Genomic DNA, 144,179 nt, shown 5'->3' with positions numbered 1-144,179 from the left:
TGAGAATATTATTTCAACTAAATCCACTAAAGAAAGAATTTTTAATAGAGATTGTCTACCATAAAAGTTAGATAAACTTTTTGGGGACTTACTAAGGGCTCCTGCTTAATATGTTACTCTTCCTTGACAGTATATTGCAAAAATAAAGTAACTGGCAGAAGTATGAACTAATAATACATATACATTTACTCTGGGTTATATATCATGACAGAATACACTTGACAGTCATTTATTCTTGATTTTATATTTTAGAATATGAAAATTCAAACATCAGCTAACTTATGTTTGCTCACTTATCTTCATATTCTCATCACCAAATTGTAAAACACGGGTGCTTCAGAGATTTCCGTTTTGATTTTCAAGCTTAAACCACTGAAAGGTTGTGTTATGGTGTGTTCTTCTCTGAAGCCTTCACTGCCAGTCGGTCTGCAATTTCTCTTTTAAATCTCTGGTTGTTTAGTTTCTAATTGAATGACAGTTAAACATTTTGAATCCAACTGAAATTTGCATTTTAGGGGATTACTTTGCATGATCATCTGAATATTCAATATCCTTATATTAATAATAAATGAAACAAATGACAGGTGGATTTTACTTTTCCCTTCAAAAAATTCTTTATAGCTCTTGTTTGATCACCAGTGGATATTGTATTCACACAAGTTGTTACTCAAGAATCCTGTGATTATATGTATTAATCCTGTATTTTGGCATTTATAGATCTAAATCCTTCATGTATCACTATCATTTGATTAACATACTTTTGATGAGGTTATAATTAAAGAAATGGATTTCCCTTAGCTCTCATTTAGTCTCTGAATTTAAGTGCATAGCTCTTTTTAAGATCAAGAGGTTTTTTACATCTTCTCCATTTTCCTGTGGCAGCCACATATACTTTAAATCAAATTTGGAGATCTTTACAACTAAACCTAATTTTTCTCATTAAGTTAGGTAGATATGAGTATACATTGATTTTTATTGAATTTAGTTTTCATATGATTTTTAAAGTAAGGTCATTAAACCTCCTAAATGAGATCAAATTGCTGAAATTATATGATGGCCTGACATATGTCTAATGGATAATTTAAATATTTTTGAGTTTTAACATCTGAATTTTTGGTTTCTCATTGCTTCTCATTTTCCCTTTGAGAAAAAAAGTACTGAGATGTGCTAAAGTGTTGCTTTGTCTTCTGAAGAATTCTCTTATAGTCACCCAATCAGTCTGGTTTTCCCAATTATCTCTGTAGTGGAGCATAATGAACAGGAGTTGGGCCTCTAATATTTGTTCATTCTGCATGACATTACAGTGCTCTGTAGTGGCAACTTCCAGGGAGCAACTCTGGGCAATAAAGTTCTGATAATGACAATGACTATAGCTGTTATTTATTGAATACCTCCCATGTATCAGACACTGTGCTAAGTGATTTGCAAATATCATATTTAATCATACTTAGTCTTCCCAACAATATTTACTTAAAGGTAGATGGTATTCCTAATATAAAGTTGGGAAGGCTGAGTATCCAAGAAGTTAAATGATTTGCCCAGGGTCACACAGCTAGTAAGTGGTAGGAGTAAGATGCGAATCCGGTGTCTATCTGGTTCTAAAAGTATTAGTTTGGTGCAAAAGTAATTGAGATTTTTGCCATTACTTTTAATTGCAAAGCTGCAATTACTTTTAATTGCAAAGCTGCAATTACTTTTGTACCAACCTAATAGATTGTCTTTTCTTTATCTTAATGGTTTGTCAACTTGAATCATTGTGACAGGCTCCTGACTGCCAGAGATAATTTTCTAAAAATATAGATGATCATGGGATTCTTATTCTTATTGGCTAAAGAGGATTCAAATCCCAGATCAACCACTCACTAGCAATGTAAATCTGGGGGCAAATTACATTATCTCGCTAAAACTATCATTTGATCTGTAAAATGACTATAATGGAAATAATGGCTAATATTGAATAATTATCATTTAGTGGATATGTATATTAATTATTTAATCACAACAACAACTCAATGAGATTATGTCATTGTCCTCATTCTACAGTTGGAGAAACCAAGGTAAACAAAAGTTAATTGACCTTGGGTGGGGTGAGTGTCACTTAACTAAAGACTAATGGAACCGGTATTTTAACCTATGCCTGTCAAACTCTCAATCTCTGAGAGCCTATGCTCTTAACCACTTGGATATTCTATTTTCAGTATAATACACACTTTGCAGAGTTGAAGTGAAGATCAATTTAAAAAATAAAAGTATGAATGCATTTATCTTTTCATGTGAGCAAGTTGCATACAGAAATGAACATATCTAAGCTCTGTCACTTAATCATATTTTTCATAATTCAAAAAGGTAAGCAGGCTTGGTAAAAAAGTACACAAATGTTCATGTGTCCTTACTACTGTTACAAGATTATTCTACTGTTATGGTAAGCAATCAATGAAGATTTGGTTACCATTCTTTTTCTTTCTTATCCTACTCCTTTTCCAAGATACATGATGACATTTTATCATAGTCCTTAAGAAATATCTCAAATACACCAGCATTAACTTGTGGTTTTAAAGAAATCACCTAGCAACGCTAAAATTCGTTATAGAATCATCCATGCAGAGCAAAGTGTGACAGACAATGCTGCAGTAGCAGTGGTGATTATATATGATTCGTCAACAAAATGTGACTCTGCAACCTTGAAATGGTACCACCGGGGTATATTATGCATATGGCACTGATGCCCATGCAAAGATTTGTAATTACCAAGCACATGTTACAGGATATAATTTCTTGCTATGGGAGAAATCAAAACTCTTGTGTCTCTTAGCTCAAGCATGGCTCACATCACTTTAATGTGTGACAGAGGTACCATATACCCAATTTTACATGTTACCTCTGAATGTCAAACAATGCCCTGGAAATGTCCAGTAGAATCTGTGTGCAAACCCCAAACAGGAGATATATCACTCAGGACAAATGTTTCTAGGTTTCCTTCCCAGGAAAAAGGCTGTTACATTTCCTTGGGGAATGAGCTAAACTTTTTAGTTGCAAGAAGCAAAGCTAAAAATAAAAATGCTCCTGGAGAATAAATCAGGAATAGGCAGCACTTAAGGACTTTGGATAAGCTTAAAGACAAGGCACTGCTTCAAAAGATAATGAGATTTCCTTATCATTGATAGTCTGAGAGCTAATGGAAAAGATAACCACAGTCTTCAAAAATCTGGGGCTCTAGAACCCCTATCGGCAGGGACTGACATCATTGTGTTCAGACATCAACTGAATATGTGACTCTTATTCCTTAGTGCCTGCCACATAAAGGTGCCCTGTAAGGATAAAGAGTTAAGCCTCTCAAGTGCTGGATTTAGTAAAATGGGTTCAGTTTCTGTCCCAGCAATGCTCAGGCTTATTTTAGAGTAAGCATATGTTCCTAAACTATTACAGTCTACACAATCAGAGTAGCTCAACTTTACATAAATTTATATACACTTGTCAACATGAATATTGTCATTATATATCACAGGTTCACAGGTGATCTTCACAATCGTCCCATATGGATAAACTAGTTTTCTGCTCTTTTTTTTTATTTTGAGATGGAGTCTCGCTCTGTCACCCAGGCTGGTGCGATCTCAGCTCACTGCAACCTCTGCCTCCCGGGTTCTAGGGTTCTAGCAATTTTCCTGCCTCAGCCTCCCAAGTAGCTGGACAGGTGCATGCCGCCACGCCTGGCTAATTTTTTGTATTTTTAGTAGAGACAGGGTTGCCCAAGTTGGTCTCCTCTTTTCTGAGCTTTAACGCCAATCCAAGAGCATGACCCAATTATACATGCTAGAAGAATCCTTGTTTCCAAACATGAATGATGTTAGCATTTCTACAAGTGCATATTAATTACCTCCTTTTTCTCCTCTATTGACCAAGACTTTAGTTTTCTCTTTCTCCTCTTTGTGGAGCTCTATGGTCTCTTTGTGAAGTCAATTTCAAGGCCACTGTTTTCTGCTTTATATGTGAGGGTGGAAATATATCAGCCTGGAGGGAAAAGATAAAGCACGAAAAAAGAGACCCTGAGGCTATAAACCAGAACTACAGAACTGTTACTACAGACTCTTCACCAGAAAGCCAACTGAAGAGTCTTTTATGGTGAAGAAAGTCATTTTGGTTTGTGGTACATTGTTAGATATTTGGATAATGAACTCTTATTCTGCTTTTGTACTTGACTCTCAAATGTTTATGCTTTAAAATTACTTTAACCTTTAAGACAGAAATAGCCTAATGCCCTTCAAAAGAAATTACATTACCACAAATATGCATTTACAACATCTGTTTTCTTCTTTCATTCTCTATCAGATTAAGTAAAGTCTTTAAAAGGTGACACTATCCAGAACCTTATAAAAATGTACACAGTGATGCTAAACCTTAGGCTGCCCTCTGTGATCAGAAGGACAAAGCAGCCATAGGCTGAGCAGAACAGCCTCCAAATGACGATGCCTCTAAATATGTCCCCTTTTCTAGGTGAGGACCCGAATCAGTGTAAGCCTTTTGATTTCTTATTTTGGAACATATGCAGTACTAGTCCATAAATGTACCTCATTTTCTTAACTGCATTACTTATAGAAATATCATAAATGCTTTTGGAAATAATATTTTTCCCTAAATGTTTAGATTTAATGGAAATTTTAGAATAGAAGAAAATTGAAACTTCAAGTTGTATCCTTAGTGGACCTTCCTCACTTTAATGAAAATGTACTCTATAAAGCTAATGTTTTTCTATTGCCAATTACAGTGTGTTCCCTTATTCTATGTCTAAAACTTCTAGGTTACAGGGTTGCAATATAATAGAAATGGCACCCAACTGGGAGCCCTGCTCTCATGCTGGTAACACCACTACTGATTGGTAAGACACTGACCACATCCTATGAAACTGAGAGACTCTGAGAGACGCTTTGCTCCTCACAGGCTTGTTGCAGAAGCATGAATGAATAAATATTTTGTTCTTTTAAGGTATCTCCCAGCAGGGTGTCTGATTGGATATGGTTTATACTCTCTGATATTCTGCACGTGGTTGTGCTGTTCTTTTTATGCTTGGCTGTTCATACTCATCCCACCAACCAAAACATAGCTTGTCCACAGCCGGTTCTTCAGGTTGGCTATCCTCAATGGCAACATTTTTCTTTAATTCTTCACAACGAACAACACATGGCCTATCATATGACAGTTGCTTAATAAATAAATTGAATTCAAATACAATAACGGTTTAATACTTCTGCTTTACAGCATAACATTTGCTAATTAGAAGAAAGATAATGTATTGTTATAGATATGTTAACTGACCTAGCCTAATCATCTCTCTCCATCCATCTATCCAGTGCTGAACAATAGAACTTTATGCCGTAAGGAAATGTTCTATATCCGCACTGTTCAATACTGTAATCACTAACCTTGTGTGGTCATTGAGCACTTAAAATGTGGCTGGTGCAACTGAGGAACTAAATGTTTGATTTTCCTTAATTTTAATTAATTAAAATTTAAGTAGTAGTGGCTAGTGGTTCTTGGTACTAGACAGCACAGACCAATGCTGACCAAAATATTTCCTAGGGACAAGAGAAAGTTTTCATGGCCACTAGGATGCTTAAAACAGTTTTGACAGACAATCTGTCAGCCTATGTAAGTTGTAAAATTAACTTCAGGTTAAACTCTATCCACAGTCATTAATTTTTTTTAATAGTCTACGTGGAGCTGACTAACACACCTGGTAATAGGTTTCAATCACTTTCCCATGAAGGTTAGCAAAGGCGAGGTATCGGGCGTGGATTGGTCCTCCCATGACTCTAGCTTCCATTTTCAGGGGAGACATTTTGAGCATCTTAATGATCACTGATTCTCAGATATGGTTTCAAAGAATACTTGGAGATGATTCTTAAACACAGCCATAAGGGAAGAGAAGTTAAATGATTTTAATTCCACAGAGGTCAATGCTCTTATAAAAAATGAGGAAGAAATATTTCAGCCTAGAAGTTAGACTGTATTTTCAAGAGAATTCTATTTTTATCTTCATTGGGATAAAGTCATACATGGAGAACATTCAGATACAAATCTTTGTGAGGTAATTATCCCAAAAACAGAGTCAAAATTCAAAAGCTGTGGTCTTTTAGCAAAGGCTGCTTCAGAATATAAAACAAAAATCATGATTAAAAACAACAAAGATGAATCAAATACCCTGAGGCTCAGCGAGAAACTCTAAAACTGACAAAAAAAGAAGAGTCTGGTCTGACAAAAGCAAACACAATAAATTTAGGATCAATTATGCAAATCATGGCCATATAATAGATTCTCTAAATCAGGACATTTCATCATGAAAAGGGGCACTCTTTATAATTATGCTGGGAGTATAGGTGGAAATTTGCACCTCTTCTGAGTTAATACAGATGTATAATCACATTAACTTTTTGGAAAGATGTGTTGTGAGTTAGCATTAACTGTTTGACAGCAATGGTTAGGACATTTCTGCTCTGCACAACATACCCTGGCTCTTTTCAAAGGCTCACATTTTCAGAATTTCCAGGAACTGGGTTTTTAAAGGTTGGTAGCAGTTTCAAAAGTCTCCCCATGCAGCTGCCTTTCGAGGAGTGCCCTTCATTATGCCAAAGCTCTGTATCCAAATTAGTGGTGAAGTCTTCTGTTATTATAAATCATTCCTTAAATGCATCCTTTAGGGCAGGCCAGAGCTATGTGGAATATTTAGATAGGGAGTTGGCAAACATTTTTTTTTTTTTGTAGAGGGCTAGATAATAAATATTTTAAGTTTGGTGGCTGTACGATCTCTTTCACAGCTACTCAACTCTTGGAGCTCTGGTTATAGCGTGAAAGCAGCCATATACAGTACATAACTGAATAGATGTGGCTGTGTTTGAATAAAGCCTTATTTACAAAAACAGGTGGTGGGCCAATTGATTTAGATAGACCCAAGCATGAAAGACACAGAAGTCAGACAAACATTAAAGAAGTCAGACAAACATTAAAGTTACCTATATTCCCACAGGGCTCTTTGTCACACAGATACAGCCTCCTTCCTTCCTTTCTTCCCTCTATCCCTCTTTCTTTCCTTCCTTCCTTCCTTCCTTTATTCCTTTTTCATTTACTAAGCAAATGTATACTGGAAACCAACTCTGCACCATCAATTGGGGTTACAAAGATTAATAAGATAGATATCTTCATAATTTTTTCTCTGAATAATCTTCTATCATGCTGCCCAAAGGTGTGTGATATGGCTTAGTGTTAGAGAAACTGAGGCCCGAGGCCATAGGATGGCTGAAGCAGAGCCACACTCGACCTCACTGGCCTGACTCGGTGCACTGCTGCTTTCTTCACCCCTGCAGCTTGCAAAGTGGAAGAACAAGAGAAGCAGTAAACCAACATCAATCCATTTTTGAAGATCCTTTTATAACTTGCATTCTATACATAGCTGCATTTCTCCAAGTTCCCAAGGAAAAATTTTATTTTTAATAACCCACTCATAAAATGAATAATAAATATGCTTTTCTTTATGGTATTATATTTTCATCAGAAACCACTGCAAATATGTAAAGCAATATAATGGCAAAGCAATTAGCGCTTCTAACATTTCTATTAGACTCAATTAAATATTCTGCTATATAATAAGCATATACTAATTAGCAGAAACAGTAATGTAAAAGTGCTTTGTCTTTCTGTCATTCTATAACTTTTTTTTCTTAAAAGATATTTATCTTAGAGTTGCATGTTTTCCTTAGATCTAATTACCAAAAATAAAACAAACTCTATTTAGATGTAATGTTTAGATTGGTCTTAATAGAAATGACCCAATTTCTTACATTTGCAGTTGCATTAACCACATTCAGATCACCAAGAGCACCCTTGTGATTTAACCTCACGGAGCAAGTGAAATGCACTATGGCAGCTTCAACATGTTAAGTCAGAGATAGGGCACCTCTAGCCCAATGTGTCTCATTAACTTGTACATAATTTCTTAAAGAAATACAGTGTAACATCTAGGTCAGGGCACTATCTTTTTAAGTCTTCAAGATAGCCTCCAAGAATATTACATCATTGTCTTGACTTTCCTGGAATACCTGTTATACAAGACAGACAATATCTGTTCTACTTACCCTTAGTACAAGATTAATTAGAATATCATATAGAATAAAATGCACCAGACTTTGCGTTAATATCTTCCATAATTCTCATTTAATGCTCACTACAACCATGTTAAGTGTGGGAAAAGAAAACTTCCCTGGGTCTCCTGGTGCTTTTGTAAAAAGCCTTAGCTTCCTGAGACGTCTTTCCCTTTATAAGCAGAGAAAAATCATTTGTCCCCATCCCTTACCTATGGAGCATCCAGCTACTCATGAAGGGCAATTGACCTGGCTCTCATTGCCTGGTTCCAGGGGTAAAGACTGGGGAAAAAGGCAGGCAATGCAGTTAGTATTTACTGTGAGGTAATAAGAAACCTGTCTCCGACCCAGAATAAATACCTCCTGTGTGCATTCGGAATAAAAGTAATAAAGAAGACGATGAAAAACCTGACAGTGAGATAAATAGATTTTATAGACGAAAAGATAGATGTTTACTAGCATATAAGGGCGTCTAAGTTAACAGATCAAATAGGGATACTGAAATTTCTCCTGTCACTAAGATTACAGTTTTAAAATTGTCCCTTTTCTTTTTCCTGGTTGTGGAAGTGGTGGGAGAGTTTCTGGACCAGCTTCCTCTTGGCTCCAGTTGCCTGCCCTTGACGCAGGGCTTAAATTTCCCCACCCCCAACCGCCCCCACCCTCTCCTCCAGCACTCTGGGGCCCTAGGCCACTCTTCAGTCTCCAGGGCCTCTGCATCCGTGTCCTTCCTGCCTGACATAATACCTGCCTGTGTGTGGATGAAACAGCCCCACTATGTGTGATGCCCTCCTCCTTGCCTTACTGCACTTTCCTCTTTCACGTGGATGATGATCATTCAATCGTTCATTCTTCATGCAACCGGCGCCTTTGCTAGCTTTGTTTCTGTTTGCTTCTCTTATTTTTTTGTAAGAACCTTTTCCTGCCTCTCTGTATATTACCCTCTTTATGCTGCTGGTTCTCAATGTCTTATCCACAGTTCTGAAATCCAAAATGTCCTGAAAATTGAGAGGTTTCTTATTTGTTTGCTTGGTTGGTTGGTTGATTGATTTTTTACCTGCCTATTTGGCAGTAAAGCTCTCCCGGCCTGACCTGAACACATTTGAGGGCAAAACCTGGCTTGAATTGATAGAAGACTATTTAGAGACTTTATTTCTTCAACTTAGTGTGAATCTTATATGTTTCGTGATAGCACCTTAGTGCACTTCTAGAATACTGCTTTTGATCCCCTGGAGGTGAGAGGGTGATTCTGTAATATGTACTATAAGCTTCATACTACTCTATTTTGAGATTTTAGATTCTAAAAAATATTTTTTACTTCCCAAACATACCCAGCCTGAGGGGTTCAGAGAAGGAATTAGGCTTTTCATTTTCTGAGCTGACACAACAAGGAGATGAGTTGTGTTCCAAGACTGTTTACTCCCTGTGCCATGCCTACTCAACTGAGCAGGCAACGCTATGAGGTCTTCTTACCCCTTATATTAAAATTAATAAAATCAATTTTCTGCTCATCTAAGGAGAGTTCTGGAGCTAAGACAATGATGGAAATACTTAACAGAGGAGTCTCTCCATTCAGAGGCAGGGAAACACAGTACTTTCCATAGGGAGAGGGCAGAGCTTGGGATTAAGTTCTAGATAGTGATGCTGATTTTGAGTGTAGACTCCAGACTTTATGAGCATGGAGGATGGGGCACTTGTGGGCCTTTGAGTAGGCTAGACTCAAGACAGGATGAGGAAAAGATCTAGAAGGGAGAATTTTGGCAGGTCACTCAAAATTGGAAAGGACATTAAGACTTTTGTTTTTAACCATTTGTTTATCTAGCAGTGGGGCTCCTAGGAGGCAGAGACTCTGCAGACAGGAGTTGAAAAGAAAGATAGGGATTGCTTCAGGAGAGCAAGATCCTTAGAAACTGAAATTTCCTAAGACAAGAATTTGAGGCAAGTTGCCTTGGCAAACTACAGGGAGGGTGGTGATTTGGGGATTGATTGACACAAGCAGAAGCCTGGAGAAGGAGTAACTAGGGCTGTGGTCTCTGCCCTGTAATATCAAGATTCGAACCTGAGACCTCTATTCTAGGAGAAATCCAATACCCTTTTTAAAATTCCTCCTAAAATTTTAGATGCTAAGACGTGCTTAGGCTAGTGGTAAACTGGGGAAGAAATGCTGAATCTAATGGTATTCAAATCCAGTTAAAAAATATAAACACCCTTATGATGCCAAATTGGTGAATGAGCTACCACTTTGTGAACCTGCCTGAAGGAATCACTCATAACAGCTGGTAATCATTTGTTTTTTATGTCATTATGGCCAGTAGAAGATGTTGATCTTCTTGTTCCCTCATGCTATTCTTTTTTTCATTGGCACAGCTGTCTTGCTTTTCTCAGAAATGTAGTTCTTCCTCTTTTTCAACCTCCTTCCTCACTCCTTTATTCTCTTTAACCCCAGAGCATGGCACTGTCCTGTCCTGCACACCTCCCTGTCCTCCATGTGTCTCTCTCTTTGCCCCTGTGTGTTTACATATCCCTCCCTGCCCTTGTAATAATGAACATATACATGCATTTTTAAAGTTTATTAAGTAATAATAACAAACAATTCTGATGGTAATTTTTTAACATGAAACTGAAAGGAAAGATTTGTTTTCCTCAAAAAATCTTGTCCCTCTCTTGCCCCCTTATCTTCATTAAATATAACCTTTAAACTTGGGTCCAGCTCATGAGTATGTATTTTTTCTATTGGTCACTTATTCTTAATCAATTTATAGAAATAACTGTGTGCTATTATTTAAAAGTTCATATTAAAGCTTTTCTTTTAAAGAGAAGAAATTCTCCTGTTCTAAAGAGTTAATTATAATTTGTAGTGAATGATCATTACGTTTTTACCATAATGAAGAAAGTAATTGAAATGTGTCTCTTTGGGAAAGTGCATATAGTATATGACTTCTTTCTGACCATGAATTTCCCTGAAACAAAAGTCTAGCATAGTCAAATTTACTTTTCTATACCTATTTAGCAATCAAGAGAATTTTGTTCTGAGGATAAGCAAATATTAACTTCCCACTATGGGAAATAATAGAAAAGGGAGGATTGGGGATTTGGGAGAAGAAAATGGGGATTGAGCACATGGAAAACTAGGAGTAGAGGTTTATTGCAGTGGTTTTCAGAGAGGAAAAGGAAGGCAGAAGGTGAGTAATTTGGGTCTCAGAATGGCCTTCCTGTATAGTGAGAGGAGCAGAAGTCAGGAAGGAGTCCTCAAAAACAGGCTGGGGAGCTAAGTCCAAGTATCCTGCCACATTCTAGAATCTCCTGGTGAATATCCTGTGTTTAGAGATTTGAAAACACTCATTTGCTGCTAGAGCAGATATGGTGAATAAGGCAACAGTAGCATGTTATTTGAAGTGTTCGTCATCCTGCAGCCATGCAGTAGAGTTGGACTTGGGAGTCCAAGCTCATAACTCTGATTCATAAAATCCAAAAGGCATTGACCTCTTGGAGGGAAGAAAAGATGGGAGAGGGTAAGGTGAGGGAAAATGCCTCTCACAATGCAATGCTTTCCTCAAACAGAGCACAATTGATTTTAAGCATGTCTTTGACAATGAATAAAAAGGGAGATCCTGAGGAATGGATGGTCTGAAATTTTCATCTCAGAACCCATTCTTACTATTTAAGTTATATAAAAATTAAATATAACATCTTTATTTGCTTTGTATGTGGGTTTTTATTGTCTCAGTTTTTGCTGATATTTAAAGTATTTTAAGATTCCCTTTTATGCCCTTAGTTCTTCTAACATTATTTATCTCATAAAGGTTTTTAGTCCTTCTACTTAAAATTCTCTTGCTATGAGGGATTGCAGAAAGGTCGTCTTTGCAGTTATTGCAATTGAGGAGAAGAATACTGGACATTTGATTTAAGGAATTTAGAAGGTCTTTATCAATATATATCATCCCTGAGAAGTAATTATCTAAGCTTTGTTTAAATGCCCAAGTGATGGAAAATGTGTTGTCATATAGACAGCCCATTAAATTTAAGATAGGATTATTTGTTTGACAATTTTCCTTACATTGATCTAAAATTTTTCTCTCTGCAATTTCTTCTGCCCTCTGAAATAAAGAAATATGATCTATTTTTTTTTCTAAGAGGTGTTGACAATTTTTTTTTTACGTGTAGTTCAAGTTCTTTCCTTTAGTAGCAAGTTTCCTGTATATTCCTATACATTGTGGGTTTTTTTAATTATCACATATGATACTTTTATGACTGTAATTCCTTATATCTGACTTAGGTTGGTGGCTTCATTTAATCTCATTTGGTCTCTCTAATCCTTCCCCCTTTTCCTTCCCTGCCTACTGCTCTTACCATCCACTGTCCCAGACCTTTCTACTCCTACAGCTCCCACCTTTTCTTGTCCCCAGTTGCACCTTCTCTGCAAACAAACAAGAGCCTGGGCCTGACAGGTAGCTCCTCTGAGGCTGGTGGATATGTCATGGGGACAAGTGGGCATCGGGCCAAGTGTTAGCCACCTTCCATGTGAGGGAGAGACATCAAAACTGCTGTGTTTTAGGGCCGCCAGCCCCAGTGAGAGCAGAGGAGCTTCCCAGAGGCAGTGGCTCTAAAGGCTCCTTTGATGGAGCTATGCTTGGCAGGAAGGGGCTGGCGTCCCATGGGACCAGCTGCATTGGAGCCTGTAGCTTAGAAGCCCGTGGGAACTGGGTACCAAAGTCACAGGAGCCAGTGGAGGCCAGAGGGATGTCTGACAGAGTTCATACATTTCATATTTGAAATGCCTTAAGAACATGGATTCTCTGATATTTACAAAAATAAATTCTGACACTTAAAAATCATAAAATGCTAGTGGTAATACTGGTAGATCAGTCTTACAAGAAATAACGTCAAAATGCAGTGATGCTATTTCCTCCTGCATTGCAGCCAGTCCACCCCCAGCGAACCTTCACTCCTCTACCAGTTACCTCCTCTGTTCCTAAATGACAAGATTTCAGCCCCATTTCCTGAATACTTTCTTGTTTTAATGCATAGTAAGTTTATGTGACTGATTTTGGCATTCATCTAATACTAATGGCTATTAGGTATGCATTCAATGCACACTTAGTGAAGCCAACTCTTGGTCTCTGGGCTGAGCACTAGGGATTTAGCAGTGAATGAGACAGAGGGTTGAGATGGAGCTCTGGGGCCAGGCTACTTTCATTCATCCCCAGCCCTGTCTCTTACTAGTTCCTCTAGCCATTATTTAATATTTCTGCTGCAGTTTCTCCATCTATGAAACAAGAATAATAATGGTAACAATTAATTGATAGTCTAATTTTCAATTAAAAATCTAATGGAGTTGTCAGGATTAAATGACTTTATACATGCAAATCACTTAGAACAACACTTTGCAGCCACTAAATATTAAATAACTGGCATATGTTATTACATTAGATGGGTCCTACCCTCAAATGCCTTCTAGTTTAGTAGACAGAAAAATAAGTCTCTTTCAATTGACACAGGTGAACTGATCAGAAACTTTGGTTAAGGCTATTTGATTATCTAAGTCTCTACCAACAGCACAGTTTTTCAGCCCTTATTTTTAAACTTTTTTTTCCTAATCTATAAAGATATCTCAAGATAGGCCAATGACCTTCGGATGCCATTGCCTAGTGCATTATGGTTAACCAATATGGTATGTGGAACATAAAGCAGTGTGGTACTTTTGAACTGGTGTATATTTGCTGTTAAAGAGCCTGGCTACTAATTAAGTTCTGGAAAAAGTTGAGCAATGTCTTGGCTCAGGATGCTATAATAAAATAACATAGACTGGGTGGCTTAAACAACAAGTAGTTCTGGAGGCTGGGAAGTCCAAGATCAAGTTGCTAGCACAGGCCCTGGTGAGGGCCTGCTTCCTGGCTTGCAGACAGCAGTGGACTTCTTGCTGTGTGCTCTCTGTCTTCCCCTTAGAAGGGCACTAATCCCATCATAAGGGACCCACCCTCATATTAACCTCCTCTTAACCTAATTACCTCCTAAAGGCTCACCTCTAAATACCATCACATTAGGGGTTAGGGGTCCATAACCAGTAAGTTACAAAACTTACCTACAACTCAGATTCTTCACTCTGCAGTAAAAACAACAATACCAACACCAACACTCCCTCAGGGCTATGAATTTGCAATGAGAAGTTTTATATAGAGCCCATTGCTCAGCATTTCAGAAGTCCTTCTGTCCAGCAGTTAATAATAATGAATTTCTAAAAATACATAATGGAGGTAGAAACATGTATCCTATATTATAGTAATTTGCAGTTGATAGATAATTAAAATTAACCCCCTTCCTGGTACTGTCTATCCACATGATTTTTGCAAGTGTGTCAAAATATTATTCCAGTCTTCTAAATGGAGGACCACGTACATATCTTTTGAGAGCACAATTCTAATTAAAAGATGGCAGCTGAGAAGTAGTAAAGTCTTTGTTATAATTCAAACCTTGTCAGACAGAATTTGAATTGAATTTGAACATTATCTTCCACTGGAATTTTGTTTTTCTACTCCCAGGAAATGTATCCTTTGCCTTTATTTTTTCAGACAAAATATATCCTTTTGTCTAAAAAAATGTTTAGACTTTTTTTTTTTAAACTTCAGGCAGGGATCCTGTGACTGTTGGGAGCCAAGAAAATATGTATTCTCAAAAATATTGGCCTGGCTCAGTGGCTTCCGTGTGGGATCCAGGGGTTCTCAATAACAGTCATGATAATTCCTTGGAAGCTGCACACCAGTGGTAGCCTGAAGCTCGGGAAGAGAGTGTTTGTAAGTGGCAGGTAGCTGTGGGCACGTAGGTAGGATGGTAGTTATGGGGCTGACTTATGAGAAGCAGTCCTGCTTTTATTGCAAACTTCTAGAAGACAAGAATGAGCTGGATACGGACTGCCAGGAGAGACTGAGCAACATTCAGGGGCTCTGCATGCCTCTGGCAGACACTTGTTTGGTCTTTGTTAAAATATTGGCCTGTGGAAAACAGGTTTGCAGTACTATTTTGGCCATTTTATACCCATCAAGAAAACTTTTGGTTTATTTGGAAGCAAATGGTTTATGAGAGAAGGTCAGGCTCTGAGTCAGGCAGCCTTGGGTTCCCAGTGCCTCCATTTCCAAGCTGTGTTGTTTCGAGCAAGTTACTCAATCACTTTGTTGCTCAGTTTCCTTGTACATTAAATACCTGGTGTCAGAGGGCTCTTGCGAAGATGGAAAGTGGGAGGGTAGCTGTATACCTGGAGCATCGTAGGTGCTCTAGAAGTGTTCCTTTAAATCACATTCTAGAAGTACAGCCACAATATTATTTCTGTTCGGTTTGAATTTAACTTGTATTTTTTAAAAGCAAATGCCTTTGTATTAATTAGAGAGATTTAAGCTGCAAGTAAAGGAAAGCCACACTGAAAGTGTTTTAAATAAAAAGCAATTTATTATCCTACATAATAAGAAATCTAGAGATATTTCAGGGATCAGTTAATTCAGCAATGCAATGATGTCATCAAGGACTTGTTTTCTTTCCATTTTTCTACTCTGTGATCACTAGTGTGATGATTAATACTGAGTGTCAACTTGATTAGATTGAAGGATACAAAGTATTGATCCTGGGTGTGCCTGTGAGGGTGTTGCCAAAAGAGATTAACATTTGAGTCAGTGGGCTGGGAAAGGCAGATCCACCCTTAATCTGGGTGGGCACCATCTGATCAGCTGCCAGCATGGCTAGAAAAATGTGAAAAATGTGAAAAGAGAGATGGGCCTAGCCTCCCAGCCTGCATCTTTCTCCTGTGCCGGATGCTTCCTGCTCTCGAACATCGAACTCCAAGTTCTCTTCAATTTTGGAACTCACACTGGCTCTCCTTGCTCGTCAGCCTGCAGGTGGCCTATTGTGGGACCTTGTGATCATGTGAGTTAATACTTATTAAACTCCCCTTTATATATATATATATATATATATATATTCCATTATTGCTGTCCCTCTAGAGAACCCTAATACAACTAGCATGTTAAATTTGGTGCGTGTCATCTCGAGATGACACAAGTATATAATTCCACCAAGGAGCAGAAGGGCACATTCAGTATATGAATCTCTCTCTCTCATTAAACCTAGGATGGAAATCTATCCCTGAGTCCCCACAGAACTCTTCCCCTTCTGTTTCATTGGTGAAAGATGTGTCACATACCCATGCTAGACCAGTCATTGGCAGGGAGACTAGAAGAAGAGCTATGATATAACCACAATGAGCATTCATCTTCTGTGTCTGGGGACAGGCCTATAAAATGGGCCTCCAGGAATCTAAACAGTTGTGAAAATTTTGGTAGCAAAGAGGCAGTAAATTGCTTTGTAATAGACAGTAAATGGCTGTTGAATAGGCAGCCAATACAAACTCTATAGTAGACTATTACTAGTTAACAAGTCAGAGTCAGACTATTGTGAGACAAACTCTTTCAGAAAGAAACTGAAAGAGGAAAGAAAATGGAGGTGGCTAAAGCCAACCTTAGCTGTCCAAGAAACATGATGGATTTACATATTGGTAACAGCTACAGTGGCCAGAAGTTGGTGGTTGGAATAACTTTTGGAAAGCTGCTGTTTTCTCTCTTCCTTAGGACAAAGTGGACACTTCTTCTCTTCTGACTGGGAAAAATATAACTATGTGGAATGCATATTCACTTCCTTAAAAATGTTCTATATGCTTCTGTTTGAGATGTTTCAGCTCCTGCTCTGTGAAAGGAAACGCAGGGAAGTTAGGATAAGGAGACTACTGTCTTCAACCATTCTCAAATGCCCACATGAGGAGAGATACAATAACTGGATTTATCAATGAGATGAGAGGAAGCTACAGGGATGCTGATTTTAAGAAAAGCCAGGAGTAGGGGAGAAAGATCCAATGCCAAATGTCTGACAGATAAGAGCCTACAAAATATTCCAGTATTTTTAGAACTGTCCAGAAGATGAGGCAAAGTCGCCCCTTTAAAGAGGAACACATTATTTATAGGAGAAAAAGTCACTGGCCAGTAGGGAATTTGTTAACAGTTTGAGCAGCGTCTGGTTGCTTTTATTCCACGCTTAAGTCCCGAGTGGAACTTGAGTTGACATTAAGGTATGAAGGTTTGGAAAGAGTTACAGAGGAGAATTTCTTGAGCATTTGTGGTATCACAAATGAGAATGATTTGCTAGTGGAGGCTGTGCCCTATTTCTTTGCCAGTCTCTGTCAAAGAATAACTTCTTATCTGCTATGGTTTAAGCATGATTCAAGAAGGTTGGATCTGATTATATTTCAAGTTTCCTTCTAGTCCTTTAAAATGATTCTTAGCCATTTTAAGGCCACTGGGGGAAGTGTTGGTGTTCAAGTTTCTGCTGTGAAAAGCAATGGCGTATGAATGGTGGCTGTTGGCAAAACAATGGCCAGAAGTGGGTGGGTTTTTTGCACTCAGACACCCTTGTGAAGGCAGATAGTTTCCACACAGTTTTATTTATCTTATCCATTCAACTGCTGTGTCTTCAGAAGAATCAGTGTTCATATGTGTGTATGTATATATGTGTGTGTATATACATATATACATGTGTGTATATCTATAGACATACACACATATGAATTATTTTGAAAGATAGATAAATAGGTGCTGAGTGTAAAGAGATGTCAGGGAAAAAAGCAATGAGATTCCATGTGTTGGGATACATGACAGATGCTGAACACACTGCTGACCACCCTGGCAGTTTCTTTTAGTTTCTAGGTATACATATTAGTTTTATTTAATAATCATATTCTAAAAAAGGAAAATGGAAACTGACAAATAAGAATGGAGTATAATTCAGTGAATCTAGTTCATGTCAGAATTTAGATTCAAAACATTTTTAAAGAGATGGAAGAAATAAACTTTCAGAGGGATATGCTTCTATCTCTTCATGTAATATTCCATTAAAAGAACCCAGAAAATAATGTCTTTACAGAAAGCCCTTATCCTGCACTTACATAGGTTCAAACACATTTCCTTTCTTTTTTAGTTTCGTGAACGAAAGGTGGCTATTTGAATAAAACTAATTAGCTACCAGGGGAAAACCATAGCCTTTCATTACAATCAAAGTTGATAGGAGTTCATCCAGAGGTTTAGTATATTTCAGACCTTGTCAATGCTTAGGAAGGAATTGGATAATTCCCATAATTAATACAGAAACTAGATTTGATTTTCTGCTTTGAAATTATATATTAAATTTAAAAAGTGAGACTGGCATAGTAATGAAAGTTTAGATACATAAAAGAGGTAAACAAATTATGATATACAGTCAGGAGAATGATGCTTAAATATTGCAATCTAGCAAGTTATGATCTGAAGGGACCATATATATAAATGAGATTGTCATAGCTTCAAATAATTCATTGTTTAAATCTAAAATCAAATAATGCGGTACTTTTAGTGTCTCTAGCCTCTGAACTTCGTTGTTAAAGTGAAGCTCTAATCATAAATCCTACTATGCCTTTGGGTAGTTAATCCAGTAGTGACACTGTTTATTCATTATATACACTATGATGTTTTATTGCATAGTATATTCTGAAAAATTAATTTTGCTAGTAGAAGAAAACCAGGTTTCAAAATAGTAGGCCAACTTTAGGTCTTTTGAAGTGGGGTGTTGTTATTTTAGATTTTCATCAAGTTCGTCTCCTATGTAGATAAACTGAAAGCTCCAAAACGAAGTCCTCTACATTCTAAATATATGAAACATTTATGACCCATAAACATTTAAACAGTTGTTCAAGAGTCGAATATTTCCATTGTCACCCTCTCTCCTTACTTTAGTTTTGGAGATAAAATAGCTGGTTGTGTAGGAATTGGTCAAATTTATTTGTTCCAGGTATCATGTAAGTAGAGTCTTGTTGCTATACCTTCCTTTAAATGCATCCTTATCTCTTCTGAATATCAGAAAGGTGAGGAAAGATGAGAAGAAGGGAAGGAGGGAGAGAGAGAGGAATGAAATTGACTTTGTGTGAGGAAAGGAGGGAGAGAGAGAGAGGAATGAGATTGACTCTGTGTGCACCCCTGTCCCAAACCTTTCGTAGCCTATTCTTGCTGGCATCACTGACGATTTTGTCTGCAGCTGCTGCCTCAATTGAGCCCATGCTTATTGAGGCAGGACAGCGAGGTAGCAAGTGGACTTGGTAGTTTTTCTTCTTTCTATAGAACCAGTATCCAAGCAATTGTGGTAGGCCCTGGGCATGTGAATGTTCACTGAAAGGCAGCCTGCATTACTCATGACCTGTCTGTGGTCCAGTCCACATAACTGAGTCTTAACCTCAGTTTCCCTGCCTAGCCCTCTTCAACTTTGTGGGCCTGCCACACTGCATGGGCTTGTGAACCCTCTCCCCTGGACAGAATGGGGAAGAGCTCTTCTGATGAAGGACATCCAGCTGCCCTAACCCAACACCCATTGTGCTACATGCTGGAGAAATAGTGATAAAAGGTGCCATTCCTGTCTCACGAAGGTTAGAGACCAGTAAGGAAGACAGACATTAAACTAACACCAAGCCAATTAATTGCCATATGCTAATTAGTATCAGTAGAGAAGCTATGGGAGACTGGATTGGGCCTGCGTCTTAATTTATAATGGTAGCTGAGCAATGATATCGAGAAAGTTTTTAATACAGTTCTCTCAGAAATGAAAGGCACAGCACACCACACAGGGCCACAGACCTGGGTGTCACACTCAGGGGCTGGAAGCAGATAGAGAAACTGGGATAGTGCCTTTATGATCGTAGTGGTGGGAAGCAACTAGGTAGAGACATCCCTACTTTCCGCCCCACTCCTTGGTATAAATTTTCTGTATTAGTCCATTCTCGCACTGCTATAAAGTAATACCTGAGACTGGGTAATGTATAAAGAAAAGAGGCTTAATTAGCTCACCAATCCAGAGGCTGTACAGGAAGTATAATGCTGGCATCTGAGGAGGCCTCAGGAAACTTACAATTATGGTGGAAGGTGAAGCGGGAGCCAGCACTTCACATGGCTGAAGAAGGAGAAGAAGAGAGAGCTGGGGAGATGCCACACACTTTTAAACAACCGTATCTTGTGAGAACTCTATCATGAGAACAGCAAGGGGGAAATTCACCCCCATGATCTAATCACCTCCCACCAGGCCCCTCCTCCAACAGTGGAGGTTACAATTCCACATGAGATTTGGGCAGGAACATAAATCCAAACTGTATCAGGTACTAAGGGGAAACAGGTCATGGTGAATGGTTGGGGGAATTGTAACATGCTTTTTGTGAACCTATGAAAGTTAGCTTTCAGTGAAGATGTAAACAACTCAGGTTGTTAGTCTGGTCCTGTGATGCAGCATACTCATGGAAAGATTAGGAATAAGGGATGTCAAATAGTCAATACAGAATCCAAAAACATGGTTAATACAGAAGCCAGAGGAGAGGGACATGACTTGGTTGTGTAGCTGGTGTGGCAGGGTCATAAAGAAGGGGCCTGATGAAAGTGATGTGAACTTGCTGAAGTCCTCTCTCTGGCTTCCAACTGCATCTGGCATACAATCTCAACCCCTTGGGTGACTCTTGAGGCCCCCTACAATCTTTCCTCCTCTGGCGCATCCCTGCCTGGCCCGTCCTCTCCCAGTTTCTCTGATTCACTGAGCTCTTTCCTATCTCAGGGCTGTTGCACATGCTGCTCCCTCAGCAGAGAAAATTGTGGGGGCAGGGAGGCAGGGAGGTAAGACAGGGAAACGTCTGAGAAAGTGACTTCAGCTGAGAACCAAAGGATGAGGAAGGAAGGATTCCCAAAGCCAAAGTGGAAGGGACAAGAAAGATCATTCCCGTGAGAGGAGGGAAGGAACAGAGCACATTGAAGGAGCCCAGACATGGTCATGTGACTAGGGCATCTCCTGGAAGAACAACGCAAAATGAGGCTATGGAGAGAACTTTCGGGGCTGGACCACGCTGGCCCCGTAGGATGTTAGTCTTTCTTCTAAAAGCAATGGGGAGGTGCCTACTCCACCAGCTTAATGTTCAACCATTCTTGAGGTTTCAGCTGGAGTGTTATTTTCAAAAGGAGCTCTGCTCTCTCTCTCTCCAATTTATATTCACTTCCCCTACCTTTATAATCTCTGGCCTTGACCTCCCGAGGACTTAGCCCAGGTTGTAATTATGTATTACTTTGTCTAGGGCTATGCTGTCCAGTCTGGTTGCCACTAGCCACTTGAGCACTTGAAGTGTGGCTGGTCTGAATTGAAATGTGCAGTAACTGTAAAATATAAATTCAAAGACATTGTGCAAAAAATGTATAAAACATCTCATTAATGATTTTGAGTACCGAATGCATGTAGAAATAATGCCATTTTGGATCTAGAGGGTTAAACAAAATATATCATTAAATTAATTTGACCTATAGCTTTTTGTTTTTTAAATGTAGTTACTAAAAAAATATAAAATTACATATGCAACTTGAATTTATATTTCATATTACATTTCTCTTGTACCATGCTGGTCTAGACTGTAAGCCCATGTGAAGGGAAGAGCTGGTTAACTCTGCTCACAATAGAATCACCACACACATAAGGAGCACCCTTAATATTTGCTCAATAAATGACTGTGAGAACTTGAGTGGAGTTGTGAAGGTCACCTGGGAGTTAACCACGTGAGGGTTTGTGTTTGTTTTACGTGAGGAGAGAACCTGGGCCGGCAGCACCTTTCTAACAGAGAAAACAGAAAAGCAAATGTGTGGAGGCATGGACTAGTATGGAGGTTTTAGGGAACTGATATTTTAGCAGAGTAAACATGGGCAGGATCACCACGGAGATGCGTATGCCATAATGAGGTATTTGAACTTTGCTGAACGCAAGGGGAACCAGACTCAATGAAGAATTTTAAGCAGGGAAGCAACTTGATCAGATTTATGTTAAAGAACTAACAAAGAAGTCAGGCAGAAGCTGAGCTGAAGGCAGGGATGCCACTTTGGAGGCATTTTTGTAATCCAGGCAAGAAGGAATGAGGTCATCAGCAAAGGAGAATTGGGTACCGAGGAAGAACAGTGGACTAACTCCAACTTTCTGGAAGGTAGACTCCAAAACTAGGGAGTCCAAAGGTGGAGGTTGGAGGTGATTTTCATCTTCTGGGTTGGGTAGCAGGATGTATGGGGCATCTGTTAATAATTGAAAAGTACTGAGGAGGCAACCAAAGTCACTTTATTTCAAAATGCACATCTAATTGTGTTGCCATTCTCCATCCCTCTCTCACCTCCATCCCCATCTTGAAAGGCTCGAACAGCTTCCCCTTGCTCTTAGAACGAAGATTAAAATCTTACAGAACCAGTGTGGTCCAACCCTGGAAGCTCTCTCCATATTCTCATTTAACATTGTTCTTCCCAGGGGATGCCATAGTCACACTGGTGGCATCTGGACTCCCTCAAAGTGCTCTGTTCTCTCCTTCCTCTCACAAGAGTGATCTTTCTTTTCCCTCCCACTTAGCTTTGGGAATTCTTCCTCATCTTTTGGTTCTCAGCTGAAATCCCTTCTCAGGGATGCTTTCCTTGTCTGGCCACTCTGCCCAGGTGCTTTTGTTCAGTGCTCCCTCACTATCCCATTTTGTTTTGTTTTGTTGTTTTTCTTCAGAGCCCTTCTGACATTTATGTGACTATTTTGATTCATCTATCTTGCTCCTGCTAGACCCTCAGCATCCTGTGGGTTTGTTTTCTTCACCCTCACGTCCTCTTGGCACATTGCTCGTCATCAGTACATACTTGTTGAAAGAAGCAAGCAGTTGAATAAATGAGCCTGGAACTTGGGAGGCAAGTTGCAGCTGTAAGTTCAAATTCACATTTGGATAGCATCTTCCTGGGCCAAACCTGTGTGTGGTACCCCATGTTCCCTTGCATCATGAGCTTGCATGATTACCTGCACTTCCAAAACATCCCTGTCACTGGGGAGGAGAATCAAGACTCACTTCCCTTCCCTGAAACCTGACCCAACTCCAGATACCTCCTCTTTCTTTCTAGCTTGATTTTCTAAGGAGCCGGCTTAGTTTTGCACATATCACATGTTTTGACCAAGAGAAACAGGTGATATGGCAGATATAGTGAAGGATGAAATAGAGTATTTTAGCATCTTAAGGATCTAAATTTTGAATTGTTTTTTACTCTTCATTTTCACATAATTTTACAAACTGATATGTCAGTGGATTCAAGAATTCTTGCAGAATCCAGCCACCCAGAAAGTTTGCATTAGAAAAATCAGCATTAGAAATGCTAAGATGTAGAAATACAGTGAAAGCAGAGTCTACTTTTTATCATGAATAATTTATGCAATTCTTCTATTAACTATTCAATGAAATAGGACGCCTCAAGCTGACTGTTTGCCTGAGTATGTTATATTCTTTTCAAGCTCTTTGATGTTTAATTTGGTTTACTTTCTCTTTAAATACTAAACAGCTGGTTTTGAAAGCTGAATTTAACACTCAACAACCAGACAGAAGAGGTGACTGCTGTTTGTTATGCATGGGATATCTACACTCAATGATAAATCTTGGTTTAAACTTTAATGTGACACTTCATAAATAAATAGGGAAAACAGCATAATTATCCCAAACACGTGTTACTTGCCTGAGCAGTAGTTTAATGCATGCAACCTGGCTACAATCTGTACAAAGAATATCTTTAAAATTTTAATGTGGCGCCCCATGGATGGAAAATAACCATTATGAAGTTGTTAAGATGGTAGTTTTCCCTTGTTGGTTGGAAAATAATTCTAATTAGGACAACAGTAATCTCGAATACACATTACATTCAAAAAGGAAAAACTGAAGATCCTATATTCCTTTAGCTTACCTAAAAGTAGTGTCCCTCACTTAAGATAGGCAAGAATGAACTTGTAAATCACTCAACTCAATCTAACATAAGCACCAACAAAGAAAAAAAAAGCCTATTACTATATCAAAAAATTTGTTCAGCATGATCATAAGCAATATGGCAAGATGGTAAGATTTTTTTTTTTTTTTTGCACTGCCTCAATCATCTTTATTCTACAGACTAGCTCTTGTTTTGTCTATCCAGACCTCTCTCTGTTCTGACAACAGAAACTGTTTTCCTAGCTACTGGTGGTGGGAAGGGTCTACATAAATTTTTAGTCCTTGTTCTTGTGACTGATCTATGTGATGGGCAGGTCGTCCAACCCAGGACAATTCAATTCCTATGTGGGGACTTTTCAAATTCAAGATGTGAAAAGAGAGCCTTTTTTCTTCTCTGGTCATATGTCCTAGGGGTATGAACCCAGATAAACCCAGAATGATGTCTTTTGCTACATGGAGAATATGATCTGAGGAAAGGAAGCTGATGAGAAAATGCAAGAGGTCGAGCGTTCAGATAAAGGGGTTTGAGTCCTTGGTTTCAGCCTCAGAGGTCAGGTCCACTTCTGCCTTTTCAGCAGATGGGTTATATGAGCCAATAAATTTCCCATTGTCTACTTTAGTTCATTCACTTGGGGATTCAGTCACTTGAAACAGGAAGAGACATGATAGATACATCCCGTTAATGAGGCAACAACTCAATAAAATAATGAAGTGGCTACCACTTTCAGGTATCCTTAAATCCAAAAAGACAACATGTCTTTCACTATCATTCTGCTTCTTTCAAATCAACTTACTTTCCTTAAAAAAAAAAAAACTTCCACAAAACTTCAATGAAGTAATCAAGTAACTGCTGCCATTCCTAATGATTAATATTTTAATTTAAAAGCCAGCATTTTATTCAACCTAATCTCTAAAAAGGACCTCCCTAGTAGGCAATCAGGGCTGTCAAATATAAATATGACACTGTTGATGTAAAGTGGAATTTACATCTGAATATTCCGCTGTTGAGTTGCCAGAAGCATTTGTCATGATATTTTTCAAATCCTATCACCCTAAAGCAGCAGTGTCATCTGTCTTTGCTTGTAGCCATTTCCATGCAGCAACATTAAGAACAAACTTAATTGACAGTCACTAGGAACCCAAGGGCAGCACACATGATCAATTATCTAAATATGCTGGCGGTTATCAAAGAGAATGGGGTTCATGAATCTCATATAACAAGGTTTTTATGTAAAAAAAAAAGTTCGTTCTTTGGTGGCATGGAGCTATCGCCTGAACCTGATTTATTTTTATTTAAAATATATATTAAATGAAAGTTCAATAAGCTTTTCCCAGTTTGAAGTCTTGAGAACTTTATGGGTGCAAACTAATCCTAAAGAGGATTACCAATATTAAGAGTGATAGGTAGTTCTTATCTGTCAGCTCTTTTATATATTACTCTTTTGATAGAAGATTCTTGAAGGCCCAGTCCTTCTCACTGGGTCTGTCAGTGCACTGTCACAATTACATTTTGGGAGAGAGAAGGGATTCTATTATGGAGATTGGCTTCTAGAATTCTTTTCCTGAATTCAAAAATTATTGGATATCAAGTCTTTGTTTTAAGAAGTCATTTGTATTAGAGATAATTAATTTGGTTTGTCATTGTAGGTCATTTTGAAAAAAAAAAAGACTGATAAGTTGTTCAGAAGAGCTTGTGTTTCACATGAAGAATTTTGAACATTCAGAAGCATTTTCTGGTGGAGAAAGTAGGGTTTGGGTTTTGGAATCAGACAGACTTGGGTTTGAATCCCAAGTCTGCCATTTACCAACTGTGTAACCCTATGCACATTTCTTATCTTTTCAATTTCCCCATTTGTAAACCAAGTGATGATATTACATCCCTCATAGGATTGTTCTGAGAATTAAATGAGACAATGTTTGAATGGGATTTGCAAAGAACTGAACACAGAGTGAATATTTAATACTTTGTGTTTCTTTAAGAATCTTTGGATTAAAAAACTATGTTTAGATGGATATACTGATGAGAATTGGTTCTTATGGTTTGAAGTTAGAAGTCCTTTTGGATCTACCAATTCTATTGAGTGTGACAACAGTTAAGCAAGGTTTAATTTGTATATATCAGCAAAGTCTCTTTCATCATTATTTTTCTTTAGTGAGGTCCCAGAGGTGATGACAAATTATTTTGAATTTCTGACAGTCTGACAAAACATTGCATGGTACAAAGTGTACATCTTTATTCTATTATTGGAAAGTATTATTTTATTTTAAATATTTCTGTGTTTTTGTACTTACGTTTTCATGAATTGATTTTTATTACCTACTATATGCTAGACCATGTGGTATGTAATATCGCAGGGACCTTGTCCCCAAAGAATTTGCATACAATCTGGGAACATTGTTGAGTGAGGCACACATGTAACTACAACAGAAGTCAGTAAGAGACAGTGATGCAAATGCTGCAGAGGCGTAAGAGCAGAAGAGATTTACCTTCAGCTGTGTGTGTGAGAGCATGAGTCATTGTTCTGGAGCAGTAGTCCTCAATCCTGGCTGAACATTAGAATCACCTTGAAAGGTTTAAATCAAAAACCAAAATTTAAAAACTCAAAACACAACAAAACAAACAAAAAATAGTGTCTTTGCCCTTCCCCAGATCAATTAAATCAGAAACTCTATGGATCCCAGGCATAGGTAATTTTTAAAAATCTCCCAGGTGATCATAATATCTAGCTAATTTTGAGAGCTACTGCCATAGATGTATAAGCAATAGCTTAGCTGATGGAAACAAGGGTTGGTGGAAATCCCCAAAGGAAATATTAATGTCCACAAAACCAAGAACATGAGACGGAGTGCAGCATTATTAGAGGAATGGTGAATGGCTTGGACTGTCTGGAGTATAAGGAATATTCATGCTTTAAGGTTGTGTTAGGACCAGAGTATAAAGGAAATGTATATTCAGTATAAAATCATTTTAACTGTTGTTTATAAGACAACAAAGAATCATAGTGACATTATCAGATTTGCACTTTAGGGAGATAATGTAAGGTCAATCTGACTATAATATCTGTCATCCTGTTGATCATTCTGGTTGAGTTGGGATCCATTCACATCTTCTTCCTCATAGAAGCATGACTGTATTTAGGCATCCAAGTGTCTCTTACACAGCCTGGGGAGAATATGACTCTACCTGTCTTCTCCTGGGATGGATTCTCATTAGTTTAAGTAAACCACTGCATAGGCTTTACCTGAAAACTCTTTAGAATTCATAGGCAGTCTTGCAAGCAAAATTGGCCCAGTCAGATGGAAGGGAAGTATTTATAATCCAATGGGAACATGATTTCTCCCTCCGGCTGGAACTAGGAGTGTTGTCCTGATTGTCACTTTAAGCATCATGTGACCATAAAGAGACCTAGACTTAGGCTGAAACAGCAGAGCACAGGGGTTGAAATAACCCAAGCCATAGTTGACAGCAGTGGTCTGTTGATTAGAAACTCCTCCTTCCTTCTTCTCTCTTAGCTTCCATACTGCCTCTGGACTTGCAGTTAGGCAAGATAACAATTTCCTATGGTTTGAGTCCATTTTGGATACAGTTTCTGTTCCTAACAGCCAGAATCACCCTTATGGATCCAAGGGAGTTTGGGTAGAAAGGGAGTTGTAATAGGTTAAAATTTTAAAATTGACTAGGAGAGTAAAAGTATTATTAATAGAAATAAAAATGTTAGGAAGAGAAGCAAATATTGATTCTTGTCATGTGTTTGAGGGGCCACTGGGAAGTAGACACAAATGTTCAGCTTTTTAACATGCTGCTCTGAGGATTAGAAGACAGACTAAGACTAAAGATATGAATTCAAAAGTCACCTGTATACATATGGTCTGGAATTTTACAAAGTAAATGAGAGTCCCAAGATAGAGATTGGTAGCTTGACCTCACCTACCTGAGCCTACAAAATCAATTCACATTTACATTTATGTCTTTGTTACAGAGACTTATCTCTTCCTCTTAAATGGGGATCACTATGGGAGTGTTTTCTGGGAGTCTCTGAAGGAGGAATCGCACAGAATGCCAAATGTTCTGATCCTAGAGGCTCAGAGACTGGAGTGGCCCTAGTTCCACAGGTGAGAGCCAGTTTTATGTCAAACTTCTGCTATTCTTTGCCCTCCAGACCCTAATGCATTTCTTCTTTTGTACGGAATTTCACAAAGGGGCTAGACATTCTTTCAGCTTCTAGGCTGAACTACACAAAGATTTTCTCAAAACTGGGTTCTTCCATTGTGTGAAATTGTGTCCTATGTGTGAAATTCCATCCTAGTGACCCACATTCAGTCCAGGACTCTAGATCGACCAAAGAACCAAATTTTTTCTTCCAGTTTCCTCATCTCTCTCCTCCCTCTGCCTCATCAAAAAGAAAAAATCCCCTTTTCTTTCCAGTGATGAAACCAATATCTATTCTCATCAGTTACTGCACATGGATTCAGGGTGCTATGTATAAGTGAGTAGGAAGAAAGAGTCCAATATTAATAGCTTATTGTTCCAAGGTAGCCAGCCTCACAGGTGATCCCCAGTGATCCTGGCTTCCTGTAGCTCCCCCAGCCCCAGTTGTATCAAGGTTGATCTGTGTGACCAATGGCATATGGTGAAAGTGGCGGGATGCCAGTTCTAAGATTACATTATAAAAAAATGTGGCTTCCATCTTAGGTGCTAAAGGTTGAGATGAGTGGGGAGTAAAGATATGGAAGTAATACACGCAATCTGTCTTTTGAATAGTTTGTTAGTTGTAGTTTGGAGGAGAGAATTAAGTTTGGGGAAAATATATAATAGGGTGGAATAAAAGATATATATAATTAATATTTTTATTATATTATTGAATATTATATTATTGAAATGTTATATTATTTATGTTGTGTTGAGATCAAACTACACATGATATTTTATTTGGCTTTTGAAAGCAGAAACAAAGTAGTCCTACCCCAAAACACACATAAGTATAAATTATGTATGTTACATGGGTGTGAATGTTTGTATGTATTAGTGAGGTCCAAATCAACAAGACTTTAAGATATTAAGTATAGTATTTTCAATACATCTTTCAATTTTCACTATAACTAAGCCTTCATTACATTCTCACTGTTTTTAAGGAATAAAATAGGAAATATTGTTGCAAAAATATTTAGATCATTAATTTGGGAGAAGTGCTGCTCAAGTATTTTGCAGAATATCCTCCAAACTGGGCATGTATGATGTTTTTCCCATGATTAGACTGGGGTTGCAGGTTTGGGGGAGAAAGACCACATGAGTAAATTACCATTCTCATCACCCCCTACCAAGGGTATATGCTATTAACAAGACATAACTGATGATATTAACTTTAAGCATTCATTTTTAAGGGATTTCTATTTGTTCAGACCTCGGGGCTATGTACTCAGATACTCATTTACTCATGGGGATACCAGAGCCTAGAAACTGGGACAATTTAGCTGGAGCTTCACCCACAGTAAGGGCTGTCTGGAAGGTGCTTAGCCATGCAGGGAGGGAGAAGCCATCTGACTAATTGCGTGACCACAGAGAAGATGCTGCTGCTGTGGTGAGCTTGCCGCCCTGCCTTGAGGCAGAGCAAGGGAGAAAGCAATGCCCTGGCTTCTCCCTTCTCCCACACTCCAGTCATTCTCCAGTGTCTCCCACTGGCTGAGCCTACCTGGAAGCCAGTGAACAAGGGAGTGGGGGCAATGCAGTGTCCCTGCTTGGCAGGGCAGAGCTGGGGAATGACAGAGTATAAGTATGAGCCTCAAGCAGGCAAGTGATGGATACTGCATGTAAAGGGATGTGGGTGTGCCAGAAAATGAGAATGAGCAATTGATGAGGGAGCCAGAGGGAAAGACCCATTTTTGCTGGAGTGAGAGTGCAGCTCATAAAGACCCACAGAGGACAACCTCTTTACTGATGAATGAGGGCTGATTCGGGAACAAAGAGAGCAAAATTGATTGTAGCTATAGCTGTTACTAAATTTTAAGTAGTTTGTTTGTCTTGCAGAATCTAAAACTCAAATATTTAGACTTTGAAGGAGACTGTAAAGTCTATAATTGTAATTTATGTATGAAGAAGTGTATGGAAGTTATAATATGGAAAGTATTAATGAACTGAATCAAGATTTGCAAATATTCAAAAGAAAATGGCTTTAGGAAGTGACCTCTGATTTCCGGTTCTGTGACCTGGCTTTGAGTGTGAGCTCACTTTCAAGAGAAGTTCCACAACCAAACCTGAAACTTTTGTTTCTGTACTTGGAAAATAGAGATTATATAACCTTCATATAGCTCACTGGCATTGAGAAATTACAGGCGCACTTCAAACAACAAGTAACATAAGACCAAACTCACTGCTAATGCCAGACCTCAGACTATGGACCATAATACTAGCTCTAAAACTATTATATAACCTTAAATAGGAAATCAAATTCATCTCTATAAATAAATACCAACTTCATTCACCTTGAATTCATCTAACCTATCTTCGGCTGCTAGTACCTAGGGGAAAATGTGCCTTTTTCTTTAGGTATTATATTTTAATTTGATTTTAAGTCATGAGACATATGACTTCAATTATCTAAATATAGAAGATATGCACATCAATGACCCTTTTTCTGACCATATATTTTTACGTGATAATTGAGTGAATCTGGCTGATACATGATTCTAATAAAATGCTGCTTGCAATTCATTGTGTTTTTTACATGTATAAAGAGGTAAATTGCTCATATAATTATAATCTCAGATCCCATGAAAGAGTGGTACCTTGCCCAAAAAATGCCAAGCACTCTGCAGCCAATTCTACACAATTATCCTTTAAAAATATAGATGGGACCTGTCACACCTTAAATAATTGTTACCCTTCCTTACCTGAGACATGAAAGACTCAGTTAAACATTTCTGAGAAAAATAATGAGAGCTAAGAAATGCACATAGATTAGAAGGGAATGGAAATATACCTGGAAAAAGGAAAGAGGCTATGCTTTGTAAGTAAAAGGGCAAAGAACTTCAAATCCTTCTATTTGGCTCAAGGCTGTTTTGAATATGTTTCTAGGGAACATTATTATATAATTTCTAACTCCGAATTGCCTTAACATCCTACAGTAACAATTGAAATTTAAAAATAGTTATTTTCTTAATAGCTGGTACCAGAATTCTCTTAGGAGGAAATTGTCTTTACTAGAGAAATTCCTCAATCTATGCCTGTGGTAGGAGAAAGGTCCACAGACCTTGGCATGTGTGAGTCTCGAGGCTTCTGAGACTCTACCTAGAAAAGAAGTTTTTGGAGCTGCCAGAACCGTACAGCAAGGAGAAAGTATGAGGTACAGATAGACGACAAAGGCTTTATGGTCTGTAAAGTAATTGCTGTGATTGACCTTCAATTCTCCAATAAGAGCTACAAAACTCATGACCTATAGATCTATGTCTTTAGTGGAAACCAGTGATGGGACTTTAATGTCTCAAGAGATGTTGTTATAGACAGAAACACTACATCCACTTGCCAGGGTCCAGAAGCCGGGGGAGCCCATGAGCATGGATTTTGTGAGAGAATTTACAAAAGTCTTGATGAGTGCTCTGAATTTGTATCAGCCAGAGAACTGTTGAAAGAGCAGGTGTCTTCAGCTAAACTGACTTGGCTCAGGGTAGTAGGGAGGACCATGGAGGCCACTTGGGTTTCACTGCTTATTTGTCATAACTGTCTTGGCCACTCCTTCTATACACTCCTCCTGGGAGAAAGACAAGAGAAATGAAATAAATAAAAGTGCAGTTTATGTTTGAATCGAAATGAGCAAAGGTGGCAAGGACTAATGTTGGCAGTTGAGGACAGAAAATCACTAATATGAGTCAAAGGTTGGTGGGGTAACTGGCTCTCTTCAGAATTCAAGTGTGCCAAACTGAATTCTCTGCTTCTCAGGCCTTTTACATTTGTCCACATGCCTCTTTTCCACCAGAAATCACTGATTTGCTCGTTGATCATCTAGGGTTTTTGAAATTAATAATAATCATGTCAACAGAAATAGTATATTTTGTATGGATGGCTCTTTGCAATTTGCAAATCATTTTAAAATCATCTCAGTTGATCCCTCTAGTAACCTTAAGGGTACATGGGACTCAATTATTATTGTCATTCACAAATAAAGAAAGTAAATTCCAGAGAGCCCAAGTACTCTCAGTTACAATTAGTAAAAGGTGAACTTACCTTTATTTAAATAGCTTTATTGAGGTATAATTGACATATAATAAACTGTACATATGTAGAGTCTACAATTTGATGAATTTTGACACATGTGTAAATCAGTGAAACAATTACCTTGATAAGGGTAGTGAACACATCCATTACTCCCCAAAGTTTCCTTGTTCCCCTTCATAATACCCCCCACCGGACCCTCCTATACAACCCCAACACCCATCTCCATGTAACCACTGATTACCTCCTGTACCACCCCTTCACCCATGTCCAGGTAACTACTGATCTGATTTCTGTCATTGTATATTAGTTCACATTTCCCAAAATTTTCCATAAAAAGAAGAAGAAAAATAGAACAGACCAGTTACTGGTAATGAGATTCAATCAGTAATGAAAAGCCTCCTTGCAGTTGATGGCTTCATTGCTGAATTCTACTAAACATTTAAGAAACTAGTATCAGTACTTTGCAAACTTTACCAGAAAATTAAAAAGGAGAGAATTCTTCCAAACTCATATGAGGCTAGCAATACCCTGCTATCAAAACTAGAGAAGAGAACACACACACAAAAGAAAACAACAGGTTAATATCCCTGATGAACACAAAAATTCTCAACAGAATACTAGCAAATCAAATCCACTAGTACATTAAAAATGTCCTTCATGGCCAGGCCCAGTGGCTCATGCCTGTAATCTCAGCACTTTAGGAGGCCAAGGCAGGCAGATCACGTGAGGTCATGAGCTCGAGACCAGCCTGGCCAACATGGTGAAACCGCATCTCTATGAAAAATAAAGGAATGAGCCAGGTGTGGTGGCACATACCTGCATTCCCAGCTACTGGGGAGGCTGAGGCAGGAGAATCACTTGAACCCTGGAAGCAGAGGTTGCAGTGAGCTGAGATAGCACCACTGAACTCCACTCTGGGCAACAGAGCGAAACTCTGTCTCAAATAAATAAATAAATAAATAAAATAAGATAAGTCGTTCACCGTGCTTAAGTAGGATTTGGCCCAGGGATTCAAGGATAGTTCAACATAAGCAAATCAAAAAATGGGATAAATCATATCAACAGAATGAAGGACAAAATCTATGTGATCATCCCAATAGATGCAGGAAAAACATTTGATAAAATTTAACTTCCCTTCATGATAAAAGCTCTCAACAAAGTAAGTACAGAAAGAACATACCTCAACACAGTAAAGTAAGTATCATACTGAATGGCAAAAAGGTGAGTTTTACCTTTAAGAACTGAAACAAGACAAGGCAATCATTCTCACTGCTCTTACTCAACATAGTACTGGAAGTCCTAGCCAGAGCAATTAGGCAAAAGAAAGAAAGAAAGGACATCTAATTTGGAAAGGAGGAAGTCAAATTGTCCCACTTTTTAGATAACATAATCAGATATAGAGAAAACCCTAAAAGCTCTATCAAAAAAGTCTTAGAATTGATAAATTCAGTAAAGTTGTGGGATGCAAAATCAACATACAAAAATCAGTAGCATTTCTAGGCACCGATAATGAACTCACTGAAAAAGAAATCAAGAAAGCAATCCCATTTACAATTGCTACAAAAAAATCCTAGGAATAAATTTACCAAGGAGGTAAAAGATTTCTATGAGAAAAATGACAAAACAGTGATGAAAGAAATTGAAGAGGTCACAAACAAATGGAAATACAACTAATGTTCATGAATTGGAGAATTTAATATTGTGAAAATGCCTGTACTACCAAAAGTGATCTATAGATTCAGTGCAATTCCTATCAAAATACAAAATACAATTCTTCACAAAAAAGGATTAAAAATCCTAAAATTCATATGCAATAACAAAAGACCCTGAATATCCAAGGTAATCCAGAGCAAAAAGGACAAAGCTATAGACATCACACTATCTGACTTCAAAATATATTACAAAGCCATAGAACCAAAACAACATGGTACTGGCATAAAAACAGACACATAGACCAATGGTACAGAGTACAGAACCCAGAAATAAATTTACCTATTTATAGGGAACTGATATTTAACAAAGACACCCAAGAGTACTCACTGGGGAAAAGGCAGTCTCTTCAATAAATGGTGCTGGGAAAACTGGATATACATACACAAAAGAATGAAACTAGACCCCTTTCTCTCACCATATACAAAAATCAACTCAGAGTGAATTAGACTAAAATGGAAGACTTGAAACTATAAAACTGCCAGAAGAACACATGGGAGAAAGTCTTCAGGATATTGTTCTGGGTAAAAGCTTTTATGGATAAAATATCAAAAGCACAGGCACCAAAAGCAAAACTAAACAAACAGGATTACATCAAACTAAAAACTTCTGCACAGGAAAGGGAACAATCAACAGAATGAAAAGACGGCCAGTAGAATAAGAGAAAATATTTGCAAACTATTCATCCAACAAGTGATTAATATCCCGAGTATACAGGGAACTCAAACAACAACAAAACAACAACAACAACATCAAATCAAATAATCCAGTTTTTAAAAAATGGGCAAATGAGATGAATATACATTTTGCAAAAGAAGACATAGGCATGGCCAACAGGTTCATGAAAAAGTGCTTGCCATCACTAATCATCAGGAAAATAAATGCAAATCGAAACCACAATGAGATATCATAGCATCCAGGTAGACTGCCTATTATCAAAAAGACAAAAAATAACAAATCCTGCTCAGCATGCAGAAAAAGGGGAACTCTTTTACACTGTTAGTGGAAATTTAAATTAGTATAGCCATTATGGAAAACAGTATGGAGTTTCCTCAAAACACAAAAAATAGAATTATCACATGACCTCTCAAGCCCCCTACTAGGTTTATATCCAAAGGAGATAAAATAGGTATGTCAAAGAGGTATCTGCACTCCCATGTTTATTGCGGCACTATTCACAATAGCTAGGATATGGAATTCAACTGAGTGTTCATCAATGGATAAAGAAAATATGGTATATATACACAATATAATACTGTTCTGCTATAAAAAGATGAGATTCTGTCATTTGCAGGAACATGAATGAGCTTAGAGGTTTTTTTTTCTTTCTTTCTTTCTTTTTTTTTTTTTTGAGAGTTTCGCTCTGTCGCCCAGGCTGGAGTGCAGTGGTGCAATCTTGGCTCACTGCAACCTCTGCCTCTCGGGTTCAAGCGATTCTCCTGCCTCAGCCTCCCCAGTTGCTGGGATTACAGGCACCAGCCACCACACCCAGCTAATTTTTGTATTGTTTTGTTTTTTTTTTTTAGTAGAGATGGGGTTTCACTGTGTTGGTCAGGCTGGGCTCGAACTCCTGACCTCATGATCTGCCTGCCTCAGCCTCCAAAAATGCTGAGATTACAAGCCTGAGCCACTGTGCCTGGCCGAGCATTTTATGTTGAGTGAAATAAGCCAGGCACATAAAGTATTGAGTGTTCTCACTCATAAGCGCAAGCTACCAATGTTGTTCTCAGAGAAGTAGAGAGTAGAAGAGTGTTCACTAAAGGCTGGGAATCATAGAGTGGAGGAGGGGATAGTGAGAGGTTGATTAATGGATACAAAATTACAGCTAGATAGACTAGTATTTTATAGAACTGTAGGGTGACTATAATTAACAACAATTTATTACGTATTTTCAAATAGCTAGAAGATTTTGAATGTTCCCAACACAAAATATGGTAAACGTTTGCAGTGATGAATATGCTAATTACCCTGATTTGATTATTACACATTGCATACATGTATCAAAAATCACACTGTACCCCATAAATATGTACAATTATCATGTCAATTAAAAATCATAATAAAAACCAACTGTTGAGTTGTATTCCATTGTGTGTGTATATATATATATACCATAGTTTGTTTATTCATGTACTTGTTGATAGACATTTGTGTTGTTAACAGGTTTTGGCTCTTACAAGTAAATCTGCCATGAACATTCATGTATAAGTCTTTGTAAAGACTTATGCTTTCTTTTCTCTTAGGTAAATACCTAGGAGGGGAATAGCTATGGTAGGTGTATGGTTAAATTTTAGGAAACTATAGACTGTTTTCTAACATGGCTATTCCATGACACACTCCCACCAGCAGTGTATGAGACAGCCAATTTCTCTGCATTCTTACTAAAGCTTCTTATGGTCAATCTTTTTACTTTTAGCCACTCTAGTGTATGTACAATTGTATCTTATTGTGGTTCTAACTTACATTTCTCTAATGAACAACGATGTTGAGCATTTTTTTCATGTGTTTCTCCACCATCCATGTACCTTCTTTGTTGAAATACCTGTTGAAATCCTTTGCCTATATGTAAACTAGGATTTTCCCCATGTTATTATTGAGTTGCCAGAGTTCATCATATATTCTATATATGAGTTCTTTGATGGAGATGTTTTGAAAATATTTTTTCCAGTTGGTGGCTTGCATTTTATTTTCTCAACAATGATTTTTAAGACACAGAAGTTTTTATTTTTAAGCCCAATTTATCGATTTATTTCTTTATGGATTATGCTTTTCATATTGTATCTAAGAAAGCTCTGCCTAAAGTAGCAATATTTTTTCTTTGTTTTCTTCTGGAAGTTTATAGTTTTAGGTATTGCATTTTGGTCTATTGTCTATTTTTTAGTTAATTTTTATATGGCGTGAGGTATGGACTGATGTACATTTTTTTTTGTATATGAATTTCCATTCGTTCCAGCACCGTTTCTTGAAAAAACGATCCTTTCTCCACTAAATTGCCTTTGCAATACCGAGCTGGTTTAACAGCTTTCAGGCCCAGAGTGGGAAATAAAAGCTTAAAAATCTGTGATTTGAGATTCTTTGGTAGAAGGATTTAGGGCTTTTACATGACTTCCCCATTTCTAATAAGAAGTGCCATGACTCAAAGAGTCTCCTTACTCTAAGACTAAGAATCTCCCATCAACGTTTAGTACAGTCATCAACTTTAGGGCACAGTTTCCAAAGCACTTGTGAGTAACTGTGCTAATTAACATGTCCATTTCCTCTTAAGAACATGCCAAACTTTCATCTGTCAGTCAGGCAGATCCAGGAGGCATTATGCCCTCAGCTGAGGAAGCCCTATTATTATATATGAAAAGGATTCATTGAGAGCATCACTGTCAGAGAAGTCAAAGGAGAGTATATAAATGGGAGAATGTAATGCGTGATCTGATCCAAAGCAATTAATATAATTTTCTGTTTAAGTTAAAATTGCTGATATGACAGTGGGGCAGGGTGTGATTCATGAGGAGTTGATTTAGACCCTAAGAGAAAAAAGGAAATTAATCTAGAAAAGAATAAGATTTAAAAACATTTTATGGTACATGTCGTTATCATTGTTAATTATTATTAATATAACGTTAATTATAATGTTGGTAATATAGTCATTATTAATATGCTGAGGAGACTAAGATCCATTATATATCAACTTTTGATTTGAAAGGAGGTTATTGGCTGAGACCTTGGTTATCAGTCATTTATTATTTCCCATTTGGAATAGAAGAATAGGTCATTTTTGTTTAACCTATATAGTCAGAAAAACTTTGTTTCAGCGCTTCTACGGTGAACAAGAAGTAATGTGTTCTCAGTGTTTTATGACAATGTTGTTTCTCTGTCTCTAGGAGGAGAAAGACTCTCTTCTTAAAACCGGAAATATATCCTGCCTGAAATAATGTGGAAAACTCCTCGTTGTGAAGTCTACAGGGACATCAAAAAAACACAGCTATCTGTTCCCCAGCTATATCTTCTTCTTTATCCCTTGGAACATTTGTAGCTGCACTTCCTACAAGAAGGAACCATTTGTAATCATGAGCAAAGGTTGGTTCAAGATTTTATTGAAGGTATTTAAATATTCTTCATTTGAAGAGTAGTTATGTGCTTCTATGGGCAGAGGCCAATCTAATTTTTCTTAATGTCCCCAGAGCCTACCATGTTGCCTGACAAGGTAGAGATGCTTGCTCAACATTTACTGAAAATGGAGGCTAATATCACAGAAATAACTAATCCCTCTCAAATCTGGGGATTTAGTTTTCTTTCACTCTGTCCCACCCCCCACTAAATATCCACAGTTTCCATTCCTCCATCCTTTTGAGTTAGGTATATTTTAATTTTGATTATATCAATTTAATATTTCTATTATGATGATTATATAAACACCTTTTATAACCACACCCACTTCCTCCTGCCCCTCCTACCTGTTCTTCCTCACCCTCAGCAACCACCAGCCTGTTCTCCATTTCTAAAATTTTGTCATTCCAAAACCATTATATAAATATGGAGTCATATAATATGTAACCTTTGGGGTAAGTTTGTTTCACTCAGCATAATTACTTAGAGATCCATCCAAGTTGTTGCTGCGTGTATCAATAGTTGCTTCCTTTTGATTGCTTAGTAAGATATCATGGTATGTATGCACCACAGTTTGCTTAACCATTTCCTTACTGAGGAACATCTGGGATGCTTTCAGTTTTGGGCTTTCATGAATGAAGCTGCTTTGAAGACCCAGGTACAGGTTTTTGTATGAACATAATTGTCATTTCTCTGGGAGAAATGCCCAAGAGTGCAATTACTAAGTCACGTAGTAATTGCATATGTAGCGCCACAAGAAACTACTGTTTTCCATGGTGGTTGTAACATTTTACATCCCCACCAGCAATGTGTAAGGGTTCTAATTTCTCCACATCCTCATAGACACTTGTTTATGAAACTTGTTTAGAAAAGCACTATCGGCCGGGCGCGGTGGCTCACGCCTGTAATCCTAGCACTTTGGGAGGCTGAGACGGGCGGATCACGAGGTCAGGAGATCGAGACCATCTTGGCTAACACAGTGAAACCCCGTTTCTACTAAAAATACAAAAAATTAGCCGGGCGTGTTGGCGGGCGCCTGTAGTCCCAGCTACTTGGGAGGCTGAGGCAGGAGAAGGGCGTGAACCCGGGAGGCGGAGCTTGCAGTGAGCCGAGATTGCGCCACTGCACTCCAGCCTGGGAGACAGAGCAAGACTCCGTCTCAAAAAAAAAAAAAAAAAAAAAGAAAAGCACTATCATGCTTTCTTAAAATTTATTTAAGCATCCCAGTTGATGGGAAGTTGCATCTCCTTATGGCTTTGATTTGCCTTTCCCTAATGACTATTGATGTTGAACACCATTTTTCTCATTCCTCTTGGCCATTCCTATGTCATCTTTGAAAAAATCTCTATTCAGATCCTTTGCCCATTTTTGAACTGGGTTATTTATCTTTTTATTACTGAGTTGTAAGAGTTCTTTATGTATTCTAGATACAAGTCCCTTAACAGATATATGATTTTCAAATATTTTCAGTGGACTGAATTTTCACTTTCTTGATTGTGCCCCTTGAAATACAAAAGTTTTCATTTTGAGGCAGTTCAATTTATTTATTTTTTCCTTTGGTTGCTTATGTTTTTGGTGTCATATTTAAGAAAATGTTGTCTTATTCAAGTTAAGAAAATTTACACCTGTGTTAACTTTTCTAAAGGTTTCATAGCTTTGGCACTTACATCTAGATCTTTAATCCAGTTTGAATTAATTTTTGCATGTGGTATAAGGTAAGAGTCCAAATTCATTCTTTTGAATGTAGAGTTTCATTTAGCCCGGCACCATTTTCCCAAAGACTATTCTTTCTCCAGGAGATGATCTTGATACCCTTGTTGAAAACTGATTGACAATAGATACATTGATTCTCAATTATATATACACAAATATATATGTGTGCATGTGTGTGTGTTGATTACTGTAGCTTTGTAATAAGTTTTGAAATCAGAAAGTGTGAGTCCCACAACTTTGTTCTTAAAGATTGTTTTGGGTATTTGGGCTTCCTTGTACTTTCTTATAAGTTTTAGGCTTAATTTCTGTGTTCATTATATAAACCTTCACTTAATCTTTTCAACATAGTTCCCTTACCCTCAACTGTGCCAGAGATGTTGTTTACTCTCCAGAGGATAAGTCCCCAGTCCTCTCTTGGGTAGGAGAAGAGTAGTTGCTGGCTGCATGGATCTGAAATAGTCTCTAGATATCTAATGACTTCTAATACTTTTTTTAAAATGCATATTTTTAGCTTTTTTTAGAAGAAAAATAAAAGGAATAAAAAAATTTTAGAAAAAAATTTGCATCTTTATAAAGCTTGGTGCTTTGCCTCTGATTGCTTTCCTTTTCTACTTTGTTATTAAACATGTTTCCCTAACTGCTTCTTAACTCAACTTTCAAACTTTATGTTTAATGTCTCCTTTACAACCATTTTCTTAAGTACCTGATGCCATTAATTTCTGACGCTTTTACAAGTTCTGGAATAGAATGGAAAGCAAGTTGCTTATTGGTTCTTCCCATTGCTGACTTATAGCTCAGCTTTTCTTGGATCTTCTAAGTCAATGGCTACATGTCCATCTGCTTTCCGACATTTAAACTAATGTTGTTCCTGTTTCCTTTCATCTTGCCTTTGTCTTTGTGGGTTCATTCCTTTAAAAAACCCCTTTACTATTGTATTAAACTTTCAACAAAGAGTGGATTCAAATGTAGTGTTCAATCTGCCACTGCCATTTTTTACTGGAAGTCTCTTTATCAAAAGTGTCTTTCTGTAAAGTACTGAGAGCTAGTTTCAATAGGATTCAATTATTTCACTATGTAACTTTAAAAGCTACATTACATTCTATTGTGGGAATGTATGATCATTTATTTAATAACTTTATTTTGGCTCATTTCCAAAATGTTCGTTCTGGAAGCAATGCTGTAATGAACATCGGTGTAGAAATGTTGTACAATTCCATAAGTATTTCCCTAGAACAAATTCCTAGAATTGATCTTATTCAATCAAAAGGTACATACGTATATTAAGACTTCTGATATCCATTGATAAATAACTCAGCAGAGAGGTTTTATTACTGTCATGTCTACCAGTTGGATATGAAAGTGTTCTTTTCCGAACACACTCATTAACTTTGGGCAATTAAAAAATTCCCTTATGCTTTTATTTTTTACTTTTGAAACCAGAATTAGATTCAACACAATGGATTTTACTATAACACAGTTTTTAGGAGGAATGGCTTAAAATCCATTATTCTAAAGCTGGGTACATTACATTTGGCAGAAGTCTCTACAATTTAATTAATTTATATTAAAAATAAATAAAACCCTAAATATAGCAAATCATTTGCTTTGCTTGTTAAGAAGTATATTTTCTTGTTAATTCTTCCTAGAATTTCAACAGGAAATTTTCTCACCTAAGTAGATATTTATTGAAGAAAATGTGAGACTTATTTTCTATGGTGTTAGCAGAAAATTTATTAATCCTACTTGGATAATCTTGTGGGCTACTCACTGTAGAACGGAGTTTTGAGAATTTGATCAATTATTTCTTCATGGCTGGAACAGACCTAAGACTCTTTTTAAATTATTTATTTATTATTTCTTTTTAGAGACTGGGTCTTGCTCTGTCACCCAGGCTGGAGTGGAGTAGTGTCATCATTGATTACTGCAGCCTTGAACTCCTGGGCTCAAGTGATCCTCCAGCCTAAGCCTGCCAAGTAGCTAGGATTGCAGGCACATGCCGTTATGCCTGGCTAACTTTTTGATTTCTGTAGAGACGAGGTCTTGCTATGTTGCTCAGTCTGGTCTCCAGCTCTTGGCCTCAAGTGATCCTCCTGCCTCAGCCTCCCAAAGCCCTGGGATTATAGACATGAGCCACTGCACCTGGCCAGGACTCTTTTTGTGTACTGTATTTGTTAATTTGGGGGGAATATCTTGGTCTTGCCTGAAGGCATTCCTTTGGCCATTTCAGTGATGATATAGAAAGACCACATATTCAAGAGGGAGTCATAGTCAAATGCCCCATTTTAAATCAAGTAATGTCATTCAGCCTTATCTGTTTATTCTGTCTTTAAACAACATGCATCTGTTCTTAACATTAGTAACTGTGCCAAGTCAACTTTTCTCTGTTCACATTAGTTAAAATTTTAGAGGCCAATAGAAACTATGAAAGATTGTTTGAATAGTAAGCAATTCATCCACCCTCATGAACTGTGATTTTCAAATAACTTTGAACCCGTTCTTTACATGAAATTTTTAAGTCCCGTTTGCTTGACTTCCCCTTACTTCTGATAAGGTGAGCAATTTCCATCAGGGAAGTGCCAAGAACGCTTTGCTGTCCCTCTGAAAGACAGTCATGTAATTGATTGTCTCCCTTTTATGGCTGCCAAAGTGGAGCCAAATTTCGTAACTGTATGTCTGCATCCCAACTTTCTGTCTAGTGTAATCCATGTATTTACTTTTTCTATAGTGATGATTAATTTATAGTCATATTTTTTGTTTTTAAAAATATATTTTGTCAGTTTATAATTCATTACAGAACAGGTTGAGAAATAGGAAAAATATTTTGAAAAATGTCATGGTCAATAGGGAACCAGTGAATATTTCTTAAAAAATTATTAATTGATAATATCTTTACTTTAGAAAGATAATACTGGTATCTCTGTGCAAATAGATTATAGAGAGATCACACTGGAGACAGAATGGCAGATCAAAGACATTAGTAAATCCACTGGCTTCTAGGAGCTCACAGCCAAGAAGGGAAACACAGCTTCACATGTCAGACAGGATACAGTCAGGAAACCAGAAACCATTCTAAGTATTTCTAACAGAGGGGATTCAATGAAGAAAGTTATTTACATGGGTGTTAGAAGAGCTGGAAAGCCAAACATGAAATGGTAAGGCAACCTACAGTTTAGCAACAATAGGAAGCACTACCACTACTACGAAGGGAGAGACACAGGAAGACATGATGTGACAGAACCCACAATTGCAGCAGTTTAATGGAGCTGCACCCATGGTGAGGGCTGTCTGAAAGGTGCTTAGCCATATAGGGAGGGAGAAGCCATCCAACTAACTGTGTGAACACAGAGAAGATGCAGCTGCTGTGGAGGGCTTGCCACCCTTCCCTGAGCCAGAGGGAGCAATGCCCTGGCCTCTCCCCTCTCCCACACTCCAGTCATTCTCCAGTGTCTTCCACTGGCTGAGCCTACCTGGAAGCCAGTGGAAGAGAGAGTGGGGGGATGATGCAGTGTCCCTGCTTGGCAGGGCTGAGCTGGGGAAGGACAGAGTATCAGTCTGAGCTTCAAGCAGGCGAGTGATGGATACTGCATGTAGAGGGATGTGGGTGTGCCAGAAAATAACGGTGAGCAATTGATGATGGAGCCAGAGGGAAAGACCCATTTCTGCTGGGGTGAGAGTGCAGCTGACAAAGGCCCACAGAGGACAACCTCTTTGCTGATAAATGAGGGCTGATTTGGGAACAAAGAGAGCAAAGTTGATTATTACTATACCTGCCACCAAATTTTAAGGAAGTTGGTTATCTAACCAGGATTTTAAAGAAGATTGGGAGTTTAAATCAAATTTTAAAAGAAATTTTTAGTCTCTAATAAATTTATGCATGAAGAAAAACATATGGAAGTTGATTTCTTTAACATATAGATTTGTAAATATTCAAAAGAAAAATGATTTTTGGAAGTGACTTTTAAGGGCTCCAAAGAGAGGGACCAATAAACTATACACTGCGTGGGACTCATCGTGATCGCAAGAAAATCGAATTGGTCTTCATGTAGTTTGAAAAGCCATTGAGCAATGAGAGGTGCATTTTTAATGCCCAGCATTCCCACAAATAACATGAAACTAAATTTATTGCTAACAACAGACCTAGACTACCAACCATGATTTTAGCTCATACCTTAGTCATACTTATCCCCATATTTAAATACCAAATTTCTTCTTGAATTTGATAAGCTTGTCTTTGGCTGCTAATGTGTGCTTCTTTGGCTTCTTTGTTTAGGTGCAGTTTTTTTTTTTTTTTTTTGGACGGAGTCTTGCTATGTCACCAGGCTAGAGTGCAAGGGCACGATCTCAACTCACTGCAACCTCAGCCTCCCAGGTTCAAGCAATTCTCCTGCCTCAGCCTCCCAAGTAGCTGGGATTACAGGCACAAGCCACCATGCCCAGCTAATTTTTGTATTTTTAGTAGAGACGGGGTTTCACCATGTTGGCCAGGATGGTCTCAATCTCCTGACCTCGTGATCTGCCTGCCTCGGCCTCCTAAACTACTGGGATTACAGGCATGAGCCACCGTGCCCGGCCTGCTTGATTTTTAATACTGGAATATAGCTAACCCATTTTCTAAATACAGAGAGCATGAAAATTATTCTTTTCTTGACCATTTGTGCTGAGTGAACTCATTGTATATATGACTCCCTTGAAGACCTGACTATAATTTTTTATGTTTCTCTACCTATGAAGAGAATAATTGCACTGATTTTTTAGATCTTAACATATATTGTGTTCTTTTCTTTTTCAAGTATTTTACCCTCCATGACCCCAGTCTATACAAAAGCTCAACATTTTATTTTGCAGACCAGATCTTCTAGGATGCTTAAGGATTCCATTTATCCCTGGGCTTTTAACATGAAAAATTTAAATCCCATTTATAAGATTTTTAGGCAACTGGTCTGGGCAAAGATAATACCATCATCCCAATATACCATATAATTCTAAAAGTTTCAGATCTGATTGAACATAAGGGTGTTGCAGAAGACTCATTTGCTGAGGCTTATTCTAGCTCTACTCTGGATTAATGACCAGAGAAACCCACTGGGCCCCTCAGCTAAAAATGCCATTATGTACAGATAAGAGCCTTTTATATCTGGAAGAATTCTTCAAGTTTATATGGTCTAATTAGTGGGGTGCTACTATCTTTATATGTTTGGCAGAAAATATAACTTCTTTGATATGTTTTTTATTGATACAGTTTCAGCAGTGTTTTAGAGTGTCATCCATCTCTGTTGTTTTCTTGTCACAATTTACATAAAATGTCATGGAGTATAGCCTGGTTTGGTGCATTAACCACTCTAAGAATGACTACTTTTCTGTATATCTAAAAATCACATTTGAAGTATAATTATAACATTCTAAGCCTTATTAATCTTTTGTCTTGAAGCCAGAATAAATAACTTTTTATAGTATTTGAATTCTGAATGTCAGCTGGTATGAATTCATAATTTTTTGATTGGGAATTTGATCAGTATGAATTACAGGGGTGGTAGTGGGATAGAAAGAGTCTAAAATCTCATCAAGCTAGTTAGAGCTCTAACAGATGGATTTAATTCACTACAGAGGCTAAGCAGGGCCAGCTGCTCAACCTTCCCTGGTGATCAGCAATAGAACTGCTTGGATAGCAGTCACTGCTTTAATAGACTAGCTTTGTGTCTTTCTGTCTCTCTCAATCTTTCTCTCTCCATGTTTCTCTTCTTTCTTTTCTGATGGGGGTTGTATATAAGTTCAGGCTAATACTGACTGTTAGTATGGATTTTAAATTTCATAGGCCTTCTAAGAAGAAGGTTTTTTGTTTGTTTTGAGACAGAGTCTTGCTCTGTTGCCCACGTGGAGTGCAGTGGTGCAATTACAACTCACTGCAGCCTTGACCTCCCGGTAATCCTCCCACCTCAGCCTCCTGAGTAGCTGAGACCACAGGCACATGCCACCATGCCTGGCTATTTTTTTTTTTTTTTTTAATTTTTGTAGAGATGAGTTCTCCCTGTGTTGCCCAGGTAGGCCTTGAACTCCTGGGCTTAAATGATCCTCCCTCCTCAGCCTCCTAAAGTGCTGGGATTATAAACGTGAGCCTCTGCTTCCAGCTCTAAAAATAATTTTGACGTGATGACCATTGTGCTATTCTTTGCTAGATACAAGCAAACATTTTACAGACCTGAAAGTGTTAACACAGTTTTCAAAACAAACTAATTTTATAACCCAATCTAGGTTCAGCTCCACAGAAATTAAGCTATCTGATAATATTTTTGATAGAAGATTCAATTAGTATATCTGGATCTGATCAGCAAGGTAGTGGGGCAGTTGTATGAGGTAGATATTATTATTATCTCGTCATTTTATAGAAGAAAAAATGAGGTTTTGCGAAAAATATTTGCCCATGATAGTCACAGAGAGTATCTCCCAAGGTCACCTAAAATTTTCAGAGAGACAGTAAGTGAAGGGATGGTCTAAACTCAGTTCTACTGACTCTGAAGCCTAGGAACTTGAATGGCTATTCTATGAGCCTCCTATATGTGAGGGAGTTAGACCCTGTTTTAAGAAACTGAACTCCCTCCTAGCAAATTTCAAGTATAAAGCTGAAGAAAAAAAGGAAGAAATAGAATACTCCTCATGTAACCATCTCTCTCTTCTTTTGGGGGGTGGGGAGGGGGGGCAAGAACTGTGCCAGCTTTATGATCATGCCCATTCTCTTAGGGTCCCAGAGCTGCATGTGGCTCTCCACTTCCACCCTACTCTCTTCTTAAAGCACAGGATTTTGGGCTCTTCCCTTCCAGACTGGCTGTATTTTCATTCCCCACCCTCCTTTCCTACCTGTCCTTTATCTTCTGTGGTTACAGCTCTTCTCTCGATCATCCTATTGGACTTTTAACATCTTGATGGAAAGAAGAAAGTTTGCAACAAATGAATTTAGACGTAATGTCCATCTACTCACACTGAAATATTTTGTTTACCTTCATGTAGTGTTTTTGAGGGCTGTGATTGTATGTTCTCACATTTTATCATAACTACAAAAGAAAAGAACAACAAAACAATCATAGCAGCAGGAGTTTTGAGTTTTGTGTCCCAGAACATTAGTTTTCTGTTTCTGGCATAGTTGAACACAGGAGTGAAATATGGGAAGAATGGGAGGAAACGCAAATGAGTCTTTCATGTAGGACTTGCTTTATTTCTCAGGCATCTTGCTGTAGTGCCTGTGAAGAACATGAGCTTTTTAAAAATTTTTCTTAGCTTTTATTCCTGTTTTAGAAGTAACAATGTCTTGGTTTTGAAAATGCAATAATAAGGCCGGGCGCGGTGGCTGCCACCTGTAATCCCAGCACTTTGGGAGGCCAAGGCAGGTGGATCACCTGAGGTCAGGAGTTCGAGACCAGCCTGACCAACATGGAGAAACCCCGTCTCTACTACAAACACAAAATTAGCTGGGCGTGGTGGCACATGCCAGTAATCCCAGCTACTCAAGAGGCTGAGGCAGGAGAATCGCTTGAACCCGGGAGGCGGAGGTTGCCGTGAGCCGAGATGGCGACATTGCACTCCAGCCTGGGCAACAGGAGTGAAACTCTGTCTTTAAAAAAAAAAATCCAATAATGTTAAAGGGTTATAATAAAAGTTAACTCTCTCGCTATCCTTCAGTCCCAGTTGTTCTTTGATAGTTACCTCCACGTCTCTAAATAATATGCTTTTATCGCCATTTCTTGACTTGTAAATTTTGAAATCAATTACCTTCCTGCTATGATAGTGTCAAAAATAAAATCACACCAAATTAGAAGAATTTTTAAAGTTTATTGTTATACAAAAAGAGAAAGTACAGATCATGATGAGGGAGACTTCAATCCAAGTGGTAGGAAGATGACCTTCCAGCAGTTCCAGCTCAGTTTATGGAGCATAAAGGAGGAAGTATCTTGACCTTTTTGTGATTGGCTGTTATGCATTAATATTCTTTTTAAGGCAAGCAGAGCCTTTTAAGCTGATTTTTCTATAGTTGATTGGTTTAATTTTACTGAATCATGCTGACAAGGACATAAAGCTTATGTTTTGTGTTTCATTTACGATTAGAGCTAGCATTTGGGGGAAATTAGGATGACTTCAGTTTTGGTGGTGTGGTTATTGGGCTGTTGGCCTTGAATTATGTCTAAACTGTGGCCTTCACTTTTATTTTTCTTTAACAATAGGAAGAATGTAGATCTCTTCCATCATGCTCTGCCTTTCCAATAATAAAATCATCTTTGGTGATGTCAATTATGTTTACAACATGAAGAATATGTACATATTCATTATACGACCAAATCCTGACTGTAAGAATATTTCCTTCTTTAAAGAGCGTTCTACTCTTTTTGCTTTTTTCTACCTTAGCGTTCTCACATTTTTAGGATGTCCCAATCCTTAAGTGGTCTGTCAGCTGGGGTCTTATAAGGTAATTTGGCTAATGCTTTAGGCTACTATCATTCACCACCTCTGTGCCTCGTTTGCATCTTTCAGGAACTTGTGGATATTTCTCATCTGCCGAAGGTCCCTCTCTTACTTTGTTGGTTTATGGTGTTTTGTTTCACTACTGAATTTTAATTAGATCTGCAAGGAGAGAAAATAAACACAAGTGGTTAATCTACATTCTTAATTTGGGAGTGTCAGGTTAAAATCAGGGGAGTAAGATTTTCAGAGGTGGGCTTTAGAAAGAGCTCTGCACTGTGTAGAAAAGATCCTGGAGGGCATGAGTCTGGAAGCGGGGAGTCATCCAGGAGGGAAAGACGGGATTTTCTGCAGGATTGAGTGGTTTTAACATCAGGGGATGCAAAGTCATAGGCCTGTGTCATACTCATTTGGCCTATCACTGGCCTTGTGGCCATGGTTAAGCTACTTTATTTTTCTAAGCCCCAGTTTTCTTATCTATAGTTCTACAATTCCCATAACTCATTTTTAGTACATATAAAAATACAAAAATCTAATTTAAAACAAGTGGTAAAGAAAGAAAAAGAATCATATGAAATAAAAAGAGCCTAGTCTCTTTTATCCTGCCCACTCTCTTTGAATACATCTTTTTATATTTTCTCAGAGTAACAGCACAACTTAGTTTGGATACCTCTCAGCCAAAAGACTTCTAGAAGCAGTGTCTCCTAGAACTGGCCTTCCAGTATTGGATACACTATACTTATGGCCCTGCTTTGGCAGTTGAGTTGAGTCTAAAGCTTATTTTATGAAGAGGTTCCTTTCCTGGGAACATCTTGGGGTGGGAGGAGGAGTTCACATGAGAATAGAGAAGCTAATTTGCTTATACTGGGCTTAAACCTTTGGCATTACCATTAACCACGCCGTGAAAAGACATTATGTTATCCCAGGATGGGGAAAACAAGCAAAAGGACTTTGAGAGATGTCCAAATTAATCTTTAAAATGCATTTTATGACTAAGAAACATTTTAATCTTGGACTCAGTACAAAATTTCAAAACTTAAACTCAATGAGCCATAATAGGACTAATCATAAAATTCTTAACGGTAACAGCCTTTAATTATTGCAAGCTGTAGCAATGCCTTGTAATGCTAACACGGACGATATGCTACCACACTCTTTTCAAAGGGTAGAACTATTTCAAGTACCCTACAAAATAATTACACTTCAAAGTGCTCCCTAGGCTTGGGGCCAAAAAAGAAAAAAAGCAAAAGGGAGAAAGTAAAACCATACAAAGACAGAAAGCTTTCACCTCTGTAGGATTTTATCTCAATTTATTGACATGATATGATAATTGCAGTTGGAATTATAACTGAATTCCATTATTTCAGATCTGAGGAACTAAAATTCATAGACTTATTCATGTTAAAACTGAGAGTAATTTGTTCAAAATATCCTGGTGAGAAGAAAATTGCCTTATGTCTTTGAGGGGTCGTAATGGTTTTCATAGTGTCTCCAATAAACCCATTGCAGGACATAACAGATAATTGAAAACAAAAGCTGAATATATTAAGTCTGTTAGTATCAAGATTAAAGTAGTGGAATAAAGTATTCAGGTTAAGTGATGCTATTAACGCAGTGCCTTCACATGTGGTCCATCTAACACATTAATACTTAATATGGCACTTATGATTTTCATAGAAAGCTTCTACTCTCACTGGTAATTCGAATATTGTTTGGAAGGTAGAAAATTTTTTCCACAATGAACATTTTTTCCTAAAAACCTTTTAACTGCAGGTTAATTAAGCAATTGTGGCATGATCAAAGAATACCAAAACTAACCTGAGGGATAAATCATCATGACTGCCAGACCTATGAATTTATTGTCTTATCTTGTAAAATGAAAGCATATTTATGGTATCTATGTCAATAACACATAGGCTGATGAAAGCAACTGTGTTGAACTCATGAATGGCATTAAGTTCCATTTTTCACAAAATCTTGAGGGGAAACTTTTTTTTTTATTATTTTTTCAGTTATTTAAAAAGAATACCCTCCCCCGTCTCCATTTTTCCCTTGTTTTGCATCCTATATTTGTCCACTGCACTTTTTGCTCGTATTATTTTCTTTCCTCCTATTATTTCTCTTCCCTCTTTATTTCCTCCCTCTCTCCTGCTTCCCTTCCACATTTTACTTTTGCAGCTTTCTTATAAGCAACAGAAAGACAGAGGCAGTGAATTATATGCTTATTCAAAGTGTTGAAATAATAGAATCTTCAGTATTTACATAAAATCAAAGCCATAAGAAGAGCCTGTTTCTACTTTAAGTTTTTTCATCCCTACCTTGAGTTTATCTCCAGTGATATCCATTAATATCACTGGATAAATTAATATTATTTGAAGAAATCAATATTATGATTTAACTCTCTTACTCAGGTCTTTATTGTCTCCAATCCAAACTATATGCAGCCATGAAGGTTTTTTGGGCATGCAAATGGGACTGTCTTCTGCCTCAGAAATCTCTGTGGCTTCCCAGCAACCACAGCAATGCCATCACCCTTGGTGTATTAGTCTCATCACAGTATGATCTTTGCCAGAGGTTCCAGTCCCTTCTGCCTTCCTCCCCTAATGGCAGCATTCCCCTCCCAGACTTTAGACTTTACTTCTGCTTTTCTCTCAGCTGTCTCATTCTTTCTTCCACTTATCCGACTCCTTAGCACTCTTTAAATTTCAATCCAAATTAGACATTTCCATGGTAAATATCCCTGATGCCTCCTTTCTCAGGCAGATTGAAGCATAATTTTTCCTGGGCTCCCACTTTAATTTGTGAGTACCCACCCATTAGTGTATAAGTTAATCCCATGTATGTTTGCAGGCCTTCACACACAAGACACAGAATTCTAAATTCCATGAAGGCAGACTGTAATTCAGACTCAGGTCTTTCTGACTTCAAAGGCCACTATGTTTTGTGTCATATTGGATGTGAAAGGTTAATGTCAATGGAGAAGCTGAAGGTGCCACTGAGATCTCAAATTTAACTGATTGGAAAGATGGTGATATCGTGGATGGAGAGAGGAGGCTGAAGGAGTAGGTTATGGGTGGTAACATTAAATACCCATAGTGGATGATTTGAATAAAAAGAGAAATTGGGTGAAGAATGGTTTGGTGAGAAAGGCCAATATTAAAGGCATGATGACAGGAACTTGAAGAAGCAGTCAGAAGGGACAAAAGCAAGGATAGAAGCCAAAATAGACACATTTTTAAGGAGAAAGGAGTTAATGTGGTAAATGCTTTAATAAGTCCGTTAAGTTTCTGGACTAAAAATAGACCATTGTACATTGAGTTTGATAAATAGAAAATCATTTCAAAGAAATTTCAGAATCTGGGGTGGGATAAATCAAATTGTAATAAATTCTAGAGGGAGATGAAGTTGGAGAAGTATAGATTTATATGCCATTTATGAAGTTTGGACTTGAAAGTGGGTAAGGAAGAGAGGGTGGTATAGTCGCTGTAGGACCTATCTTAACTTGAAGGGAGAAAGAAGCATATGTGAAGGAATTTTTAACATACTTGTAGGTTTAAAGGAGGCAGCTGGTGGGGATGAAGAATTTGAAAGTACAGAAAATATGAAATATAATTGATGGGACTAATGTGTACAAGAGAAAGGGGACAGAATGCAGAGGACAGATGGACAGCTTAGCTTGGGTGAACAGACTTTTCTCTAGATGGATGAATGGATGGATGGACAGATGGCATATTGACTGAAGAGGCAGTTATATGTGGCAAAGAACAGGGAGAGATAGGATAACTTTATAACCCATGATCTTGATTTTTCTTTGATTAAATGAGACAAACTCTGTGAATTGAAAAGATATTATAAGTGTTTGCTTTCTCTCTCTCTCTCGTCTTTTGGATTTTATGATGTTGGGGTGGGCATCACCTGCTTTAGTCCAACTTATGAATCTATCAGCTGCAATTCATATTAGTCTCAGGTGAGCAATAATCTTCTGTTGCTCATTATGGAAAAGCAATTAAGCAGTACTAATGGACTGTACAGGCATTTACCTTTAATTTTGATATCTGAAGGTTTTTAAAAATGCTTATGCAGGAAAATATGTTTTTCTTTTCTTGTTAGGATGGCTGGTTTGAGTATTTAATGCGATTAAAATCAAACAAGCTTTGTAGTGTGTAGCTTTGCTTACTGGGTGGATATAATTGCACAGGATGAAATTGGAGATGTACATATAATGCTTGAAAAGAATTGGGGGGCCTTGAAAGATTAGTTTTGGTAGAAATAAAATGTTACACTCCTAGGACCAAAACACCCAAAGCAGCGTAGGGGGCCTACCTGAGGGACAGAAAGTCAGCATCTTCATCTTCTTATCTCAAATGTTCAGGTAGTATAACTTGGGGGTAGGCCATATTTTAATTCATCCATATTTTCCAGACAAACACATTTAATTCTGTATGATTGCCTGGGCATAGTTATCAATATTCCCCCCGAATCTTCACTATGTTTAATTCATGAAATCTTTGTTTTCATGAGCTCAAATGCCTTCAACTATTAAGTACAGTCTACTTTAAATATTTGATAGGTTAATGAAAAGGTTTTTAGTATTTAATTTTTAAAAATGGATTTTTTTCAATAAGAGTTGAAACTCTCAATAGAAAGGGGCCTTGGGGATTGGCTTTTTTTGGCAAAATAGTAATTGCTACTAGTTATAGAGTCCCTTCCACATGCTAAAACCATTGTACACATTATCTTATTTATTTGAACAGCCACCATCTAATCTGACTATTTGTAAGTTTGGATGTTGTGTGTTGACTCTTAAATTCCTCTGTAATAAGAGAATTAGCATGGTTTTTTAAAAAAATTCTTCTTCTCAACCTTCTTCTCAACCTATCACATGTTTAAGCCAAAAAAAGAAACTAAATAATTGCTACCTAAATAAAGCAATAATTGAAATGAAACAGTCATGTTTTTCTTCACAGGGACTGGCTTAGAAAGTGATTAATGGAAGGTAGTTTAAAAGTGCTAAATAGCCATTAATAAAATGCTTGTTGAATAAATTCATTTAACATTGTGAATACTACACATAAGATTTTTAAATGTTCCACATAGCCTGAAATTATTTGGCTCATTTTTCATGCTGCTTATGAGATTCTGATTTCCTCGAGTTGTTTGACAGCCATAGTATAAATTCATAATTTTGTGTATTTTCTTTGAACAGAGGAGAATACAATTCACACAGTATTTACTGAGTACATTTAATGTATTTGCAGAGTTCTGGGATAGACTCGGAAGGGAAGAAGCTGGGAGTATGGGTCACCAAGGGTTGGGTAGGAAGGATGCAAAATCAGTATGTTGTATTTCCTGCTGCTGGAGTTTGCACACTGTTGTAGGGGAGTAAGGGATAATACAAATTACTATGACACATTTAACAAATGCCAAGTAAAACTTATGAATGAAAGTACTGAAAAAAACTACCATTTTTATATGATTCTATATTTAAAATTTAAAATCGATTTTATATTTTATTTCTGTGGGATACAATGAAGCTTGAGGAAAAGTAGAAATGTATCTCTTCCTCCATTTCCCTTCTTCTGCTCCCCAGAAGTGCACCAGAAAGAAGTGCTATTTTCCGGGATGAAATCTCTCTGGCCTATCAGTTCTAGAACGCCTATTCAAATTTACCCTCCTATTTTCTATTACATCTGGAATTTGCTAAGTGTTTCACAAACTAAACAATGAGCCAATTAGCAATTAAGCATTAATGACTCACTGCGGTAGCTCTTAGAGCTAATACATGTACAAATTTATGGGAACTTTTCTAAATCAAAATATTGGATATGGTGGTAGTAATTACTGTCCACAGGGTGAATCTATGGGGAAATATTTTGGAGCTAGATTAGGTTTTGAGTCTTTCGTGTTAAAAACTCTTTATAGTCTTAGATTTCATCCTTCCTGCAAGACAGTTTCACACAAGCTGGCAAAATGCGTAAGACTCCTAGATCAGATATAAAAGGCAAGGTTATATGATAGATCATATAGTAATGCTCACAGGAATAGCAGTTGCCAGAGTATCATCATTTTCTTTTGCCACTTCCTACGGCCCAGTTCCCACAGGATGATGTAAGAATGACCTGGTGATGCCTGCACACTGATAGGCTGTGCGTCAGGAGAGGTATGTTGAGCTTAGGGAGCCCAAATCTTTCATGATGGTCTCAAGATAATCTGCCCAAACTTTGTCCCAGAGGGAGACATTCTGTTTATGATACTGGATGATAGGCAAACCTGCCCTTTGCTCTGCAGGAAGACACCATCTCTATCTTCCAAGCTGTTCGGTATATAAATATCCTTGCAAGGTGGTCATGACAGAAGGGCAATTAGTGCCTCTGTGTGGAAGACATACAGAAATGCACAACACCCATGGAAAATTGTCTCCTGACACTGTATTATGAGTTGTTTTTCAGCAAATATCTCCTTTCACAAGCCAAGCAATGTTTTAGGTGCTCTAGGGTACACTTATCAACATCCTCATTTACTCCTCAAATGATGCTATGAAAGAGATTGTATTATTTCTATTTTACAGATGAGGGGCCTAAGACTTAGAGAAATAAAGTTACCTGCTAAAACACAATGAGTGTCATCGTTGGAATTTAAGACCCAGATTTCCCTGACTCCCACATTACTGCCCTCTTCACTTCAAAGATCAACCTACCTTTCTGTACAGGGGGCGTTGACAACTATAAGGACCCCATTGGAACATAAATCTAACTTAAAGGACTTTCTGCAGAAAGTGATTATACTTAGCAATTCATTAAATGAATGAATAATATCCCTCTTTGTGTTTATGCTCCATTGACTAAATTCATTTAAAAGGAGAGATGGGATTAGTAAAGAAAAAGAAAAAGAAAAAGAAAACAGACTCAATTAGGCTCAATTAAAGAACCTCTGACTTAAGTCTCCAGTTTTCTTCATATTTTACCTGTTTAGCTGTCAGATAAATTCCATTATTGAATTTGATAATTTTTCTTTAAAAAATTTAAAAGGGTACTTTTCCTTTAAAACATTTTAAAAGGATACTTTTCCCCTTTTTTACTATAAAGGAAGTGGCTTTTCCTAATTCCCTACAGTTTTTCTTCTACAGGTTGTCCTGAATGTATGAGTGCCAAGTATAGCAATTTTTGCCTACGGCATCAGATGCTGTTTTTTTAGAGAGGAAAGATTCAATAATAAAATCAAGTAAGACTGCTGATTCTGGCCAGAATTCTTCAAAAGAAAGGTAGCTCTCTAGCAAATAAATATAAATTCTTTTCTTTTTTTTTTTTTTTGAGATAGGGCTTCACTCCTGTTACCCAAGCTGAAGTGCAATGGCACAATCTTGGCTCGCTGCAACCTCCGCCTCCCAGGCTCAGGTGATTCTCCTGCCTCAGCCTCCCAAGTAGCTGGGATCACAGGCACACACCACCACCTCCAGCTATTTTTTTTGTATTTATTTTGTAGAGATGGGGTTTCGCCATGTTGCCCAGGCTGGTCTTGAACTCCTCAGCTCAAGTGATCCACCTGCCTTGGCCTTCCAAAGTGTTGGGATTACAGGCATGAGCCACCATGCCTGGGCTAGTAAATATTTTCTGATCTTCACTTGGTTCAATACTTTGACTCTTTGGGACAGTTAATTGCCATCAAGAAGTTGGTAGTAAGGATAGTCTTGACTTACTAACCACTAAAATATGGTCTGTGTTCTTGACCACCAAGGTGTGTTGAAGGTCACTTATGAATAGCTCTACTGTCCCACTTTATGTCCCACTGTTTGTGTGCATGTTTCTAAGCACCATTCCCAGGACATGCTCTATGTGGTTCTCTGCCTATGGTATAACATTTAGGCTGCTCTTTTTGCCTCTAATGCTCTCCTTCCACATTATTTCATGATCTTCAAGTTTCATCCCAAGAAAGAAGAGATGCCTGATCTTTCCCACAGATTGTAATACTTTCCTAACGTGAACTGCCTTAGACTCTAGTTTTCCTTTTCATGGAACATCTTGATTTTATATATGCTTTATCCACACAGACATAATGTAAACTTCTTTTGGCAGTAATGGGTGTCTTACTTATCTTTGTATATTGCATAAATTATATTTGACATCTGATATGGTTAGGCTTTGTGTTCCCACCCAAATCTCATCTTGGATTGTAATCCTCATAATCCCCATAATTCCCACATGTCAAGAGCGACCAGGTAAAGGTAATTGAATCACAGGGGGTGGTTTCTCCCATGCTTTTCTCATGATAGTGAGTTCTCATGAGATCTGATGGTTTTATAAGGGGCTCTTTCCCCTTCACTCAGCACTTCTCCTTCCTGCCGCCTTGTAAAGCAGGTACTTTGCTTCCTCTTCACTATCTACCATTATTGTAAGTTTCCTAAGGCCTCCCTAGCAATGCTGAACTGTGAAACAATTAAACCTCTTTTCCTTATAAATTACCTAGTCACAGGCAGTTGTTTATAAGGGTTTGAAAACAGACTCATACAACCTCCTATAACTTTGAGGAGGCCCGAGGATACACCTCAGAGCAACTGGCAAAGAGGACACATGGAATGCAATGTGAGGAAGGTCACTGCAAGCAAATATTTCCCTCGTGTGATTAGGTCCCAGCTCCTTCTGCTGTATGCTAAAGGGTGTATGCTTCCACATCTTGCCTGGCTGGGTGTGCCCCTTCTGTTGGTGCCTTGCTTTCTACACTAGATATTTCCTGCTAAGCACTGAGGGGAGCTCTTTCCTGTGTCTTGACTTACCTAAAACACTCTGAATCTGCCCTAGCATTGCTTGTTCTGAGGTCTCAGTACATGATATACAAGGAAAAAAAATTCTGATCCCAGTGTTGTCACTTTTTTTGTAAAAACAAACAAAATAATATTCTCTTAATAGTTAGTAACAGTAACTAGTGTTGTGAGCAGATGGCTTTCCATCTTCTTTCTACTTAAGGCAGAGTACAGGTTACACTTCAATTCTCCAGATGCCATGGTCTCTATGTGACGTCAAATGAGTAAAAATTAACTGGAATGTGCGTTTACATTGGCATAAATATAAGATTTCCATGATGTTCCTTTTCCTGCTGCTTGTTTATATTATATGTATTCATATATTTATGTATATATAAATGTAGGTTTATATATATCTGTGACATTATTTATATACATATGTATGTAGATAGATACAGATATATACACAATACACAATTCTACAATGCATATTTTATACATTAAAATGTTTTCTGACACTAGTGTACTTCTTATATGGATTTGTATATTTAATGTAGCATTTCTTCTTCTGCAAAGCTATATTGAAAAAAGCTGATGGATCATGCATTTTACAATTGACAGCATCTTAGGAACAACTAAATACATTATTTAAATTAGGGAAAGGCTAGTTGAAAGAAAATCACCGTAGTTTATAATGGGAACAAAGTCCTTTTACCAGAGTTAAGCACACAAATATGATTGCTATGCCCTTAGATTTCTGAATAGAATGAGAGGCAGAGTCAATGTTTGGCTTCAATATAGCATTTACACAAGATGGCAAGTATTCCTGGGGATGCTGTAGTTCCAACAACACAATCTTCTCCAGTCTAACATCACAGTAATCTTTGTTGGCATTAAAACTATTTCATCTCTGGCAGAGTAACATTCAGTGTATGGATTAGGAGTCTTATCTTGCTAAAACCAGCAACATCAGGAATCGATAGATGAGTGACTTCTGCAAATGGTACCTGAGGGAGGAGCATACTTTTCTCCTTGAAATTTCCAGGGATAATCCTAACACTGTAGTTGGCACAAATGATGTGGTGGAATAAGTTGATTTTTCTGAAATTTTTTTTTTTCAAGCTCAGATTAGGTCCCAGCAGATGAACAGTCTAGGTTCAGTTGTGTTTTTTGTTTGTTATTTTGTTTTAATCAATGGAAGGAAAATAACAAAAACATTTTGTTCCTTTTCTAGGTACAGAAATTGATATAGCACGTAAACTTTACTGAAAGCATCTAAATCAATCCTGCCAAACTGCTTGTAAAGCCTAACTTTATTTTTCATAAACAGTTTTACTCACCTCTGATGTAAATATAAATATATGTGTATATTTCATTCACATGAACAGAGATAAAATGTTTTCTTCTGGGATAAAATTCTTTTCTCTTTAAAAATGGTTACTTGCCAAGGAAGAACTTTTCTTTTCTAGGCCTTGGTTTCCCCATATGAAAAATTGTGAAAATGATAGCTTCTACATCAAATGGTTATTATGGAGAATGAATCACATAATGTAATAAGGCACTTAGCCTGATGCCTGACAAAGTAGGATTTCAGTAAATAATAAATAAATAACCAGTAAATAATAATAATTGTATGTAGACACTTTTCACACTCATACATTTTAGGTGTATTCACAACTTGTATGTCTATCGTCAGTCAGCAGAATGTTTGTGCAGACATGCTCCAGTGAAAGATGGGCTTTGCTTTTGTTTTCTAGTCCCTGCATCCCCACTCTTGGCAGACATCTTTCCAGATTCTGTCTGTAAGAAGCTTATTTCTTAGTGTCCAGAGATTACAGACATGTCTATGTTTGGCTCTGTGGAAGGCTGGTTTCCATGTGTATTCTCACAGCAAGACAGGTCACCATAGTCGGAGCCTGGCTCACAACAACCACTTTCAACTTCCATTTCATTTTCCAGCCTTTCTCCATCTTGCGATGAGCAGCGGCTGCCACCACTGCCACCTCATTCAGTCATTCTCAGTCTCAAAATGCAGTGAAGCTTCTCTTCTCTGATCTCCCTACATTGAAGCATATTATTCTTGCTCTTGTTGCTTGTGGAAAGTGAATTAAATTGAAGTCTGGAGTGCAGCCGCCTGTATGTGAGACTCATTTTTTGCTAAGCAATGTCATCAGCCCACAGCTTACATTTTTCTTCTTGGTTTTGTTTATTTGTAATTTGCCTACATATGGCATTAAAAAAGCACTGGAAAAAGAGAGAAAAAGGTACAGAAGCTGACAATAAGAAACAGATCATTGACATCCCTCATGCAAATCCCTTTTCTTAATTGTCTCTCTCTCTCTGAGTGGAAAGTGAACACAACTCTGTACCAGTGAATGGTTCTCTGCTTTGGCGAAATAATAAAGAGGCAAGCCTTGCTCCTGCTTTCTGGGGTAGACACAGGGAGCTTCCTCAAGATACAGAACAATTCCAGGGACAGTTTCTTCTCTCACACATCATAGATGCCACTGGCATGAATGGAAAAGGATCACCAGAGACCTAATGTGTATTGACTGCCATTGAAGTTCCAGAGGCTGTGTTAGATATTTACATTCTTAAAAAAAATCAATAATGAATTGATTAGGAGCGATTACTTCAGACTGTTATTGGAAGGCAGGCCTTGAGTGTGAGATGTGCAGTTTCTTGGCACGTTGAACAAAGAACTGAACAAAACACACAAAGTAACAAAGGATGGAAATAAAGGAATGAAACAGCAAAGGTAAAGATGTATTGAAGAAAGAAAACACTCCACCTGGTGGGAGCACACCATCAAGTGGCTCAAGGGCCCTGGTTACAAAGTTTTCTGGCATTTAAGTACCCACTTTTGACGTCTCAATTGGCTACTCCTGAGTGAAGGATTTAGCCCATGGCCAATTACAGGCTGGAGCGGATTGGGGCCCTATGCACATCAAGGGCTGGTCCATGCTTCCTCCTCCCCTCCCACATCCGAGGCACTTTCCCTTTCCATCTGGGGCATAGTGGGCAGCAAATGTTGTAGGGGAGTAGCCTTTGATCCTTTGTTACTGGGGCGTAGGGAAATGGTTTTTTTTTTTTTCTTTTTTGATCCAGCTTTAGGAAGTTAGCACAAATCGGCCTTAGGTTCCCTGACCCCAGACCCAGGTGTTTCTTGATCCAGCTTAAGGACGTTAGCACAAATTAGCCTTAGGCTACCTGCCCCCAGACGCAGGTGTTTTTGTTTTTATGATCCAGCTTTAGGAAATTAGCGGGAATTGGCTCTCAATTCCCTGCCTCCAGACCTTATTCTCCTGCCTCAAGATCTCTGAGAGAGCTGTGGTCTAATGGAAGGGAGAATTCAACCCTGCAAGTTAGGAGCCCGTCGCTAGCACTGGTTCAGTCACTAAGGACCTGTGGTGGTATTGCAGAATGTCCCTTCACCAACGGTTCCTCTGTTTGTATGGTGAGTTGAGTTTGTAAATTCTATGCTTAAAGTCACAAGATGGGCAAATTTTGGTGCCATTTTAACTCCTGTTTAACACCAGCATATGTTTATCAGTAACTGTCTTAGTTTAATTCTCAATTATTTAGTGATTGCTTATATAGCTGATAAAGCTTGGGGCTTTCTGATTTTTTCCCTTTCCTCCTGCTGCTCACTTTTGGGCCATTTAAGCACTCATTGATATATTTATCTCAGACTGGAGAAATAACATAGATAGGAACTCAATGAAGTCCATTGAACTCCTTGGTAATAACTCTGATAAAAAGGACTCAGATGAAAGGGCTAAAACCTTGTGATTCCAGTGAAATTTGGAAATTTATTTAATATTTTGATGAAGTTTGAGAACTTATTTTTCCATTTATTTTATATGTACTATTGCAACTTAGAGGCAGGAAATGGCTATAAGGTAAACGAGTCTAGTTGGAATTAGGGATGTATAATCTTATATAAATCAAGGGACTTTGCATGGGTAACCTTGATTTCCAAATTCATTTGGTACAGGACTAAAAACTAACTACCATACATGAAGTGCCAGCATGATTTACGATAGCAGATGGAGTATTTTATATATCTACTAATACAAGCCTTTTTCTGGAAACAGACTAAGTCAAGACTTTCCCAGTAATTAAAGAAACATTGTCAGTATTGTTTGCCTAATTGGCCAAATTGTGTACTTATAAAAAACACACCTTTGGGAGGCCAAGGCAGGAGGATCACCTGAGGGCAGGAGTTTGAGATCAGCCTGCCCAACATGGTGAAACCCTGTCTCTACTAAAAATACAAAAATTAGCTGGGTGTGGTGGTGTGCACCTGTAATCCCAGCTACTTGGGAGGCTGAGGCAGGAGAATTGCTTGAACCTGGGAGACGGAGGTTGCAGTGAGCCGAGATCGCGCCATTGCACTCCACCCTTGGCGATAAGAGCCAGACTCCATCTCAAAAAATAAACAAAAAACAAAACAAAACAAAAAACCCCCACAAACAAACATCCCTTTGGGGGTCAAAAAAGACCTAACATCCTAAAATTATTACTATATGTCTGGCACTTTGCCTAGCTCATTATATACTTCATTTAATTCTCAAAAAAGAGCAGTAACATCTATGATGCCCAAAACATATTTTATTCCGTTAATGCCAAAAAGAAGGCCATTGTTCTTCACCACATTTACTTATTTTTTCCTTTCTTCTACTTGTTTTCCTCTCTCTTTTCCTCTGCTCACATCCCTTCCTTGTTCTACTTTCCTGGACTCCTTGGTCCCAGCAGCTGATAGTCATTCCTTTTCTTCCTTCCCCTTCCATGTGCTTCCTGCTGTGCAGTCTTGGGCTTGCCCCAGGCTCCCGTGGGTGTCCTTTAAGTTCCCTGGCAACTTTTGAGATTAAAACTGTTGCAGGCTGCTGGCATAAGTCAAGTCACATTTGGCAAAATGTGTGTTATGTATCTGGAAACTGGGTTATACTCATTCTAGGGCAATTAACTGGATAATTACTCTGGCATAAAGACAGCCTTGTACTATTCTTGTAATGAAATAAATAATTTTAACTACAGTTCTACCTAATACTTCCAGAGTGTAAAAATCCTGGCCCATTCTTACTGTAGATCAATTAAATGTCTCTGAAGTTTCTTTATGTTCTCTTTTATAGGAATTTTGCTGGCCATAATCATTGTGTTGTTTTTGAAGTGGGAGTCCTTGATCTCTCATGGAATAAAAACCAAATGCTCCCTGAATTAAGCAAAGTGTGCATGGGAGGAAGCAAAAAGCTCATAACCTTTTCTTCCTTTAATTTTCTTTGGCCAGGGCATTCTCCTGGCTTGTCTAGCACTTTAGATAAATGAACACAAAAAGGATGAAGAAGTCCACAGCTTTAATGGGTGATATTTGAGAGAATTTTACAAATGAGAGGAGGAAGGATATTCCTGGTCTGATACTGATATTATGTATATCATTAACTAGTCACTCTAGCTGATCTGACCTTAGGTAGTTACAAAGAACCTAAACCATGTGTTCATTTTTGTGCTGTGTGCTGTTCCGCAAACGGGGAAAATAATTGGGTACCTTGCCCCTAGGACCTTATCATGCTTTTGGGAAATTCAGAGGACTCCATACACTTAACAAGAATGAGCTATGCAGGAGAGCTGGGGTAGCTTTTTAATTCTTTTCAATGGATATTAAGGGCTGCTGGTATTCAGAAGAAACAAAAAGAGCTGTATGGTCCAAAAAGATTTCTTGGAGAATTTTGGGCTGGAAATAAGCCTTAAAGAATGTGTGGCAAGTGAGTAAGAAAGAAGAGGGTGTCTCAAGCAAGGGATATTTTTCCTTGTGTCTCTCTCCTCACTCCCCATCTTCCCTATTCTTTTATGGTGAAACTGGGCAAACAAACTGATCAGTGAGGCAGAGTAGATGAGTTTTCAAGTTTGGGAATCTGATTGTTGGTTTGGATTGCTGTTTGTCACCCGCAGGCTCTGTGTTCTTGACCCAAATTTCAGGTTTGACATCTATAAAATAAGGATGATGATGTCACTTATCTCTGAGTTTTTCAGAGGATTCGTTGTGATATTCTTAATTAATTCAACACATGTTTTTGGGCCCTTAGTTCTTGGTTCTCTGCTAGGCTTGGAGAATGTAGAAGTGACACAATGGATACATCTTTGTCCTCAAGGAGCTTAGAGTCCAGCAAGGAAGGCAGATGCAATTACATAACATGCTTCCCAGAGTTCCTGGGTCATAGCAAGTCTTCAGTTGTATATTGGTACATATCAGCTGCTATTTTCAATAATTATAGTGATTCAAGTGGGGATCTAGAAAATAGAAAAAAAATACCTTCAATCTTCTGCCAACACAATTGGATTAGCCAGTGGTATTTTGCAAATTCAATATTTTATGTTGAGTAACCAAACTTCCTTAAAAGTTTCCCAATCTAAACAGTATCATAATATATTGATCTTAATACATAGTCATATATTAGGTTGAACTATACCTCTTTGAGAATAGGAGTTCTGTCTTTATATTTGTATGACCAGTGACAAAGAAACTGTATAGCATGGTGGAGCTACTCAACTATGAAACTGATTTACTTTATTGACTTCCATTCTGAATAAAATTTATCTAGTCACATCTTTGGCCTTCAAAGCTGCAATGCTGTATAAATGACACCTTGGACATATCTCAACTCAGTAACCACTTAGACTTATAGAATGTTGTTTTGTCTTGTCTACATTTTGTCCTCTCCCCCCTCAAGTTTTTGATGCCAACCATGACAGATTCCTGAGAAGCAGACTGTGATTCAGAGATTGGGGTACAGGAAGTTTATCAGGAAATTCTCTTGGGGCCATACTTGATACAGGGAGGGATGAAAAGAAAGCAAGATTGGTCAGAGGGAGAAGTTGGGCTATCATGAGGCCTCATTGGAGGTCTCAGCCAGCCCAAAGGGAGCTCTGAAGTGGGATGGGTCTTTCAGAGTTGTCCTGAGTTAGGACAATGTGGCCCCAGGCTTTTATGTCCTCATGTTGATCAATCATTGGATGAGGGCTGTCCCAGGAATAGGGCATGGGCTTGGGTGAGGTGGCTCTCTCCAGCCAAGACAATTCCCTAAGAGGGCTGGCTGCCAAAGGAGCAATCCCAGAAGCTGAGAGAACAAGACCCTATTCCTGCAGTGGGATCTGGGTGGCACGTCACAATACGTATTACACACACAGTCTTCCCTAAAAGGTAAATTTGAGATTGGATCTAAAGTGGTATGTTTTTAGTTTTTATATTCTACCAAGGGAGAACCCATGCTGTATTAAATTATTATAGAATTGACATTCAACACTTTTAGGTCTTCTAAAAGCTTCCGTCACAAGAGAAACTTGACAAGACAGCATGACTTGGATTCTCTGAGCTATGTAGTCATTGGGTTAGAGAGGAGACTGGAGATTATCCATATAATCAGTCCATTTTTACGACTAATCTTTCCCCCTCATATTTGGTTATATGTGAAATGGCTGAAAACTTTTGCTCTTTTTTTACGAGTTGTTTATTGAATTCTGAGTCAGCATTCTCTCAGGAAAATGTTATAGTTAAATTAGATAGTTGCCTATCATTTACTGTCTTCTCTATTGCATGCGTATTCTTATTCTTGTTTACATTAGCAATAAATAGCTCCTGGAGAGTATAATGATACTTTTATTTCCATCAAGCACTGTGATCACAGCTTCAGTCATATCATAACACATTGCTGTACCGAGCTAAGTTAATGACTCCTCAAGACAGTGTAATAAACTCATAAATGAGCGTTTATTCAATTTTTAGTAATTGTGGGTTAAGTCTTCCAGGAATGCATAAAATATAGAGCCTTCTGAGTTTATGATTATTTTTCTTGCTTTTAAATTAATTTAATTTGTTACCATATATCTGATGTATTTCAATTCCAATTCAGAGATGTTGAAGTCGAGTCATGTTTAAAAATTCATTCTTTAATGTTTTTATGTTTATTTTTTGAAGTAAAAAAAAAACCTATAATGTAGAGGTGGGGACAAAAGCCAATTATATGTAAAAAAATCAATTTTCATCTCAATGATGTGTCTTATTTGAGGCTGTTCAAGCTTTTGAAGAGAAAATATATAATACTTAAGAAATTTGCTTCTCTGGGTAAAAGATGTTTGTTAAAATTATAAGCCATGAGCTTTCTAGTTAGCTATATTTCTGTATGTATGTCTTAAAGAAAGTGTTTCATTTTAAATGACCAGAAGAAAAATCCCTAAACAAAACAAAATAGGTTAATGACCAGTTACAGATGTAAGAATTTCCATTTTAAATTTTCTATAATTAAACCTAAGGCTGTTCTTTTCAAATATTTTAAAGCTTCATAATATTTTTACTCAAACACTGAAATATCAGTTGAAAAATAAAACATTCATTTTAGTTTAATATGGAGATTCATACTCCCCTCCAAAACTAGGTATTATTTTTGATTTTCTTTTCTAACTGAAAAGATACTTATGCAAAATCTCATATATATACATATATACATACATATATACATATATACATACATATATACATATATACATACTTATACATACATACATATATACATATATACATGTATATACATATATACGTATATATACGTATATATATATAAAACTGTAATGGATAAGATGATAAATCTCTATGCATCACTCAATTTCATCATTTATCGTCATGCTCAATCTTGTTTTATGTCTACCCTACTCACTCTCCTTTGTCCCCACCCAGATTATTGTAATGTTTTATGATTTTATCTACATATACTTTAATATATACCTTAATAAGATAGGGGTTATTTAAGACACAGGAGCAGAGACTTATTATTATACCTAAAAGTTAACAATAATTTTCCAAGAGCATTGTATATCCAATAAGTGTTGAAAATCTCTGACTATGTCAGTATTTTAAAAAAGATTATTAGTTTAAATCGGTATTCATGTAAGGCTTATACACTATAGTTGGTCGATAAAACTTTGAAGTCTCTTTTGCCGTATAGGTATCCTCTCCATCTTCAATTTTTTTTTAAATAATCTCTTTGCTGAACAAATCAGCTGATTTATCTTGCACAGTTTTCCATAGTCTGGATTTTGCTAATTGCATCTTATATCAATTAACACGTTCCATTGTCCTATTGCCTATAAATTGGCAGTAAGATCTAGAGATTTGATCAGATTTAATTTTTTGACAAGAATATTTCAGGTAATATGTTGTACATCTGTCAAGAAGCATGAAATACCTGGCTGACTTTTTTATTATTGACTATTATTTATTATAGATGTATTACATAATTATGATGTTGAAATATTAAAATTCTATCACTCCTACTTAATTTATTCGCTGAGATACTTCTATAAAGAAATACATCTCTTCATCAACTGTTTAGATATCCTGAGGTATATACAGTTTGTATACAGATACAGTTTGCTTTATTTTTTCTCTATATTTGCAGTTTTCAAAATAACAAATTGGTTCCCAGTATACTTCAAATATGACCAGTGAATTTTTTAGTTGTTATCTACCACATTTTAAATATATTTAATGTGTTCATCCATAGATGCAATTAAACTTATTGACATTCAAGAGTCCCATCTTTGGCCAGCAGAAGCCTCTTTAAGTTGGCTTTTATGACCCTTTAACCCATCTGAAATATTCTTCAGTAGCTTTCTAATTTTCTACATGGCAAGAAGTGTCAGGCTATTTTATGTCAAAGATCTGGAATCAGTCATTGCTGCAGAATTATTGGAAATAGTATTAAAAGTAACAACCTGGGTGGTAGGAGTTGTTATTTGCTTATTATGATATAAGCTACTTATTGCTATTAGGTTGGTCATCGTTTCAGGGTTTTTCAGTGAACCGAGGTTTTTTGGTTAGTAAATTATATCATAAGTTGATATTGACATATTCTACTCACTTTTAGTGCTACAAGGTTTTTTTTACTTAACTGCATTTATCTGATATGTGTTTCCTTTGTCTTATGCTGAAAATCTCAGTTCACAAAGAAACCAGTATAATCATTCATTTGCTTTATTTCATGATATACACACAATGGACACAGAATAAAACATAAACACTGCCATCAAAAATACGATGACTAAAGTTTTAAAAAGTTTGCAGTTATGTTTGTGCTTAGTTTACATCTCACCTAGTATATATAGTAGAGTTGTGGTGTTTCAAAGTCAATTAAAATAATTTTCACAGGCTGATATGGTCTGGGTCTGTGTCCCCACCCAAATCTCATCTTGAATTTTAATCTGAATTGTAATCCCAAAGCGTTGGGGGAGGGACTTTGTGGGAGGTGATTCGATTTATGGGGGCAGTTCCCCCACGCTGTTGTTGTGATAGTGAGTTCTCATGAGATCTCATGGTTTTATAAGGGGTTTTCGCCCCTTTTGCTCTGCACTTCTCTCTCCTGCTGCCATTTGAAGAAGGAGGTGTTTGCTTCCTCTTCCACCATGATTGTAATTTTCTTGAAGCTTCCCCAGCCATGCAGAACTGTGAATCAATTAAAACCCTTCCTTTATAAATTACCCATTCTCAGATATTTCTTCATAGCAATATGAAAACAAATAACACATAGGATAAGTTATGCTACAAACTCAATACATAGTTGGGTTAATTTGTTTTGTGTTGCTTTAAACTTTTATAACTTCCTTTTAAAAAATATTAAAGTTATTTACAATATTTTCATTGTTCCAAAGTCAAATATATAAACAAGGTATGTTCAGAAAAGTCTTGTCCTCTTGGCCTTATTCCTTATCTACTGTATGGATAATCACTTTGAAAATATTTTATTGATCTCTCCATAAGTATTTTATTTGGTATTTAGGAAAGTTGGTATTTTTGTTCTAACGTTTATTTTATACTAATATTCTTATACAATAACTGTAATCCTTTTCTTTCTGAATGTTGTCTTTTAGTGTCCTATCACAAGCAATATTAAAAGTAGCAAATAGCCTATTTCCTCCCTCCCCATTCTTTCCTAACATTTAATGTAAAGCATTAATTTTTTGGTTAATAAACATAAGACAATCATTAATTTTGAAAATTAATTTTGATTAATCATTAATTTCATATACTTCAGTCTTTACTTTTATTATTTTTTTAGAGACAGGGTCTCTCTCTATCACCCAGACTGGAGTGCAGTGGCGTGATCATAACTCACTGTAAACTCAAACTCCTGGGCTCAAGCAGTCCTCTCACCTTGGCATCCCAGGTAGTTGGAACACAGGTATGTGCTACCATGCCCACGTAAATTATTTTTATTTTTATTTTTATTTATTTATTTATTTCTGAGACGGAGTCTCGCTCTGTCCCCCAGGCTGGAGTGCAGTAGCGCGATCTCGGCTCACTGCAAGCTCTGCCTCCCAGGTTCAGGCCATTCTCCTGCCTCAGCCTCCTGAGTAGCTGGGAATACAGGTGCCCACCACCATGCCTGGCTAAGTTTTTGTATTTTCAGTAGAGACGAGGTTTCGCCATGTTAGCCAGGATGGTCTCAATCTTCTGACCTTGTGATCCACCCGCCTTGGCCTCCCAAAGTGCCGGGATTACAGGCGTGAGCCACCGCGCCGGGCCCTATTTTTATTTTTAGAAGAGACAGCGTTTTGTTTATGTTGCCCTGGTTTCAAACTCCTGGCCTCATGTAGTCCTCCCACCTTGGCCTTCCAAAATGTTGGGATTACAGGCGTAAGCCAAAGTGCCTGGCCTACCTTTGATGATAACGGTAAGAATATATAGCCATGACATACTATAATTTCTCTATTATAATTGCCATTTTGCTTTAGTTTTTCAGGTAAATATTTATCCAGTGTTCATCACTGGTCCTAACATCGTTGTCATTCTAGTCATTTTGTTTGTCAGAATCCCATTCTTGTTAAATGCCTGAAGAAGGGTTTATGGGCACAATATTCTCTGAATTCTTAAATTTTCATGATGTTTTGTTATGGCTTTTATACTTGATGTCATTTGTGCTACATATAAAATCATTAGCTCACATTTTCTTCCTGAGTTTCTCAAATACTTTGCTATATTGTCTTCCATCATGAAATGTTGCTGGGAAAAAATAGCTGACAATCTGCTGTCGCCCTTATTAGTGGCTTGGTCTTTTTGCCTGGCACCCAGTGGATTTCGTTTTATTTTTCTTTACGTTTCATCATATTATTAGTATATGTCTCTGTGTTGTTCATTCTGGTTGCAGTTTCAAGCAATAATTTTCTTTTCAAGTTAGATTTTTGTTTATTTCCAAGTTTGTAGAATTAAAATTTTTCGTATTTGTTCTACTGCATTTTGCTGTTTTCCTTCATATATATATATATGTATATATATATGATTTTCTTTACTTTTACTTATTCTGCGTCTGTCACTGTCTCTTGTATCTTGTATATATCTTCATTTATTTTAACTTTCATAATTTTTCCGTTTATCTTATTTCTCTTAGTATATTATCTCAAGTTCATTCTTGTGTTTCTTCTAGTTCATTCTTTAGATCTGGAAATCTTTTCCTTTTATTTCTAAATCTTTCCTATGTTTTCCCAGCTATCTTTTCAAGTCTTTCTTTTCTCTAATAACATAAATTCTAAGTTTTTCTGCATCATATTTTTGTCAATATTTCATTGTTTTCTTAATTTATTATAGTTTATTTTTAAGTATTAGATTATAATTTTCATATTTTCAGGCAAATTGTCTGAGGTTTATTTATTTGTTTATAGGATCTTTTTGTGTATCTTATTCTATTTTTCTGAAACATAGATTTTGAATACTGTTTTATTATAATCCTTTTCTGTTATCCATGTTTCAGGGTGATTATTTTTTCTCTATTCTTATAAGGAGACGTGGATCAGAACCATTTTCCTCACCTGACAGCTTCAGAATTCCTTCTCCTGTTATTTTCACAGTGTTAAAAATATGGCCCTGGGCTGGGCATGGTGGCTCATGCCTGTAATCCCAGCACTTTGGGAGGCCGAGGCAGGCAGATCACGAGGTCAGGAGTTCGAGGTCAGCCTGACCAACATGGTGAGACCCCGTCTCTACTAAAAATACAAAAATTAGCTGGGTGTGGTGGCACGCGCCTGTAATCCCAGCTACTCAGGAGGCTGAGGTGGGAGAATTACTTGACCCTGGGAGGCAGAGGTTGCAGTGAGCAGAGATCATGCCACTGCACTCCAGCCTGGGTGACAGAGTGAGACTCAGTCTCAAAAAAAACAAAAAACAAAAAACAAAAACATATATATATATATATATATATATATATATATATATATATATATGAATGACCCTGTACTTTCCAAAATGTGGAGGCCCACTTTCACCTGGATCTGGTCTCTGTTTCCTCTCTTACTTAATTTGGATTCTACTTCCAGCAGTTTCTCCTCAGTGTTAACCTTTGCCCTGAAAGGAAGTTTTAGCTGATTAGTTTCCAGAGTTTAAAAGGCCCACACTGCTCCATCACCATTTGACCTTATTGTGGTTCTATTCCATTACCCAGCAAATTGGAGCCCATAAACTTCCCACCCATTTTTGGCTGCTGTACTCAGCGTGGCCTATTGAGCATTCTAGTTAGCAGTGTTGGTTTTCTGGGTCTCATGGCCATCTGAAATCCTCTTCTTTTCTGTTTCTTCTTTTACAGTTGCTGAGGCCACATGGATCTTGTTGTACTGGTAGCTTGTAGCTCCCAGTTTGTGTTTTTAGGTTTGGAGGATGCCTTGCAGCTACATTTTTCTGGAAGTAGTGTTTGGGCTTTTGGTCTTATTATTCTAGCTGTTCTGTCAGTTATTATGCAGAGTGGTGGGACTCAGACATATTCAGAAACCTTGCCACTGTTATCACTTTACCAAGCTAGTGTTTTAAACATACATTTTACTCAAAATTTCTGATATGGAAAAACTATATGGAAACTTTCCATCATGAACTAAATCAGAGTTTTACTATGTAAAGAAATATTATATTTCTATTTAAATTAGCTATACAAAAGCTTCTGCAAAAATAGTGTTCTAGGAAAAAATAAGAATAAATCAATCCTGCACTTTAGTGTGGGGTAGTGGAGAACACACGGGCAATATCGTTAGGCTTGAATTTGGCACTCACCAGTATCACTGAATAGTTTACCAGTAATTGCCTTTCTGAGCCTCAGTGTCAGTGCTAGTGCCTAGCACATAGTAGGTAACTGATACATTTCATGAATAGATAATTAATTGAATTCATTTGATTCCTGGTACCTTCCTTGTCAGATTATTATGAAGTTAACAAACGATAGGTGTAAAAATGATGGGATCATTACTTTCCACACCACACATATCCATTTCTTGTCATTTCTTTGTTTTTCCTCTTAGTTATATTTTAGACCTTGTATTTGCCTTTGATGGGATTTATGTTGTTTTTTCAGTTGTGGTATAATTGTACTAAACCATTTTATTCCTGTGTGTTCATGCATGAGGCTATCGATATGCTCATTTGTGAGACCATGTACACGTTCACGTGTAAGGACTGGCTTGTATTCATACATGACAAGATGTGTGTGTTCACACAGAGAGTGTGTGTATGTGTTCATGAGGCCATGTGCCTGTGCACAGTATCCTTCTACGCTAATTATCTACATTTATTGTAGCCTTATATGGTAATATTTAAGTGAATTCCAGGTATAAAAAGGGTTAGAAATAAGCTCTGGTGACTCATTTATTTATGAAACTGCTGACAATCCTAGCTTTCTGTTGTGGGGGATTCTGGTTAGTAGATTATCATTTGACCTTAGAAAAATCTCAGACAACATCAGCAAGGCTTGGAAACAGCAAGAACACTTAACTGAGGCTTTTGATGCAGGCTTAGCTAGAGCAATGATAAGACTGGTGATTAGGAACAAGCAGAGGAATAAAATGCCAATTTTTAGAAAAGATCAACACTCACAACCATCGAAAAAATGAAAGCTGACAGGCAATTGATTGCTTCACTCCATTTCCACTAACCATAAGGGCAATAAAACTGGATAGAGAAAAACAACTGATGGCTGCCTGGGCTTTGCCTAATAAAGAGAACAACCCATTTACCTAATAGAAGCCAGAAATATCCTTTCTCTTTCTCAATATTAGTTTCTAGATTCTTAGACCAGGCTCGGATCAAGCAAAAAGGTGAGCAAACAGCTGCCAATGGAGAAGATGCTGCTTTTTAAGGTAACCAGGGCATTGTTCTCTGTTTCATGACTCCAAATTTCTAACATCCATTTGGAAATTAATTTCAGCAAATAAACAGGGTGGGAAGTAGGGAAGACTGGTAACTCTTTAAGCATCTTGGCAGCTGTAACCACATCAGATATGGTGCTCTAGGTAGGGGCTGAAATAATAAAAATCTTGGTAGCACTGTATGCTGAGGATTTGAGTTTTCATGTACTTCATAATTTCAAGGTTTTAGAGATCGAAAAAATTGGCATGGAGAAAATTATGCTTAGCATGGTAGAATGTATAGATGAATGCCTGCTAAACACTGAAAATCAAAAAACAACCTGGGCTCGTAAATTTGTCTTCTGACTTTAAATCAGAGAAAGGATGTTCCACAAGCACCTAAATGGATATTGAACACAGGCATTGTCTATCCTGTCTGCTGGCAAATGTTAAGTTTGGGTAGAGTTTTTAAAAAGCATACAGGTAATTACATAGGGATAAAATTCCAAACAAATAAACAAGTTGAGTCTATAAAAAGAGCAACAACAAGTGACAGCAACCACAACAACAGATCTGCAAAATAAGAGAATGGGAATAGCATTTTAATTATTTCGAAGAGTAACACTGAAAAGGACTGATTTTTAGAATTCACACAGGAGCTAGAAAAACAACAATAGTAATGTCCTGCTTCAATAGTGTATTTGAAGGAAAGGAGAGATTTTTGTAAAAAGTGGAACAAAATGAGGTAAAAAATGAGATGGTTAGCAAAGGAAGAAGTGTTACAAAGAAATAATGTAATAGCAGAATTAAAACTTACTTATGCATAGTAGAATGGCATTGTTGGAAATACAATCAGTATAAAACAAAAGTGAAGTTATCCAAGAATATAAGGGAAAAGTATAAAGAGATTATCATGATAGAGATCATAATAGCAGAATAACAGAGAACAAAGACATATTCTAAAAAGTAAAGGTATTTCTGAATTAAAATAAAAACAATATTTAAGAACATAATAAAAAAATCTTTACTGAACCAAATAAAATATCTGAGGATGCAAACTTAAAAGACTTCCCATAATTGAAGTAAAAATCTAAGGAAAGAGATACATCTCTAAACCTATGCCACTAAAAGTTTTTAGGAAAGATTAAGAAAAAAATTAAGCCTTTATTGAGTTAGATTATTATTGTCTACAAAGTAACAAAAAAAAATCCAGTGGACCTTAGACAGCTCTTCTGCAATGTGACATGCATAATAATAAATAAAACAGAGTATTTGGAAAAAGTTAAATTTGGGGGAGAGAATGGGGATGATTTAACATATAGTGATTGTCTTTTATTTGTAAAGGCAAAAGGAAGTGTCAATAGGTATGCAAAGATTGAGGAGGGAAGATATATTATCCACTATTATCCATATAATCTTCTTAAAGACCACTGAACATAATGCTTACTCAAAAATTAAATAAATATAAGAATATCAAGCTCACTTGAGTTCTTATTTGATACTAAATTAAGATATATGATCAAATTAGGAGTTGTCAGATCACTCTGTAATCTGGATTCAAATCTGAGGTCTGTATTTTACGAAATCATTCCCCTTTGGATTCTGAACATGTTTTTATACCTTAAATGCTAAATCATGTGATTGATTTCATAGTTAAGGTATAATCTCTTGCTTTCTTTGAAGATCGCCTAAAATAATTTGGTTGTAACTATCAGCAGTATATATACATAAATACATAAATAGATAAGTGTATATAAATACAAATATATAAAGAAATGTCTGCATATTTTTATAGGTGTCATGAACACAAGGGTTGCTGCCTAGAATTGAGTGGTTATGCCTCCACACACGTGACTAAAATGTTAAGAGGGAACTGAAATTTGGTCCTTGGTTCTCTCACAAGGCACACCCTAGCAGGGAGCTGTTCCTCCCTGGAGAAAGACAATGAGGTAACTTTTCTTCATGAGAATTCCCTGTCTTGTGGCCCCAGGGCTGTGTCCCACTGTAATTCATTTACCTAGGAAGGATGCCATTTGCTACTTCTCCTGGAGGCACCAAAAGGGCTACCAGTATGATACACCGTAGACAGAATTACTAAACAAACTACTGTGTCTCTTCTTCCCACAAAAGTTGTTCAGAACAACATAAAGGCCATTTTGATTGTGAAAGACCTTGAATAATGACTTTCTCCATCTTCAAATACAGACTGAATGACCTGGGTCATGCTATTTAATTAATAAAAAGTGCTAAATAAGCCAGTGACAGATTTTTATCCTATGACCAAGCTCCTTAACATATCACAGTTTATCTAAGCCCAGTAAGTGTCCTTGAGATAATAATACTTGAAAAGAATCAATACAGTGTGCTACATGCACTAGCACATGGGCTAAAAACAGGCTCTCCCTTAACAAAGGGACTTTATTGAATTTAAGCCCTCTGGTCTCACTTGACAAAAGTGACAGAAAAAAAGGGACATTTAAAGAAAGGAAAGATTGAGGGTGAGAAGGGTAGAGGAGGTAGATGGAAGGTGGGGATGGGAAGGAACATTACACATGGTACCAAAAATGCAATGCTGACCCTGATAAAAAAAATCTACATGGAATTAATAAAAATATTATCAGTCCTTATTTGTGAAGTGAGGTTCTTAAAAATTCCTATTTTCAAATTTTGTATAAAAGTGAATGTATATCATTTTATAGTGTACCAATATAAAATCATGCCACGTGATTAGAACTCTGGGAGAAATATTTTCAGAACAAAAAGATTATAAGTAAATACTTCCATGGGTGGTTATTTTCCAAAGTGGCAAGACAATTGGATATTTTATTTTCTTCTATATTTCTGTAACTTTAAATTGTCTATAATTTGCTACATATTATTTTTAAAAAACAGAAAAATAACCTAGTATGCTTCATTCAAATTAAAAATATAGGAAATTTGTAACAAGACCTCAGAAATAAAGCCAATTCCATTTCACAGAACTGATGTGAATACTCTAGATCCGGTGCTGCTCTTCTGTTGTTATTTGTACAATACTTAGCTTATGACAATTCTTCATTTACAACCACAAAGAAATTCTATATAATGAAGCTCTTGTGCAAATATTGTCTTCATAAAATACTAGTTGAGGTTCTTTTTTTTCTTCAGATTTAATTAACTTTGGCTCTTTGTAAGCATGCTGATAATATTTTCATCTGTAATTTATAGGAAACATATTTGTACTTAAATGCTATTTTTTCTACATCAAAAATACCTAGGAAGGTTTTATAAATATTACCTATTAATCTTGACTACATTTTTGTGAAGTATGAAGCAACAGTGCTCAATCTCCATTTTAACTGAGCCAAGTGAGAGTTTAAAAGCTTTGCCTCAGTCAGTGGAAGTGCTGAATGGGGGCTTTTAGTCTCTGGCTACTAGCCATGTCATGAATGTGCCTGGAGAAATAAATCTGAAAAAACTATTTTTTCTTAAATTTGGTTTTCAAGCTCTTCAGGGACAGACTTGCTCAGGAGTCTTCTGCAGCCATCACCAGTGAGCTTCTGCACCACTTGAGTGACCAAGACAGACTTACCATTCCCCTCACCTTGACTGAACTTTAGACAGGTTTCTTTCTGACTCTAGGTCTCTGGCCTCTCTTTCCTTACTGTGTTTACTTTAAAAAATCTGCTATTGTAAATTTTTTCTCTGCCCAGTTTGAGATGTAAATCTTCTACAACCCAGGAACGTCTTTCTCATGAACCTGGGACCCATTCCTTTGAAATGTGATCATCAAGAAAGATGATGCTCCCATTTCTCAGTCTCTGTGGGAAGGTAGGAGACTAAATTCAAGAAGCTCCAACTGGCAAACACAGATGACCTAATCATGCTGACTCACTCTGCCTTTAACATCCTTCAGTGCTTTTCCACAAACTCACTGTAGAGCTTAAAAATTCTCTTTCCTGTTTCCGTGGAGTTCAGTTCAATCTCTTCCCCTATTGTAATAATCTTGAATAAAATTTTCCTTGCCTGTTTTAACTCTGCCTGGTATGATTTTTCTTTGACATGCCATATAATATATATTTATCAGGCCTGGAATTGTTGCATCAGAAATTACTAAGTCTAAAGCTTCAATTATTCTCTGAAACAGTATGTTAACACAATAATGAAAGACCAATTTAATTTCCAATTGTGGGTCACAGCAGAGCCTTGTAGATTAAAGGGTATCTAAGGTGCATTTGCTGGCCACTTAGAACCTGCTTTCTATCCCTTCTTTACACTACTTACCATCCTGTTTTCATCAGAAGTCAGGGTTGCAGGAATAAAATGTTATTTCAATGTGTTCTTTTTTTTTCAGTTTCTCATCCTTTGCTCTTCAGTAACATCAAACCTGGTCTCTACAAGAACATCCCCACTTCCAAAAGACCACTGTATATATCTTCTAGGACTGGCACATGCTTTTGAGCTTAAAAAAGGTATAGGTTGGTAATTAACATACCCTTTTAAATGTGTCCCCTCCAAAGTTCATGAGTTGGAAATTTAATCCCCAATGCACCAGTGTTGGGAGGTGGGGCCGAATAAGAGGTGATTGGATCATGAGGGTAGGGCCTTCATGAATGGATTAATGTTACCTCAAGTGTGGAATAGTTATCATGAGAGTGGGTTGTTGAAAAGTGAGTTTGGTCTCTGGTGCCTCTCTGTCTTGTCTGTCTTTTGTGCCCACTTCTACCTTCTGCCATGAAATGATCCTCACCAGACACCAGTGCTACTTTTTGGATTTCCCATCCTTCAAAACTATAATCCAAGTAAAGTTTTTTTCTTTATAAATGACATTTTATTTATAGTTTATTTACAATTTATAAAGAAACTTCTTTATAAATTTCTTTCACATTTCTTTATAAATGTCCCAATTTGTAGTATTCTGTTAAAGTAGCAGAAAACGAACAAGACAATGCCCATCTCATCTAGACTGTAAACCTTATGAGGACAGAGATATTGTATATTTTTGTTTATTTTGACTCAAGCAATGTCTTCTCTAGTCCCACGTTAGAACAACCATCCATCTGAGATTTTGAGATTCTGTTAGGTCCACCCTCTCTGTTAGGGCTTTTTTGATCCTCTTTAAGGTCCTTTGTGAGGTCTAAATTTGTTCCAAGAGCACTACGAATGTTTGCACCATTGGTGATTAGGTCAGTACATTCTCAATGCTGCTCCATCTACAACTCCCCTTTAAAGTCTCCCAGAGAATTACACACCTAGGAACATATGTCAACCTATCTCAGTGGATCTCTTTAAGCTCCTTCATTTGGATGAAGGTGAGTAGGAGAGAATCTCCTTTTGAAGTAGAAAGAACAGCCCAATGGTATGTCACTATATTTCTTTAAAATACAAACACACACACACACACACACACACACACACACACACACCCTTATATATACTTAAAATCTCTATATATTTCTACTTTATAAATCTTTTAATATATATATCTCAATATAATATCTCTATGGAGTCTTTATATAATCTATATAAAATATATCTCATAATCTCATTGTATATAATATGGAATATATTTAACTAAATATATATTCTATTAAGCTATATATAACTAGATGTATTTTACTTAAAAGCTCTATTATATTAGTTATAGATTAATTTATATAATCTATAATCTTACTCTGCATGGTATACTATATAGTATATGCTATATACTCTATATTTTTAGTGAATTATTTAGTATATATTATGTAGCATATATTATACAATTTACATGTATACTTGTATACTAATATATTTTCAATAGTTATTCACTATATGTTATATACAAAGTATCATTAATTTGTGACATATACATAAAAATATCTATTTCTATATATTATATAATCTTTATTACATAATACATCATCTATCTCCATTTTTATCTTGTTGAACTGCTTGAGAGTAGTTTACAGGCATCATGACACTTTGTCCTAAATACCTCACATGTATCTTCTATCTATGAGGATGCTCTTCTCATAGGATGCCCTTGATCGTTTTCACACTCAAGAAATTTAATAGTGATATAATACGATTACATAATATACAGCCTACATTTCCATTTCTAAATATCCAATAATATTCTTCATTGCTATATTTTTAAAAGAAAATTCAGAAAATAATAAAAATAATCACTCACCAAATTTAGTTGTCTGATCACTTTGGTCTTCTTTACTCTCTTTCTAGGACAGTTTCCCTTCTTGCCCGCTTCCTGCTCTTCTTTTTTCCTCTAAGACATTAATATTTTTGAAGGCCAGTTATCTGGATCTGACTTATTATTTTCTCATGTTAAGTTCCAAGTAAACTTTTTTGTCAAGAGTCCTACATAGATAACTGTGTGTCCCTTCTGTGGCATCACAGTAGGGGATATATAATGTCAATTTTCTTCAATATTGGGGAAGCTCTATAACATCACTTGGTAAGGTGGTATCTACCAGATCTCTCTATAGTGTAGTTATCTTTCCTTTTGTAATTAGTAGGTAATCTGGTGGTTATAATTTAGATGGTGTGAAAATCCTGTTTCCCAACCACCATTCATCTAAATATCTTAGCATCAACTTCTTGTCTGAGTCAGTTATTAAGTGACGGCTACAAACTGGGCTCCATCCTCTTTGCTGAGAATGGACAGTCCATTACTGTCATCAGTAATCTAGCATTTGGGTTGTGGGCACTTTGGCACCTATTTCTCGTTCTTAGTCTTTGGTGTCTTATCCTAAGTTAATGGAGATAGAATTCCAGCACGGCATCCTGATACTATTGTTATTATTGTTATTCTTTTAGAACAGAGACTTTTTGCTAATTTTCATTATATACACTGCAGATGCCAGCATAGTTCCTTCAAAATGGTATGTGTCCAATAAACTACATCAGTTCAACTAAATGTGAAAGATATTGTGCATGCATGAATATATATCTTTACATTAGAATATCACATTGGCCCTATAGAATAGAAAATCCTGGATTAAAAGAATACATCAATTTGACATTTTAAGCAACTTGATTGTGCCTAAAATATTTGGCAGTTGGGAGGTAGTATAATGTAATGGTTAAATGTAGTCTTTAGATTTAGACAGCTGTGTGACTTTGAGAAAGCTCTTTAAATTTCTGTGTCTGATTTTCCTAATACTTAAAATAGGACTAACAATATCCATTTCTCAGGGAAATTTTAAGGTGAAATGATATAATGTAGAAATCATTTGGCATAATGCCTGATACAGGCCTATATCTGAAACAAGGCACTTGGTAAATGGTAGCTAATGTTATTGTTTCTACTGCTTTAATAGAATTTAATTCTGAATTATAGTTAAAGTGTTACTTCTCTGTTAAATATATTATTTATGCATCCTTTTGAGTATGTACAAATACTATATCCAATTAACAAGTAAAATATAAGCCAAATGTTCAAATTTGACACTATCTGTTGGCTCTTCTATGCTGCAGACATTTGTGAGTATTCTTTATGGCTTTTGTTTATAGCAGATACTTACAAATTTTAAAGAATCACATTGTAGGTTCCTAAAAATACAGCTGATTCTCTTTCAAGTCATGACATGTAATTTTTTCAAAAGCCTTTCTAGAGAAACAAATGTAGGTTGTTTGGGGCTTATTTTCCCAAACATGGTGTCTCGTTTTTTTCTGTAACTTCACTTCTCATGATGGCCTTTTTACCTTCCTGACAGACTGCCCCAGAAAGGTCTGCTCCTTTGACTCTCCTTATTCATCTCTTTCTTTCTTACTAAGACATCCGGATTCACTTTGTCGCTTTCTTCCAGGAACACAGCACTCACAATTTTCTGTAGCTCTTTTACTTCTTCTTTAGCAATTTCACTTTGCCAAGCTGTGTGTACTGCTCTCTGAAGAGTTAACACAGAGTCCATCTGGTACCTCATAACAGCATGCCTTTTAGTCTACATTTTATCATAAATTATCTTCTCATACTGCACAGAGTCCTTGCAGTGTTCAGCCAAACTGAAACAAGCTTTCTGAAGCCCATCCTGGGTTGCCTGTTTTTAATGGTTTTGTCTTCACTTTGAACAGGGTTACTGCACCTTAGAGCAAAATCAGCTTTGAAGCCATGGAATTTTTAATGACTCCTAATGTAATAGAGAGTTCACCATGAAAACTTGAATGGGAATATTTATACACATTTTATTTAAATTAAGCTGGTTACTCAGCTTATAAAAGTTTCTAGAATCATCCTCTGTTTATTTTCTTCCCTCACGAGGTGATCTGGGATAAAAATAAATCTTCAGAGACTCGGGTGCTCGTGGGAAATGAGCATGAGAGAGTCCACCTGGAAATCGGGAAATACTGACAAGCAGAAAGAAGGAGGTTCTGAGAGGAAATGTCATTTAATTTGCCTCGTCTTTCTTTTCTTTTTGTCCTGATTTTCTTTTGGGGAAACCAGGACTCTATGCACATAATGTAAAAGAAAAGACAGAAAAAAAAAACATTTTGGAAAGAAATATACTTGTATATGTGTGTGGTACATGTGTGTGACCACAGCAGGATGTTAATATACAAACAACTCTCTACCCCAAGAAATTTTCTATTAAATATTTGTTTCACTATGATTTGCATGTATCTGAACTAAACCTTATCTGTGGTTTCAATTACCTGTGGTCAACTATGGTCAAAAATATCAAATGAAAAATACCAGAAATTCACAATACATAAGTGTATTGTGTATTGAATTGCATGCCATTCTGAGTAGCATGATGAAATCATGTGCCACCGTGCTCTGTCCTGCCCGGGCTATGAATTATCTCTTTGTCTAGTGGATCCATGCTGTCTATGCTGCCAGCCAATAGTCACTTAGTAGCCGTCTAGGTAATCATATCAGCTGTCACAATATCGCAGTGCTTGTGTTTAAGTTACCCTTATTTTACTTAATAATGGCCTGAAAGCCCAGAGAGTGATGCTGGTAATTCAGAGCTGCCAACAAAAAGCTGTAAAGTGCTTCCTTTAAATGAAAAGGTGAACATTCTCAACTTAATAAGGAAAGAAAAAAAAATCAATTGCTGAGGTTGCTAAGATCTTTGGTAAAAATAAATCTATGTATGAACAGTATGTAGTTATAATTGTTCCATTATATTATTAGTTATTGATAATCTCTTACTGTGCCTAATTTATAAATTCTTTATCATAAGCATGTATGTATAGGTTAAAAAAAACAATAGTATATATAGGGTTCGGAAATATCCATGGTTTCAGGCATCCACTGAGGGTATTGGGACATACACCCAGCAGATAATGGGAGACTGCTATACTACAGAACTTACGTAATCAACTACACACCTTTGAAAACATATATTTGTTGAGAGTAAACAAAGTTCTAACTTATTGGCACCACCTTATGCTGGCTGTCTGCTCTGGAGACCCAAGGCGAGGCTGCCTGTGAGTGAGTTGATGAGTGGATAATACCAAATTATGCTGAAGAGCTGGGTTCTGCTGTATTAAAATTTCTTCTAGACTAGGGCAATAAATTCTCCTAGAGGAACCAATACATGATTTGTGTATGTGAAAACTTGGGAACTTGAAATAATCTTTTTGATTAGGTTGTATTTATAATGTCAAACTTTTCTTTCAGTCCCAGAGTTAGTTTAGACCAAAAAAAAAAAAAAAAAAAAAAAAAATCTACTGAGTGGCTTTCCATCAATTTCTGACAGAAGTATGGTTGGCTGTCTCAGGCCATGATTTTGCTTAAGGTTTTCATGCCGAAAATGCTTCCACCTAGAGAGTGATCTGAGGACAGTCACCAGGCACTGTACATACAGGGAGCACCTTGGTGGACAAATGTCCAGCTGTCTCACCTAGGCTTTTCAACTTCCTTGAATTGGGCACCAGGGAAGGAGAAAAAGGAGGAAAGGCTAGAGTTTTGGTGAGTTTGGGCCCAGCAAGGGGATAGGGGACATCAGAATGGCAGCATCTTAGCAGTGGTGTTTCTATGTACATATACTCAACCCTGAGGGTAGGCAAAGATTTTGTTGTTTTGAAAGGTGACTGATCTGAACCTAAGACATTTCTCATGTCTTCGCTCCAACCAGTCTCTCTGGTTTACCTATTTGATTTGATCACTGCCTTCTCTTGTCCTGATTTGGTGCCCCTTTCTTTCTCTTCTCCCAGCCAGTTGTCATGCATGGTTTTGTTATATGCTTGGCTTGTCTCTATAGCCTGAAGGTTTCCTTCTCTTGGTTTCCATCCTGTAGATCCCAACCTTGATCTGCTTTAAGTCCTAGGTCAGAGCCTGGTTGAGTCACTGTGTCTCTCTAGTAAGGATGTGTGATGTTGGGTGGTAAAATTGGGTCAGATGTCCTTTTTCCTCGTGTTCAGATAGAAATTGGCATTGCTTGCATTTACATTGCCAGTGCTCTGGCTCTGAAGACTTAGATTCTGACACACACACACACACACACACACACACACGCAGAGGTTTTACAGAAATATGGAAATGTTGGGTCTAGTGCCAGTATTTATGTGATGTTAGAGTATAATTAAATTATTAACTGAAGTAATAATTGGCTACTTTGTCAGATCTAATGGACACTGGACCATTTCTTAACTTCCCACTCTGTTCTTGGTCTGCGCTTTTTTTCTGTTGACTTTTGTGATAACACTTTCATATTTTCTCCTATCTCACTTTTTGCTAGCTTCTTTTTCTCAACTGGAACATTAAATATTGTAGAGCCTGTGGGCATTGTCCTAGGTTCTTTTCTTTTTATTGTCTCTTCCTATCTCATCTCATTCTCTCCTAGGGCTCTGCAAGCTATCTATGCCCATAGCTCACAGATTTTTGTTTCCAGACAAGACTATCCCACTGAATGGCTCATCCTAAAACCTAAATCCTATCAATTTTTCTCTTTTCCTTACCACCTACATCTATCTATGAACAAGTCCTGCCACTTCTCTGCCCACTTCCCCCTGCATCAGCCCCAGACCATCCCATTCTCCCCTAAAACACCATCATCTTTCACTAAAACTGCTGCAACTGTCTTCTAACATGTTTTCTTCCTTTTATTCTGTATGACCTCCAATAGCCATATGAAAATAAGTGATTAAAAATGTATGTAGATTTATGGAACTCTCCTATTTAAAACATTTTACCGAGTTCCTGTTTTACCTAGAGTAAAATACATTGTTGACAAGGCCATGATCTGACTCCTACCAACCTTGTTGGTTATATCTTGCAGTTCTGTCTCCCTAACTCACTCCTGTTTAGGTGCACGACCATCCTTTCTGGCCTTTAAATTTATCAAACTCTTTCATACTTGTCTTTGCACTTGAAATTCCCTCTTTGGAAAGCTTGGCTCTTGGCTTAGTACACTGTTGTTTCTCTTTCATCCATCTTCTTTCATCACTGTTGTTTATTTTTCATCCTTAGCACACTGTTGTCTATCTTAATACACTGTTGGTTTTCTTTGTCCAGCTTATCCAAAGTGTACCTCCACTTTGTCAATCTCTATTCTATCACTAACCTTTTTATGGACTTCATACTTATCACTCTTTCTAATTATCTACTCGCTGTTTATTTTCCATTCATTCATCTCCACTGTCCTGTCTTCCCATAAGGCAAGCATTGTGAGCACAGGGTATTTGTCTGTCTTGCTTATAGTAATATTCCTAGGGATAGTAGTTTCTTGCATCTATAAGGTACTCAATAAAATGTTGATGAATGAATGCATGAGAAGTTAAGTATAGCCACTCTGGCTTCTCAGGATAACAGACTTTTTTTTTTTTTTTTTAGGTAAAATTTTCCTTTCTTTCTTCTTTCCTTTTTTTGGTAGAAGGAGGAATTGCTGAGAGAGTATTAGCAAACAGACAAGGGTAAGAGTCCATGGAACTCTTTGTCATGCTAAAATATATTGTAGCCTAAATATATTTGGAAATCTTTGTGTAAGGAGTTTCTTGTTCACCTTTACGGTGAGTTTTAGTGTGTTTCCTGTTATTTCATCAGATCACAAAAATGAAAATTCACAGCTTTTAGAAAAATCTGAAACAAGGCTAGTTTTTTTTATGTGCTGCCTCCAGTTATATCAGGATTTTACCGCAAGAAAATAATGATGAGAGTTAATGAGGAGTTAACAGTGCAAGCCAATCTGAATAAAAGCCAAACACAAATACCTAGCATAGGTTTTTTGTAAATCCAAAATTCAAAAATCTCTGAAAAGTGAAAAGATTTTTTAAATGTTCGTGGCAAACTCTTTTTGTAAAAAATCCTGACCTGGATATAGAGACCCTCCTGGCTAACACAGTGAAACCTCGTCTCTACTAAAAATACAAAAATTAGCCAGGTGTGGTGTCGGGTGCCTGTAGTCCCAGCTACTCGGGAGGCAGAGGCGGGAGAATGGCATGAACCCGGGAGGCGGAGCTTGCACTGAGCCGAGATGGCACCACTGCACTCCAGCCTGGGCAACAGAGTGAGACTCCCTCTCAAAAAAAAAAAAAAAAAAAAAAATCCTGACCTGAACTTACAAGAGGCAATTTCAAGTCTTTATTTATCCCCAAATTCATATTTCCCTGGAGAAATGTTAATGTTTTTAGTCAATATAATAAGATATTTATAGCTTATGTGCATGAAGATCCACATCTCCAGGGTGCTTTGAGGGCCTTCCAAATAAAGGTGTCATGCCTCCCGGGCTAAACTCAAGATTGGTTCTTCTGTGGTGTCCCAGAATTACGTTGTATTATTGGATTCAAAATATGTGCTACTTCCTTTCATCACTTATTATATAAGTAAGCACTTGTTAAGGTGAGGGACAAGTGTTTTTGTCCAGGAATTGAAAACATATAAGCTTCTAGTAGCAGTTATTTGGAGCAAGAAAATAAGTTTCTTTTTAGTAATGATATGCAGTGCTTTAGAGGAGATTGTAATGAATAGAATGAGATGGTGGTACATGGAATGAACAAATATAGGCAGTAATAAAACATACCTTACAGTCTTAATGGTTTTTTAAATGAATAACAAGTGGTGACAAGGTCTGGGGTATGATCCAAGTTGAATTGGCCATCACTGATTACCAGGTATTTTTTGTTTGTGCTTGGCTTTCATACAAATTGGCTTGCAATTACGCCCAGATTCAGTCAACTGCAAACTCAAACTCAACAATTTCCAGCATGGACAACTCTCCATGCACTCTGACCATCATTTCATTGCAGCTGAATCCTTGTCTATCTGGAGGGGATACGTGGGGAACCAACCTTGTTTCAGGTTCTACTGAGGGATATTTATGTCCTGAGGTGCTGTCGCCACAATTAGTCAATCCCATGTTTGGTATTTTTTACTTCTAAGGATTCAGGACTACATGTTTGATGGCTGGTAGATTGTTTGACCTCTGGTGCTATTGAAAGCAGTATTAGTTCCAAGGAAAAAAAAATAGACTGTCAGTGCATTTTATTTTCTTTCCTACATCTTGTGCTTTATTCCTTTTTTGCTTCTTCAATCTGTCCCTAATGGACCCTGGTGAACTTAGAAACCAAAAGTTAAAAATAGAAGCTTTCAGTGACACTAAGAAAAATGACTCTGGGTTGGTAAATATTACTGTCCTAAAGAAGTGAGAGTAAAGTGCTTGATTCAAAACATTTAAATAGAATTTGTGAGTTCTCAGTGTGTTCAAGATGATGATCTCCTAGATGGGAAATATCACCTTCTGAATAAAATAATCAAGAGCAGTTTACTATTTCCTTTTCCCTACTGTTGTATATTTTATAGGAACAAAGAAAATAACTTCTGTCAGTAATTTCAAATACTACTTTTTGGAGGTAAAATACACATACAGTTAAATGTATATATCTCAAGTGAATAATTCTATGAGTTTTGATAAATGTGTACACCTGTCTAACCCACACCCCTATCAAGAGGTAGAATATTTCCATCAACTCAGAAAGTGTCCCTCTGTTCAATAAATTTTCCACTTTCAAGAAGCAAATGCTTTTCAGATTTTTATTATGATAGATAATTTTTATCTATTCTTGAACTTTATGTAAGTGGAATCATTATGATATACAGTGTTTTGTATCTAGCTTTCTTTGTTCAACATGTTTTGAGATTCATCCATGTTGTTTTTTGTAGCCATACTTTTTCCATTTCTATCGCTGAGAAGTATTTTATTGTGGGAATATAACAGGTCTATTTTTTTAAGTCTATTTTGTTGATGGGTATGTGGGTTAGAATTATTTCTAACACAGACTTTATTATGAATAAAGCTGCTTGAGCATTCTTGTACAAGTCTTTTTGTGTATCTGTGTTTTCATTTTATCTGTATAAATATCCAGAAGTAGAACTGTTAGGCAATAGAATAAATGTGTGTTTAGCTTTGTAAGAAACTGCCAAATAATTTTCCAAATTGGTTTCACCATTTTATTTGCTTTCCAGCAGTGTATAGGGGTCCCCGTTGCCCAACGTTCTCTTAACAGTGGCATGATTAAACATTCGAGTGTTTTTATAACTTGTTAGTTTTAGTTTGCACTTCTCTGATGACTAATGAGTCTAGGATGGCTCCTACATTCCTACCTTGATATGGGGTTTGGGTGTGGTGAAGGAGGCAGTTCACAGAGATAGATAATACAAGAGGAGAAAAAGGGAATTGATAGAGTATTAAGGTTTGGGGTTGTTAGAAAGAAACATGAACTGAATTTTAGAAAAAGAATTTGGAGAAAGCACAAATTTAAAAATCAATGAGAGATGACTTTGGGCAGATGGTGGAATAGGAGGTCACCTGCTCATCTTCTCTCCTTCTGCACCAACCCACAACAAAAATCTCTTTGTGTGAGTCTAGGGATTCAGTTACAGCCTGTCTCAGGCACAAACTGGAGCCATACAGACATCCTGGGGATCCATCCAGTGACCCATCAGGAGCCCTCCCAGAAACCTGAAGGAAGCCATACCCATCAACACACCTTGGAAGGAATATGGACATATTCTTGGGAGAAATATGGACATACGTATTCAGGAAGCTCAAAAGACCTTAACCAATATCAATTTAAAAAGGAAACTCTGAGACACATTATAATCTGATTATCAAAAATCGAAGGCAAAGAGAGAATCTTCAAAGCAGCAAGAGAGAAGAAACTGTCAAATATAAAGGATCTCCCATAAGACTATCAGTAGACTTCTCAACAGAAACCTTGCAAACCAGAAGGGTATGGAATGACACATTCAAAATGCTAAAAGAAAAAATTGCCAGCCAAGAATACTATACACTGAAGAACTGTCTTTAAGAAATGAAGGCGAGATAAAGAAATTCGAAAACAAGAAAAGGATGAGGCAGCTTATCATCATGAGATTGGCCTTACAAGAAATATGAAAGGAAGCTCTTACAGTTGAAACAAAAGGATGACAAGTATCAACATGAAGACATATTAAAATATAAAACTCACTGATAAAAGCAAATGCATAGTCAAATTCAAAATACTCTAATACTGTAAAGGTGCTGTGTAAATCACTCTTAACTCTAGTACAAAAGTTCAAAAACAAATGTATTAAAATAACTATAGCTACAAATAATTGGTAAAAGATATACAATAGAAATAAATATAAAGTATTCCATCAATAGCATAAAATATGGTGGTGAGGAGAAGTAAAATTGTAGAGTCTTTGTATGCAATTGAAGTTAAGGTATTATCAGCTTAAATTAGGACACGATAAGATGTTTTATGTATGCCTTATGAAAACTGCAAAAAAGTCTAGTAGATACAAAAAAGATAAAGAAGAATCAAAGCATAGTATTACAACAATATAACAAATTATAAAGGCAGCAAAATTGGAAGAGAAGAACAAAAGAACTACAAAACAGTCGGTAGAAAATTAACAAAATGCCAGTAGCAAGTCCTTACCTATCAATACTTACGTTTGACATAAATAAATTAAATTCTCTAAAAGAAACAGTGGCTAAATGGATAAAGAGACTCATTTTAGCCTGAAGAGCACATATTGATTGAGAATGAAGGTTTGGAAAAAAATATTCCAGGAAACTGGTAACCAAAAGAGAGCGAGCATGGCTATGGTTATATAAAACAAAATAGACTATAAGTCAAAAACTATAAAAAGAGACAAAGAAGGACATTATGTTATAATAAAGGGGTCAATTTATCAAGAGGATATGACAATTTTAAATATGTATGTATCCAATATTGGAGCTCTTAAATATATAAAACGAATATTAATAGATCTGAAGGGTAAGGTAGACTATAATACAATAACATTGGAGACTTCAGTACTCCACTTTTAACAATGGACAGATCATCTATACAGAAAATCAATAGGGAAATAGTGCCACCCACCCTCAAGAGGAGGACATTATATACAGCATGTTATACCATGATGCAGGAATCATGGGAGCCTTCTTAGAATTCTGCTTACCATGTTGTCTCCAGATGGCTGGTTGAATGACTTTTCTTTGTTTAATGGATGCAACTTACTGATGACTCCTAGGTGACAAGTACTCAATAGACAGGTAAATAACTGTTAGTCTGTATCCCATAGTGTAGATATAGCATATTTCTCAACAAATAAAAACATGGCTGGAGTCAACTTTTTTATTTTGAGGAAGCATCAATTGCTTTTTATCTCCTTAGAAGTAAACCTTATACCCTCCAAACAATTTACTGTAAAAGCAAAAGAAATTTAATACTAGAAATATGACAAGATATTTGATATTTCTTATGTTAGTATTTGTGGGAAACTATTTTTATATAACTAACTCCTGCTGTAATTCTTATTTGACATCAGGTAGTTCAACCCCACAAATTGTTCTTCTCACTGAAAAGGCAGTCTGGGCCGGGCACAGTGGCTCACTCCTGTAATCCCAGCACTTTGGGAGGCCGAGGTGGGCAGATCACGAGGTCAAGAGATCGAGACCATCCTGGCCAACATAGTGAAACCCTGTCTCTACTGAAAATACACAGTTTAGCTGGGCGTGGTGGCACACGCCTGTAGTCCTAGCTACTCGGGAGGCTGAGGCAGGAGAATCGCTTGAACCCAGGAAGCGGAGGTTGCAGTGAGGTGGGATTGCACCACTGTACTCCAGCCTGGTGACACAGTGAGATTCCATCTAAAAAAAAAAAAAAAAAAGGCAATCTCCTTTAGGATGGAAATCAGGAAATACCCCTAATTACGGATGCCTATTGACATTTTTAAAGAAAACTGGATGTTTATATGGTTTGCCTAGGTGAAAATAATTTTTTAGCATCTTTAAAACATTCCCATTGATAGTTTCTTGATACTTACTTTTAAAATGTTCAAGCACTTTATAAATGCATATTACATAAGTAAATATATAGAACTGAACATACCTTAAAGTTGAGGGTAAAGGAAACAGTAAAAATCAGTGATGCAGAAAGAAACCAGACCTTTCATTTTTATTCTTGTTTTAAATATATATGTTATGCTGATTATGTATCTCTTGAATATGACCTTTTTATTAAATAGTTGAGTAGGATGATGAAAATACTGATATTTGGAAGAATTTTGAGTAATGCTAATTTCTTGGTGGTTTTACAGGGTTTATTCATAGAAGAACTCTTAAAACTTCACTGTTTATATGATTCGCCTCATAAGACAGAACTTTAGCTTAAGAGAAGGCAACAAAAATCAGCAATAAACATGTGAAATAAGTAACTCATATAGTTTTTAAAGTCTTATACATAACACTTTTAACAGGTTTAGGGAAGGAAATAAAGGTACCTGAAATAGTATTCACTTTCTTTCTTGTCCGTCTGCCAGGGCAGCTCACATCACTTCTGTAACACAACATAGTTGTAGAGATTCATTGGCCTGTATTGTGTGTGTATGGGGTGAAAGGGGATAATTAAATATTTCAACTGAGAATCATCACCATTAAGAGTACTGCAGTGTTTGCTAGTGGCTTCCATGAACAGTGTAAGGCAATTTTTAAAATTTAGTTTCCTGGAGGAAAATAAAAATAGACGAAAGAAGAAAAAGAAATGCTAAAGGAAAGGAAATGGGAAGTTTTGCTATTTTTCCCTACTAAATTGCAGGTATTTAGGGGTATTTACTAGTTATGGAGAATCAGAGACCCAGAGCAGACCCAACAAGGTAGAAATGAGTGTGGATTTGGGAACTGGAAGCTTGACATGCAAACAAAAATCCTTGGGAGTGCTAGGATAGTTAGGGGCTAGATAGGAGGGGACCTCCAGGAACCTCAAAGGGCCTGGGCAGAGTAAGTCCTCTGGTAACTCCAAATACAGATGGTGAAGCAGGGGGTATGTTGCTTCCAGCAATTATTTGTAAATTTCTACTTGATATAGTCAGAGTAGATAGAGCTGGTAGATATAGTGTATAATTTTATTAGTGTTTGAAAAGAGTAAAGATTGGCAGGGTGGCATAGTTTGAGATTCTTAACTTGGTGAGCAGGCTAGGAGGCATGTCTGTTTCCTTGTAACTGGTGGCAGCACGATAGACTCATCCAATGGTGTTTTTTAGTTCTTTGCAACAAGTTACTATTTCAGTAACAGATTAGAACCCCAAAGTTGATTTTCTTTGGAAATTTATTACTGAAGAAATAAAATACATTCATTGTAATAGACTTAACATAAAAGATTATCCTGTAGAAACTATGGATATGATGCAGTATGTGGCTAACTGGGTTCCAAAGTGCTTGTCCTATCTTTCTATGAAATAGTAGCTTAACCCTGGAAAAGCTTGAATTGAGAAACAGAAAAAAATAGTCTTTTCATCGACATTTATTGAGCCATTACCCTGGGCATTGTTTGAGGAACTGAGAATAAAAAATTAAAAATCCAGATTTCCTGCCCTCAAGGAGGTTATAGTCTAGTAAAAAATGCTACACAGTACCTATGTGCTCTTATCTCAAAGTTAAAAAGCAGAATTATGAACTATGTGTCGTTTTGGAATCATTTGTATAAAACAGAACCACGAAGACAAAGAGACTGCAGAGTATAATTATATCTAATGCCTATAGAAAGTGTCCATACTCCAGCCATTGGTCTACATAATTTTATAGGTATTGTATTCTATACTGCTGTGCAATATACAATGACAGACTCTCAGAGACATACAAAGATAGGCATTTGTTCACCTCATTTATCTGAGCATTGGCTGGAATTAGCTAATCCAGGCTGCATTCACCTGGGCAGCTCTGTATCATGTTTCTGTCATCCTCCTCCTGGGACCAGGGGGCTGCTCTTCTCTGGGCATGTTTCTCCCAGGGTGATGGCAGAGAATAAGTACATCAGTAGGCACCATCACTTTTTCCCAATTCTATTAGCAAAAGCAGGTCATATGGCCCACTTAAGTCAAAGGGTAGGGAAAAAATTTATTCCTGTAGAGAAAGACACTGAAGTCATGTAGTAAAGAACATGGAGACAGGGAAGGCTGAAGAATTAGAGCGAATAATGCAATATACTACAGGTATTTACTTAATTCTGGCCACAGCTTCATGAGGTAGATACACTCAATACTCCTTATCTGTTAAAATAGAAGAAGGGTAGTATAGAGACTATTGCATCCAAAGCCAGACTGTACTGGCTCTATTGCTGGCTCTTCCACTTATTAGTTATATGACTGTTATCACTTACTTTTTTGTGCCTTAGTTTTCTCATATGTAAAATGGAGATAATAATTTTACTTACCCTATAGGGTGTCATGAGAAATAAATGAGTATGTATGTAACATGTTTAGAGCCATGTTGGACACATAATAAATGCTTAATAAATTTTGGCTATTTTACTGAATGGATAGCTAACATTTCTGGAAAGTTTTACTGTGGTCACAGAGCCATGTAACTCAGTGTTAACAACAACAATGAACAGCTTCTGCTCCTACTTTTGCCATGTGATGTGCCTGTTCCCCTTTTGCCTGCTGCAATGATTGGAAGCTTCCTGAGGCCTCCGCAGAAGCAGGTGCTGCTATGCTTCCAATACAGCCTGCAGAACTATAAGCCAGTTAAATATCTTTTCTTATAAATTACCCATTCTCAGGTAGTTCTTTACAGTGGTGCAATAATTGACTAACACAGAAAATTGGTACTGAGGAGGGCATTGCTATAAAGATACCTCATAATGTGGAAATGACTTTGGAACTGGGTAACATGCAGAAGTTAGAAGAGGCTGGAAGGTTCATAAGAAGATAGGAAGATGAGGGAAAGTTTGGAACTTCTTAGAGACTGGTTAAATGGTTGTGACCAAAATGCTAATAGTATTAGGTTGGTGCAAAGGTAACTATGATTTTTGCCATTCAAAGTAATATATGGACAGTAAAGTCCACGTTGTTGGGGTGTCAGATGGAAATGAGGAACTTACTGGGAAATGGAGCAAAGGTCACCCATGTTATGCCTTAACAAAGAATTTGGCTACATTGTGTCCATACGCTAGGGATCTGTGGAAGTTTGAACTAAAGAGTGATGATTTAGGGTATCTCTGGTGGAAGAAATTTCTAAGCATCAAAGCATTTAAAAGTTAGGATGGCTGCTTCTAAGAGCCTACGTTCAGACATAGGAGCAAAGAAATGACGTAAAGTTGGAATTCATAATTAAAGGGGAAGCAGAACACAAATGTTTGGAAACTTGGCAGCCTGGCTATGCGGTAGAAATGAAAAGCATATTTTCAGGGCAAGAACACAAGAGGGCTGTGGAGAAACTACTTGCTAGAGAAATTTGCATAACTAAAAAAGAGCCAAGTGCAAATAGCAAAGACAATGGGAAAAAGGCCTCAAAGGCATTTCAGAGATCTTTGAGGCAGCCCTTCCCTTTACAGGTCCAGAAGCCTAGGATGAAAGAATGGCTTCAGAAGCCAGGCCCAGGGCAGCACTCTTCTGTATCACCCAGGAGGCCGCTCCTTATATCCTGGCTGCTCTGGCTACAGCCTTGGCTTCAAGGGCCCCAGGTACAGCTCAGGCTGCAGCTCCAGAGAGTGTGATCCATAAGCCTTGGTGACTTCCATGTGGTGTTAATCCTGTGGGCATGCTGAGTGCGAAAGTAAAGGAGGCCAGCCAGTGCCTAGATTTCAGAGGATGTATAAGAAAGCCTTGGTGTCCAGACAGAAGCCTGCTACAGGGGTGGCACCCATACAGAGGACATCTACTAGGGCAGTGTGGAAGGGAACTGTGTGGTTGGAGGCTCCACATAGAGTTCCCACTGGTGCACTGCCTAGTGGAGCTGTGGGATAGGGGCCACCATCCTCCAGACCCCAGAATGGTAGAATAACCAGTAGTTTGCAACCTCAGCATGGAAAAGCCAGAAGGGTGGATTCTTGGGAATCTACCAAGGCCTTGGGATTCTACCCCTTGCACCAGTGTGCCCTGGACATGGGACATGGAGCCTACTCCTTGCATGGAGTCTATCCCAAGGCCTTGGTATTCTTCCCTGTGCACCAGTGTGCCCTGGACATGGGACATGGAGTCAAAGGAGATGATTTTGGAACTTTAAGATTTAATGACTGCCCTTCTGGGTTTTGGATTTGCATGGGGCCCGTAGCCCCTTTCTTTTGGCCAATTTCTCCCTTTTGAAATGGGAATGTTTACCCAATATCTTGAAAGTAAATAATTTGTCTTGATTTTAAAGATTCATTTGTGGAAGAAACTCATCTCCATATATGACTTTGGACCTTGGACTTGGGAATTTTGATTGAGTTGATGCTAGAATGAGTTAAGACTTTGGGGTACTGTTGAGAAGGCATGAGTATATTTTGCAATTGAGATGGACATAAGATTTTTGGGACCAGAGGCAGAATTATATAGTTTGTATGTTTGTCCCCACCCAAATCTCATGTTTAAATGTAATCCCCAATATTGGAGGTGGGGCCTGGTGGGAGGTGTTTTGATCATGAGGGCTGATTACTTATGAATGGCTTAGGCCATCCCCTCGGTGGTAAGTGAACTCTAGCTCTGAGTTCACACAGGATCTGTTTATGTAGAAGTGTGCAGCACCTTCCCTGCCAATCCTTGCTCCTGCTTTCACCACATGATGTGCCTGCTTTCCCTTTGCCTTCTACTATGATTAGAAGCTTCCTAAGGCCTCCCAGAAGCAGATGCCACTATCTGCATGCTTCCTGTAATGCCTGCAGAACTGTGAGCCAATTAAACCTCTTTTGTTGTAATTAAAAATGTAATGAACTCAGAACAATTGATGTGAAATCATATCTACTCTTGTTCTTGATCTTAAAATCACAGGCACTGTTCTCCACCTGCTATTCACAACTAGTGTTTTTTAATGAAACAATATTTTGAAGACATCCTTATCAGTATTGTTACATTTTACAATAGAATGAAACATATCACCCTTTTAGTTAAGGCTATACATTAATACAATAATAATAGTTACTGACAAATTTTTATTCACTATCAGGAAGTATTCAGGTTATGTCACTTAGTTTCCATGAAAAGCTCTATTTCAAAAAATATATTCTTTATCCACATGTTATATTTTTCATTTTATTTCTCTCAGATTGCTATAACTTTTTATTGCCATAACCCATTATTCATACATATGTAACTTAGAATTTTTGAAGTTGCAACAAAGGTATAAATATTTAAATCTGAGTATTCCGGGTTTTGTGTGAAGAGTTTTGTGTTTGAGGAGGGATCATCTTGTGACAATGTACTGAAGTAGATAATTATTTGGTTATGAAATATTACTTATATTCACCTCACAGATAAAAATTATAGTAGATACAGAGAATACAGATAAATAAGATGTGGTTCTTGACTTCAAGGGTCTATAGTCCAATGGTAAAAAGTAAACTATTACAGTGCAGTGTGGTAAATTCCAATAAGTATCCACACAGTACTCTGGACATCTTACCTAAATAAATGTCAGGGAGGGAATTAGTGAAGTCTAGGAGTAAACCAAGTGGAAAAGGAATACGCAGAGTGGAAAAAGCAGAGACTCTCAGGAAGGCAGCAGTGAGTGCAAGTTTACTGCTTCTGGCAATAGTTTGGAATGGATAAGGAATTGACTTGTACAATTAAAAAAAAAAAAGAAATGGGAACAGTAAGAGATGACTCTAGAGAAATAGGCATGAATCAGATCTTTAATGATCTTGGATGCCACTCTAAGGATTTCGGACTTTACTTGGAAGTATTGGGCAGCCATTGAAGGCTTTTACACAATCTCATTTAGATATGCTCATGCTCCTTCTGATAGCCTTGAGAGAAATGGTTTGGTAGAGAAAAAGAGAAAGCAGGGAGGAGGGCAAGACTAATTAGGAGGCTGTAGCCTCTGGGTGAGAACTGACAGGGCCAGACTTAAGGCATGGCAGTAAGAATGGAGAGCAGGAGGCAGATTCCAGAGATGTTAAGTATCTGGGCATGAAACATTCAATAACTATGTATAGGGCACTTCCTTACAGGGTTTGTTTCTTAAATAGGAAGATAATGAGGCTTTGGCTTTCCCTACCTCCCAACCTGGTAGAGTAAATACATTCATATATGTCAGTTGCAGCTGCACACACCTCCAGTTGCTTTTCCTAGCTCCACAGAGAATATTTGGGCATTTAGTAATAAGCACATGTTACCATAAACCAAAGGTGGATACATAGGCCATCTAAGTTGATTGAATGAAGATCCAGACCTATTAGGTGATAAACTGGCCCCAATGAAAAGTGTTTTCATTTAATCAAACTACACACGGTCACTGACTTAAGATGGTTTGACAGGAATTTTTAATTTTATGATGGTGTGAAGGTCATTCACATTCAGTACTTCGAATATGCATACAATTTTGAATTTTGATCTTTTCCTGGGCTTACAATGTAAGGTACGATATTCTTTTGTGATGCTGGGCAGCAGCAGTGAGCTACAGCTCCCAGTCAGCTACATGGTCACAAGGGTAAACAACTGATACTGTACTCTACAGTGCACAGTATATAACAATTATGAGATTTTCGACACTTTATTATAAAACTGACTTTATGTTGATAATTTTGCCAAACTGTAGGCTACTTTAACTAAGTGTTCTGTGCACATTTGAAGTAGGATGTGCTAAGCTACGATCTTTGGTAGAAGTGCATTTGTATTAAACGCATTTTCAGTTTGCAATATTTTCAACTTATTATGGGTGTGTCAGAATGTAACCCCATCATAAGTTGAAGAGCATCTGTAATTCATTAGAATCTTAGAATTTTAGAGTTTGAAGGTAACCACAAAATCCTGTTGCACAGTTGAGAATACTGAGATCAAGCGACGTAAGGACTTTGTCAGTGATAAAGTGGTGTTAAAATCTGGACAGTCTTGGTTTGCAACACTTTCTACCATATCACACAGCTATTATTATTATATTTTATTTGAAACTTATCCTTACTTAGATTAAATTGTTTTTCTTGTAATCTTTGAAAGAGTGGCAAATGATCTGTTTTTATTTAGTTTCAACATTTTATCCCTACTCACTTTTTTCATTTTGTATTTTTAGTTCCACTTGATGATTTTCCTTTAATGGAATAAAATTTTACTTCTACTTGGTACTGCAAAAGAAATGAACAAAAATAAAACTTTTTAAAAGAATAGTTTAAGCCTCAAATGCCTCTCCCAGTATTTTCATATTAGAGTACTTTTAAATAAATTATAGTTAATTAAGCATGCAAATACACTAACTACTGTAAGTACCCAATTAGCTATCTTAACTGAAATAATTGTCCTGAATAGCACATTTTTTCAAACGTATTTTTCAAGGTGTTACATAAATCTTTGTTTCTGGTGTGAAAAATGTAATTACTATTGGATGAAAGAATATGGTAGCAGTTGATTGTTCAGGAATACAAATGTTGTAGCATGAATTACTAGCCTCTCCAGACCCCTGTGTATTCATCTGTTAAATAAAGAAACTGACCTAGAAATTTACAGAAGTTTTCTCCTTCTCCAAAGTCTTGTAATCATGTATCTATTAACTGTGATCAATAAATTGCTTTGTCTACAGGCACCTATGCATTCTCCTAATTTTCACTTTTTAAATACCAAACTGCAACAATGTCCCTATTCCAGTCCTATTGCATCTTATTATTTTCTGTGTTCTGTGAGATCGTGAATTGCTTGGCATTTCTCCTTCATTATCTTAAAAAAAAAAAACTCTTGATTTCTGACCTGTAAGCATATCCTCAAGTATCTGTATGTCTGTTCTCTATTTTTTGTTTTCATTTAAGTTACTTTCTAATAACGGCTTTCCAGATTATCTATGTGACTCCTCCTGACTGGTTACTGCTGCAAGATTTCCATGCCTGTGTTACTTTTGTAAAGTCACACCAAAAGGAAGAATGAAGAGCACACCATCCCTTACCCTTAGGACTTACATTCTTTTCCCATCATTCTTTTAGTAGTACCTTTGAATATTCAATGTGCATGTGCACCTTGATGCAATCTAAAGTTAGCCATATCCCTATACTCCTCTCTAACAATTTAATATATTAGAATGCCTAAAATAGCATCCTTCCCTTTATCTAATTTGTTGTTATATACCTTTTCGGTTCTGTTTGTTTTAAAAATAAACTTCTGGGCCATGATTTACATAAAATAAAATGCATACATGTTAAGTGTACAATTGGGTGAATATTGCCAAATATATACACCCCGTTCATTTGACTTTTAACATCCTCAAAGTTAGTCATTACAAGTAAATCAAATCACATGTAATTACCAATAGGGTTCAACCAAATGTGTATTATAGTTGGATTTAAATTTACTTACATGCTTTTAATTCCTTTGCTCCTTATTGCTTCTTTCATTTTGTATTCAATTTTCTTTCAGAAATACAACCTTTAGGCAATTACATGTAGAATGCTAGTATTGACAGTTAATTATCTTTCAGCACATTAAAGTTAGTTTTTTCTGCTGTCCTCTTCCACTGCTGTTGTTAAGTCAGCTGTCGGTCTAATTGTTATCTCTTTTTAAGTGAATTATCTTTTCTCGTTAGCTGCTTTTAGATCTCCTATGGTTTCCCTATAATCATATTGTTGGGAATTTATTTTTATTTATTCTACCTTAGATCAAGTAAAGTTTCTTCAATTGGGAGACAGATATTTTTCATGAACTCTGAAAAATTCTTGTTTATTGTTACTTCTTGGAGTATCCTCCATTTTCTCTATCTTCTCCTTCTGTGTCTCCTATTTGGCTTGATATTAGACCCTATCATTTTATACTCTTTATTTCAAATTTTAATCTCTTTATCATTCTTGCTGCAATCTAGGTAGTATCCTCACTAATATATCAATATAAATGAGTTTATTTAGTTGTGCTTGACATAATGGTTAACCTGCTTATGGAGATTTTAATTGAGAACATCTATATTTATCCTTATGCAACATCTATTTTTTTGCAATGTCTTTTTTTCTTGTATTTTTTTTTAACATTTCTGTATCTCTTTACTCATTTTTAGCATACCTACTATAGTAGTCAGTTTTCACACTGCTTTAAAGAACTCCCTGAGACTGGTTAATTTATAAACAAATGAAGTTTAATTGACTCACAGTTCTGCATGGCTGGGGAGGCCTCAGGAAGCTTATAATCATGGTGGAATGTAAAGCGGAAGCACGACATATCATACATGGTAGCAGGAGAGAGAGATGGGGAGGGGGAACTGCCAAACACTACAAAAGCCATCAGATCTCATGAGAACTCACTCCCTATCACAAGAACAGCATCGGAGAAACTGCCCCCATGATCCAACTGTTTCCTACTAAGTCCCTCCCTCCACACATGAGGATTACAATTCAAGATGAGATTTGGGTGAGGACAGAAAGCCAAACCATATCACCTACTTTATAATTTTTGAATTGATTTTCTAGGGCTGCTTAACAAAGAGGCTTAAACAATGGTCATTTATCATTTCACAATTCTGAAGGCTAGTAGTCTGAAAAAAAGGTGTCAGCACCTGAAAGTTGTGAGGAGGAATCTATCTGCTTGTGCTTTGCTGGAATCTCTAGCCTTCCTTGACTTGTGGAAGCATAGCTCTGGCCTCTGCCTCCATGTTCCTGTGCTGTTCTCCCTGTGTGTGTGTCTGACTCTGTGTCTGCATTTCCTTTTCTTAAAAGAACACCAGTCATATTGGATTAGGTTCCCACTCTTTTCAGCATGACCTTATCTTGTCACATTTGCAATGATCCTACTTCCAAATAAGGTCACATTCTAAGATACTTGGAGTTAGGACTTCAACATATGAATTTTGAGGGGGAACACAATCCAATGCATAATTACCTCACTAAATTATGGTTCTAAAATTTGAGATCTTGGGGTACTAATTGCCTGGTTTTCGTGTATGCAACAAGGAAGCCCCTTGTTGCAGAAGGCTTCCTTTGGGGCTTTGAAATTTTTGAACGTGATTTTGAGTTTTCAATGAGGAAAATTGTTTTTTCTCTGTGGGATGACTACAAAGCTGGGTGGTGAAAGGTCCCTCCACAGCAGTTTTGCATGTATTTCTGCTACAGGCAGGCTTGAGTGTAGCACCACTACAGGGCCATTTTTGTTGTTGCTGTTATCAATTTCTGGCCTTGGAGTTTCCTGCACCACATGTCTAATGTAAATTTGCATTCCAAACTCATGAGAAACATAAAACTAGAGTTTACAATTCTCTCTAAAGGCTTTTATTTTTTCATCTAGAGCCAGGATACAGAGCAGTTTCCTTGTCTTTTCCTTGAGCTGTAGGTTTGAAGATGTATTAGGCCTTCCTTACTAGAATTGCAACCCTCAGAGGGGCCTAGATTTATGCAAGATTTTAATACCTACTTCTCCTCCTCAACACCCAAGGTCTCCTAATGTGTCCCATGGGGGAGTAAAAAGTTACCTCCTGCCATTCCTGAGACTCCAGAGCTGCCACTCTGGCTATCAACTTTGTTTTCTTGCTTGCTATCTGAGAATTTTGCTTTCTTTTCACCACCCTAAAAAATCTCAAGCATGATTCATAAGTTATATTGTACCCTGCATATCCACTTACCAGTAGAGAGAAAGTTTCCTCAATGGCCTTTGCTAGAAATTGAAGTTACAGTCCCCTCTTTCTGAAGAGTTGCAAATAAATACTCAACAGTCGAAGTGCCTCAGCTAAGGTCATGCCATTATTTAGAACTCTAGTCTTTTGACTTCCTGTTTGGTGACCCTATACACTCTCTCTCTTCACCCTCTCATTACTGTCTTTCTTACCCCACTATTATTACCTTACTCAATAAAGCAACTCACAGGTTTTTTGGGGGTTTCATGTAATTTCCCCTCAGATACTAGTCTACCTCCAAAGGGTTCTGAATCCCAGAAACCCCAGCAGTAAGTGGCTTGAACACATAGCATTGAATAATTTTAATACCATTAATGATTATTATATAGAAAAAAAAATCTCCTTCTCTTCTCAAGGTTAACCAAATGCCAAGTGACGCTATAATCCTGGCATTGACTAGTTCTCAATGGAGTGCGCTAGACCTTTACTATTAAATTATCCCATGCTATTTTAAGGTATGAATTTGTTTATTCAATTTCAGATAAGGGTTGTTTGAGCCCAAGTCAGGTTTAGGTGATTCCTTAATTAGAGCCTCACTTAATTGTCCTTGGGGAAATTGCCATAGATTCAGCCATAGGTGTGGCTTCTATCATGAGGCTAGCAGGCATGAGATTTTGTAGGGAAAATCTTCTGGAGGTAAGTATGCTTGAGAGTTAGATTTATTGGGGTTCCTGTCTTATTCTACAGTCTCCATGTATAAGAATATGTGCCAGTTTAAATCTCATTTCCCATTAGGCCAGACTGACTCTCATTGTATATCAAGACCTGACAGTCTCTCAGATGTGCCTTGCACTTAAGACTCTTGGATCAAAGTTCTTGGATTGCACATAGTAATTGATTAAAAATTGGAATTAGTGTGGAAAATTAATATTCAAACATTTTATAACATACACTTGCCCCATATTTTCAGCTTCATCCTCAAGAGATGGGGTTCTAGAATGAGTGGTTTTTAGAATGAGCCTAAACGTAATTCTGAACTGTGAACCATAGAGAGATTTAAAGAAAGGGGCACAGAAAAAGACAGAAAGCTGGAGTCCACAGTAGACAGACTAGCAGTGTATCTCACTAGATTTTACAATGGAAGAGTTAGGGATCAAAAGGGACCTGGGAAGTTCTCTTGTTTTTTCTGGGCTGTCAAGAGCTATGCATGTAGGTATGTGTGTATGCACATGTATGCACAGTCACATGTTCCTGCCCCTTGGGCTACAGTGCTTCCGATTGGCAAGCCCTTTTATTTACATTCCTGTTAGATGTCAATAGAATCTTGCTGTGCTGTGGCATCTACTGTATCAAAAAAAGCCAGCAAATAATCTGGTTGGTAGACTATACTTCCAAAGTTTTTTTTATTTTCGGTTGAAACCAAAGATTTTTTACGCAAAAGAAACATCAATGATTTTTGCTATTCTGTACAAACCTACCAGATAAACAAAAGTAACATTTGAGATAGGCTACTTTCCATTAAGCTATGAAACAATCAAAAATTTAGAAAAGAATTTATTTTTACATTGCAGTACAAAGCAGAAAAACCATTGCCTTAGTAATAAGTAGCATACGTATGAATTTATATGGTTGCTCAGATTTCAATGTGCTACCATTCTGAGAAAAAAAAGTGGATATTAGATCTCATGAAAAATCATGTCTTGTTTATCTAAAAGACCTAAGTAGGCTTTTAGGATCTTACTCAAGAATGTTTCTTTCATATTCATCATTTCAAAGGAATGTTAGTAATTAAGAAAAGACAAATTCATAAAGGTGCAGTTATTGCAAATGACTAGTCACTGTTTTTATAGTTAATGAATAGATACCTCCTATGTGGTACGAAAGTATTCATTCCACTTATAGTATTTTAAAATTCCAACGTCTGGAATAATCTGAGAAATATGCTTACCATCAGGTTCCACATTATATTTAGAATTCACTGTTTTAATGAGTATGTCTCTATTAGTAAGCTTTATTTCATTATTGGATATTTGGCATTTTACCTTTCCCAAATTAAAGAGTTTTATCCAAATGCAAAGGGAAAAAAACAAAAAACAAACAAACAAACAAACAAAACAAAAGCTTGCTCATCACAACAATAAAAAAGAATCACTTTTAACCCATCTTGCATTACGGTTTCTACTTTATCCACCAAATTCCTTTTACCTTTCCAAATAAAGTGTCTAAAGGGGATTTTGTAAGATAAATATTTCTTGGCTCTTTTATACTGGTGTTGTTTTCCTATAGGAGCTAACTGATGGGAATACTTTATGAGATATCACCAGTATTTTAGACTTCCTTAGCTTGTTTTCTTTTCCTCCTTTGACATTTGATGTATGATATATAAAAATTGATGCATTTGTCATACTCTTGGCTAGAGACAGAGACAAAACAAACAAACAAACAAATAAGCAAACAACCCAAAAAACCTCGATGCCTGCCTCTAAAGGGCATATAATATAGAGTAGTAAGCACTGTGCAGAATTTCATAATAGATACAATGCCCAAGGGGCAACTGGTGCCCAAAGGGGTAATTAACACACTTTGGTGGGGTCAGCAAAGTCTTCATGAAGGAGAAAGTCCCTGAGTTGAGATTTGAAAGACAAACAGAATTAATGAGAAATGGTGGAAGAGTATTCTAGATTGAGGCAGTGGTAGGTACGAAGTCACAGAGGCATTAAATAATATGATGTATCTGGAGAAGTTCAAATTAACTCCATATAGTTTGAACAAAGAATGTGAGTAGAGGAAGAGAGTGAAGCAAATCATGAAGGGGTTAGTGAACATTTTAGAAAGATCACTTTTGTAGCAGCGTGGGGAGGTTGCTAAGACAAGTTAGAGTGACCAGCTGGGAGCCAATAGAGGAACAGTGAAGACCTGAACTAAGGTTGCTGCAGTGGGATGAGGAGAAGGTAAATTATTTAAGGGAAATTAAGGAGGTAGATGGGCAGGTCCAGGTGACTGGATGGATTGGCACTGAGATAAGTGAGTTGAAGTCAAGGCTGATTCCCCAAATCATCTAGGCCAGATGGGAGAATACTGGAACCATTCACAAAGAGAAAATAGAGGTATAAATGCAGGTTATTTTAAAGTAATGCAATGAACTTGTCTTTAACTTGCAGAGTTTGAAATGCTTATAGCATATCTGAGAAGATATGGTCTGTACCTGTTGGATACAGAGGTCTGGAGATTAGCAGATTTCTGTTACTGATCCAGCTGTAGAAGTCTTCAATGTATTCTACCTGCCTTATGCATTCTACAGAGGTGTTTTGAGAAACAAGTAACATGGTGTTGGAAACAAATACATTGCTTTTCACAATTGTATGGTAGCTACAATCTATTGGGTGTATTGGGCTAAGTGCTTTACAGAAATTCTTGCTACAATCCTGTGGGATAGGTATTTACTCAGGTTTAAAGTCATTAAGTAACTTGGCCAATGTCACACTGCTTATACGTTCTAGAGAAATGATTTGAACTTGGGTCTCTGATTCAAAAGCCTGTCCAGTAGACCACTGGACTACCTGACTTTTGATTTATTTTACCTCTCCAGGTAATATAAATTATTTTCCGCTAGGCAGCTTAACATATACATTTAATGAAATTGGTCCTTCAGAAAATATAATTGTTAATATACCGGTAAATATTATTCAAAGTTCCATGAAAAAAGTATGTATTTCTTCATTTTGTCTGGACAAAGGTAAAGATCTTGTTGGAAATAGCAATTTATTAAAAACAAAAAACTGATGCCTAAAAAAAATCTAAATATAATGAACTTTCATTTGTACAGAGTGGTTGATGAAAAGGATGTCTTTCATATCTTTATAGAACTCTATAAGTTACAAAAATTTTGATACATCATTCATGATTCTTACAACAGAAACGTGAAACAGGTGTTCTTTTCATTTTCATGGCTTAAGAGACTGAGTCATTTAGACACATCAAATATTTGGACAATCATTGTTTCCTCTTTGCATATTAACATGACGTTGAAAAATGTAATGCTCTTACATTGATATGTTGGAAAAGCTTATCAAAGAAATAATGCCCAGTCAAATTGTTGCATGTTTTAATTTCCTAAAATCTCCCAAGTGGTCAATTTTTCTTTTCCTTATAAGAATGATGATTTTCCCTTCACAGAAGCTAAAAACTTAATTAAACCTTAGTTGCTGTTTAGCCAAACCACAACACAATTTCATTGATTAAAAATGATGAATCATATTAGTAAATTCAATAGCATTAGGAAATGAAAATATATAATGCAATATTTTAGGAAACGTCACTTTTATGGAAGGAAAGCGATCCTCCAATAAGGGTTACAAAAAGAAAAAGAAAAATTAAGTATAATATTTACAAGTTTGATAATTTTGTTTATGTACTAATAAGTAACTATCATCTTAATAAACCCATTTACTTGTGGATATTAGTAATAAGAGAGCCTGGCCAAATGACCCATCCATTCATACAAACAGCTAGAGCTTGAGGGTTGAGTAACATTTTTAACACTCAGTCTGGATTCACCACAGTAGGTTTACATAAAAATGCCATGAGTGGAATGATGTGTGTGTTCTTGCTTTCACAAGAACCAGGTCATCTAAAGAATTTTATATATGAAGCTGGAGTGTGCTAAAAAATAAATAAAAAGTAGAAAAAAATAAGGAATTTCACATAGGAGTATTCTTAAATTCCATGTTTATATTTAGGCAAAGCCCTGCTCTAGTAAAAGACACACTGCACTGTTTGGAAAAACAGTTTTGCATTATGTAAGAAGCAGATGAAAGTGATATTTTTAATATACTTTGCATACTTAATTCAGAATTATTTATAGAGATTATAAGTGATGTTAAGTGGCAAAAGATATAACTGAACTATATTCAGAAGAATTCAGTGGGGGCTCTGCATTGCAACAAGAACATGACTAGTAAAAAAAAAAAAATCATGGTGTCTTATTGTCATCCAAGTGAGAACAACCTAAAAGATAAGCATTTAAAAAATGGTTTCCCTTTGATTTGCTAACTGCATTGGAAAGGAGCACAACATGAAATGGCAAATTGAGAGTTCAAGGTTATTTTGGGCTTTATGTAAAGAGTGCTTTGGAATAAAAGTGCCAGTTCTTTACTCTGTGACTGGAGTGATGTTATTCATTGAGGAAGGGGGTCTCCTTTGGGATAAAAGAAATGCTGAAAAATAGTAGAATTAGAATTGAGATTTTAAATAGATCAGAGAATTGTTTTATGAAAAGAAAGCTAAAGTAAAATCAGGAACTAGGCCAGATGCCCATTTGCTTCAGAATCCTAGGACTTCTGGTTTTTAGTTCAGCAGAGCTTGAACAGAACTTACATGCATTGTCTAGTGCACACTTCCAGAGGCCCTGGTGCAATAATTACAGAGGACACCCAGATATGTCAGGTTGAGTCCATGTTCTCAAGGAATTTACCTTTTGTTGAAGGATGTAAAAGGGGCAGACATAAAAATAATATAAAGCACAAAATGAGAAATTTCTCATCTCAAAAATAGTACTGCACAGACTCAGAAAGGGAGAGATTTCACTTAACACAGAGAACAAGGAAGGGCTTTCTGGAGGATGGGGCTTCGAGATCGGTCTTAAAGAAGAGGTAGAATCTTGATAAAAGAGTTATATTGGGTAGAGTCTAAACAGAGATTACAGATTGCAATGAATTGAAAGGGTTGGGAGTGCTGAACTAGAATTGGATTCAATTGTAGGCTATTTAGAGGGCATCAGTGAAAAACCACGCTGGAAAGGTTTATTGGGACTTTGCAGTTGGGGAACTGGAGTGATAGGAAAGGAAAACAGGCAGGAGAGCCCTTGAAAGCTTTTGACAGGCGGATGATTTGGTACATGAGCGTGGGTATCTGATAGACCATGGATGTAAATCCATAGCCTGCTCTTTATGTGATGAATTTCCTTGAGCAAGATTATATTTCTTGGAACATTTATCTTCCTCTCTACAATAAAAATAAAGATTTTTAGTACCTACCTCCAGGAATTATGATAATCTGATAAGATAATGATGTTGCTCATTGTACAAAGTAGATGATCATTAAATGTTTATGATTGATGTTGTTATTGATGCTGTGATTAGGAGAGATTTATCTAACAGCAATGTATACAGTAGATTTGGAAAAGGATATACTAATGGTAGAAAGGCCAATACAGAAGCTAGAAAGAGATAAACAATGAGAAAATTGAATTTATATGACTTAGCAAAACAGATTTTTACAAGACATTGTGAAAAGAGAAGAGTCAAGGGTAACTCCAAAATTTGATCTTATTTGAGGAGGAAATATTACAAAGCCAGGTTAAGTTTTTCTCATGGAGAAGATGAATTAGATTTATGACATACCGAGTTTGTGGTTTGGATATTAACATATCACTTAGATATGTTCAAAAGGCAGCTGGAAATACAAGTCTGAGGTTTAGAAGAGAGGCTGAAGTTAGTGCAATGAGCTTGGGAATCATCTCCTGAGAAGTGATAGTTAAGGACTTTGCAGGGAATGACATCACCATGGGCTACTGTATAGAGACAAGAGGGCTGAGAACATAATTCTGGGGATCATCTTCATGTGGGGCCCATCAAGGAAGAAGGAGAACATACCAAGATAAACCTACTAACACAGTCTCATGAGAACCAACCAGAGAAACAAGGGGTTTGGAGAAAAAGGAGATGTCTACCCAAGACACAAAAATGTCAAGTGGATGAGGATTCCAAGAAACTTCCCTTAAATTTGGTAAAAAGAAAGGCTTTGAAAGTACAGTGCGAAAAAGCATTGGGAGTAGAAGTTAGAATGTAAGAGATTTAGGAGTGAATAGAAAAAATGAATATAGACTATTGGAAAGAAGGTTAGTAGCAAGGATAAAAAAATAGAACTTGAGTTTGAGATGATAGCAAGAAAGGGGAAGATTTTTAAACTGAGTGTGTGTGTGAGATGGTGACGGTGATGGTGTGGGATTGGCGTGTTGGTAGACAGAAAGACTGGAGAAGACAGAGCCAAATAAGAGAAGGAAAGGAAACCATTTCCTTTGCAGAAACCCTTAGAATGAAAGTAAGACCTCACGTAGACCAGTGAGATTTTGTGGCTGGTCCAGAGTGACATCTCAGATATTTAACAAGAATATTTTTTGGTCAGAGGCTCAGGCTACTTAATGGACCCAACTATATTATGGCTGAGGGAGTGATTCCATGGATAGAGTTATAGTGGACAGTTTGAGGAGGGACTGCACAGGAAACAGCAGTGCATGCTCTCAGAACAGCAACAAGATTAGATTCACAAAGGCCCAGGCTAAAACAGTGTCCTTACCACTTACTAGCTATGTGACCTTAGCAAGTTTCTTAATCTTTGGAGACTTCAGTTTCCGTATAAAAGAAAAGAAAAGGAATTTAGAGGTCCCCTTCTATGTTTGTTTTAGGCACACAGAAGTTGCTAAATTTAGTGTAAATTACCATGAATAATTAGATATACTATTTACATTTTAATTAATGTTGTAACTTTACTATTAATACTCTATCACCGTATTTTTTCCCAGTCATTAAGTTACTCCTTCATCCACTGCAGTAATAAGTTAATACCTGCTTCCAAGTGAACTGAGAAAATCACTGTACGTGCCTAAGAGTAACTGATCAATTTTCTTTCTTACTGTCATCAGGAATTAATCTAAGATATTGACTCAGCATTTACTAATGTGTATAATATTATGCAATAAAATATAACATGATTAATTGAAAGTGAAGAAACCCTTTTTTCTCATTAATGAAGTCATATATATAATTATCACCTTTTAATGTCATGTTCTATCATCTTAATTTTACATACATACACTGAGAATGAACTTATCAGAGCCCAGGTATTCCTCATGAACCTGACGGAGAGTGGTTTCCCCTTGTCCATATTGGGCTCTTATTCTGAGGGAATCTAGAAGACTTGGCAGACAGCCAGTTAATGTTCATATGTAGTACAGGTTTTGTTTTTTGTAAATCTTTCTTCATTTTGAATTAGAAAAAAGCATTCAACAACCTATTTCGAATATCCACATCATTAAAAGCCCATTCTTTCTACTCTTCCCACTTGCACATTCCCAGTAGAAATTCATGGATGGTGAAGTGGGTCATAATTTTGTAGAAGGATCTAAATTAGGCACAATCTAAAAATAATAAACTTCTAAGAATGAGGGCATCTGACATGCTACACACAGGGCCACTGGAAAGCTGCAGTGGACTGATGAAAATAGATTTATTTTCTGATACCTTTAAGATTCTATATTGGCTCTCCCTCTTTGATTCGTTCAAGGAGATGGCATTATTCAATAATGGATACTAACAGGCTTTTCTAATAAAGCGAGATTTAGAGAAAATAGATTTAATGTGAATTAGGATTTTCATGAGACTTGAAGATCCCCCTAATATTATAAAGCAGGAGTTTTTCTTCTTTCACTTTTTAAAAATGGGGAGAATCTATTACATATTCTAAATGAAAGCTTAATCCAGAAATGTAACAAATAAGATGGATTAAAGTGGTAGTGCTCTGCTAAGGGTTGGGGTCCTTTTGTCTACCTTCTGGACTTTAAACTCTTTGAAATTTAGGGCAGTGTTTGGGAAGCCAGTAAAACCATAAGAGGTTTTCTCTATAATGTTTTTACTATTAAAGATTACTCATTAGCATTAAAGTTATCAGCATTTTGGCAGGTAGTAAGTAGGGAGGAAAAAGAGGTGATTTAGGAGTTTGTCCATCTAAGTAATATAAAGTGACAGGAGGAAAATTTGCATGGGAAACTTTGAGTAACTAAAGACAGTAGGAAGCTCTCTGGTACTAAAGGGTTGGGCTGAAGCAGGGGATAAGGAAAGAAGAATTATAATAACGTTTACTGAAATCCTACAGGGTGCCAAACATGCTAGTAACATTTAATCTTTACAACATTGCTGTGAGATAGGCATCATATCCATTTTACAGGTTGAGAAGTTAAGGCTCAAAGAGTTTAAATGACTTGTCCATTGTTGGTAAATAGCAGAGTTTGGATTTCAGCCCAAGTCTGTTTAACTCCTGATCTCAGATAATTCACTAAGTAGGACAAAGGGTGGAGAGAAGGAGACATTCGCTGACTTTGAAGATCTCTATTGACATCTCAGTTTTGTCTGGTGCTGTCTCTAGATGTTGTGCCTCCTGGTGAGAGAATGCAGGTGTTACTCAGCAAATATTAGGCTAACTCTAGGCAGATGCCTCCTTGTTCCAGGCTGACAAGCCCGGGCTTGTGCTTATTTCACTGTCTAACCCTGCCCAGGCCCCGGGGAGAAGCCTGGTATTCTTCGTGTTTATTTAATTGTCAACTCTCTGTGTTCTAAGACGATACCCTGGCCTTGACTCAGTACAACCTAAGACTGTAAGTTAAACCTATTTTTCTTTTCTTTCTTTTTTTTTTAACATTAAAAAAATATCTTCTTGGCTTATGACTGAGTATTCAGGCTTACAGGGTAGAATGTTAGAGTTGGAAGTGTCTTCAGGGGTTATCTCACCACACCTTGGCTCAGAGCCCAGGATGCTGAGTTATCTGCTGTGTGGGGTAGTCAAACCAGGCATTTGGGGCTCTGTGAGCTCTGTCACCCTCTGGGTTGATGGCAAGAACACAGATCTAGCTGCAGTGGCCGTAGACACTGGGTGTGGGTCCAGGATTCGGTCTTGGTAAGAACCTAGCAAGAAGAAGGTGAGGCCCAGGGCAAGGGCCTAGTATATGAGACAATTTATTAGGGGACTTAGGCACAGGGAACAGGAGAGGGATCTGAGTGCCAATTCTAGAATAGAAAGGGGGCCTACGTTTTTTGGAAGATAGGGGTCTGGTTAAGAGTATTGCACGCCAAGGCTGATAAAACATAGCAAATGTGGCTCAATGATGAGTGTTGGGTTTGTTCCCTGAATTCCTAGACATCGGTTTTCAATGAAACAGGGCAAGTAGTTGGTGGCCTTAGCTTCCTGTTTACTTCTATTATCATGAGTGTGGGAGCCAGGCAGGGCCTAACATGACTTCTTTGAGGGCTAATGAGTACAGCTTTGATTCCAGGCAGAACAAGCCTCATATCCTACCTCTGTTAGTGGCAGAATGTATCTGTATGGGTCTGCAGCAACCTCAATTCTTGCCTCCTCAGAAGAAAGAATTTGACTGAGAGGCATAAGGCAGAAGGAGAGACCGAGGCAAATTTTAGAGCAGGAGTGAAAGGAAGTAAAGTACACTTGGAAGAGGGCCACGCGGGCGACTTGAGAGATCAAGTGTGCAGTTCGACCTTTTGACTTGGAGTTTTATATGTTGGGATACTTCCAGGGTCTTGGGTTACTTCTCTCCTGACTCTTTCCTTGGGGTGGGCTGTCCACATGCATAGTTGTGTGCTGGCACTTGGGAGGGGCTGCATGTGCAGTGTGTTTACTGGAGTTGTACGCATGCTCACTTGAGGCGTTCCTTCCTTACCAGTCTAGCATTCCTAGAGGAAGGTCATATACCTATTAAACTCTGCCATTTTGCCTCTTAATGCACATGCTTGAGCCCAGTAGCCCAAATCCTGAGATCTTATTAGGAAGCTGCTGATCACCAGTTTCAGGTATTTTCTATCTATTGGGAGACTGCCTTTCCCTGGAGCTGGCTGTGACCAATTATTACCTTAGAGAGACAGTTAACTGCTCGACCATCACCTAATGGTTGCCTGACACTCCTGGTGTGTGTGTGTGTGAGCCTTCTCCTGCCCTGTTCATGCCTGACTAGCTACCCACCGTAACACCTCTACCATTTAATACACACTTGGGGGATTATTTAATGTCTCTATTCCTCATTTCTCTACATACAGAAGAGGGATAATAACAGTACATCTTTCAGAGGGCTGTTAAGATAAAACAAGATGATACATGTAAAGTGCTTAGAATACATATGGTATTAATTTATTAATATTGTGTATTGATGACGTTTGTTATTGTTAACAGTGGTTACCTAGATCAGTGCTACACAGGAATGGTGAATAAATAACGTGCCCCACTCTTGTGTCTTGTACATACTTTGCTAAGAGGTTACGGCATGTGTTCCTAATGAACCTAGATGTAGCATCAGAATTATTCTCCATATTGAGGTTTAGGCAGTCCCTACTGATACAGTTTGGATGTTTGTCTCCTCCCAATCTCACGTTGAAATGTGATCCCCAGTGTTGGAGATGGGGCCTGGTGGGAGCTGTTTGGGTTGTGGAGGTGGATCCCTCATAAATGTGTTTTTTCTCTAATGAATGAGTTCTTGCTCTATTAGTTAGAACCAGAGCTGGGTTGTTTAAAAGAGCCTGGCACTTCCTCCTGTCTTTCTCTTGTTCCCTCTCTTGCCACGTGCCATGCCTCCTCCTCCTCTCTCGTCCACCCTGAGTAAAAGCTTCCTGAGGCCTCACTAGAAGCTGAGCAGATGCTGGTGCCAGGCTTGCACAGTCTGCAGAAGTGTGAGCCAAATAAACCTTTTTTTATTTATAAATTACCCAGTCGGAGGTATTCCTTTACTGCAACACAAAACAGACTAATACATCTACCATTCAATTAGGGCTGGAAATCTATTTGATATATTTGTCCCCTAACAGATGGACATCCAGCTTTTAAAGAAACTTTTCACTGTCAATGAACTTATTGCCTGAAAAAGCCATCCATTTTGTCATTAGATACCTCTAATTACTACACAGTTTGGGTGGGGACTGAATATCTACTTATTGACTTATTTAATAAAAATATAAAAATCCACAGGCTTTTCTCAAAATCTACAAAAGATACTTATCTTTACTACCATATTATATTCACAAATATATGTTATATCTTATATGAACACCTATCAAGCTTTAGGTTCATACTTATTATTAGGTTGGTGGAAAAGTAGTAATATTCAAAGAAATTGTCAGATATGTCTTCGTAGGTGTTAATTTGCATTTGGCAGCTGGCCTTCAACAAAAAGTTCAATATCCTTCTTGCAGCTATGACTTTGACATTTATTCTTGGCAAGATAAATACTGTTCTAATGCTTTCTCTTTTAAAAATATCACACTCACATACAAAAGTAGCAACAGCAGACAAGACCTGAACTTTCTATAAAATAATTTTGAATTGGTATACTATCTTGCAAATCTAAACATAAATTTCTAATTTAATCATGAGGTTCAATTACTTCTATAAAAAAAAAGAATAACTGAAAACCAAAACTTCAACAATAATAGACATATTTGAGCATTTTGGTTGGAATGCTTCAGTGGAAACATGGATTATCAGTTTCATTTAGATAAAATTGTTAGTATAGTCATCCCTCAGTATCCACAGGGGATTGGTTCCAGATTGCACCCCACCCTGAACACCCCAGGATACCAAAATTCATGGATGCTCAACTCCCTTATATAAAATGGCATAGTGTAACCTATGTATATCCTCACATATACTTTAAATCATCTCTAGATTACTTATGATACCATATATAATGTAAATGTCATGCAAATAGCTGTTATACTGTATTGCTTAGGGACTAATGACAAGAGAAAATATGTCTGTACATGTTCAGTACAGACTCAACCATTCTAGGCCCAACTACATTTTTGATCTGTGGTTGTGAAACCCACAGATAAGAGGCTGACTATATTTCAGAGGAATGAAAAACAAAAAAAGATACCTGCAGCCTTTGTTGTTGTTGTTGTTTTCTTCCTCCTTTATATAAATTCTGAATCTGTTCTTCAAATGTTTCAAAGAGATAATATGGGCAGAAGACTTTTTTTCCCCGTTTTATTTTGTTTTTGTAACCTCTTCATGTCCAGTCTAAAACAAACAATTTCCAAAATTCAGAGTCACAGTCTAAATCTATTCCCCCTTTGATGATTCCCCAGGAGGTCTGTGTCTACATGGCAAGAAAAGAGCCAGCTGATTTGACTTTTTCTGTAGAAAAATATAATATTTTATAATGGCATATAGATAGTAACAATTTTGGGATGCTGTAGATAATATTTTTTTCCAAACTAATGGGTTATAAAATAATCAATAATAATATACATTTATTAAATGCTTCTTAAATGTCAGAAGATTAAATCTTTATCTTGAATTATTTCACTATCTCTCCAAGGTGACCTGTATAAACTTAATTTTACAGAAGCGGAAACTGAGGCTCAGAGAGGTTAAGCCACTTGCCCAACACCTCTCTGTTAAAAAGCCTCTTTGTTAAAGAGTGGAGTCAAAATTTAAAGAGGTCTGCTTAGTGTTGCCAAACTTCACCTTCCACTGAACCATCCTGAGTCTTACCCAGATTGAAAGACTGTTTATTGGAAGTGAGAACTTGAGAGAAGAAAGGCATGTCAGGTCCCCAAAGCCTATTTTGTGTGGGAATTACAGTTGCTGCACGTCTGATTGTACATGCCATAAACACAAGGGAAAAATGCTTAAAAAGGGGAAAATACTCAAAAATGGAAGAAGACAGAGAGCTGTAATCAACCCTCAGTTTCCAGACCCTCAGGAGAGTTCTTCTATTCATTTTACAGCTATCTGTGGTTTTATTACACCTTTAATTGGCTAGAGCCTTTAATTATGGTTAGGTGAATCCATTTGTGTGAAATAACAAGCATAAACTTTCTTCCATTTTCAAAATGAACATTTGTGCAAATCCAGAATTTTTTTTTGTTTGCCACTGTATGTATTCTTTAGTCTCCCATTTCTATGTAATTTGTGGCTTTCAGACTTCCTATTATTAGCTGTGGAATGTGACAGGTAGAAAAAGGCACAAGGTCATTTCATTATTCTTTGAATCAGTTTCAGGCACATTACTTTCTTGGGTTAAAAAAAACCTGATAGCTTGTGATTTAATTTTCTGTCTTAAATATCTTCTTTCCTGATAACATTCCTTCTGTGGCTTGATTCAGCGTAAATGCTAAAGCAGATATCAAATTTCTCATTGCATTCTACATTTTACTTTAAAAAAATATAGATAAAAAAATAAAATTCACACCTGATTCTGGGAAGATAGCATCAATGGCAACATAATTTTTGGATCTGAATCCTCATATAGAAACAGAGAGACGGCCAGGCACGGTGGCTCATGCCTGTAATCCCAGCACTTTGGGAAGCCGAGGTGGATGGATCACGAGGTCAGGAGTTCAAGACCAGCCTGGCCAAGATGGTGCAACCCCATGTCTACTAAAAATACAAAAATTAGCGGGGTATGGTGGCACATGCCTGTAATCCAAGCTACTCGGGAGGCTGAGGCAGAGAATTGCCTAAACCCAGGAGGCAGAGGTTGCAGTGAGCCGAGATCCCACCACTGCATTCCAGCCTGGGCGACAGAGCGAGACTCCATCACACACACACACACACACACACACACACACACACACACACACACACAAACAAAAAACACAGAGAGACTAGAAAACGAAAGCAAAAAGCCATGTTTGATGCTGGCAACAATACTAGGCATCACCACAATCCCAAGAACCCCACAGCCCAAAGTACAGGCATGTGGGAACCAACCACCAGAAGCCACCAAACTCATGAGAAATAGGAATTTGTTCAGTGGAAAGTGAAGAGAAACAATGTGCCCAAACACAACGATGTTGTGCAATGATTCAGGCTTTCATGCTTTGAACTTGTGTAGGGAGAATAGTGTATACAAAGTCAGCGGAACTGGCCCGTTATTGAGTTTTATTGATCACTTCAAAGTGTTAATAAAAAGCTGAGGACAGTTGACAAATAATTTAAAAACTATGTAGTCCAAAAGGCTTCTTTGGTAGAGCTTATAAAGAGGCCAGTATTTCTTGCTACAGGAAAACAGAAAACCAACTGGAATCAAACCCACTCTCCCAGGGAAAGACACTCTGCCCCTCTAGGCTGCAAGAATCCCTCTTGACATCTGCTCCTTCTTTTTTTTCCTGGCTGCCCAATCAATAGCTGGGGTTAAGTTGCAGCATAGCCCAGCTAGGGACATGCTGGGTCTCATAAGAGGAGAATGGAGCTATACTCCAAAGGACTGCAAGAATTAGCCAGTATGTACTAGAAGAAGCTGCTGGAGAACCCACGGCACTGGATTTTGAGGGTGCTGGACCACAGGGATCAAAACATAAGACTGAATAAGGAAGACTTTATTGACTTGAGAGAACTCTCTTGGGATGCAACATGCAACACTGACAAGGACTTCAGAAAATGGTGCAAACTACTTCTTAGTTGCTCCTAAAAACCTAGAGAAAGTCATTGTTCATGTTGAGTGAAATGGAAATATCTCAGTTGCAATAGTAAAGGGCAGAGCAAGAGGTTTAAAATGTTCCCGGAAGTGGGCATATTGGAATGGCTATAATATGTGAAGCCAAAAGACCTGCTAGAGGATTATGTTCTACGGAAAGTCCCAGAGGACACACCACTCACCAAGTTCATCAGGAATGTGATGATGATAAGAGAACAAGCATCACCAAGAGATTCAGTGGTGGCTTTCCTCTGGAAAGCAGGACTGATGGTAGGAGACACTATTATAGAGATTGACTTGTTGATGATAGCAATGTGAATGACAGGGCCCTAAAGTAATAGAGGCCAGGTGGTGGCACTTAACCTCCAGATGTCATGAAGGGGCAGCCAAGTGGGCTTGACCTGCAAAGAATTGTAAAGATGATCAATAGACATGACGTTCTCAGGGAAAAAACATATGGATAGCCAATAGGTTCTCATGAATATACATAATAGCAAGGAATTTGATGGGTAGGAAGTAAGAATGAATGGGCAAGAGACTGAGAGAAAATTCCCCAATAAAAATTCATACTCTGTATCCAGTTTCCAAACCTAAGCCATTTTCCAGACCTAGAATTCATTGACTGAAGTGGTGGCTAGGTCTCCAAGAGGAAGGACCTGGCAACACCATGACAAATATATGTTGTAACGATTCTCCCAGCCTTTTACCAAAGGACTTATGGGCCAGTGGGTTTTAAGTCTAAAGAATGAATTTGTATTGGGGCAATAACAACAAAAACAAAAAAGCAAAAATCAACTTCCATCAGCATCTAAACAGCCATATGTTCCATAGGTCAAATCTAAACCTTGTACAAATTTTTCCAATTTAGTGTCACAGTGGTTGGTCCTGTGACAAAAATGGCATGGTTCATCTGATTGGATAGACTGTCAAGTGGCTCAGTGATCTGATATTTTGTAAAACACAACAACCATTTTCAGCCACTACTTTTCAGTATACTGCCTCTTTCCCTCTGTCTTTATCTTCATACTGAATCTGTAGAAGGCTCCAGCAGCAGATCCAGGCTCAGTCAATTGCTAAGGCAGTTCAGGTTGGAGTAGAAAGATGCTGGAAGTCTCAGTCTCATGCTAACATCTGGTGGGCCAAGGATGGCCCGGAAGGCTATGGAGCTTCTGAATTGCTCAACATTCTCCATGTTTTTCTTGTGTCTTTTTAGCCCAGTTCTACAATTGAACTTCAGTTTTTCCCCTAATCTGTTTCTCTCTGGCAAGCCTGCTCAGTTTTCTAGTCTCTCTCATGGGTTGGGGTCCCAACTTGAATTTGTTCCACTAATATAGTCTGGTTCTTGCTGGCCAATCTCTATCCTGTTCCCCAATTTATGGATGAGAGAGGTTATGTTTCTTGAAACCAATCCTCTACATTACAATGCTACTACCTGTTGTCTTGCCAGGAACCAGCTGCCCCTCTATTCCTCTGATAATCTGGGTTCCTCTACCCCTTTTGACTCTGCACCAAGTACCTACTTGTTGCCTCAGCTAGATGCCTTGATCTACTAATTGGGCTTTCTGGAATCCAATGCAGGTCCTGGTTATTTTCTTTACATTTTAGCCTGGTCCTAGTATGTTTCAGAAAGTAGTCTGGTATTTTTGTGACATATCAATAGAAAACAAAAGCTTACTATTTGTCTATGTTAATTTTATTTATTAGTACTATCTGTGTGAATAAAATTTGTCTTTTTATTTTCATACAATAGTGAAAAAAAATACAGTTTTGTGTGTTGAATTTGAAGACTTTCCCTGTCTCAAGAACTGTGATGTGTCTGAGATTTTACCCTACCTGCAAGCTAACATGTTTGCTTGCTATAGTTCCATGGATACTGGCAGAAGATGTGAGATTTGTGGTCAGAGACAGAGGCCTCTATTACTTATAACAATAGCAAGTGGAATGAGCATCCTATTTGCATCAGTTCCTCTCCTCTCCCTGTCCCATGTAGGTAATTCAAAGAGATCCAGAGGAATGCTGTAAACACAGGGGGCTTGCATCACAGGTGAGGAATCCTGAGTTAGGGAACTTGAATATTTTATAAGGGACAGTAAGCCTGCCTGTCCTTTTCCCCAGAGGAAGACATTATCTTTCTTTCTTTTTCTTTTTTTTTTTTTGAGACGGTGTCTCGCTCTGTCGCCCAGGTTGGAGTGCAGTGGCGAGATCTTGGCTCACTGCAAGCTCCACCTCCCGGGTTCATGCCATTCTCCTGCCTCAGCCTCCTGAGTAGCTGGAACTATAGGCGTGCACCACCTATGCCCGGCTAATTTTTTTGTATTTTTAGTAGAGACAGGGTTTCACCGTTTTAGCCAGGATAGCCTCGATCTCCTGACCTTGTGATCTGCCCGCCTTGGCCTCCCAAAGTGCTGAGATTACAGGCATCAGCCACCGCACCTGGCCAGAAGACATTATCTTTATTATACAGGGCAGTAAATAAACTTCCTGCTTGCTCTGGAGGGAGATACTATCACCATCTTCCAAGTGTGTTCTTTCTACAAATATCCTCGAAAAGATAGTTTGGGACTAAGTGCCTCTTCTCATAACACCAGACACCTATGGAGAAATGTCCCTCAACATCTCATACTTCAGTAGAAACACAGTGTACCTCATAATCAGTCACCCTATCCAGCTTGTCCAAAGACATCAAGAGGGCTACTCTTCCATTGGTCAGTTAATCCTTTTATTGTCCCTCAGAAGCTGCTAAGATACTTCTGACTTCATAATATGAGTATTTTTCTTCTATGATGATGAAGACCAAAACATCCAAGTGGAAGTCCTAGGAAAAATAATCTCTCTTTTTAACCTATGGAACAAGTCATTATCATCTCTTCTTTCTAACTAAGTGACATGGCTGCCTCCCTTGCCTTCCCTGTCAAGTACCCAAATCTCTTGGAATGGGAACATTTACTGCAGTGGAGCTGAATTCATTGCTCTTGATCCCCTCAGATTGACTGTAGGACTCTGAGAAGTGGAGACTTCAGTGGCAGGACTTTTGTGGCATGATATTTATCTTCCCTGGGTGGACTCTTTAATCTCAACACTGTCCTTATTTCCTCTGGAGCTGGGACTGCTGAGTGTGGTGTTTGCATTGACCCAGGTACCTGTTCTTATGAATTAAGAAGTAGTATTTATCTAACTCTGACACTATATTGCTCTATAATCTTAGGTAAGTCCCATCATGTCTATGGACTTCAGTTTCCAGACACGAAACACAAGAGGCTTGGACGAGATTAGAAATCCAGAACTCGAATGCGTATGGTCAGAGCCACGAGGTGAGTACAACTCCAGGTTCTGATATTCACATTATGGTCTATGTAAATGGAAAACCCTGAGGCACAACTATGTGAACATGGCCTTCTATAGGTGTACATTTTGGGGGCCCTGTCTATAGGAAAGTCAGGCAGTAACACCACTGTGCTAATAGGGCCAGGATGTAACAATCCAGTGTCATCAGAGAAGTCACATACATCCTACGGCAAGTCAATCAAAGTTTGAAGGTGCAAGAGTTTTCATTCTTTGGGGAATATTGTCTCTGGAATGCCTTCCAGGTCCTACGATATATGATTTTGTTGGTTTGTTGCTTTTTCAACTTTTGTTTTCCCTGCTTTTCCTCTGATGCATGGTGCTTTCTCTGATGGTCACAATTACTAGAAAGTGGTAAGGATGAAATGAATGGATACAAACAAGAGCTCAGTGGGGATAAACACCTTTTCTGCTCATGAGAGAGCTACAGTTCTGGTTTTCAAAGACACTAGCTGCAAAAGAATCACCTGGAGAACTTAATTAAAAATAATCAAAAAGCTTTCTCAGCCCACACCTACTAAATAAGCATCTCTGGGGTTGTAGGCCAGGAAGTTGTATGTTTTAAAGACTCCCTCAAGTGAGTCTAAAACTTAGCCAGGGTTGGGAACCAGTGACTGTGCAAAAGTGTATGGGAGGAGCAGAGACCTTTTAGTGGATCAACTTCTCACCTCCAATGTAAAGCTGCTCCGCCTCAGCAGAGATTAGATACTACGGCATGAATAGAATCAGATTAAAGACAGCACTTCTTTCTCTTAGACAGCTGGCTTAGGAAACACAGATACTGACATGAACACAAGTTTGGATATGCTTAACAAACTATATTTTGTGGCATTTAGCTTTAATGGGTGACTGAGATTTTGGAAGCTAAAGATTGGTTTAGGATTAGCAAAAGTGTTATAAATGCTCAAGTAACTGCAAGTGCTTCAATTAAAGTCAATTAAGTTCCTTTTGGGCCTCACTTTTTTTTTCTTTTTGTAAGTTTCTAGTTAATCTTGTTGAGATTTGATTCTTAATAGGGTATATGCAGACTTGCATTGAAAAGAAAATGTTCCAGTTCAGATAAAAAATCAGCAGAATTCATTCTTTTACCTCTTATATGTGGGTCTATATAACACAGATGAATTGGGTACAGGGCCATACTGCTAGCCCAGGAGTGTTCTCTGGAGGGTATCTTGGTGGTAGATAAACATCAGCCTATTTATGTCCCTTACCTCATGGCTTTCCTCTGAAGGGTGATTCAAAGTGGCACTGCTAATTGTCCAGAACCACCGCACAAAATGACCTGTAGTTGTGGTATAGTGGGAAAAGTGTGGAAGAAGGGAAGAGACCACTTATTCGACCTTGAGGAGATTATTTCCTATCTCTGGGTTTCATGTTCTTCGCGTGTGAAATGAAAAGGCTAGTTCCTTTTCAGTGTTTCTTCTTTTTTATTGAGATCTTGCTCACGTATGGCTTTGTTGTACCAGTTAGGGGCATTAGCTCATGGCTGTTGGGTAGTTTTAAAAAATGTAAGCCAGGCTGGGCGCGGTGGCTCACGCCTGTAATCCCAGCACTTTGGGAGGCCGAGGTGGGCAGATCACGAGGTCAGGAGATCAAGACCATCTTGGCTAACACGGTGAAACCCCGTCTCTACTAAAAATATAAAAAATTAGCCGGGCGCGGTGGCGGGCGCCTGTAGTCCCAGCTACTCGGGAGGCTGAGGCAGGAGAATGGCGTGAACCCGGGAGGCGGAGCTTGCGGTGAGCCCAGATAGCGCCATTGCAGTCCGGCCTGGGCGAAAGAGCGAGACTCTGTCTCAAAAAAAAAAAAAAAAAAAAAAACACAAAAAACAACAACAACAACAAAACAGTAAGCCAGCTCATTCTATACGTATTGTTACTTTCTCAGGTTAACCCTAGATGATCTCTAAGGTGTCTTTCAGTTTTAAAAGAGCAATATCTATGACCTTATATACTGAATGTTGTGATTTTATAGCTTAGGCTTCTGCTGTATAAAATAGATTTTCCGCTGTATAAAATAAATGTGGAGATGGGTAGAAGTAAATTTTCATGAAACTCAGAATTGGATACTTAGAACAGATTCTTCCTGAGAGAAGGAATTCTTTTGCCCTGAATTTCCCTTCCTCTCCTTTGGGGGAATCTTTTAAATTCTCCGAAATATAGAATATATAATGTTTTACTTTCTGACTGGATTACATTTAGCCGTTACAGTGGCTGACCAACTTCCAAACAGAAACACTTTCAAAGGTGAAAGTTGACAAAGTATGCAAACATATGGGAGGCTGAACTTGGCCCAACAACTTATCCAGAAACTCCCCCTTGCCTCAATTAATCATTGACCTGAGGGCCTCTTCTCTCTGTTGTGGCGAAAACCCCACCCAATGCTTTGTTTGAATGACACACTTTGTTGAGTAGGTCTGTTTACAAGGGAGCTAGCTCCCCTGGAGGGCAGTGTCACTGTTTACACGTCTGTTTTGACAACAGAGAGCAGACATAAAGCGCTTACGTAGAGTTCAGTCTTTTTTTTTTTTTTTCTTTTTTCCAGAAATGATCAGTTTCAAGGCAAACAAACCTATCAGCTTCTACTGTGGGTAAAAAAACTGATCTTAAACTGCCAAAACCTTAAAGTTCTCCCTTTAAATCTAAAGAACCATGAATAATCCTTTTTGAAAGATGTTGTGCATGAACAAAGTGCTGTGCTCTTTGAGAGTGTGATCCAAAATACAAAAGGTGTTATTCATAATACCTCTTTTACTGTAAAAAAATGCATGCTTGCTAACTTGGGCTTCAGCTGTTGTTAAAAGAAAACCTGCAGATAGAGCGAAAGGGCAAAAGGGTGACATCTGGCATAACAGACTTTCTAAGATGGTTTTGGCATACAGCCTGCATTAAACAGCAGAGGCTAAAAAAAAAAAAAAAAAAAAAAAAAAACTATTGAAATAAAGAGAAAAAAAAATGAGGACAATACAACATTGACTTGCAATCTTTAGCAAACTTATTTAAAACCAGTGCAACCATTTTGTTCTTGTTGTGATCGAAAATGGGCCATCACCTCTAATATTGGCTCTGACAGAGGAGAATAAGATTGTGTGATTTTTCTCAAGTGGAGGTGGTGAAATCTTGTCATAAATTCAGAGACACTGTACACTTGACTTCACCTTTTCACCTGGGTGAGTAATGCACAGAAACGTCCGCATTATCATGGGTTCTCCTCTGCTTGACTTGTTTGGATACTTGTTAAACATAGTGCATCAAGTGCTGCTTGAGGTAATAAAGAATATATTTTATCTTCGAAACAACAGTGGCATGGAAATTATGATTCCTGTAGCTTGAGAAGAAAATAATATACTGCTTGATACAAACAACGGACAAATTAGGATAAAGCTTCTAAATCCTGTAATTACCCAAGACACTGAAAGATAAGAATCACTGTAGAGAATTACCTTTGCAGGAAGCAGGTTTAAGACTCGCAATTTCATGGGCTTCTATTTTGCTTAAACTAGAGTATTTTGCCTGCATCTGCTCAGCTTGGAGGTGAGTGGGTGAGAGGGAGGTAGGAGTATAGCTATTGATTCTGGATGATCAATAACCTATTGTTTGACAGCTCCAAGACGGTAATTCTGCTGGATTCCAAGTGAGTGAATCCTTTGGTTAGTTCTGATCTGAGCAGTCTCAATCAGTTTGTGCTTGTTGCTTTGATATGCATGCGCATTTGGGAGGTGACCAAGCCATGGCAACAATTCTGTTAAAAATCAGCCTTTGTGTTTGGCCTTGGACCCTATTCAGTTACACTGGAGCTTGAACTTTACTGATGTAAAAGACTTATGCCTCCACTCTAGTTTCTCACATGGAGATGAAAGCGAGAATATTATCCACGGTGTGACCTTGATCCGCACATGGCTAGATCTCCGTGGGAGTTTGGCATGTGAATGGGGGACACAATATGGCCTTTGAGAGTTGTTTATAAATAGAATCTGTGTTGCCTTACATGATTTATAAAGCCGTGATTCCAAAGATTGAGTAATATTGGTTGTTGGAGGGAGAGGGAAAGTAAACAGTAGTGACAAATAACTAAATGGCACTTTTATTTACCAGCTATATAAAAATTTTTCTAGGGTAGGGTTCCTCAGCCCAGACATTAAATTGCATGAAGTTTTATTCCTAATTATTCATTAATTCTAAAAGTAATAATGTGGACAGCACTATTTGGTTATTTTAAGTCAAGGAGAATTGCAAATGAAAGGAAAAGGTGTTAAATGAAAGGAGAATGGGATGCTGAGAGCTTCATTTAGAGGGGCTATATCTTGAGCAACAATGAGGAATGCAATTTTCTTGAGTGTGAGGTTGACCTGATGATAAAGGACCATGGATTTATTTTTTTCTCTTATTTATCTATAAGAGTGATTATTCGTTTTATGATTTGTCTAGTGTTCCAGGGCCTTACCTCTGCTCTGTCAGACTGGGTTTGGATATACAAGCAGTAGATCCAAAATGGTAAAGAATCAGTCAGGCATGGATGGATGAAAATAGTTGAGAATTAAGAAAGAAATAGAGAAGAATGACTGAAGACAGAGGCTCTGAAATCAGATTGTGTTTCTAATCCTAATTCTGCCACTTACTATCTCTGTGAGTTATTGTGCCCTAGAATTCTTCTTTGCAGCATGGGGATAATGTGGATTGATATGGTGAATTGGTACTCAGATATAATTCTAATCTCCTTCTGATCTGCCTTATATAGCGTTGAAGACTAAAAATGGTATTTCTGAGTTTGTTTGCTTCTTTCCATGAAGGATTAATGTTTACAGATATTGTTCTTATGTCATAAACAATTAGAAAAATGGACAAAACTTATTTAAAAAACCTGTTTTCCTAATTTAGACAGTAGCCACTTTAGAGTCTGAGAGAAGGAAAGCAAATGGGGTGAGTCTTACAATTTCCCTAGCTTACCGCTTGACAAGACTCCCAGGCCACAGTGTTGGGAGGGGAACCAAGGAAGGCCTGGTGGCCTTGCCCAATTGAGGAGGTAGAGTTAGGTACAGGGAGGCAAAGGCAGCTATACTTTGCAAGGCCAAATCTAGAAAGGAGAACGTGTTTAGGGCTTTCAGAGGAAGCACAAGATCCAGAGGAGTCCCCTTAGTTTTTGACTGAATACTGATTTGTGTAAACATGAGGTGAAATTTCATGAGACTGAAAGACAAAAAAACCAACACTTGGAAGTTAGTAATGATGGAGACAACAGGCCATCTGGAGCAGTTGCCACCATCACACTTACTGCAGCAGGGAAGCGCAGCCGGGGCCACATGCTCCATGGAGCTGGCGGGAGCTGGGGACAAGCAGGAGCCCTGCCCCTTCCCTGCTGGGGCAGGAGCTCCCCAGCTGCCACTGCAGCCACCCAAGTCATGGCTGCGGACCCAAGCACCCCTGTGCTCTCAGGGCTGGGAGAAGGCAGCAGCCCCACCCTCCCAGATGCAGGTGCATCCAGTCGCCTAAACCGTGGTTGCAGACCCAGGCCTTGTGTTCCATGGAGCAGGCAGGAGCTCCAACCCCAACTCCAGCTGCAGCCACACAAACCAGGCTATGGACCCAGGCATCCCTGCACTCTTGGGGCATGAGAAGGCCCCCCTGCCCTCACAGGTTTGGAAATGCCTGCTCCTGTTGCCTGGCTTCTCCCTTCTGTGAGCCCCCACTCCAATCTTGGAGCAAAGTCAGAGCTGAGTGAGCCTGGGTGCTGTCGTGGCCTGGCCAGGTGTGCACACACTTGGGGCAGTGCTGACACACCAGCCCCTGCTGCTTTGGCCCCCTCCGGATTTTGAGTGCTGATGAGCATACATAGGAAGCTGATGGAGGGCTGAGGGCAGCTTGGTGCTGGCCTGCAAGCATCCCTTAGCACCCACAGCCTGGGTGCCATAAATGGCAGCAGAAGGCAGACAGGTTCCTGGGTGAAAGAAGGCAGGTCCCTAGTAAGGTTCCACCTTCAGTCCAGGGAGGTCCTGAAGGCAGGGGGCTGGGCTGTCAGTCCCATGGACTGGAGTGGGAATTTGTGATGCCATTTCCAGGCCTGCCTGTGGCCACCCATGGACCAACCTGCGCATACTCCTCTCCGCTGAGGCCTACAAAAGCCCTGGGTTCAGCCAGAGCTGAGCAGACATTGGGAAGACTGGCTGCCAAGAGAGACTACCCACTCACGGCCTCCTCTCTGCTGAGAGCAGCAGACATCAGATGACCAGCTGCAGAGAGGAGATACCCACTCCAGGGCCTCCTCTCTCCGGAGAGCTGCAGAGATGACAGGATAACCTGCCTGCTGAGAGGAGCTACCCACTCCAGGGCTTCCTCTGAGTTATTGTCACTCAATAAAGTTCCTCTGTCTTGCTCACCCTCTACTTGTCTGCATACCTCATTCTTCCTGGGCACAGGACAAGAACTCAGGACCCACTGAATAAAGCTAAATGAGCTGTAACACAAATAAGGCTGAGACATGCCCCTTGCTTGCCACGTTGTGGTTGAAGAGAAGGAAAGAGGAGCTGTGGCCCTTCAAGGAACCAAGACCTGGGAACTCCCTGAGCCAGGGCTGTGACTCCCTCTTTGTGGCCCTGTGGTTCCTGGCATCTCCAGGCTTCTGAGTGCCACTGTGTTCCCTGGTGCCAGCTGTGGAAGCTGCTTGTGGTGCCCGTGGTCCAGCTGCAGCCTTGTGGAGAGCTAGCGCCCATGCTGACACCTGGAGCTGCCCGCCCCATTGCAGCAGCTGGCATGTCTGACTGCATAGTGGCCGGATCCCACTTATATTCCACTTATAAGTGAGAATGTGCTCACACACCCATTGCTGCTCCACACAGTCTCCCTTGACAGGCATGGGATCCAGGCTGATAGCATGAGCTAAGTGCAGCCTACCAGGCTGAGTGGGTGGAATGAGCCCAGTGGGCCTGAGCAAAACTTGAGGAAGGGCACCACTGGCCACAGAGCCTTCTGGCTAGAAAAGTGACACCCTAAAGATCCTGCAACAGTAGGCCAAATAAATCCAGGAGTATATAAGACTAGCAATACCCTGCATTTCTTCCAGCCAGGGTCGCTAAACTTCATAAAACATGAGCCATTGAATAGAGATCTCAGGAGACACATAATCCCAAAGGGAAGACATGTGAATGCCAGAGAAACAATAACAACAACAAAACCCCCAAAATAAGCAATTAAAAACAAACAAGACTTAAAGCCACAAAAAGATCAATCTAAAACTGGAAGGCGCTTTACTATAGGCCAGAACAAAGTTGGACAGTCCTTAAAATGATACAGTAAAACTCAATAACTTTAAATTCAGAATTTCTGCCAGGTGCAGTGGCTCATGCCTGTAGTCCTAGCACTTTGGAAGGCTGAGGAAGGCAGATCACTTGAGGTCAGGAGTTTGAGACCAGCCTGGCCAACATGGTGAAACCCTGTCTCTGCTGAAAAAAAATACAAAAATTAGCCAGGCATGGTGGCACATGCCTGTAGTCCCAGCTACTCAGGAGGCAGAGGCAGAGGTTACAGTGAGCCAAGATTGCACCACTGCACTCCAGCCTGGGTGACACACCAAGACTCCATCTGAAAAAAAAAAAAAAAAAAAAATCACTATTTTTGGCGTCCGGTGAAAAAATTTCCTGGCATGCAAGGAGGTAGGAGTGTATTACCCATTACCAAGAGAAAAATCAATAGAAACAGATCCAGAAGTGACAGAGATGATGAAATTGACATAAAAGGACCATAAAATAGCTATTATTTATCCTATAAATTCTTCAAGGATATAAAAGGAAAAAAATAAACATTATTAAGAAGTAAATGAGAATTTGAAGAAGACCCCCAATAGAACATAACGCATTGAAAATACAGCAGTTGAAATGAAGATACACTACAGAGTATTAGTAGCACTTTAGACAGGGCAGAAAAAAATGGCCAGTGAATTTGACAACATAGCAGTAGACACAGTTGAAAATGAAGTATGGGGGATGGGGAATTGAACAAAATTTTAAAAGGCATCAGCAACCTGTGGGAAAATATCAATGTGTCTGACATACATTTAATTTGAGGCTCAAGGAGAAACGGTAATGAGGGGAAAAGATTGGGCAGAGGGAAGAAGTAATATTTGAAGAAAATGTTGGCCAAAATTTGTTTTCTTTAACTTTTATTTTAGGTTCAGGGGATACATGTGCAGATTTGTTACATGGGTAAATTACATGTCTCTGGGGTTTGGTGTACAAATCATTTTGTCACCCAGGTAATGAGCATAGTTACCTGATAGGTAGTTTTTCAACCCTTACTTTCCTCCCACCTTCCACCCTCCAGCAAGCCCTGGTGTCTATTGTTCTCCTTTTTGAGTTTGTAAGTACTCAATGTTTAGCTTCCACTTATAAATGAGAATATGTGGTATTTGGTTTTTCATTTCTATGTTAATTTGCTTAGGATAATCGCCTCCAGCTACATCCATGTTGCTGCAAAGAACATTATTTTGTTCTTTTTTATGGCTGTGTAGCGTTCCATGGTGCACATACCACATTTTCTTTATTCAGTTCACTGTTGATGGGCATCTAGGTTGATTCCATGTCTTTGCTATTGTGAATACTACTAAGATGAACATATGAGTGCATGTGTCTTTTTGGTAGAATAATTTATATTCCTTTGGGTATATACCCAGTAAAGGGGTTGCTGAGTCAAATGGTAGTTCTGTTTTAAGTTCTTTGAGAAACCTCCAAAGTGCTTTCCACAGTGGCTGAACTAATTTACATTCCCATCAGCAGTGTGTGAGCGTTTTCTTTTCTCTGCAACCTCGCCAACATTTGTTATTTTTTGACTATTAAAAAATAGCTTTCTGGCTGGTGTGAGATGGTATCTCACTGTGGTTTTAATTTTCATTTTTCTGATGATTGGTAATGTGGAGCATTTTTTCATACACATGTTGGGCACATGTATGTCTTCTTTTGAGAAGTGTCTGTTAATGTCCTTTGCCCATTTTTTAATGGAGTTATTTTTTTGCTTGTTGATTTAAGTTTCTTGTAGATTCTGGATATTAGACCTTTAGTTTGCATTTTTTTTCCCCATTCTGTAGGTGGTCTCTTTACTCTGTTGATAGTTTCTTTTGCTATGCAGAAGCTCTTTAGCTTAATTAGGTCCCACTTGTTTATTTTTGTTTTTGTTGCAATTGCTTTTGGAGACTTCATCATAAAATCTTTTTGCCAAGGAATATGTCCAGAATGGTATTTCCTAGGTTTTCTTCTAGAGATTTCATAGTTTTAGGCCTTATATTTAGATCTTTAACTCATCTTGAGTTGATTTTTCATATGCTGAATGGAAGGGGTTCAGTTTCAATCTTCTGGATATGGCTAGCCAGTTATCCCTGCACCATTTATTGAATAGGGAGTCCTTTCTCTATTGCTTATTTTAGATAACTTTGTTGAAGATAAGGTGGTTGTAGGTGTATGGCTTTATCTCTGGGTTCTCTGACCTCTTCCACTGGTCTATATCTCTGTTTTCATACAAGTATCTTGCTGTTTGGTTACCGTATCCTTGTAACATAGTTTGAAGTTGGTGATATGGGAGTGGGGCCAGGGAAGTGCTGGATAGAGAAGGGCAGCGTCCCTGTGAAGGGCTCCACCCTCAGGCCCGTGCCTGTGGACCTAAGTGAGAACAGGCATTTCTGTTTTCGTGCCCAAATGTTGCGTTTTCCAAGACTACTGTGGCCCACCATGCCTCCCATCCTGTGCCCATATAAACCTGAGACCTTAGTGGGCACACACACAAGCAGCTGAACATGGAGAGGAGCAGACTGTCAGACCTGCAATGGTGAAACGCTGTGACAGAGAAAGAGAGAAAGGAAGGACGTCTGGATACCAAGGGGATTTCAGCTGCGGGCAGTCAGAGAAGAGTCTGGCCGCTGAGTGGCCCGACTCCAGGGGAAGACCACCTTTCCACTCCATCCCCCACTTCTGGCTCCCCATCCATCTCACTGAGAGCCACCTCCATCACTCAACAAAACCTTGCACTCATCCTTCCAGCCCACATGTGATCTAATTCTTCCAGTACACTGGGCAAGAACTCAGGCTGTCACACTGGCCCCCTGCCCTTGTGATAAGGCAGAGGGTCTATTGAGCTGATTAACACAAGCTGTCTGCAGACAGCAAAGCTGAAAGAACACACTGTAACACACACCCACTGGGGCTTTGGGAGTGGTAGACACCCACCCAGATGCAGCCGTGGGGCTAGAGCCCAAAAGCACTCCCCACAGCTTTTGCATCTGCCCATCTGCATGCTTCCAGTAGGGATTTGAGCAGCAGAGCAAGCCACACCTATATCACACATTCTGCGAGGGGAATGAGGGAACTCTCCTGTGATGGCTCCAGCTTTATTCTTTTTGCTTAGAATTGCTTGCTCTTTTTTGGTTCCACATAAATTTTAGAATTTTTTTTTCTAATTCTGTGAAAAATGATGTTGTTAGTTTGATAGGAATAGGATTGAATCTGTAATTGCTTTGTTCTGTATGACTGTTTTAACAATATTGATTCTTCCTAACCATGAACATGGAATGTTTTTCCACTTGTTTGTGTTATCTCTGATTTCCTTCAGCAGTGTTTTGTAGTTCTCCTTGTAGAGATCTTTCACATCCCTGGTTAGCTGTATTGCTAGATATTTTATTCTTTTGGTGGCTAATGTGAATGGGATTGCATTCCTGATTTGGTTCTCAGCTTGGATGCTGTAGGTGTATAGAAATGCTACTGGTTTTTAGACATTGATTTTGCATCCTTGAACTACTGAAGTTGTTTATCAGTTCTAGGAGCCCTTCAGGCAGAGACTATGGCATTTTCTAGGTATAGAATCATATCGTTTGTGAAGAGAGATAGTTAGACTTCCTCTATTACTGTTTCGATGCCTTTTACTTCTTTCTCTTACCTGATTGCTCTGGCTAGACTTTTCAGTGCTATCTTGAAAAGGAGTGGTGAGAGTGGACATCCTTGTCGCAGAAATCACAAAGGTGACATTACCACTGACCTCATAGAAATATAAAAACCCTCGGAAACTATTACAGACACCTCTATGCCCACAAACTAGAAAACCCACAAGAAATGGATAAATTCCTGGAAATATACAACCTCCGAAGATTGAACTGGGAAGAAATTGAAGTCCTGAACAGACAAATAATGAGTTCTGAAATTGAATCAGGAATAAAAAACCTACCAACCAGAAAAAGCCCTGGACCAAATGGATTCACAGCCAAATTCTACCAGACATATAAACAAAGAGCTGATACCAATCCTATTGAAATTATCCCCAAAAACTCGAGAAGGAGGGACTCCTCCTTAACTTATTCTATGAGGCCAGCCTCATTCTGATACCAAATGAGACACATAGAAAAAAAGAGAACTTCAGGTCAATATTCCTGATGAACATAGATGCAAAATGCTCAATAAAATATTACCAAATCAAATTCATCAGCACAAAAAAAGCAAATCCACCAGGATCAAGCAGGCTTTATTCCTGGGATGCAAGGTTGGTTCAGTATACACAAATGAATAAATGTGATTTATCCCATAAGCAGAACTAAAAACAATAACAACTATGATCATCTCGATAGATATGGAAAATACCTTCAATAAAATTCAGCATTCCTTCATGTTTAAAACCCCCAACAAACTAGGCATCAAAGCAACATACTTCAAAATAATAAGAGGCATCTGTGACAAACCCACAGCTACCATCATACTGAATAGGCAAAAGCTGGAAACATTCCCCTTAAAAACTAGCCAAAATTCTTTTCAAGATAATGATAACTTGAACTCATGGATCCAAGAAGCTCAAAGAATCACAAGCCTAGTAAAAATGCATATGGCTACACAAAGGCACAAAATTTTTTTAAAAAATGTGATAGTGGGAAAGTCTTAAAAGTAGCCAGAAAATATACCTGTAAAATGAAGGCAATATGACTGTAAAATGAAGGCAAAATAAAGATCTTTTTCAAACAATTGGAAGCTCAAAGAATTATTTGCTAGCAGACCTGCACTTCAATGAATGTTAGAGGAATTTTCTCAGGCAGAAGAAAATTGGTATCAGATAAAATTTGGGTGGATGACAATAAAGATTGTTTTAAATTCATGGTAGAAATCTCTTAAAAGATAAAAAAATTAAAAGCAAAAATAGGATTGTATTGTGGGGTTTATAACACACGTAGAAGTAAAATTTATGGAACACTTCACCCAACAACAGCACAGTCACATTGTTATAATACACATGTAAATCAGTGCATGTGGAAAAAGCCACAGCAATTTCAATGAGAATTGAATGAGAGGGAGGAAATAGAAGTATACTGCAATAATGGCATAAACTATAGCAGTTATTTTTGAAGATAGACTGTAAAAATATAAAGGTGCCTATTTTAAACTATATAGTAAAAACAAACCCCTAAAACAAACAAATAAAAATATGTATAGAAAATAAGCCACTAATGGAGATAGGTAGAATAATAAACAAACAATCCAAAAGAAGGAAAAGAGAGAAAAAGTAACAAAGAACAGATGGGACAAATAGAAAAACAAATGGTGAAATAGTACATGTAAAATATCTGCATTTATAATCATAATAAAAGTGAGTGGTCTCAGCATTCTAATTAAAAATAGACAAAGGATTGTCAGATTGGATAAAAAAGTAAGACAACTATATTCTATCTAAAGGAACCCATTTTAAATGTAAAGAGAAAAATAGATAAAAAGGAAAATAATGGTGAAAGATACATTATGCCAACCATAGCCAAAAAAAAAAAAAAACTGAGGTATCTCCTGTAATAACAAAATGGACTTAAGAACAAGGAATTTTACCAGAGATAAAAAGTGACATTGCATAATTTAAAAAGGGTCAATTAAATATAAACGTGTAACTTTTTGTTATAGTTTGGATATTTGTCCCCACCCAAATCTTATGTTGAATTCTAATTCCCAGTGCTGGAAGTGGAGCTTGTCGGGAGGTGTTTGGATCATGGGGGCGGATCCCTCATGATTTGGTGCTGTCTCTGTTATAGTGAGTCCTCCTGAGATGAGATCTGTTTTTTAAAAGTGTGTAGCACTTCCCCTACCATGCTCTGTCACTCTCTCTCTTGCTCCTGCCTTTGCCATTTGACATGCCTGTTCCCCCTTTGCCTTCTGCCATGATCATAAGCTTCCTGAGACCTCCCTAGGAGCTGAGCAGAGGCCCACACCATGCTTCCTGTAAAGCCTGCAGAACCATGAGACAATTAAGCCTCTTTTCTTTATAAATTACCCAATCTCTGGTGTTTCTTTATAGCAATGCAAGAATGGCCTACCCAGCACACTGTCTAATAACAGAGTTTCAAAATATGTGATCTAAAAACTGACAAAATGGAAATAATAGAAAAAGAAATAAGGGACATAAAGATTGATAATAAATAAAATTGATTTTAATAGAAGATAAACAATTGACTAAAATAAAACTTAATGAATTTATATAAAAGCTACTGGAACTAATAAGTGTTTAGTAAGATCAATGGTTATAAAATGAATACACAAAAATCAACAGTGTTTTAATAGACATTTTAGCAATGAATAATTTTTAAAATAGCATTTATAATGGTATCCAAAAATATGGGATGCTTAGAGAAAATTTAACAAAACGTGCAAAAACTGTATTTTTTACACTGAAAGCTATAAAACATGGCTAAGAAAAAATAAAGAAGATGTAAAAAAATGGAGTCCTCTACTAAAATCTCTCCAGATTGATTTAGAAATTCAACAAAATCACAATAAAAATCCAAGCAGATTTTTATTGGTGGAAATTGACAAGCTGCTTCTAAAGTTTATGGGGAAATGCAAAGAATCTAGAATAATATAATTAATTGTAGTAGTCAGAATTATACCTTCCATCACCACCTTCCCAAAAAAAGATGTCCATCCTCTAATTCCTGGAACCTGTGACTATATTATCTTACATGGGCAAAAGTGACTTCGCAAATGTGGCGAATGATATGAACCTTGAGACGGTGAGATTGTCCTGGATTATCCAGATGGCTCTGTGTATATGGGTTCTTAAAGGCAGGAGACCTTTCAATGTTGCATCAGATAGATGAGACATGAAAAGGAGGAGGGATTTGAAACATGGGAACCAACTCTTGCTGGTTTTGAAGATGCAGGATGAGACCACAAACCAAAGAATAAATGTGGCTTCTAGGAGCTGGGAACAGCCCTCAACTGAAAGCCAGCAAGGAAATGGGATCGTCAGTCTTTACAAGGAATTATATTCTGCCAACAACTTGCCAATGGGAAATAGTTTTGTTTTTTGTTTTTTTTTTCCCTAGAGTTTCCATAAAGGAACACAACCATGTGGACAACTTGATTATGCCCTACAAAACTGTAAGATAAATTTGTGTTATCTGATATTTTTAAGCTGCTTTAAAAAGAAACAATAAAAACAATATAATCATGTTCTAAAAGAATGTCATATTTGGAAGGCTGACATGATCTGATTTCAAGATTTACTGTGATACTAGATTAATCAATACAGAATGGTATTGGCATAGGAGTAATAAATGTCAGTGTTTCTTCAAATTCTTGCTCTCAGAATCCCTTTACACTCCAATGAAGTGTCAAGTTTTTGTTTATATGAGTTATATGGGTTATATATGTTGATATCTACCACATGTTTTATATTTAACTTTAAAAAATAAATAAATTTTAAACATAGAATTTTATCTATTTATTTTAAATGTGCACTTTAACTATAATCTCATTGTTGAACTATACATTTTCATAAAATAACTGTAAATTCCCAGATGCACATCCAAATTAGTGAGAAAAGTAGCATTATTTTATATTTTTGCAAATTTTAAAAATAGCTCTTTATCAACAGCTGGATTCTCATTTCTGTTTCTGCATTACATTTGCTGTAATATCACACATGATCCTCTAGAAAAGTCCATCCATTGAACATTTGAGAGAATGAGAGAGAAAAAAGTAAACAATGTTTTAGTATTATTATGAAAATAAATTGTAGTTCAAGGACCCTTGAAAGGATCTCTGGGAGTCAGACCACACTTTGAGAACCCTGATCTGGATTAATGGAACAGAATATAGTCCAGAAATAGACCCATTAATATATATATTCAACCGATTTTGAACAGGGATACGAAGCCAATTCAATGGAAAAAAGGATAATCTTTTCAACAAATAGTGTGAAACAACTGGACAGCATATTCACAAAAATGAACCTCAAAATTTCCTTTATATTACATTCAAGCTGAGGTGGGCAGATCATGAGGTCAGGAGATAGAGACCATCCTGGCCAACATGGTGAAACCCCGTCTGTATTAAAAATACAAAAATTAGCTGGGCGTGGTGGTGCGCACCTGTAGTCCCAGCTACTTGGGAGGCTAAGGCGGGAGAATGGCTTGAACCCAGTAGGTGGAGGTTGCAGTGAGCCGAGATTGCGCCACGGCACTCCAGCCTGGGGACAGAGCGAGACTCCATCTCAAAAAAAAAAAAAAAAAAAAAATTAACTCAAAATTTATCAGAGATTTAAACATAGGAGATAAAACCCTAGATAGAAACATAGATAAAACTTTGTGACCTTGGGTTAGGCTAAGGTCTTTTAGAAAGAACTCAGAAAAAGCATGAAACATAAAAAGAAAAAAAGATAAATCATCCAAACTTTTGCTCTTTGTAAGAAAATGAAAGGACGAACCATAGACTGGAGCAAAATATTTGTCAATCATTTATATAACAAAGGACGCCTATCTAGAATATATAATCAACATTTTCAGAAGAATACTAAGAAGACAAATAACATGATAAAAATGAACATAACATTTGAACAGATACGTCACACAAAAAGTTATGTGACCGACATATGAAAATGCCATAAAAATTCATCATCATAAATCACTAGGAAATTGCAAATTAAATTGGAACATATCACACACTGACTAGCTTGAATAGGGGAAGAATTACAATATCAAGTTCTGCTAAGGATATAAAGTTTCTGCAAATCTCATACATTGCTGATGGGAATGCAAAATGGTGTGATTCCTTTGGTAGATAGTTTGACAAATTTTTATAAATTTAAATATACAAACATATGTGTACTTGTGACCCAACAATCCTATTTCTAGCAGTTCATTCATTACAAATGAAAACATATGTTTATGGACTTGTAAGTGAATGTTCATAATACTATATTCTTGGTAGCCCCAAACTGGAAACAATCTAAATGTCCATTTAGGTTAATGGATAAACAAATTGTGTTATTTCCATGTGACTGAATATTACTCAGCAATAAAAAGAAACAAACTACTATTGATTTATGCAACAGCATGTAAACTTAAAAGCCTTATGCTAAGAATAAATGCCAGACACAAGACTGTGTAAGATATAATTGTATTATATAATATTATGGAAAAGCCAAAACTGTAGTGATAGAAAGTAGATCTATGGTTGTCTGGGGCATGTCATGGCAGGCAATAATTGACTGGGAAGGAACAATAATTGATTGGGAAGGAACACTGGGAAGGATTATCCTTTTTTCCATGGCCTGGCTGTGTCCCCACCCAAATGTCACCTTGAATTGTAATAATCCTCACGTGTCAAATGTGGGGCCAGGTGGTGATAATTGAGTTATGGGAGCTGTTTCCCCCATACTGTTCTCATGCTAGTGAATAAGTCTCATGAGATCTGATGGTTTTATAAAGGGGAGTTCCCTTGCACATGCTCTCTCTTGCCTGCTGCCGTGTACGAACTGTCTTGCTTCCCCTTCACCTTCTGTCATGATTGTGAGGCCTCCCCAGCCATGTGGAACTGTGAGTCAATTAAACTTCTTTCCTTTATAAGTTACCCAGTCCTGGGTATGTCTTTTTAGCAGTGTGAAAGCAAATGACTACAATCAGGGAACATTTTAGGGCAGTGAGCATGTTCTATGTTTTGATTGTGTTCTACATACATCTTGAAAATTAGCTACATAACTGTAATTTCTCAAAAGTCATTGAACTCTACATTTATAGTGGGAGAATTTTGTTTTCTGGTAATTACATACTAAGGAGGTTAATTAAAAAGCACTACAACTCTCATTCTTGCAGCTATGGGTCCGAATAAGTTACAATGAACTGTCTTGAGGTTTGAAAGGCTAAAGTGAGGCAGATGATGTATTTTTGCAGCTTTTGCTTTTTTTTTTTTTTTTTTCTGGTAAAGAGGTAGTAGAGGCATTTAGCTTGTTCTGTGGTAGCATTAAGCAGAGTTCACCATGTCTAGTCATTTGCTTTGTAGAGGTCAAGAGGCAGGACATGAAACATCCATTCTGCTAGTGCAGATTGTAGCTAGCATGGAACATTCATAAGCTGGCAGCTATAGCAGCTTCTGGTTGATAGAAGTTCTCTGATTGTGGCAGCCACCTGGCTGTTGTGACTTCCTAACCAGTGTTAGTTTTGGCACCAATGGCTTTCTGATCTTAGAAGAGGCAGCACTGATTTTATGGTGTGGCTTTTGGAACTGTTCCCTTTAAACTCAACTCTGAATCTGTTTCTTCAACTCTTACCATGATTATGCAAGCTATATAATATTCTATAATGAAATAATTCTTCATTTAAACTAGCTAGAATGGAGTTTGTTCTTTAAGTGAATGCTAATATACTGGCTTGTAGGCATATTATGAGAAATCAATGAGATTAGGTATGTAAACAACTTAACAGCACCTGGTACTTAGTAAAAAAAACCTCTATAAATATTTAATGTTATTGTTACTATCTAATGCTAGGTATATACATAGTGAGCAAACCAGCATGGGAGTATAAAATTGAGAGTTGACTTGATTGCTCATTTATTCAGACAGAACTGAAATGATGTAATGGTTTGATGGCTCTCTAGATATGCCTAGTTTTTCAGTTTATGCTAATTTGCCTACATGATCTGGCCCTTCCCCATCCCTAATCCCATCGTCTATTGCTCTCCAGCTTGCTTATTGGAATCCAGACAAACTGGCTTTCTAATGCTGTGTTTCAAATAAGTTAAATTTATATCTGCCTCAGGGAATGAATGCAGAATATTAAGGTAAGAGTCCTAAAGATCTCACTCGTGCATCTTAAGTTCAGGATGCAGATGTCTTATATACATAATCTTCAGAAAACCTGGAGATATGATTGTTGGTATTTGATAAATCAAAAAGAATAAGAAATGTTCCAGAGGCAGAAAATAGGCAAATCCTGCTCTATTTTTTTTAATAGGAAAAGAATAATTTGGAAAATTGTGGAGTAAGAATCCTAATGTAAATATGTAGCAAAATGATTTAATAAATGTTTTAAATGGGTTTTGAGTTATTGGAAATAACATATTAGTAAGAGGCAGTATTAGTTTATGGAGAATAAGTTCAATCAAGTGAAATGTGCTGTTTCTTTTAAAGGATTTCATGACTGTCAGATTAAGGAACTACTGTAGACACACTTTAGTAAGGAATTTGACCAAGTTATAATATTTTTAGGAATAAGGCTGAGAAATGTAAACTGCTTATGACACAATGCAATGACCTATCTGACTCAGTGCATCTAATGTGGGACCAATTAGTGAGTGCCCACTGGCAGGCTCGACCCCACCTGAGGCTTTGAGACCATTCCTGACCCAAGATATGATTTAGGTCAGGAACTCCACGACTTAGCATGCAAGTCAGCGTGATCCTTCATTTTCTCAGATATCTTGCTTGAAATCTTGATTTGGGGTCTTGAAGTCATCCTTGACATCTCTGTCACTTCTTACATTCAATTATCTATTAAAATTGATTAAATTTGACTTATCCCAATCATCTCTACCACTATTTCTTAGTGCCTATCCTCATCTTTGTTCCCCTATGGCAACAGCCTTCTAACCATTCTTTCTACCACATTTGCTCCACTTCTCCCCACTAAAACTCCACATTGTGGCCAGCTATCTTTCTGAATGTCAAATCAGACCACGTCACTTTCTTGATTACATATCCCAAACAAAAAAGTTGAAATTTCTTCGCAACATGACCCAGACCTATATTTAGAGATTCATTTTCTGTGATTGCCTGTCCTCACTACTCACTTTCAAGAACACTTCAAGTTCTCTTGTAAGCTGTGCTTTGGGCCTGCTGTTTTCACTGCCTCTTCTCTTCTATATCCTCACTACTTGATGAGACTTTGTCTTTTAAGGCCACGGAAATTTGAAAAACAGTGACTCCACTTATCATGGACAAGTCTCACAATTCCTGGGGCATCATTCACTTGGTATTTTATGTGAACGATATACTGCACAGCCCCTGCAAGCAAGCTCTTCATTTAGACTTCAACGCGAATGATAACCCCTGGAAGACTGAAACTGGGTGGCCGTGAAGATAATGTGTGCAGTTATATGCTGAAAAAATTTCTAATTGTGTATAAATGTAGGAGCATAGGGGAATCTTGTTATAGTGCCCCTATGTTCTCCCCTCCCCTCCCCTTTCAAGAAGTAACTACTATTACTTGTTGGGTTATGTTATTTTAGACATATGCCTAAATGTATTTTCATATGTATAAATACATACTTATGTAAGTGTACACATGAAGTACAATATTTTTCTTATGGGAGAAAGAACATAATACACATTTTGTTCTGTAACTTGCCTTTCATGCTGTTCAGTATGCCTTGGACAATGTTGCTGGTCAATATATATAGATCTGCCTCATTTCTTTTTAAGTTGAACTCATTTGTCAGGATTCAGTTCAAATTGAGTCTATATTTTTGCCAAACTCTTGGCAGCTCTGTTACCATTTTTGTGTGATTTCTTAACACTGCATATTCTTATATAATGGTACTTATTAGAATGAATTATAATGATGTCTTTACAAGTCTATTTCATTCCTAAATAAACTCTGATATCCTCAAATAGACCCAGGTTCTTGGAACATTTCAGTGGATCAAAATAATTTCTGTTGAGTGACTTCATTATATTGGAGTTTTCCTCATAAGTCCAGTACTAGATAGATAAGGTGAGAAAAACCAGTATCATACTCCTTAGACACCTCCTTGGATTGAAATGATTAACTCCCACATCTCTGAACTGTCCAAGGAGAGGTTCCTGTTTGCCTTATTTTCTAGGCATTTTGAAGGCCTTCCTTGGTAATATTTTTGGAGCATTCTGTGCTTTGTTGTGAAATACAAAATGGACATCAAAATATAGAAATTAAGGAAAAATTCCTATTTTTCAGGTTATCAGTCTCTCCAGGCTCAAACTTGTATATTTTAAACTAGGCCTCAATTGAACCAGAGTTTTTCCCTAGCTCTTCTTTCCTCTTGCAGATCTAAACTGAAACTTACTTTAAAAGCCTATTCCCTATTACTTAACTTTTCTTTCTTCAAACTTCTGGGACTTCTTTATTTATCCAACCTTCAGCGAGTTATGAATAGAGAGTTGAATAAAGAGATTCCTTGGAAATTGCCTTTGCTGAGCAAAACCATCTAGGAGTGCCAACTCTACCTTGTCTGGTTCTCTCTCTTTTTTCTTTTCTTTTTTTTTTTTTTTGCCTTCCTATTCCTTTTCAACTTTTCTCAATTACTTAACTTATCCACTTTTGTTAAAGATAATTGTGAAGATTTGAAGAAATAATGGCCCATAGAACAAACTAATTATCTTATCTCAACAAAGAAGAATCTTTGTAAGTCAAACAATATTTATTGTACTTATTAAAGTAAGTATCCTATTCCTTGCCATGCAGGGGATACATTTAATGTCACATTAGTAGTAATAAATCAAATTTTTATGGTTTATTGTCTCCATCCCTAGAAAAGACCTTATTCCATGATCACATGTATAATTTTTTTGGCACACATGGGATGCTCCATTTCATAGACTGTTATAGATAAGCCACTTCTCTTTGACACTGCTGCTGGTGCCGACAATACCTGGTACCGATACACTTGGTACTAACAATACAAAAGTTACATGGATATTTGTAATAAGGGGATTGTCTTGGTAGAAATCCTTATGGAGGCTGTTGGGGAGTAACATATTATTGAAAGCTAGAGGAAAGGGGACTTTTGCTGTGTGTAGTGGTAGATACCTGTTATTGTAGTGTTACACGTAGTGGTAGATACGTGTTACCTGCTGTTATGTGGAAAATATAAGATATACCTAAGTAACCGATAGACTTGGCTCAGGAGATTTTTAAGCAGAACGTTGAAAGTAACATCTGGTTTCTTTTAGAGGGAAAAGTTCAAAAATAATCTTTAATTTTCAAGCAACAGCTAAAGGAAATATAAAGGAGTCAAGACTTGGGGGACACTTAATGGTAGTTTAAGTCCACATGAAGACGTGCAAAGCATTGATAATGGTAACTACATAGGGATATATAAACAACAGTATAAATATATTTTATGGTAACACATTTCTTCTCCTATCTGATATAAAAGACAACTGCATAAAACAATAATTATAAAAATGTGTTGATGGACTTATTATGTATACAGATATAACAGGTATAGCAATGATACCAAAAGGAGGGAGGAGAAAATGGAGGTATCAGTATAAACTAGATTGAGTTAAGATGCTAATTGTAATCCCTAGGAAAATTACTAACAAAATAACTAAAAAATATAGTAAAAGCAGCAAGGGAATTAGAATAGGACACTAAAAAATATTTGTTCAAAAACCAAAGAGGGAACTAATAGAGAAGAAACAAGAAAGACGAAGATATATAGAAAACAGATAGCAAAATGGCAGACATAAATCCTACTTTACCAGTAATTATATTAAATATAAATACACAAAAACCTTCCATGAAAAGGCAGACAGAAGAGTGGATTAAGAAAACATGACTGAACTATAGGTTGCACATGAGAAAGACTGAGATTCAATACATGAGATAAATTGAGATTCAAAGACAAGAGTAGATTGAAAGTAAAATGATGGGAGAAGATATGTCATGCAAGCTGTAACTAATAGTGACAATACAAAAGTCATACAAAGTAGACTTTAATATGGCAGGATTCTGGGAAGAAGGCAGAGTAGGAAATACCAGGAATCCATCTCTTTACCTAGACAGCAGTTGCACTGACAGAATCTGATATAACTGTTTTGGAACTGTAAAGTCTATTAAAGGCTTGCAACTTTCAGGGGAAGAATTGGGTGGTAAATTGTGGTTAGTTTTGGACAAATTTCAACTCTTAGCACAGTAGCAGTTACTCATTTCCTAGTTCCAACCCCTTGACAAACAGCTGTACACATACATGTTCCTAGAGCAACCTTCACACAACTTGGGAGAGCCAGAGTGGCTAAAAAGGACTTAGTCAAAAGAGTTACAGTCAAAGAGGTGGTACTCATTGTTGTTGCACCTCCTGTAATTTTTGCAAACTCCTCCACCTCTAGCTGCAGTGGCTTCCAGGGGACTTAAGCCCAGTGCCCTGTTTACTTCCTTCTTCTTTTTTTTTTTCTTGCTTTCTGAGAATCAGACACCAAAGACTACGGCATTCGAAAGCAGCTGCATACATGGGGAAATTAGAAAGTGACCTCAAAAACTGTAAGGCATATAGAAAACAAACAGCAAAATGACAGAAGTAAGTCCCTTCTTATAAGTGATTACTTTAAATGTAAATACATTAAATTCTCCAATCAAGAGACAGATTGGCAAGATGGATAAAAAATATTCCAACTATATTCTGTCTACAAGAGATTCATTTTAGATCCAAAGACACAAATAGATTGAAAGTAAAAGAATGGAAAAAGATATTTGGCACAGTTGGTAACCGAGAGAGCAAGGGTGGCTATACATCAGACAAGATAGATTTTAAATCAGCAAAGATTACAAGACATAATGAAGGATATCATATATTAATAAATATATTAATAAAACAGTAAGAAGGTATAAAAATTATAAACATGTATGTAATATAAGCCTTCATATATATATAAATCATATATATATATGTATACACATATATAAAGCAAAAACTGACAGACTGAGGGGAGAAATAGACAGTTCTACATAGTAGTTGGAGACTCCAGCACCCCGTTGTTAATGATGGATAGAACAACCAGACAGAATAAAATAAGAAATCATAGGACTTAATAAGCCACTAGATCTAACAGGTATGTACAAAACACTCTGCAAAGTAACAGCAGCATACACATTTTTCCCAAGTGCTCACTGGGTTCCCGAATAGACCAGGTGTTAGGCCAAAAGTTCAATCTCAATATATTTACAAGATAAATACTATATATGGTATCTTCTCTGACCACAACAAAGCAAAGTTAGAAATCGATAAAAGAGATAAAAGTATCCAAAATTGAAGAAATTAAACAACATACTCTTAAACAACCAATGGATCAAAGACAACCAATGGAAATTATAAAATATGTAGAGATTAATGAAAATGAAAACACAATATACTAAACCTATGAGATGCAACAAAAGAAGTGCTAAGGAGGAGATTTAAATGCTCACATTCAAAAATAGAAAAGATCTCAAATCAGTAGCCCAACTTTACAACTTAGGGTACCAGAAAAAGAACAAACTAAACTCAAAGCTACCAGAAAAATAGAAATAAAGATTAGAGCAAAGATAAATGAAATGTAGAATAGAAAGAAGATAAAGTCATGAAACCAAAAGTTGGGTTTTTTGAAAAATTTAACAAAGTTGACATCTTTCGCTAGATGAACTAATTAAAAATGGAAGAGACTCAAACTACTAAAATCACAAAGGAGAGACATTACAACCAATTCTATAGAAATAAAAATTAAAGAATAAAAATAAAAATAAAAATGTTTTTCTGTAGAATTAGTTGTAATGTCTCCCCTTTATGATTTTTGTATACTCATTATACAAGAGTACTATGAGCAATTGCATGCTGAAAAATTTTAGAATGTAGATTAAATGGACAAAATCCTAGAAACCAAAACCTAACAACCTATTTGTACATTGAAATTCTAGCCCCCAAGGTTATGGTATTCAGAGTCAGGACCTTTGGGAGGTAATTAGGTCATGGGGTGGAACCCTCATGAATGGGATTAGTGCCCTTATAAAAGAGACCACAGAGAGATAGTTTGTCACCTCCACCAAATGAAGACACAGTGAGTGCCATCTATGAACCACAAAACAGGGTCTCACCAGACACTGAATCCGACAGCATCATCATTTTGGACTTCCCAGCCTCCAGGACGGTAAGAAATAAATTGCTATTTATTAATATAAGCTACCCAGTTTATGGCATTTTGTCATAGCAGCCTGAATGAACTAAGACAGACACTATAAGAAAAGAAAAGTACATACCAATATCCCTTACAACATTGATACCATGTTTCCTCTACAAAATACTAGCAAACCAAATCCAACCATGTATTAAAAGGATTATATGGCATGAGCATGTGGAATTTATTTTTGGAATTGAATACAAGGATGTTTCAACATACAAAAATCTAAAAATGTACTATACCACATTAACAGAATGAAGAGGGAAAATGCATGATCATCTCAATTGATGCAGACAAAGCATTTTACTTCAAGTCCATTAAGATGACTATTATAAAAAAAAGAAAATAACAAATATTGGTGTGTATGTAGAGAAATTGCAAACTCTTGTATACTGTTGTTGGAATGCAAAATGTTATAGCCACTGTGGAAAACAGTATAGTGGTTCCTCAAAAAATTAAAAATAGAATTACCATATGATCCATTAATCCCACTTCTGGGTGTATAATCAAAATAATTGAAAGCAGATTTGCAAAGAGGTATTTGTATACCCATATTCATAGGAGCATTATTTACAATAATTGAAACATGGGAGCAACCTGTGTCCACAGACAAATAATGGCTAAGTAAAATATCACACACACACACACACGCACACACACACACTTACAATGGACTATATTATTCAGCCTTAAGGAAAAAGGGAATTCTGACATATGCTACAACATGGATGAATTGTGAGGAAATTCTGCTAAGTAAAATAAGCCAGTAACAAAAAGATAAATATGGTATCATTTTACCTATATGAGGTACTTAGAGCAGTAAAACTCATAAGAGACCAAGAGTAGAATATTGTTTGCCAAGGTCTAGGGGTAGGAGGATATGTGGTTTATCTATGGAATGGAATTTTTTTTTGGCCGTACTACAAGTCTGTACACATGATAAAACACACTAAACAACAGACTTTAAATGAATGGAGTTTATGGTATGTGAATTATATCTCATAAAGCTATATAAAAAAAGAATCTTTTACCAAAGTGGTTAACAATTTGGAGAAAGAAAGGAGGGGTAGGGAAAACACAGTCTTTAAAATATTTTTCTTCTCATTATGTATGTTAAAATGGAGAAATACAATGAAGGTCCATGTAAACTTATTTTAATAAGCTCATGGTATTCAGCTTTCTGCTAAGTAAGCTTCCTGGCCTCTTACTGAAGACAGATGCAAGCTATCTTCAATAACAAATAGCTGATAAAGAACAAAAAACTTCAGCAAATGACGTAATTTTCTGCACAGGCAAAGACAGCTTCCTATACTGTCTCGATAACCTACAAGGCCAAGAGTAGGCCTATCATCTAGGTATTAATTCAGTATTTCATGCATTTCAATTCTCAAAGTTTACAGGATGTCTTCAAGTTTCAGTTAAGTTAAAAATCATCTTAGAGATCCAACCTAAGATCCTCTCATGTATATTCAAG

The 144,179-nt window shown here is 37.5% G+C and overlaps 1 long non-coding RNA gene across 1 annotated transcript; it reads left to right on the top strand.

Annotated features, from left to right (window-relative positions):
* Positions 1-27,947: 27,947 nt before the first annotated feature.
* Positions 27,948-120,355, top strand: LOC117981074 (uncharacterized). The gene is made up of 3 exons (XR_004672592.2): positions 27,948-28,080; positions 37,762-37,957; positions 118,387-120,355. It is a non-coding gene; the product is annotated as an uncharacterized LOC117981074 (long non-coding RNA).
* The last annotated feature ends 23,824 nt before the right edge of the window (positions 120,356-144,179 follow it).

The sequence above is a fragment of the Pan paniscus genome, chromosome 6, assembly GCF_029289425.2.
Source record: "Pan paniscus chromosome 6, NHGRI_mPanPan1-v2.0_pri, whole genome shotgun sequence".
Taxonomy (NCBI): domain Eukaryota; kingdom Metazoa; phylum Chordata; class Mammalia; order Primates; family Hominidae; genus Pan; species Pan paniscus.
The sequence above is the reverse complement of the archived record's forward strand: the minus strand, read 5'-3'. Positions and strand labels throughout refer to the sequence as shown.